Raw genomic sequence first — 129,409 nt, 5'->3', positions numbered from 1 at the left:
GTTGTTTACCTTATTCTTTGCCTTAGATAGACTGTAACTAATATGATGTGCACACAAAAGCAAAGGAAAACCCCAGGTTTCTACACATCACAGAGACATTGCAATGCTTCCGACATATGTGTTGCTTTGACCCAACCATCTGTCCTGGTTTCAACAAGGATAGAGTTAATTTTCTACCTAGCAGCAGGTATAGCGCTGTGTTTTGGATTTAGGAGGAGAACAATGTTGATAACACACTGATGTTTTAGTTGTTGCCAAACAGTCAAGGACTTTTCAGCTTCTCATACTGCCCTGCCAACGAGAAGGCGGGGGGCACCCAAGAAGCTGGGAGGGGACACAGCCAGGACAGCTGACCCAAACTGGCCAAAAGGATATTCCATACCATATGATGTCATGCTCCATATATAACTGGGGGATGGGCCAGGAGGCAGTTCAGCTGGAGAACTAGCTGAGAATTGGTTTCAGGTGGTGAGCAATTGTGCTGCGCATCACTTGTTTTGTATATTCTTTTATCATCATCATTATTATCATCATCACCATCATCATCACCATCATCTTCTTTTTCTGACCTATTAAACTGTCTTTATCTCAACCCACAAGTTTTACATTTTTCTTTTTGATTCTCTCCCCCATCGCACTGGGGGCAGGGGGAGTGAGTGAATGCCTGTGTGGTTGTTTTAGCTGCCTGGCGGGTTAAACCGTGACACCATCCCAGATGTTCCCTGGTGCTTCAGACCTGTCTCCAGGTGATCAGTATCCACCAGAAGCACTGCCAGTTCCCCTCAGTTTTTAACCACAGGTCTTTCTGTCAGTGGCTTTCTCCCAAACCTGCGCTATGCTGAGGGTTCAGCAGTGGTGCATCTGCATTCTAAGATCCAAGCTGGACCTTGCAGAATGGATCCTAGGGTCAACTGAACATCACATCACTTGCAGCTCTGTTGCTCTCTGGTTGATAGCACAACACCAGGGGTTAAAGGAAAGCTGTATGCAGTACAGGGACATGGTTTAGTGGTGGACTTGGCAGTGTTAGGTTTACAGTTGGACTCGATGAGCTTAAGGGTCTCTTCCAACCCAAATGTTTCTGTGATCTGTGATATAGATACACGGCTGGCTACCTGCCAACGTGCACAGCAGCCAGGGCAGGTATGGCCCTGACGTGAGCGGGGGGGCCAAGGGGTGGCTGCTCCTTCCCCTCCTCTCTGCTGATGCCAGAGCCCCGTGACTTGCAACCTTCAGGTTCTGCAAGGAAAGTACCTGTGGTGTGGTGCAACCTCGGTGCCTCATCTACCAGGGCTGCAGCATGGGAGGAGGTATCTGGGAACACTGGGGAGGCAAACCCCGCTGCCTGCCGATAACAGAGATCTCTGAGCAAGCACAACCAGAGAGCAAGAACAAGTGTAAGGGGGAACTGAGGGTTATCCACATACTGGACCGAGTCAAAGGGAAACAATTCTATCTTGAGGCCATTACGTACATGAACTGACTAGAAACAATTGATTTCTTTCTCTTGCAGCAAGCTGGAGCGCTGCGGCTCAGGCACAGGTGTGCTCAGCTGCTGGTGATGGAGGGAGGGGAAGGGGGAAACAGGAGGATAACCTTTGGGACTCCTGGTGCCCAGATTACGGGAACTGTTTAAACAAGCAGGATTGGGTCACCTGTGTGCAGGAACCATGACAGGGAAGAGAGGCTGAGGGCTGGATTCAGCACTCACATCTGGGTGTTGGGTGCCCTGGCAACTAAGCCCCACGCAGCCGCTCGCTCACTCACTCCCCCCAAGGCAGGATGGGGGAGAGAATCGGAAGGGTAAAGGTGAGAAAACTCATGGGTTGCGATAAAGACAGTTTAATAGGTAAAGCAAAAGCTGCGCATGTAAGCAAAGCAAAACAAGGAATTTATTCCCCACTTCCCATGGGCAGGCAGGTGTTCAGCCATCCCCAGGAAAGCAGGGCTCCATCACGCGTAATGGTGATTCGGGAAGACAAAACACCATCACTCTGAACATTGCCCCCCGACTTCCTTCCTCATCCCCCAGCACCTTATATGCTGAGCATGATGCCATATGGTACAGAATATCCCTTGGGCCAGTTGGGGTCAGCTGTCCCAGCTGTGTCCCCTCCCAACTCCTTGTGCATCCCCAGGCTGCTCGCTGGTGGGGTGGGGTGAGGAGCAGAAGAGGCCTTGGCTCTGTGTAAGCACTGCTCAGCAGTAATGAAACATCTCTGTGTTATCAGCACTGTTTTCAGCACAAATCCAAACCACAGCCCCGTACCAGCTACTATGAAGAACATTAACTCTATCCCTGCCAAAACCAGCACAAGCCGGCACTAGGGGTGCAGACAACCAAATCGAGCCCTGATGCAAAGTTCACAGGGACCATGCCCAAACCCTCAGGCAATCATCATCAGGGTCATTTCCCCAGCGCAACCCACAGTGTGGGGTTTCTGCTTACGGAGACCCTCCCACCTGGGTCTGCACCTAGGCAGCTGGGGCAGGAGGCTCCTGCCAAAAGAGAGGCAAGTGATCTCCCTTGCAGAGAGAAGCCGAAGCCCCTCCAGGTAGGTGAGGATGGCTGGGGAGAGCTGGTTTGGCACCAGCGGGGCCGAGAGGGGCTCAGGGCAGGCAGGGTCCCCACTGACAGCATTTGCAAGCAGCTAGCAGACTTTCTGCAGGGGACCAACACCACCATCCCTGCTCTTTCTCCTCCTGCACAACCGGTCCGTATGCCAGAAGAGGGAGTGCAAAGCCCACTCACAAAGCAGGGCACAGCGATTTGGAAGATCAGCGCTTCCTAAGTTCAAATGCACTCAATTTAAGAAGGAAAAATAAAGACCTCCATCTCTAGTAATTAGTTCCCTTCATATTTCCTGTACCAATATTGCTGAAGAAGAAAAAGCAAGAGGAAAATACGGGGTTTGCAATTATCAGCCCTTCTCATGCAGCCCTGAGGGCTGGTGGGACAGGAGTGGCTCTCTGGACCTGCAGCATCTCTCCCAGGTCAGGGACGGCCTCAGGTCCAGGCTACGGGCAGGCAGGGACAGGCAGGCAGGGTCTAGCCATGGCTGGTGCAGCTTCTGCCCTCCCTGTGGCTCAGTTAAAGCTGAATTTCTGCCACATTACCCATGGGCACTTGTGTTTTCAGGGGAAGTGGGGAAAAAAAGGCTCAGACAGCACGAGGAGCAAATGGATCTGCTGACAGCCCCAGAGGTCAGGACCCCATGGCTGTGCTCTCTTGCAGGCAGAAAGGTGCTGTTGCTGGCAAAGGCTGGGACAGCAGAGCTGTGTGCTGAACCTGGGACTAAATCTGCCAAATGCAAACACCATGCCCCCATCTCTCTCCATCTCCTGCAAGGGTCTTGCATTTCAGAGGGAGATTGCTCCTATGATTTCAACTCTGGATAATTAATTCTACCCTAGAGCCTGTAGAAGAGGATTTCAAAAACAGTTTTGCTAACTTTTAGGCCCAGGAGGCTTTGTATGGAGGACAGGAGAGAAAAGACATCTTCTATCTTTAACTGAATGAGAAGGGAGTGGGGTAAAGGACCTGCTGAAATCTGCTTTCTTCCTGCTACTTTCTTGCAGAGGGGGCTTGTTGCCTATGTCCCCTGAGCAAGCTGGGCTAGGTATGACCTCAGGGGGAAAGGCTGGCACCCGAAGCTTGGGGCAGAGGGCTGATCCAGCGTGTGCAACCTTACATCTTCAGGAGCGAGCACCGACCCAGCGTGAACGGAGGGGCTCAAGACACCCCTGCCACCTCCTAGTTCATGAAGGCAGGCGAAAAGGGGACTGACCCTCTAAGTCTGGGGCTGCGGCTGCATTTCTCTGACCACTAGTCCAGGGTGCATCAGAATAAAACCCACCAGCTCAAACAGGAACAAGCCAGCAACATTACCCTAAGCCTTCTGCTGGGCTGTTTTCCCTGGTGTCAGGGCGCAGTCACACCGAGCCCTCTGAAGCCATCGCTGGCCCACACCGAGCTTCAGGTGACAGGTAGTCGGAGGGGTAACCTGCAGGGCAACCGGGAACCAGAAGCTGTTAAAGTAAGTATTCACTATGGCAAGTATACTTTTTATTTTAAAACATCTAAAAAGGTCAAAAGATACTATGAGAAAAATATTTCCTTCTCCTAAGCCTTCTCCTCCTTCCAGCTGTGTCATAGGAGAGTAAGGAGATCAAGGCAGGAATCGCCCAAACGCCAGTGTAACGAAGTACAGAATCTACGAAATCTGCTTTGTAGAGGTCTGTATGCCCAGACCCACTTTGATTTAACCAACTAAGAACAGAAAGAAAGCAAACAAATGAAAGGGAGAGAAATAAACAATATTTAAGCATTTATTTTCTTCCCATCAGTCCTAAAGATAGACGACTCACATCTCTCTGTCATAGAGGAACATAAAGATGACAGATGGAGCATATAAAGCCATTTGTCCTCATCCCATCCTCATCCCTCCATTTTGCTATGACCACAGCACAGGAATTGGTCTCTTCAAGGAGACATGTAAGCTTGTTTTCTTTCTTTCTTTCTTTCTATCTGTCTCATCAAGGTCACTGATTTGCACCATCTCCAGGTCTGCATTTCCCAAGGGCCAATGATAGGGATCATTTGTTTTCAGCATAGAAAATCTCCGAGACTAATGTAAAACCAAAAACATCACCAAATTAGCCCTTACAATAGCAATCATTTTGTTACATCATGCAGTTACAATGGGCAAGTTTAGTTACAGCACAGGAAGAAAACCTCTGACTGAAAATTTCTGACCAGCGTGTTGGCTCCCATAACTGGGCAGGGAATGATCTAATCAGTTTGTATAAAGCTACACTTAGGAATGTCAAACAAAGCATTTACCAAATAATAGTTATTCTGAATAGATCCCAACGCAAACATCAGGGGCTGTATAGGTAGCAACAAATAATTTGAATTAAATTATTGGCAGAACTTTTTCTTACTACTAATGTAATTCCACTAAAGAAAAGTATTTTGAAAGGGCAAAGGGACTGACCCAGGAATTTACCTCTAGTACAAGTTGGAGGAGAGAATAAGGGGTAAACCCCCAACCCCAAAACCTTCAGGTGAGGGCACCTGGCCGGGGCTCCCAACTTCTGAGGCTTCGTTCTGACTCACATAGTTCCCCTCTCAGTTTCTCCCCTTGCAGGTGGCCCTCCTTAGTGCAAACAATTAAATGTGCATTAGGTGAAAGCAGCTGCTCCTATTGCCTAATGAGAAGGACATTTGGCAGGAAGGCAAGGGCTCCTGGCTTGTTGTTCAGAAATCAGGCCCTTTCTTACAGGGGCCTTATGTTCCCCACATTTCTAAAGTTCTCCTTTGTTATCGAGGAGATGAATAAAGAGGTTTTGAACCTCTCCAAACAAAGTCCAGCCAGCCTGAGACTGAAAGTCAGAAACAGCATTTATAGAACAGAGTAACAGTGGGTTCCAGCAACCAGAAACTCATTGTCCAGTTTATATTTAATAAAACCTTGCTGGCCCTCCCGTCAGCCGTGGGTGCTGCCATTGCAATGCCTTTGGCTGCAAAGTGCTCTGCGCCCATGCTCTGCACAGGGAACCAGCTCGGGATGCAACACAGCGGGTCTCTAGGGGCATGGGAGGTGGACATTTGCCACCAAGGAAGCGTTTTCAGTGGGGCAGGACCGGTGAGAGGGCTGGGCTGCTTTCCTTTCCTCACCTGGCACGAATGTGCCTGTAACGGCTGGGCAAGAGACTGTTCCTGCTTTAGGAAAACTGGTTTCACTTTGGGAAGAAAACAGTCTTTGATCTCTGGCTGATGAAATGAGAAATGCCATGGACTCGGCCTGAAGTCCGTAGGGTTTGCATGAAGATCATCAATGGCAAAGCCTGCCCTCTGCACACATGTTTCTTCACAGATGTTGTTGCTCAAAAAGGTCATTCAGAAGCCTTGATGGCCATTACAACAGGTCAGTGGATCTCACCAGCACTTCTTGTCCAGCCTGGATGTGGTTAATGTGCCTTTGCCTATAGGCAAGGTGCAGCTGAGAGCCGTCATGCAGATACCACAGGTCCTGGGGACCAACGGGAGAAAGTCAGGGATGGACGGGGCTCTGTGCACAGCTGATCCCAGCACCATTGTCCACACCACCTGCAACGAGGTCCTCCTTCAGCCCAGCGTGCAGATTACCCCCAGCATCCATATTTGATGGTGTAGCCCCAGCAGCCCCTGACCTCCCCAAAAGCCTCCTACAGAGCTAGAGCCAAGCCAGGCTGCGGCGTGGGCTGTCGGGAAACAGCTACCTGCTGGGTGACTGCCGGGGTGGCCAAATGTCACCGGAGGTAACTGAGTGTCCAGGGTGGTCTGGCGCTGTGTTTCGGTATTTACCTTCAGCCTTTGGGATGGATCTGTGATGTTACCAGATAGTGATGCCTGTTTGCTGCCCTTTTGGTTAACCAAACCCACAGATGGAGTCTCTTCCTTGAGAAAAGGTAAAAGCCCACAGGACATCTCCGATTCTCCCACCGAAACCTCTCCTGGAGTGGTATTTGTTAGCTCTGACACCAGCATACCCCCAGCCCTCTCCCTTCCTCATCCTCCACACACACCAGCATCCAGCTGTCTGAAACGGCACCCAGCGTACTGCCAATTTCCTTTTTTTTCTCTCTATTCTTATTTGTAGTCCCTTCATCATTAGTTCCCACAGGACTATCAATAGCATATTTGTCTGACACAGACAGTTTCACTGCTATAAATTCTCTACAGCCCATTGAATAGAGACTTTTTAATTAGGTTTCAGAATTTTTCCATTAGCAGAGAGACATTGAGAATTCAGGTCTCACTTCTGAAAAGCAAAATATGATAGAGAGAGAAGTTGCTTGATTTACTACAATATTAACATTTTCCTCCCTGTATTTATGGCCATGAATCAATTGCTGTTTTGCTACTGAGGACAGAAATGTGTTTGACAATTTACTTTATTGTGCTACAAATGAGAGATTTAAATCAGTGGTCCAATGTGAGAGCTCTCCTGGGCTACTGCATTGTCTGTGTATATATATACAGAAAATGTGAACAATATCTTTTATCATTAAAATTTGATTGCTTTCCTCTTTGCACCCGAAAGGCCGTATGTTCTCCCTATTAAAGGGTTTTTCTGGATTTAGCTCTCACTTTGCCTCACAGATCTGAGATAGGGCCTCATATGAAAGGGGAAAAGATTGAGCCACCTTCTCAACAAGTGTTAAAGAGCAAAGCTGTGCTGCCTTTGGCCCTGGACACCGGCCTCCGTGCTCAAAACAAGAGGGCAGGCATTCACTTCCAGTGTACTCCCAGCTGCTGGGTATTCTTGACTCAGGGAATTCATAAACCAGCTGTGATATTTTTGTTTTTAAAAGCCCACATGGCTTTTCCTTTCCAGGAACTGCTGCAAGTGGATTACTGTTGAGCTGACAGAGCTCTCTTGCGCTCTGCCCCATCCCAAAACACCTTCAGATCAGGAAGAACTGCCACGGTGGTGTTTTGCCAATTCAGTCCTTGCAGGCACCAAGTTTCCATTCCAATCTACTCATCCTGACAAAACTTTATGGTTAAAAAAATCCCAGCCAACTCTAACAAGCAACGTTTTAATCCTGCTGGGTACATGTGATCTAGTTCTTGCACCTCAGCTATAGTCCGGTGTGTTGCATTAGCTTTTGTCGGGTTACACCGGGTAAGCGGGACGCAACGAGGGCAGCCTCGGGTATCATTTCATCTGCTGTGGCATCCTTCATCCCAGCTGGAGAATGCCAACGTGCTCATCCAGACCTGAGCTAAAAACCTTTGTGGCTTCTACAATGTTCTTACCTGCAGTAACGTATTATAAACATACAGTTAAGAAACACGTTCTTATAAAGATTTTTTAGTTTTGGGAAGAAGAAAATATTTTTTTTTCCTTTTCTGATTCTTGCCACAACTTTGCAATTCACTTCATAAGTTCACTCTCTGCAAAATTCCTAAAAGGAAAGTTTCGAAGGAATTTTATAACTAGCCTTCTTTTTTCTTTCGAAATTCAAAAAATCAATTCCACTTTTTTCTTTCAGTATTTTGTTAATGTCTTTGAAGAATTTAGCTATATAGAGAGGTGGTTGTCCCCTGAAGTAGCTCTCCCATTAATCCTCATATAGTCTTGCTAACAGAGCTTAATATTTCTCCCTCTATTTTTAACCACATTTAATTGGTACAGAAGAAACGCTTCCTGGCCGGTATTTCCTCCACACACTGTCGTCAGTGAAAACAGCAATAACTGAAACTTGCTAAAAGCAGTGACTGTTTTGACTCCACTCTGCCACCGCAGTAGGTAAGTTTTGCTAGCAGCTCAGCTGAGCTAGTCCAGGTCACTTTCTGCCCTCTAATTTTTTTACAGACCCTGCCACACCGTGCCTCCCTCTGAGCGTTCTCCAGTCCTCACCATTATTTGGAGACAGCAGTTTAGGCAGTATCTTTTTTGCTACCCGCTTTTGAAACAGCTAGGGCAAAACTTCTCTGAAATGACCTTTTCCTCCCACATGATCCCTTAGTCTCACTTATTATTTCCTAGGTTTTCTGCTTCTCCTATTTCAGGAACTTCTCATTTGTATTTATCTCTTTAGCTATTTGTGCCAGAAATAACCTTACAGCCCTTTGCCTGCATTGCCTGGTTTTCAAAGTTTTGATCACCCACTGTTCCCATAGTAGCAAATGAGAACTGCGGAAATTTTTTTCCCTCATGTGTCCTGAATAATATTCAGTTCTTGACATGTAAGGTGAAAACCAGAGTTCACGATCTGCTCTGAGAAGCTGCAAGAAAACTAAAAGGGGAACATTTACCTTTAGCTTGCAGGATTAATGGCTGTTAAACCCTGCGTGCTCCTATTTATGTTACCACTTGTTCTGACATTAAGGAATGAATTATGCTAAAATGATACAATATGGGCAATATTTACCAGCTGTTCAATGCCATTGCCCTCAGCACGTCAGTGTTTGGAGCTGCTGATGGGTCTCGGTGCCTCCCCGTCCCCTGTCCCGGGCGCAGGTGAGAGGTGTTGGCTTGCTCGTCCCCCTCGCTGGCTGCACCGTGGGCGATGCATCTCTCTGCGCCTGCGAGCATCCCTCCCTCCTCCCTCCTGCTAGTCGCCGTGGGAGGGGACCGACCCAGAAAGCCTCTTCCCCCTTCACAAGTGGTGCTAGATTTGGGTCTTTTTTCTGGTAATAGCAACCAATCCGCGGGGGTGGGTTTGCTTTGGGTTTTGGTGAGTTTCAGAAGCATCTGTGAAACTCCACCCATTGCAGTATTTTCCACTCTCCAAACTGGGACATTTTTACCAGATTCAGTATTAAAAACAAACTAGATATTATCTTGGTTTTGAGCTTGAAACTTTCGCCAAATGATTAAACTCATCAATTGAGGACAGTTTGAAAAGATGCTCCTAAAAAATGATGAAAATCAAAAGGTGCAGTGATAAAATCATAGGATCCACCAGATTAAGCTAAATCCATTCCTAGCTCAGTTCCCCATGCCATGCATGGCCAGTTACAGGTGCTTACAGGAAAATTTCAAGAAGGAGTAGAGAGAATACAGTCATATACCCTATTCTTCTCGTTTACAACCCCTACTTCATCATTTTATTGTAAGCCTTCTGGTTGTTGTATTCTGAGAAATGATGAGTAACATTAGCTGAAGTCCAGCCAGCCATGGGCAGTGATACTTTCACAGAATACTCTTCCAACCTCCGGTGGTTTGCAGCTTAGACATTTCCTGAGACAGATGTATAGTTCAGGGATTTAATAGCCCCAAACAATTTTTCTTCAATGAGTTCATCCAATTGCTTTTCAGACCTGTGTGAAGTTTTAGCCATCACAATGTCCCGCAGAAAGGAGCTCCACAGCTGAACTGCATCGTACCCACGTGCTCGGTGAAGAACTGTCCTCCTTCACGTGCTTCTAACCTGCCACTCAGACTTTTATATTAGATGAGCTCTGCCTCCTGTGACCTGTATGGAGCTCGCAGCCTGGAGAGACCTAGTGTACGTGGTCATTCCTGGTGTGGATGCTGTCCCACACCGCCGTCCCCGTCGTGGGACGTTTTACAGGCTGGGGATTGAGAACACGGCATGAGAAAAGTGGACGTACTGTGGGTTTATAAGATGGCATAACAGTGTGAATCTGTGTGATTCTCTATCCCTTCCCTAACAATTGTTAACCTGCCATTTGCTTTTCTCATGGTTGCTAAGCACTGAGCTGGTGTTTTCATAAAACTGTCTGTTATCCTCCATATGCTCATGTCATACTTACATCGCACTCACGCATACCTGACTGATGATAATCAGCTCCGGCCCCATCATTTTATTTGAAAAGGTAGGATTGCTCCTTTCCCAGGTGTGCATCACTTCGTATTTACGGACATTAAGCATCACCTGCCATCTTATTCTGCAGTCATTCGATTTTGCACAATCCATCTGAGCAATTGGCTCATATCTTTACTACCACAGAAATATTGTGTTGTCAACAAATTTTACCCTCTCACTTCCTCTTCCAGATGGTTTATGAGTTTGTTAAGCTGCAAAGGCCCCAGCATAACTCTCCGCAGGACCCTCCTCGTGACCTCTCCCCACAGTGAAAAACCATCCACTGGCTCCCATCCTCTGCTTATTACCCCATTATTTATCCACAAGAAAACTTCCCCGTCTGTCCTGTGACAAGTTAGTTTCTAAGATCCTTACAGTCTTCAAAATCTTTTTTCATAGCTCGTTGGTCCCATGAGCCAGAGAACTTTTCTCAGCATCTCTTCTAATTACACTTTCTCCTTTTTAACTTGGGGCAACCAGAACATCACAGAGTGCTGCAGGCATGGGAGCAGCAGGGATTGTGCCGGTTATCAGAACTGTATTTGCCGCTTTGTACTCAGTCCCTTTCCTAATAACTACTAAAGCTCAATTTGCCTTTTTGACACTTTGAATATTCGGTTGGCATATCCACAGTGATGCAAAGCTATGTGAGTGACAATTGCTAATTTGCAGCCCATCTTTGTGTTTATATAATTAGGTTACTCTTCCTCCATGCACTTTACTTTGCACTTACCCACACTGCCTTTCATTTGCCATTTGTCACCCAGTCAGTCTTGTAAGATATTTCTGCAACGGTTCAGATACCTGCACTTTTGAAAAATATGAAAAATAATTCTGAATCATCAGCATATTCATCGTCTCATTATTCACTAATCTTTCCTGATCATTTATGAGTATGTTGAACAATAAAAATCCTCTCCTCTCCCTTGTGATTGCTGACCTTTGTCTCCTATCTCAAAATAAAAGTTATTTATTTACCTCTTTATTGTTTTACTTTCCTGCGGTCAGGTTTGGAGTTTGTTTCTGTTTTCTCTGTTTGGCTTTGAAAAACAGTCTTTTTTCTTCTAGTAGCTTCCTTTCCTCTGCCATTTAATTATTCTGGGTCTATATGTGTGCCTGAGGACATCCTTTTCATATTTTTTGTTTGATGGTAAATATTTACTCTGAGTCTCTCATATTGTGTCTTTAAATAGCACCCTGCTGTTTGCGAACATTTCACCCATTTTACTCTTCCTTTAAGTTCCATTTATTGTCTCCTGGCTTTATATGTTTCCATTTTTGGAAGGTAATAGATCAGGATTTGGGCTTTTTTATTGCTTGGGGCATAGTAAAGTGGAATGTATCACAACCACTATCATAAAGAAACCTTTCAGTGGCCACATCTTGAACCAGATCTTCCACATTTCTCAGGCCCAATTCAAGAGTTTCTTCCCCTCTCTGGGTCACAGCAAAACTGATGGGGTCTAGAAAAGAAATGAAATGCATGTTTCCTTGCCTGGCTGGGTACAGCCAGTGTGTCCTTTTCTCCACAGGCTGGTCCCCACCTCATCTCAGGAATGATAAACATTTTCTGATGTTGCTTTGGTACTCACAAAAAAAGGGCGAATGCTGGCAATGCAGATGTCACGGGCTGCTTGGAGAACCCAGAAGCATTAGGAAAAATAATAGGCTCAGATCTGTATTTCTAAATTGACACTAAGCTTTGCAATTGCAACCAAAACTTTTTGCAATGTATTGGATGTTGAAATTCAGGCTTTTAGATCTGACTCAGCTCTGACTTATGTATTTGATTAACTTCAGGTAATTATTTTTTTCATTTTACCTTGTGCAAGGATGTTGGCCACAGAAATGTGACAAAAGCCCTCCTCCAGCACTGCCTCTGGTTTGTAGAAATGATATATTCTTTTACAAAATTCCCCCGAAGGAGTCTGTACACACCAGGTTAAAGTTGGTTTTGACACCTGCATTAGTGTATCTCAGGTAGGTATGTTTATCAAAGCGGTGGATCTCAATGATTACTTTGAACTGTCCATTCCCAGAATTAAGATGCAGGGGTCTGTTTATTTGGTAGATAGGCAGATGACATCTTGATTTGAGGGCTTTTGTTTGCTAACTCATCTAGTTAAAATATGTGGGAGGCTAATGGCCCTCTCTCTCATTTACACCAGAAATGCCGGGGCTGGCTCACTGCTCCCAAGCATGGATCAACACATCTTACACAACAGGTCATCAGAGACCGTATATTACCTCTTATCCCTGCTACTACTACTACTACTACTACTACTTCCCCCCACCCCCCACCCCCCATTTACAGCTCAATGCTCCTTTCTCTTTCCATAGTTCCTTCCCCAGACCTGTTCAGATTTTTGTCCCACTGAGGGTGAGTTTAGCAGCTTGGGGAGACAAGAAGTGCGATGGGACACTGCCTGCTGCACTAAGCTACGTCAGAACTTAGGTGTACATGAGGGTCACAGAGTTCCTCTCTGTATCCAATTTCTCTTGACTCAGTGCCTCACCTGTTTTCCCTAGTGACACGTATCTGCCCCTGTTCTGATGGCTGATGTTTTTATGCAACAGGTTTCTCTCTCTGTAGCGTGGCTTGCAAAAGTAAGTCAGGCAGCAGCCATGCAACTGGAGCATTGCAAAACCTTTGGCTGGACTCCAGGGGCTTACATATATAGATGAGTGTTTAATTTTTTCCAGAAGTCTCACCTCTCCCATATTTTAGCCTGTGTTTAAGAACATGCACAGTTTCAAGCTTTAGAGTTTCACGTGCTATGGTTAGGTCTAGCTGTGTTTTTCCATATGTGGTATTTTTAAGCTTCCCTGCGAAGCATGGCTTGGTTGGTTGCTTCTGAAATGGGGGCCACGCTGAAAGAAAAAGGGAAAGTCCGTGTCCAACAAAGGTGACCCAAGTGAGCGGCACAGGTCGCACTGCTCTGCACAGACACCTCCAAGCTGCAGCACAGCTCCTGCCTGCTTTGTGGGAAACAAAAATTTTCAGCATGTTTTACAACAGACCTATATCTAAAAATAACATGGTTAGACACCTCCCACATACATACACTCAAAATATTGAACTTTAAGCTTCAAAAACACGGGGATTTCCTATGTGGGCTTGAGAATAACCTCTGCTAAGGAAACCCAATACAAATCTGAGACCATGATGCTTGTTACGGGTGCTGAGCTGCAAATCTTACTGGAAACATCTTCCTGGTGTTTTTGCTTCTGTTCAAATGCACAGTCCTGCACAGTCCCAACAACCTTCCTGGCCTCTTGAAATTCCCATTCTCAGATATATTTGGCACAGAAATAAATGAGTAAAGGCTCAGAACAGGAAAGAACATTAAGAATTGACTGCAACATCGCTTAAAGTTTCTATTACAAGCTTTTCAACCTCCAGATAACTCTAATTTACACCAGGGATTGGGGAGGACTGGAATAATTTCTGCCTTTAGCCAAGAATTCCTGCTGCATGCTGAAACCTGCAGCTCCAAATCCAGCCCCCTACTTTAATTTCCCTTTATTTAATTTTCTCTAGGTTTTAACCAGAGCAGCGAAGACGCTCATGACTGTACCATGCCTTGCAAGGACCAGCGGCACGTGGGAATGTGCCTATTGAAAACACAAGGGTCCACAGGACAGCAGCTGGAAGAGACCCGCATCCCTAATTCCAGCCACAGCATCCCATCCAGAGAATGAGATGAACGTCTCTGTGTCAGGAGGCCAGGCCCTGCCCACAGATGCAGCAGCTGCCCGCCGCGCACGTACCCTGTGTATACACACACGCAGACGGTTTGTGTGGGTGTCACCCATAAACCACCCAGCTAACTCGTCATGGTGGAGCAGCCCCACAACATGGTCCTAAGGGCCCCATGGGAAATGCACCCTGAAAAATACACCCTTTAAACGTTGTGGTCCTGCAGGCCACAGCGTGGGGGACAGCAGGAACCTGCGCTGCATGTTCCCCACGCCACCCTCCGTGTACATCCAAAAGGGATGGAGGAAGAGATGCAGGGCACCAGTGGCCGTTGTGAAGGCAGGCAAACAATGATAAGGGAGGAGATTACTACTCATTGCTACGGTTTCTAGAAACACTCGCATAAAAAAACAGTATCGCAGAGAGTGAGTGGCACGTAGTGGGGTTCACCTAAGTGCTGTTGTCAGACTGCCCCTGCTCCCAAGTCTCTCCTCCCGCTGAGCGCCCCTTGCGCAGCTGGAAGGAGCAAAATTGCTGAAGACTTCCCCCTCCTTTGTCTCTGATTTTTTTTCTCTGTTATGATGATTTATTTTAGGGAGCACTCAAAACCTGGGATTTATTTTGTGGGCTCCCATGCAGTGGTGTTGGCCCAGTGACAGATTTCTGAGATCAGCACTCATACTAACAGGTACCACAAAAGGAAATTCCCTTTAGGATGAAAAACTCCCTTTAGGATGAAAAGCTAAGTTGTACTGTTGATTGCTGGTTCTTTGTTTTTAAGTTTCTTTGTTTTTTCTTTCTTTAAGAAAAAGAAAAAAAAATTTCCCACATGCTTTAAATGTTCTGCAATATCATAATAAAAAGTTGCAGCCTGTTACTGACCCACAGCAAGAAGGTCCGTAACAGCCATGGTAATTTCTCTGTTTCCTTGCTGGGAAGGAAATGAGAGCACCACAGTTCAGCCAAAAGCCCCGTGGGACCAGAGGAGGGTGCTGAGGGAGGACAGGGAGACTGGAGAGGAGGAGCCCTCCAAGCCCCTTCTGGCCATGGGGACTCTCAGAGCCTGGGCGCCCTATGCCGAGTTACCAAAAGGTCTAGGTAGGTGCCAGCCCCAGGGAAGGAAACACATTTACAGGGAAACCCCAGATAATTTTCAAGGCTTTACTATATAAACATAATAAAGATCTTAAAGTAATCTGCTGGCAGAAAGCAAGAAAATTATTTCTTTTGGTGTGTTTGTTTTAAGATGCCAATCAAATGCTCTTTCCGCAGCAAAAACTCAGTGGTAGATTTGCCTTTGTGCACGCAGTTGGGATTGGGCCCAAGAGGTGACAGCCAACAGATAAGGACTTAATTAATGTCCAATAAGAAGCAGGAGGGACGAATGTTATCAGCAGTTTCACCTGACTCACGCGATGGGTTGATAATCTATTGAGAACTCCATGGAGCTCTGAAAGCAGCGCGGTCCCCCCCTTGGGATGACTGCTTTCCTCTCGTGCACGGGCAACGTTTCAGCCAATCTCACCCCCTGCACTGTGAGAAGAAAGCTGACGGGAATATTACTAATGACTTTGTGGGACCAGGCATCACGATGGGCCTTTGGCAGCACTGTCGACATTGCACGTAAGGAGAAAACTGGATTTTTAAGTTTCAAGTCTGTTGTTTCCTCCCAGTGATGGAGGTAAAAGACACGATATGAACTGCTGAGTGCTGGAACAGAGTCCTCTTCTGCCTGCGGCTTGGTATCTTGTGAAATGAAGGATACATAAAATGTCTGATTTAAAAATCATGACTTTCAATGAGAAGTGCCATCAATATGTTCAATAGGGATGGACATAAATAAAAAGTCCATAAAGTATTAAATAAGTTAAACAGCAGGAAAATGGGCTCTATTATTTTTTCCCTTGTAGACCAAGATCCCTCCCAGAGGGTTCAAAATAATTTTCAACAAATAAATAAATTACCTTCAAAACACAACTATAGAAGTTAAAAGTTCTTGCTTTGAACTTTGTCAAGGGAAGAGGCACAAAACAAACTTGTATATAATAATCAAAGGTATGAAGACACAATTCTGTCAAAGATAAAAAAAAAAAATATGCATTGAATCTCTTTTTTGGTGATGAACAGGAAGAATTCTCTGATGTTTTTTCTGTGGGAAAAGGGATGCTGCAAAGCACTACGGGGGCTGTGGCCAGCCCTGCCCACTCTGTAGGTGCCTCCTTTGGGGAGGGTGCAGAGATGGTCCCACCATCCCGCTGCTTGTGTCCCCCCCCCGCCCCCAGCACAGCTCTGCTTGTGTTCAGGTGTAGGGAAGTAGCTAGAAGTTAAGTAATGTTACAGTAAATGGTAGAAAAATGTCCAAAAAGGAGATTAAAGCCTGACCAGGCAGTCCAAGTCCCAAGGCCCGTCATCCTGAAACAGCCCAAAGGCTGCCTTGGAGGCCACCTTTGAAACCAGGAGAAAAGCAATCGGGAAATTAATAGGTCAAACATGGTGCTTCAGAAGTTTGTTTTTGGCAAATCACGTGCCCGTGGTGTTGGACGGGTTGTGAAGCAATACGCTGCTCTGGAGACCTGGGCAGAGGGGATGGGGCAGCCCCCGCCATGGCCCCCCTGGGACAGGACCTACAGGCTGGGGGGGGTCTGCTGCAGGAACCTGACCTCCCTCCTTTTGCAGGAGAGCAACTCCAAAATATTGGCTGGGGCGGTTGGGTCTAACCCCTGGACGAACGCAGTGCCTGTGGGTCGGGCTGAGATCATACATAAACTCTCCTTTCCTCTCTTGAGTCTCTTTATGCTGTTGTCCCTCCTGGGTTTTTTCTGTTTGGTTTTTTTTTTTTTCCTGAACTTACCTTCTTTTCCTATTCCAAAGTGGTGCAAATTGCCTCGTGTGGAAACAAACAGCAGCCTCAGCTGGGCTTGGTATTTCACAGTCACACCTTCCACTTTCTGTGTTTACATATTTCTTCAGGTGCACGATTTGCCCTGTGGTCTCCCAAAGTTTGGAGGTGTCACACTTCCAGACCTCCTGCCTTACCCATTTCAGAGTAAGCATAACCAAAACCTTAAGGCCAGGGAAAAAATGAGGCAGAAAAAGTAGACTTGGCTAGGAAATACATGTACATATTTTTCAGTAGTGGCAACCATTTAAAGCTGCCCAGAGGTCTGAAACACTCTAATGACAATGAAATCAGCTGGGGCTGCCAGAGGCACCCAGCAGCATCCATTTAATAGATTACAGGATCACGTAATAAGTATGTATCTATAGGTACGTAATAGATACGTGATCAATAGCTCACGGGAGCCTAGAAATTTATCTCAGAGATATCAAAATATGCATGGCAACATTTCCTAATTAAACAAAAGAAAACCCAACCTCTGGGTGAAGCATCGGATGGAACAATGTTATCAGACCTTGCCGGGCAAACACAAGGAGCGTATAAAACGAGCTGCTCCCAGGGAGAGGGGCACCTCTCCTCCGCACTCCTTCCAAGAGCAATGGATCTCAAAGTGATCGGCGTGCTCTCCGTCATCCTCGTCGTAGCCCTCAGCACCTTGGCAGAGGGAAAGACATTACCAAGTAAGTACATTGATCTGCTGTTGCCTTCACAGGTACGTATGTGGGCCTGATTCTACCGACTGTAACTGCAGCAAGACCATGTCTCCAGTTTATGTATCAGACAGCGAATGTCTCGCTCTGGTACAGTTACCCAAGTCGGAGTCTACTTTTTAATTTTTTCAGAGAAATCTATGGCAAAATAAAAAAGACTGCAGGTGAACTCTTGTGTTGGTGGAATAATCAGGAACCTGCTGCAAAGGCAGAGGGACAGACATGCCCAGGAGCTCGCCAGAACAGGACCAGGACTGGAACAGGAGCTAACTTTGTCTAAACAGTCTTCTGACATTTATTTTATGCTACTTTGCCATGTGAATACAATTTTGAAGGAGTCTATCTGCCTTCTCAATAAAAGACAAGTCATTTAGACAACTGAAGAAGTGGAAGGCAAGTAACTCAATGATAGACACCTAGGGACATCTCCAGAATTTCTTGGTTGCGCATAGCTGTGCAGTAGACTTAAAATGTTAAAAGTACAGCCGCAACTATTTCCACATAATCCTATGTTTTTATAGTCACCTGACAAGAATGCAAGATTTTGTATCTTTACACCTGTTTAAATATCCACTGGACCCTTAACTCTTTCTTTCTTCACATGAGATGGGCAAAGCAACAAACATTTACTAGCATGACTTTTGAAGTTATGGGGCTTTACCATTTGATGTGGTCTGTCTGAAGTCCACGGGCCCCACTGTGCTGGGCTGGTTTGGCTACAAATGAGACCACAGATTCTCAAGAGGCGGAGTACAACCCTTACCGAAATCAGTGTGAGTTTAAAAGCAGCTTTTAAACCGCACAAGTTCTGGTCTTAGCAAGCAACAGTAAAGGTACACTTGCAAAGATGGACAGAGTCTAGGGAAAGGTTATTGTTCCCAGTGGACATCTGATAAATGCACCTCTGCTAATGCGTGTGCAAACTGACACCCAGTAACTTGCTAATTCTGTCCTAAACAGCCAGATGCCAGTGTAAACTGGCTCCCAGGGAGCGGAGGAACTGCGGCTTCCCGGGAATCTCAGCAGCGGAGTGCAGGAAAGCTGGTTGCTGCTTCAACGCTTCAGTCCCTGGTGTTCCCTGGTGCTTTGCTCCTAAAGCAAAGAAAGGTAATATCTCTGCCAGAAACATTGATTTACCTAGTGTTTGATTATGCAGAAATGTGTACAACCGGGGAGCAGCTCTGCTTCTCTTCTTGGGCCAAGGAAGTGGGCACAAACCTCTATTAGGAGACCACTGGTAGTAAAACGTAATGTCAAACCTTGCTTACCCATCAGTCTTTTGTCTCATCCTCTTCACACAATGTGTTTCCTCTTCCTTCAGGCTTCTAGTTATCAAATAACCCATGCCGATTATTTAAAAACATTTCACTGCTGTTTGTGGTGACGGTCATCAGTAGAGCAATGGATTCTCAGCACTTATTTAAATGGGTTTTCTATGTGGCTGAGGAGGACTTCAGCACTGCGTGTCAAAGTCCTGAGTAGATGAGCCCCTCTGGAGTTGTTTGACACCTGTACAAAAGACCACAAGCATCCTGTAACTTCTATATTTTTTGCTCTTTTCTCCAGCCTGTTTTGATAATTGCTACTTCCTTCCTTTCCTGCCTGTTTCCCAGCATAATTCCATTTGGTGGTTCTTTTTTTCTCTCCCATTTTTGTTCCTGGTCTTCATTCAATGAAATCTCCAAAATATCCCAGGGGAAATACTTTTCTCCATTAGATTCTTCCTTCTAAAGCTACTAAAGTCCTGCTTCTATTTTTTGCCTTTGTTTTCTCAGGGAGCTGCTCTCCCAGTCCTTCAAGGGCTGGTTGTATATTTTACGTAGCTGCTGAATGTAAGCTACATCTGCTGGGCTGACTGCGTGGCTCCTTCTTAGGAGAACTTCAGGGCAATCTCAGCAGTTGCACAGGTGAAATGAAAGGAAGTGAGGGTGCAAAGGCAGCATTACTCAATAAAAGAACTTGACAAGATTGGTCAACAGGGCTCAGAATTGTAGGAGGAAAAAAAAAATTACTTTCGAACACTGCTTGCATTTCATGAAAATCTTGAAAAATGAATGGCAGCACCTTACAGTGTCATTTTTATAGAATTGCTTTTATGAGCAGAACTGTTTCAGGAGAGGAAAGCTTAATTATTTGGGCCAGGTGGTATAAACTCTTTACCTGTGATTTTACTTTAAATTGCCTGGATTAGCTGTGATTTTCTCCTAAATGACCTACCTCCTTTCCGTAACTCAAGTTGGCATGCAGAGGAGGCTGGGTTTTCCTCTCCCCGCGTTAGCCGGGCTGCTCTGGGGTTAGCATTGGGTCAGGTCATGAATACACCCTGGTCCGAGGCCAGTGTCTGTGGTACCGTTACGGGAGACACACGGCTTTTCACCCCATTGATGCATCTAGGAAAGGTAAAGCTGGGTTGCTGCCTACCAGGCACTTCTAGGGTTGAATTTTGGCACCCCTGGCCCCTGGGGCACAGCAGCAATTCCTCACCCCTTGGTATTTAGCTTTACCTAACAGGCATGGTAAGAACGTGGGTGAATCTGCTGCCTGAAATTGGTTATGGGGAAAGTCATCATGGCTGTCATGTCTGCTCACTGACCTCACCTTTGTGGCCTGACTTTTATTTGTGAATTATGCCGCCAGGTAAACAGAGCATAAAGTAACGCAGCCTCCTTCCTTCCTTCGGTTTTGCTTTATGCAGTTAGGAAAGTATGTCCCAACGATCCTCACGGCAGGATAAACTGCGGCTACCCCGGCATCACGGCTAAGGAGTGCGAAAGGAAGGGGTGCTGCTTCAGGGCGCATCCCGCTGGTGTCCCCTGGTGCTTCTACCACCGCGTGGTGGAGGAAGGTAAAGTCCCGCACGAGACATCGTCCCCTGCGTCCCCACAGATGCACCACAGCTCTTGGCAGGTCCATGCTGCGCCCGGGCTCGGTGTGCTGTGCCAGCCCGGCGCGACGGGAGGCCACGTGCGAGGGAGTGAGCAGGATGGGGTGTCCCCCTTCCCGGTGGGGGGGCAGAGCTTCCTCACCCAGGGCATGAGCGGGGAAGAGGCGGCTAAACCCTAGAAGGACCGGCTTCTTGCCAGAGGGGTGGGTGTTGCCAATGCATCTGAGCAAGGGACTTGTGGGCAACGTGGCTGTACAGGTAGTCTGGGCTCAGGTGTGAGATCAAACCCTCAGCTAATGCAATGGTAGAGTTGCAGCTACCAAACTCACATCTACTTTATCACAAGAGATAAAAGCATTTGCTTTAGAAATGTGGAATTAAACTTACAGAAATCTTTGATCCCCTACTTCCGTTTTTTTTTAATTAGGATTGACATTTCAGCATATCTAACATAGATAACCAACCAATAGCCTCAGCCAATTCCAACCCACCTCACAGTGTATTTTGTACTGGAAACAATTCACCATAATTTGGTTTTACTGATCTGAATCATAGTTAGGAAACACATGTACAGATGGGGGCTGGGGAAAGCAATTGCTAAAAAAATTGGCTTTTTGATGTCCTGTATCTAGGCAAAACACTTCCCTAGCATCTTGTGTAATTCATGGAGAAAACATGTCCCTTAATCTGCTTCTCCTCTTTACCTCCCCAGCTTGTTAAAGAAGAAACTTCCATCAAGAACCTTGTGATCTTTGGACCTACTCCAATGGGAAACAACAGCTGGATGTCCCAACTGAGACTTTGTAATTTGCAACAGCTATGATTTCTAGGTCATTTTTACCTTGGATTGACTCCTTTCTGATGAAAAGTTACTTGCAGCTTTTATTCTTTCAGTAGGCTAGTACCATGCAGGTTTTACTGTAATAAAAGAACTAAGACACAATTTGTGAGTTCTCTGCTGTCTTTATTTTAAAGCTGTGTATTTCTGTTTCCCAGGAAATTCGGCATCTTAGCAACCCGCTGATGAGAGAGTAGTCACTAACACTTCCAAAAGGAACATGGCACTCAGCTCTTTGTGTTAGTTACACTTCACACTTGCAAGTGAGTGCTTGCATTTGTTAGCTGATAGGTGGTTTCACACGGGCCAGCCGCCCTTCTGAATACTGAAAATATTCAGCGTTTCCCTTTATATAGCTACAGCTATGTGTTTGTTGGATCTTTTTTCCCCTCGAGACATAGGGAAGGGTACCTTTGTTAGCTGACCACCGTGCTGGTCTGACTCAGACACCTCCTGCTCTCTGCATCGCCGTGTCCCCGGTGCTGCCAACCCCTGGGTGCTGCCACCAGCGGGGCACGGAGTAGGTCGGTAAGGCAGGTGCCCACCGGGCTCCCCACCTAACCCAGCACGGGCCCCGGCTGCTGAGGCAACACGCAGCTGAATCACCAGGAACTCTCACTGTTAATCAGCGTCCCCACAAGCGGGTCCCATGGGTCCTGCCCAGGAAAAGTCTCTGCACCACTAAAAGCAACACACAGGTCCCCCTGGCCCTGACCTATACCTGAAATAGAGCCTGTTGTGTCTCGCCAGACACAGGAGATGCTCCTGGTCCCCAGGTGAGTGTGACTGCGTTCTCCTGGGCATCTTTAATGCTCAGCACCGCAGCTGGAATGCTTCCCTGCTTCAGCTGAGTGAGAGCACAGTGAAGAGCCTCTAAGAGCTTTTGGGAACAAAATGGGTAATGCGAGATGTGGCGGCAGCAAGCCGTGCTCAGGGCTTAGCGGGAAAGAATATTTGTGCGGGGTTGTGGTGCAAGGAGAGAGAAAATGGTGGAGACATATACCTCCTTAGAGATTTCTCCAAGTGCACTTTTGTGATAAGTTTATCCAAGCGGGTAAAAATTCATAAAAATTCATAAAACTTCATTATCTCACACTCACAATAGGCTCAATAATATGATTTGAATATGGTAGGATATTGGTTGTAATATGAACAATAAACTGACAAGTCTACTGAAGGTCTTTGAAGGTCTTTGCTGAGGAAGGTTTGGTGCTGTAGCCCAGGTGAATTTGGAAGGTCTAAGCACAGTGTAATCACAATAATACTGCACTGCAAAACCTGGTGCAACAACTAGGTGCATTCACCAGGTAACGGGGCCTTCATAGGAGTCTTGTTGGGAGAAAGAATGAAAACGCAGCCACACTGAAAAGGGTAACCCTGGTGAGTGCTGTGGGAAATCATCTGCAGGGACTGAAATCAGGCTGCCAGAGCCAGCGTTCTCCCAGAGCAGAGCTCTCTCAGAGCCACACGTACTCACCAAAAGGCTTTTCCCTCTGCAGAGGCATGTGCTGACGCGTGCAAAACAGTGTAAGGGGGCATGCGGGTATTTGAGAGGGGCAGGTTCGGATGCATAACTGCTTGCTACTCGTCTCACCCTCCCAGATCTCTCCCTTGGGGCTGTGCCAGTGAGGCAGGCACACGTCAGTGTTCCTGCTGTTTCCCCTGCCGCAGCCCACCAGGGCTGTATCTGGCTTTGCAAGAAAAATTAGGAAGAGAAATGTCTTATTAAGGGGGGGTGGTGGGTATTGTGGCATCCTCTGCTGCAAAACCTGATTGGGAAACTCACCTTGGCAAGGCGCAGCAGCTGAAACTCCTGGGAACTGCTCGAGCCCCTCTGTTGAAAAGGCCTGCACGTTGGGGTGGAGAAAAACAGCGCTGATGGTGCGGGAAAGCCACGCTGACAGCAGTCTAACCCCAAAGGGACAAAGCATGAGGGGCTGAACTTGCTCACTTGCTGCCTCTGGGCACGGTGTCTCCTGCAAAAAACATTAACTGCTGTGTGCTGATGAGCAAACCGTTCCCAACAGCATGCTAAGCCAAGGCACTGGGTCATGCAGTTGCTCTGGACATTTGAGGTTATAAATCAGAGTTAGTTGCTCATAGCACAAAGATTTATGACCTAAGGATCTGTCATCACCAGTAAGTGCTAAGGGACGATGGCTATTGTGGGAATTTACATTAAGTAAATGCTTGAGGTCTCTCTCTCTATGTAGACTGTTATCCACGCCCACCCAAATGGACTTGAAAAAACTGCCCAGAATTCTTAAAATTAATGTTTTTGGTGAGAAAACTAGTTGGCGAAAACAGAATAAAAGCCACAGCTGCTGAGGATTTGAAGATGACAGGCAGAGTCAAGGTAGGGCAAAGTGAGATCCCAAAACAGGAGCGCACACCAAAGAGGAGTGTTCAGGACCTGCGGAGATGTGGCTACAAGGAGGGACTTTCCTCTCCTCACCTTCAGGGTCACTCTGTAGGCTCCCCACACCTGAGTCAGTCACCATGGGCCATGTTCACAGCTCTCAGAGAGAAAAAGACACCTCTGGGCTGGAAATCATCTGGCTAGTTCAGATGTTCCCAGCAGGGCGAATTGAACTGCCCTGTCCAGCTCCAAGGGGAGTCTAGACAAGCAGCTGTATGTATCTGCTCTCCCTCCTTGGGTTTTCCCATCAGTGCTTGATGCTGGAGAGAGACACTCGAGGGACAGGAGAGAGACAGAGATGGGGAACACCACTGCCCTGGCACAGACGTCTGACTTGATGCTAGCTTTCCTAGCTGACCTGGTGGCAGAAGCCCAAGAAAGACAAACCACCGCATGGGAACAGAGGTGTCCTGGTTGCTGGCAACTGATTGCGTTTTGGAGCTCATAGTCTGGCCAGCAGATAAACACAAGTAGATGTGCGCAGTTCATTCATTTATTTTTCATCAATAGATCAACAAGCTTCACGAGCTAACGTGATTGAAATAGCTTCACATTACTGGATTGTGTAAAGTCTGTCCTTTTCTGTCCCTTCATCTTTTTTTTTTTTCCCATTCTTTTTGCTTGTATGTAGCTCTATCCAGCACTAGGAAGAGAAACTAAACCAGAAACTTTAAAATTGTTTTTAGTGTTTCAGGCTGGTTACTTTACCCAATTAATCTGTATAATGGAAAGAAATTCAAGTGCACCCACAACGCCTTGAGACTGATGGGTGGCCACACCGGGTCATTTCAGATGTTCATCTTGCCCTCTGCCCATCAGTGACCAAAAGGGTCGCCTAGGGAGAGGTGCAGGATAAGCATATAACAAGGCTTCTCTTCTAAAAAAATGCAGGACTGTCACAAATGTGAATCAGTTTTAACAAGCAAATATGAGAAGCCCAAATGAAGATTTACCCTTCATTCTCTGCAACTCAGCTTGCACACCCACATCACTGTACAGCGAGTGTTTTCTGGGGGGAAAAAAAAGTAGGTCAGCTACATGATTTTTGTCAGCAAAGGTGCTACCATGACAGGAATCAATTCTCTGTGACACAAAGCATTTGTGCTGATGAGGCTATTACGCAGATAGTGAATGACGTTTAAAATCACGAATGCCTGGTAGTCTTAAACAGTCTGTAATCATGACAGCTGTGTGCAACCAACGCTTCAGCTTCCAATAAAGGCTGAATAGAAAATGTTTGATATTGTAGTTTGATTGCCTGTGTGGTTTTTCAGTGAGTGAGGACATTCTACTGTTTTTTAAAGCAGTTGCAGCCAAGGAAAAGGTCTCAGAAATCATTCATTTTGAAGCAATGCAGGAAAGCTGTATTTGGCTGACATGGAGAATTAACAGGGGAGAAAACTAGGACAGACAAGGAGCTTAGAGCAGATGGGTGCTAGCAACAAAGAACAAACCTGTAGCAATGTGAAAAAGGGATATAACTGAAAACACCTCCAAAAATGTGTATTTTAATGTGCCCACTTACTTCAGATCCCATTTCCAAACGTCTCTGGAAAGGATATACTTCCTGCTACAGCTACTATCACACACCTCCTCTGGCAAAGCGCCCACTCAAAAGGAAGGTTTCAGACAAGGTGCTAAACCAAAGTGAAAAAGAATACAGAAACTGAAATCTTTCTCTGTTGAGAGCAGCTAAATCACACTGTTCTGCCCCAAGTCTCTAACGAGCTACTGGCTTTGCTAAAGCTTGAAAACTTGACCGTGATGCCATTAAACAACTTGGAAAGCAGAAGGTAAAACACAAGAACCAAATCTGATTCCCTGTGCTAAAACCAGGCAGAATGATGATCTTGAGACCCAGATTCAGTTTCCAGGTTGCTGTCATTGCCAGGCTGACTCCAAAAAGGGAAGGTCAGAGTTTCCCAAGCAGCTCCGTGCCAGAAACAAAAGTCCTCTTTGGGCAGAACAGTCCATTATTACTCTGTAGACTTCTTTTTCCCCACCTGAACCTTCTTCTAAAGCATTTGAAAGCTGCCAGTTTTAGTATACAAAGCAGTGAGCTGCCCGACCACCTGCGACAGCATGCATGGTCCCCATCCCAGTACACTCCACCGGGTACACAATGGGAGGATGAGGCTACAAACGCGTCCTCAGTACTAGATGACAATGGCCAAACAGATAGACTTTGCTTTAAAATATGCATGCTGCAATGCGTAATACGTTCAAGTGCTTGAACTAGCTAGCAGTACTCACAGGTGCTGTAGAAGAGGATGCCGTTTTGTCAAGTGCTTGCTGTCATTTGGTGCTGCTCCCCCTGCCAGTGAGCGCTAAAATTTCTGTGTGCCCATCAGAGGTGAGCGGGGTAAGAAAACAAAGTAAAGTACTTTTCTGCTGGGGACTAGTGTATCTATTCATCTAGCTGTACTAACTTCTTGTGCTTTGTGAGCACCCTTTGTATACCCGTGGTGGCACACAGAAATTCCCTCAGAGAAGACACTGGACAAAGGCTCTTTTCAGGGTCTTGCTCCCCTCCAGCTCTAAGTTGGGTCTCCCAGGTTTCCTTCAACATGTGTGTATTGGGTTTGTGTGGCAAGGTTTTGTTAGCGGCGGGGGGGCTACAGGGGTCGCTTCTGTGAGAAGCTGCTAGAAGCTTCCCCTGTGTCTGACAGAACCAATGCCAGCCGGCTCCAAGATGGACCCACCGCTGGCCAAGGCCAAGCCAATCAGTGACTCTGTGATAACGTATTTAAGAAGGGAAAAAAAAACCAAGTTAGAGGGAGCTTTTGCAGCCGGAGAGAGGAGTGAGAAGATGTAAGAAACTCTGCAGACACCAAGGTCAGTGCAGAAGGAGGGGGAGGAGGAGCTCCAGGCGCCGGAGCAGAGATCCCCCTGCAGCCCGTGGTGAAGACCATGGTGAAGCAGGCTGTCCCCCTGCAGCCCATGGAGGAAGGATGAGGGGGTGTAGCGATTCCACCTGCAGCCCATGGAGGACCCCACGCCGGAGCAGGTGGAGGCACCTGAAGGAGGCTGTGGCCCGTGGGAAGCCCACGCTGGAGTAGGCTCCTGGCAGGACCTGTGGCCCCGTGGAGAGAGGAGCCCAGGCCAGACCAGGTTTGCTGGCAGGACTTGTGACCCCGTGGGGGACCCACACTGGAGCAGTTTGCTCCTGAAGGTCTGCACCCTGTGGAAATGCCAGGTACACAGCAATACCATTACACAAAGTTAACATTGCATTAAAAATTCACAGATCTTGAAAAAATCTTCAAGGCACAGAAAAAAATAAAAAGAAACCAAATGAGGCCATGAAATTTAAAATAAAAGAAGAAAAGAAATTGATGCAATTAGTGCCAATTTGACAAATCCAGCCCCTGACAGCTTTTCTGCCATAAATAGAGCTTGCAACATACACTTCCCCGCCGAGTCCTTTATTGAGGCTCCCCCAAGATAAGATGTCAGAGCTAGCGACCGACAGCACGATGGCTGCTCATGGCTTACCCGGGCACTGCACAGATCCTTGTATCCTCCCATGCTGAAAGAGGTGATCAGTCTTACTGTAGCAGCTTCCCTGGCTTCCAACGCCTTTCAACCCGCATTAGGAAGCAGGTTTTAAATGGATAGCTACTAGAAAATACAACATAAAGCATCCTTTATTTTCAAACATTCTATTTTATGAATCCATTTGGAGTGCACAGTGGATGGTAACTGCATGTGAGGTATATTATTTCTGCAGCGTTGCTAATGAGAAGTTTATGGTTGGCTTATTCATAGCATTAACTGTAATATAAAACACTTAACGTAATTTACGTTGCCACTCAGGCTACGAAGGACTCCTGTTCCTCTTCTTCCCTTCCTGATCTATGGACAGTTCGCACAGGGAGGCATTTAGGTTTTGGAACCATAACTCCTTCAATCTAGTATTATTTGCAGGTCTATAAAACATAACATACAGTGTGATCTCTGTTATCATTCAAAAATTGTCTTGCCCTTAGTTTGGAAAATGCAGTCCTATTGCATCCTTAGGGTAATTTATCCTTTAAGCATCACTGCTTGTGCTATCTAGGACTGGACACTTAACTATCTTGTGAAAGTTATGGCTGTTACCCTGGAACTGTGGTGACCAACGCAGGTAATTTTGTTGCTGTGGTGCACAGGAGGGGTGGCACAAGGACAGCGATGTTGTGTAGGCTTGACCTTAAATCCAATACACAGACAGCTTAGTAGCATGAAAAGCCACCCAGCCAAACAAAGTGTGTGGTAAAATGAGGGATACCTACATTGAAACCCTTCTTGTGACACTGCTGTTCTTGGGGCCTTACACAAGTCAAGTTTTCTGCCCAAGGGTTTCCCTGCCAGCGCAATAGGAAGCAGCAGCCCCAATGCCCAATTTTGTAAAATGGGAAAAAGACAGGTGTGAATAAAACACGGTTTCTCTTTGGCTGGGAACAAGGGAGGAGGAAATCTGTACATTCCAGAGTGCCCAGCAGAAGCCAAAGAGGGAATGATCCTTCGCTGCCTCCTCTACTGCAAGAACATGGGGAACCTCTGCCAACACTTGCAGGTAGCATGGTCAAGAGGAACAGCAGGTAAGTCTGTGGAAGTAAAATCCATCGAAGGCAAGAAAATACAAAGATAATCCCAGTGGTTCAGGAAGTCCTCAAATTGTGTAGGGTTTGTCAGGGAAGCACCCTCTGATGCTGGCCCTGTTCTTGCACTCCTCCCTGTGCAGTGCCGTTGTTCACTGTCAGGTACCAGGTAATACAGACCTTTGCTCTGAGTCAATGTGACTGCACCTATGTTTGTAAGAATTTTTACTGCGTATTTCTGTCACCTACTTGTATTGGGAGTTACGTGAAACCACCACAACGTACATCTGAAACACGCAATTCAACGTCCTTGCTGGCAAGCAGTGAAAACATATCACTACCAACGCACCTGCCACTTCCCTTTGAGAGAGAACAGGGACAAAGGCATCTGTCTGAAAATAATAACACTTTATTTGATTTTTTTTTGTGTGTGTGTGTTACATTATCATAAATGTTCTCTATTCTCAGAAAACAAAGCCCTAGTTTGGAAAATAATGCACATACAAATCTCTTCTTACGGGTATTAAGTATACAGAAATATACAAAGATTTCTCTATTATTGTAATATATCATCAGAATGCCCCACATCCCACATTTTTACTCAGGTCCACTGTACCAGTAAGCATAAACTACGAAGGTAACAAGCAACCTGAAAAAGACATGGTTTATATAATATAATTATATATACGTGTATATATATATCTACAACAGTGCAAATATATCACAGCGTGCAAGCAGCAATAGTCTCTAGAGAAGCATAATAAAATTGATTCATTGTAATGCAAATGCATTACAGAAACAAGAGACAACAATGACATATTAGATATACAGAATATGCACACTTTAGCACGCTGATTTAAAATGATACCTTGCATTGACTCTTGCTTTAAAAACAAAAGAACAAATGTTAAATAATTCAGTAACAGATTCAAGGGCAGTATCTCACAATAAGGTCAACTGACTCAGATAAGGTGTTCCACAAAATTTTACTGACACAGGTAAAGGCTTGGCTACACTGCAGGACTTATTTTCTTTTTAGATATATCAATGTAATCTTTTCCTTAAATTTCATTTACTTTTACCGTAATTTAAAAGCATTTTTTCAGGATTTTTAAAAATTGCTCAAGAACTAATTCACATTTGTAAAGGTTGGTATAATTATCCTTGAGGCCAGGAAAGCTGTTTTTTGGAAGTAATAGAAAGGAGTTTGTATAATGGTTACCCTAAATGGTCTACCAGAATAAGCTACAATGGGGTCAGAAAAAAGACATCACAGATGCCACTGAAGTAAAAAACCCCGTCAACCTTAAAAGTAAAGACTTCCATGTTGCCTTGCAAAATGCTTAAAAAGCCATTTTAGATTTTTTTCTTCTTGAAAGAGTAAAGCACACCCATAGATCCAGCACATTAGGTATTCAGTAGCTCAAAGAAGTCTAAAAGTCATACCTCCATCTCTAACTACCTCACACTGTTCCCAAGCAGCTCATTTTTACATCCCACGTGAACAGCAACCACAAATATCTAGCAGTAAACACACAAACAATTGGTAAGCATGAGCTAAGCCGCATGGAGACCCCCAGGAAGAAAATGCATTGACAAAACCTTGATGTACCATCTTGAAGGCATAAACAATGCAGAGAATGCAGGCTGGCAGGCCGAGTCATGGGGATTTCTTGTGCCAAAGGATACTTATTTTGACCGGTCACCCTTTGTTTTACTGTGTTGGCAATCGGTCTCAACAGAAATTTAAATCTCTTGAAAGACGGTTCTATGCTTGACAAGTGCATAAAGTTATGGTTCATTTTAAGATTTCAAAATAAAAAAAAAGACTGAAGCTAGATTTCGTGCTCTACAGAACCATTACTCCTTCACAAACTCTACATGAAATGTGTACTGAAACAGAAATATGCTAACATACACACACAATTAAAAGGAAACGTTATGCTTGCAGGCTCAACCTGCAACTTTTGGACATGTCATATGCAGAAGGATACCTGGGGTTATAAAAACCACTCAGTGGGATACATTACAAGGATCTTTTTATATGTTATGAAAACAAGTATTTTAAGAACAGGCCAGTAGCAGTTGATCCCTGAAAATGCTACTGCCCCTGTCCACGAATAGCAGAGCTCATGATTAACTTCAGTGACACTCAGCACTTAATTTCTGCACTCACTAGAGCTGTGTGGCAGGATTAATAGGACCTGTGTCACAGGCACAGCAATGATCAGCCTGTCACAAACTGTTATGGAGGACATGACACAGTGTCATTTTCTGCCTACTTCTAGTTCCCAATGGCTTTTCAAAACGCCTTTGTTATTATCATACTTTAGAAATGGCTTTCCACACAGAACCAAAGGAAAGAAATTCCTGAGCAATTGCACCCTATTGGGTTGTTCTGCTAGGAAAACGGATACACACGAGAAGACCATTTTCTCAAAGAAAAAAGAACACCACGTGGGACAGTGTCTCTGCAGCTACCACTGAGATCCCCTCTGCAGAAATACAGACTGATTATCTACCACAGCCAACCTGCTCTGGAGGAGCCTGGGGTCAGCTACTGCCAAAACGTGTGTTTTCTAATATTCCTGCTTTTGGCAGGGATCTTTGCTGCCCTGTGTGAATGTTAAAGGGAATAACAATCCGAACAGTCAGACCTCAGGGCAAAGTCCAGATGTTTTCTAACTACAGAAACAAAGTAACTTAAACCACCACATCTATTTTTTAAGTGTGCTGTGTCACTGACAATGCAAGACCAGTTTTAATGAGTTTACATCTTAGCAACAAATTGCTGGACCTGGCAGCTCCAAAAATCTTGGGCTCCAAAGCTTTAAGCTCTAAAGTTTAAACGTATGGGTTCATCTCCTCTAACCTGACGTGTTCAGAGCAGGTAGGCAGACTATCTAAGGTACCCTCCTAGGCTCCCTTGATCCTCAGTGCAAGAGTTATGTACCTCCCTGAGGGCAAACCGTACTTTTTTGCCACCTTACCTAATTCCAAATCTTCTGCCAGTGCCCAAAACACATGCCTAGGAAAGTCCACGAAGGAGATGGTCAGTTCAATGTGAAGAACTGCCTTCCACAGCTGCCTGTCTAGTCCCCATTAAGCAGAGAAGGAGCTCAGGAAACCAGAAGAAATGCATAAACTACAGCTTAGTAAGTCCAGGAAGCTGAATTACACTGCTCTTGCTCTTGCAAAAGCTGAAACCACACTGGCAAAATGAGGATCCAGTGTTGCTTCAGCAGGAGTCCCTGCTCCTTGGGGAATTATGGAAGTACCCCAGGCCCATTTGTCCCGGAGATGGCCGTTTCTTTCATTACAGAGAAAAGTAGATGATTAACTTAGACTGGGCCTCTTGTTTTCAGACAGCTATGGTTCTGTGAGATAAACCAGCTCCAAAAACACTCTCCAGTTGATGAAAATGAAAAAGAATTGAATTTCATTGGCTGAATCCCGGTATCCATAGTTAAAAGCAGTATGCATGTAATTTCCACTTACTCCACACCCGGATCCTAACAAGCAGAGCAATGCTGCAGCCAGCCACCTGCACCCCGAGCTCTGCCCATGCATTCAGAAGGAAGATCTGCCTCACTGCTACTCCTGCAGCTAATGTCCTTTTCAACCATATCCATACTAACTCACAAAGCTTGGCTCAAAACAAACACAGCTCAAGAGAACTGTTCTGTCCGGAAAAGCATTCGAGCTCGTGTTTACATCCCACTCAACCCAAGACAGCTGATGCACTTCAAAATCCTCCCTGAATGAGAATACATCTGAGTAGAGCTGGTGCCAAGCTGGGACAGAAAATGCTGTGCTCAACCCTCATGAAGAAGAGTCCAAGCCAGATTCTGCTGCACTGAGATCAAGGAGCATCAGGGCAGATCCCACAGGTACCAAAAACTCCCCACAGAACTGACTTGACCCCAGTGAAGGAGCCGATAACCAGCCCTGCAGTGCTGGGGGGCCCTCCTGCATTATGCAGGACAAACACGCATGACCCTCTGTCGCACACAGCGACCAAAAGAGGCCGGACCTGAAGCTCAGTGAGCAAAGGCAACGTGGAAGAAGGTGCAGCAGGCTGCATAAAGAGGTACGCATGCCATTTGCACCTTCCTCGCTCACATTTTCTGAGGAGAGCTCTGTTTTAAAACATCATCATTGCACCTTAAGTCTCTTCCTCTGCCCTTTGTTATAGCTCCTGAATATGATCGTCACAGAGTAGGAGACAAAAGAATAAAATCATATTCCAATAAAAGTTAACACTGGAAAATATTTAATTAAGATCCCTTCCTGCTTAGTTTGGAAAGTAAAATAAATGCTGACATTGTTCAAATGTAAAGCAGTCCTGGATTGGCATTTCTGGTACAGAAAGAAAAAAATAGGAATTTCATTTTTCCTTACCAAAACTATGCAGATAGCAAAAGCAATTATGCAAAGCAACGGTAAATATACAGAAAAATATACACTCATCTCCATGCTTGATTTTTGTTCTCCTCTTCCCCTCAAAAGAAGTATTTTGTGATTCAAAAGATTAATTCAAGATCACTGTAAAGTGGTACTCTCCTAGAGATTAACTGAAAGCAAATGGACTTTTCAGTATAGTCTCCAGGTCTGTTTAGACAGCCACCATCTCAGTCTTCCTGTGCAACACAGCCCTCACTGAGCAAAGCACGTAAGCCTGGACTTAATTTTAAAGACATTACTTGTTCCTTTGATTCACATGAGACAATGCAGATGTGAGAAGTTATTAAGATACTTAAGCACTTTGTTGGAACAGGGCTTCAAAGGATCCCATCAGAGTCAAAACCATCCACCTAGTGTTGAGTAAATAGGACGGACAGGACCTTCTCCGTGAGGATCGCTGGGCCAGTGCACGTCAGTATATACCACGCCTCTTTCCAGAAACAAATGTTTAATGAAACATTCATTTCTGTTGACAACATAGACTTTGACACAAAAGAGTGGATTAAAATGCCACTCACCTGATACATCCAGCACTTGGACTCCAGTGTTTGTTATCTCCCACTTACATAACCAGCTCTCCCTATTCTGTGTATATATATTCCTCTCCTCTAATGGAAAAAGGCTATCTTGGGCTCCAAATATTAAGAAGCGAACAGGATTTCAGCACCAGATAGTCTTCTGTTACTCCCTCTGATCTATAAAGATGAAATTTTCTCAATTTCTTACGTGAGTAGAATCTGCTTTCCAAATTTTTTATTTAATTGTAAATAATAATGTTTTAAGTTCTTTTAAAATACTTTCAAGGTTTTTTGGATTACATGCATGTTTCCGCAAGGAAAAGCAACAAAAAAACATTTGAAACACCTAAGTCTTAACCAATGCACACAGTAACCAAAGCAGTATGCCAAAACAAGTCAAAATAAAACAAGGAGGCCAAAAGAACGCTCAAGTCTTCCTGCAATCCCAACAGAAATCATACATTCAGTCTTCAAGAGACCTTTAAACACCTCTAGCCTCTTACGTGACTTTTAGCCAGACTGTGACTGGTTCGAGTGGTAATAATGGCATTGATTTCAACCTGTTTATGGCTATTTATATATGGCTATGTAAATTGAGGATTTGAAGTCTTTAGAATCTTGCTGGCCTCATTATTCTTCTGCATGAACCCTCCAAAGCTTCACAATGTGCTTGCTTAACATGACAGCATATGCATGCTCAGTCCATTAAGCTGGGAACGTGTTTTATACCAGCCTGTTGGAATTTATTTCCACATAAACAGAAAAAAGCCAAGCTGAGACTATGTTAAAAATCTTTGCAGCATATGAAAACATAATCGGGGATGGACTTTAAATACTTCTGTCCCACAGTAGTGACAAAAGAGATATCATTAGTTAATTTTAGAGCTAAGGAGGAAAAGAATGATTATCTCATTTACGTGTAGCACTGAGTTTCGAGAGAATTAATTTATTTCTTCACTGGGATGCTACAGTCTGAAAGTGTTCCTTAGAATAGTAACTTTCAGCTAAACGCTGTCAGCAGATGGCTGGGAAAAAGCATATCTAACAAAAAAAGGGGTGACGAAAAATATTCCAGAGCATGCATTTTCTTGGGAACGCCCATGGAGGACCAGACTTTTGGCTACCACAATACAATACAAAGTTACAGTACATGAGGACATGATGCAGACTAAAAAGGTAAAATAAGAAAGTCTACAAACAGAGGAATAGGCACAGGTAACAAGACAGCATCCAAGGAACTCACACTGCTAAATTGGTCTAGACCGGGAGAAGACAGCACTGTCATCGTGTAAGTTAACAGTGTTGAAATGTCAGCACAGTTACTTCATTTGGTACACTGCAATGGATTTTCAGTGGGCTATTTGGTAAATGAAGTTGGTAAACACAAAACATGAACCCTGAAGGTATTTAATGCCATGGACATCACACGCTTTCATATGCAGCTAGCCTACAGCTGGACCAGCAGTGTGCAACAAAAGAGTAATTTGGCAAATCCAGTCTTTTGTCTGCTTGCAAACAGCATTTGAACCGCCTGTAATATTCACAAATATTTTGAGTGTCTTGAAATAATCAAGGCACATTGTGCCAAGGGATTTCAGCTTGTGACTTATTTAAAAACTGTTCACAGTTGTAAGTATTATTGAGAATAGTCAAATTCTTAATTTGTCATATCTGACAGCCATACAGGTCCATACCTGCTTGTGATTATACCTGGAAAAGCTGCAAAATTGTATAAAAGCAACAAAACTATGCAAAGAGGTTGTGTAAGGATAATTTTTTTTCTTCTACAGTAAAGATTGACCTTGCTTTCACAGGTCAATCTTATTTTCAAGGAAAGTTCAGCTAACCTCCTAAAACATGTGACTTGACTTAAAGTCTTCCAGAACACAGGCTTAATTCAAGCATCCTGAGTTTAACAGATAGACGTGGTCTATGTCTGTAACGGTAAACTAAACTGAGCCTGGGCACAGGCCTGGAAAACTGGAAAACAATTGTCTTCATTGCTAAATGGCAGAGCTGCAGCCCAGCACAGCCAGAGCTTTTCCAGACACTGTTTGGGCTCTGTTCAGAAGTTAGTACAGTCCAGCGACCATTCCTATTAGCCCCAGTTGCCTGAGGACTAACAGTGCTGGCCCGGGCACTATTTAGTTTACTAGTATAGACGTAGCCATGGAGTTTTTGAAAACAGTCTGTGAATTGTGACTGCTGGTGGCCAGCAGATGCACAAGGTCTCTCTTCATCTACTACTCTGCTGTTATGAGCAGCTGCCAATCTATAAGACTTCAGCATCTGGATAGAAATAATGCATTTACGGAATTTGTAGGCCTGACTCTGAGGTCTGTGACACTAAGGTAAACGCACAGTAATAGCAGAAGGTAGTGGAATCTGCACAGAAATTCACCAAAGTGTCCAACATGAGTATGGGCCCCACAATTTCATTTTGGGTTGAAAATCCAAACCCATGAAAATCAGTGACAAAATTCACATCAACTTGGAACCACAATTCCCCCTGCAAGTTTACAAAGGTGAGATATGCAAAACAAATACATGTTTCTTTTAACAGTTTTGTTGGCTTTTAGATCAATTAGCTATTAATTCCCATTTCATGCGTGTAGACTTTGAGATGAGAACAGAACTGCTTGGCATAATTAAATTTGCAGTATTACAAGGTCATTTGTACATTTTGAGGAGATTCCCACACGCAGATATAATGAACGCTGCCATATGAGGCAGTCATAAGTGTTTTAACACAATACCCCAATCTTTGAACTGTGGATAGCTCTTGCACTCCATCAGGCTTTAGCAATTGCTCAGGCTTTAGGGATACATTCTGCTTTCACAATTTCAGAAAAAAAGGTGAAGCTTTGGGCAAACTGGTCTAGTGGAGGGTGTCCCTGCCCATGGCAGGGGGGGTGGAACTAGATGGGCTTTGAGGTCCCTTCCAACCCAAACCATTCTATGATTCTATGAAGAGCCTTGGAGTGCTTTGATTTTTTCATTTGCAGGAGGTAGATCAAACTGATAATGAGCAGAGTTACTATTTTAAATATCACAAATATTGAGGATTTAAAAGACACTGCAAAAGAATGTTTTTTCAATCATTCAGCAACAGCTTGACCATGTCTGACCGCCTGTGCTGTGTACTGATGCTTCCATATACGGACCATAGGTTTAGTGCAGACTCAGAATCTGCCTTTTCCTCCTATCAGCACAGTTTTCGGATATGAGACCAGCTCGACAAGTAAAGCACCAGAATTCTAAATTTAGACAGAAACAAAAATAATGACTTGAATCACTTTAGGTTTGTTTTAAAAAAGTATCCATATTAAAAAGATATCTTTACCTTATTAATTAATACATTTACAGACTTTTGGCCAGAAGGGGTAATTCTGTGGAAAAGAATTGCAAAATAATACATAGAAAACTGCAAAGATGAAACTCTGAATTCAAAAAGATGAGAGAATCCTATTTTCTTTGCATTGCTCGCTTTGCATCTCATTAGCTTGTCAACTATAGATGACATTATACTGTTCTGGCTACCAGGACTAGTACCTTAGTGACCTTATCACGAAATTGGTTTTCATAAGCAAAGTTCCTGCAGCCAGGTTTTTTTATTATAGTTACACTGCTTCGGTATTGATATTCTGTGGTGTAAAATTCCCTTCTATTTCTTCTTCCTAGTTAAAGCTAGAAAGTGTAATGAAAACACGACCCAACCCAACTGGACTGATTGGCTTAACACTATATGTTCACTATCCCATTGTGGTTCTAGGTCATAACAGCATCTAGCTGGGCACTGGAGACCAGCCTGCCACAGTGAGACAATGTCAAGTGCCCTCTATTGCATGTCTAAAGGTCTTCCTACTGCATTGGTTTAGCTATTTTTCCTTTACCTCTCTGCTCGGATTTTGTATCTGAGAACAAAATAGGCAATTAGGCGCAGAGAGAAGAAGAAAATTCCAAGAACAATGAAGTCCAGGTAAAGTTTGGCATTTTCTACGTCCAGTTCTCTCAGAATGGCCTCTGATTTTTGAAAATGGCAAGTGTCATCTTTGTCACAATGCAGATCTTCTCGATCCAGTCCATAGATGGAGAGAATAACTCCTTCGAACCCATATCTAGAAAGAAGAAGGATGGATTACAAGGAAAAGTCCTGATGATCTGTTTAGAAGTACCCTACCAGCAACACAATCCCTATGAGAGCTTGGCTGAAACATTGAGGGGTTCAATATCATTCTGACACATGTCTTGGGGCAAGTTCTATCCGTGTTACAATCAAGCAGATGACATGTCACTGGCATTTTACATAAGATTGAAAAAGGACAGAAGTTTTGCCTTTAACTGCTTCCACTTAGTGTACGGTGCAATTTCTCCTAAGAAAAATCTTGAAAGAGAAAGCAGACTAATTTCAGCTCATACTCAGAAATTCCCCTTTTAAGAGTGACATCATTAATTCAATTTTTTAAAAATAAGCAATGGGGATATAATTATGGTTTGAAGTCAGAAATATATTAAAACCAGCATCAATCTAGAACGTCTCTTCTCTTTCCTTCCTATATAGTTTCACTAACACTGCACAGGTCCCACATCGCCCCTGGCACTGGGTGCACTTAGCATTTGACTTTGCAAGCAGATACACCACCATGGATCCCACGTGTATGACAGCTCCCTCCGGCTTCAGGAGACCCCACAAGGACTAGACAATGGCTTAAGGCCTCATCCTGAATTCTAGCTGCTAATTCAGGGGGTGCGGTCTCTTAATCTTTGATAGGTCTCTGTGGAAGACCTCACTTGCCAAATGAGAAGATATTTCAGCTTGGGTGTTCTCAGTAATAGTGCAGTTTGGGCAGGCTGGGGAAAAGGGGGATGGGAAAATTCACCTCACCTAATTTCAGCTCTAAACATTTAAGTGTATAGTCTAAACTATTCCGTGGTGCCAGCTACTGCAAAACTTAAAAACCAGGTCTTTATCCAACAATTCTACCTAGGATACAGCAGCGATTTATGCAACATTTTCTTCCAAAATGAGGTGCTGGCATCAATTTCTCAGTTGGGCATACTGTCCCTATTATTTCAGAAATCCACTACTGCAAAATCCACTAAGATTTGCATGCTGTGCAATCCCACTGAATTCAAGGGGATTGACATGGACTTATGGCCAATAATTTGTACTGAATGTTCCTATTTATTTCACATCATATACAATGTAAAATGTAGTGAGATAATGTGGTATACATCACACGTATGTTTATACTCGAAAAGAACATGCCACGAACATGTCTCTTTGGCATACAAAATAACCAACCAAACAAGCAAAGGCAAACAAACAGCATTTCCAGACAGGAGGTTAATGGCCTCCCTAGCAGTACCTGACATAGGAAATGTAGGACATCCACTGGAGGTATGTTGGGATGGTATCAAAGCTGACAAAAAACCCAGAAAACAGAAGCACCGGGATGGCAGTAACTGGGCCCACAAAAGTGGCCACCTGTGAAGTGAAGGAATAGACAATCTCTTGTCAGACAGCCAGAGAAAAAAAAAAAATTAACTTGCTCTTTCATCTGATATTCTGACCTCCAGGGAGGAAACCAGCCTTTAAAAGAGCCGACTTTCCTTATGGCAAATCCTCTGTTCTGTGCTAAACCCAAACAGACAGTGCAAACTTACTCTTTAGGTAGTGGGGAGCAAAGCCATTCAAGTCCTTCTTCTAATGCTACTCCCCAAAATTATCGCAGTTCCAAATACTAAGAAATTACCAGGTTTTTTTTACAAGATTTCTTGTGAGGGGGAGGTTAGATGCTGTTAGTGGAGGAAAAGGGGTCATCCTCCTCCTCCTAAACCTTCTACTAGTTGATGACGTTGCTGTGCTAGATCTGTCCTTTGAAGGACTTGAACCCACCAAGAAGTTTACAGAGCAAGATGGCCACTGGATTCCTTTGCTTCTCTGGGTATGAGACCACTTTTTCTAAATATCCTTTCTCACTCACTCCCCACCAAGGACACACAGACCTCTCTCCTCATTAACCCCACATGAACGGTAGCTGCAACTGGTCCTAAAATGTTGTAGAAGAAAATAAGGAAGATCTCCAGCTGGGTGGCTTTTGGTGGGGAAGATAGATCTTGACCCAACTCCAGCCTGTCCTCTCTACTTCCCCTCCAGGGCAAAGGGACATATAGGTATCTCTGGGGAGAGCAGAAGCACAGGGATCACACAATGGGGCTATGCTGGTCTCCACAGGGTGGCACAGAGAGGGAATCAAGTCTTCTACTGCAGAAATCCTGATAGCATCAATGCATATCAATGTCAATACGCTATCAAAAGCACCACAAAACAGTTGTTCTGTGGAATGGTCACTTCAGCACATCTCTTGCCAGGAAGCAGAATGGAGTTAGACAGCCAGCTTCCAGTTATGCCAACAGCTGCTTCTCTCCCTGCCTCTGCAGAAGTTTAGTTTCTGCGCAAGCCTTTTCCTACCTTGCCTCCTGCAACCTTTTTGTATGTGTATGGAAGAACCCTCTCCTGAGCTACAGATCCTCATGGCCTACCTCCACTTTGCAGACGCACAGAAATGCGTAAGTCTTGCGTTTTCTAGGACCTGCTCAAGCCGGCATAAATAGCAAGTGACAACCCCCTTGAGCAGGGGCAGGTGCAGCCCCATTCAGGTGGGGAAGGAACTTCAGAGCCTCACATCCTGTGTGTGTAGATGCTGTTTAAGTTGATGCTAGTGGGAAGCATCAAGTAGCTGTATCAGAACAAGACAACTTTTTGCCTGTCATCTCTCAACAAACGCCTTGGGGACACAGCAGCAGTCATAGTAAGCAGTCGGTGTTAGGAGACAAAAGGTTTTGGGACCATAAAACACCATCAGTACCTGGAGGGATGTAGAGGCTGCACCAATGAGAAGACCCAGTGACTGAGCCACCAGGGATGTCATGGTTCCCAAGGCTGCGAAGAGGACAAATCGCAGTGCATCAGATGGCTGTGAAGTCATCCAGTACACAATGCTGCAGTAAGCCACAGGAAACATGATCTGCAAGGAGATATGCTTGGAGTTAGTCCATTAAAGCCAAACATTCACTGTTACTCTGAATAGAATAAAAACATGAGGAGTTCTAGGTAGTCCAGAGCTCTCAGCCTTTCCACTACATGAGAGGCATGGCTGAAGAGAAAAAACGTATCTGCCAGAGACTGTGATATCTGTCTTACTACTTGGGCATCAGAAAACAGATCCCACTCACTTACAGCTCTTTCCCCTTCTGCAGAAAAGCAAAGATGGTCATCTGTTTATTAAAAAAATATTGGGTCAGGTCTTGGCTTTTGTGAAGTCCTGCTGTTTATTCTTAGGGTGCTTCTGATTTGGACCTGAAGCTTCAGCACAAAGGTATGGACAGTTTCTCTGCTATTCAGATGGACATAATACCAGTACTAATCTTCTTGGCAAGTGGATTTGCCATGAACTTAAATGGTTCTTGTTTTATTGAAGAGTAGAGCATATACCTGAAAAGGAACATCAGCCATGGTTTTGGCGAGATAGTAGGCTTTCAGGCTGTACCAGTAGTTCAGATGCTCTCTAAGAAATACTCCCATCTCAAGAGGAACTACAGAGAACACAAATTAGTATGTTAGGCTGTCAGTGTGCAATATTGTTGCGCGTAATAACATAGTTTATGCACATCTAATCCTGCGCTGCTGCGGTCCCATAGTGGGACTGGAACTCTGAGGCCTTTGACAAACCAGCAATAGTGTCAATCACTTGTAATGAAATGTAAGAGGTCAGCCCTCAGAGTTGTTCACTGTTTAGAGTACGTACCAGTCTACTCAGATGATCTGAACCTCCCTTAAAGAGGCTTTTTGAATTAAAAGTGGTGTCAAAACTTGAAAGAACATAGTTATTCCTTTTGGTCCAACAGGGAATCCAAAGTAACAGCACTCCCAGGGGAAGTATGGAACAGCCCATACTGCAGAAGTTTGCTTCTGACACCACATGAATACACTGATCTTATGCAGGAGTGACGACTTGGAGGTCCTAGAGAAATTACATCCTCCCTAAGACCAACCACAAGCTCAAGACACAGTTGAGATGCACTGGCACAAGGGGAAATTCCAGTTCAGGACTGTAATGGTGAACTGTCCAAATTGAGAAACACTGGCAAAATTAGGGAGAGAGAGGTGCCACTGGAGAAGCCTATCTCTGTTTGCCTCTACACTGCAGGTTAGTGAGTGCAAGATTTATCCCCACAACTGTGGTACAAGTAGAAGCACAAGTCAAACCTTATCTTACACGAAACAGACACAACACCCTCTCAGCTTACTGCAATCTCCTTTTCAATTGATGTAACAGTATGACTGGTACTCACATGTAAGGACAGTTGGCATGAGCGCAGCAAACATAAGAAACAACATGGAAAAAAACAGGAAGCCGGAGTTGCTGAGGACTTTCTTAGCTTCATTGCCAATGCCTAAGTAGAGCAAGCCGATGAGTAATCCAATGCCAATGTGTGAGGTGATACGCAAGTGCGTCAGGACCTACAAGCACAGAAAGAGCAGTATTTCTGATCAGAACATCTGGGCTCAAAAACAATGGCAATATGACTGAAATCAGATAAACAGGCTGCAGAAAGGGAGTACTTATGTCCAGAAGAACTTATACAGAAATGTTCATTTCCTACTAAGGAAAACTTACTGTAATGAGCTTCCCAGTGTCAATGAGACACACAGCTATTACAGTAAACACAGGCAGAAACTGCAAATGGTGCAACCTGAAATCTTACTGTCTGACAATGTGATGGAGCCATTGGCCCTCATTCATCAGGAGGAGGAGACTTTCTCTCCGATTAAAAGATAAATTTCCCAGTGCAGAAGAGAGGCAGAAAAGGTATTTCAGGCTTGCACAGACCAAACTAACTTCATCGGGCATAATTAGCCTTCTGTGCCTTCTATGCAATACAATATACCTACAACAGGTATGGAAGAACAAAAGAAATAATAGAATTTGGAACAACTGCAAGCCTTTACAGTTGAGCAGAAAAAAAAAAATCTTAAAACCAGCACTGTTCTTCAATCTATGCATCAGAAAATAAGTTACAGTTTTCCCTTGGTGGAGACGAGGAGAGGACCATATGATCCATGGTTAGTGCTCACGCACCTCTGAGATATGCCCTCCAAGTGTACCAGAGACAATCTGATCAGCTAGTTGAGCAACATGGAGAATGTGAAGCTGTATGTACACTTTGGATTACAAGAGCCCTTCCACATGACATGTCAGTTTATTTTTGACCAAATATTTGGTACTAGACCAGATGTCCAAACTATTCCAGATTGCAGGAAGGCAAAATTCAACAACTTAATTAATCCTTGAATGAAAAATGCACTATAATGTAAAACAGCAAGGGAGAAGAACAAGTTATGGCAAAGAAATGTGCTGGCAAAATAAAAAATGGGCATAATATACATGGTCTGGAAATAAGAAGATGCTTCCTAACCACTAGAATTGCATGGTTCTGCCATATCTTCCCAACCAGAGCAGTGGGGAAAACAGCAGATTGCTTTTACTACGGCATTCAATATAGCGTTTCCCCTTCTGAAAGGGAAGGATTACTGTGGTTATCTGACAGTAGGGGCCTGGACACAATGGTCCAGTAGGTTTCTTCCAGGCCTGTAGTTCTGTGTGGACATGTCTACACTGGAAACGGTAGCGTCCTAAAGAGATACCTGCCTGGGTACAGGGCAAAAGCAGTGTAGCTGCAGCGTCTGGAGCTCAGTGAAGCTCAGCTTACCCTGTCACAAGGGTAACTTACTCATGCTGAGCTCCACATGGCTCAACTGCCTTTGGTTTCCAAACTGCCTCACCTGAATCCACCATGTGCCCACCACTATAGATATATTGTCTGCCTTTCCCCTTTTCTAAGGACAGGTATGTCAAATTAATACATCAATATATATTAATATATATATTGCCTTTCTTCCCCTTCATGTAAAGCACTGAAAACCTTCCAACATGCAGAAAAAGCTACAAACCCTCCTCAGATTTATCAAACTGCAAATCTGCCACAGAGAAAAGCACTTGGCCAACCAGCACCCATTATACTGTACACAGGTGAGTTCCTTGGGCAGGTGTGCATGTAAGGTCTAGCTGAGGAAGTTCATCTTCTTAACTCACACCTGTTATTGAAGGCACAATCCTACCTAGAGGATATTTCAAAGCATCAATCAGACAATGTAAATAGTCCTATCTCTTAAATTCACAAACCACTCAGCTACTTAGACATAAGAAAACCCTGAGTAAAAAAAAAAAGTCTCATTGCATTTTGTTAATGCAAAGTAGGCACCCAAAATATTTAATGAAAATACATGAAAACTGCAAGGTTTGAGACTTTGAAGGGGGTTGTTTAAGACTTTAAGTATTAGCCTTACACCACACTGAAATTATTATCTCTGCCACCCTGAACTTTCTGGGAAAACTAATTTTGTGACACACTAGTACAACTTCCCACTCACTTTTCTATAGGATAAAAAACTGCCAACACAGATGGGATTTAAGCTTTAGGTTTTTAGGCCAGATGCTTCTGAGTTCCTTTGAAGAAAACTGTTGTTCACAATGAAGATGGTACAGTTAACAGCAAGACTAACAGATCAGTCTCGTTCCTTTGAAATTCTGTGATGATCTTCATGCATGGGCTGTTGGACAGGATCTTTAAGGCGTATCACACTACCTCACAACCAACTGAACAGACCTTTTAGCTACAGAAGTTATTATAAAGGCAGTCTTACCGAATCCCTCATGATGGTGAGAAAAGTTCTTTTGAAGAGGATACAGAACTGGGTTAGGCAGCTGGCAGAGAAGCTGTGGCATCCTTCTGTGGAGGACGAATCCTGCGGAAACACATGAAAGAATAAACTTCTTTCTTTGCAGTATCTTCATTCACAAAACCCCACTCTCATCAGCTGAATGTGCCCAGAAACCTCCTCCACTGGCCGAGGATTTAAATTCTCTTCCTCCCCCTCCAGCCTCAAGCCATGCCTGTTACTTGTGATATACAAAATACCTCTTCAGAAGGCCGGTGCCAGAGGAAGGGATTCAACTCATTCTCACCACCAACATCTCTCTTGTAGTCTGTGTCACATATCCTCTCCCGTACTGCCCTTACCAGCCGGCCGTTCTGGTCTCCATATTCACCAGATGCTACTTCCATAACTATAAAAAACAGAAGGTGAGTTACTGGTTTTCACTACGGACTAGTTCCAAGCCTTATTACTAGATCCCCTTGATTCTGTAGCATTGACAGAAACAGGAGTGTTATCTAGAACAGGCTCTAAAATGCTACATGCAAATTCATATGCATATACACATAATTTAAATTTATCTTTCTATAAATCTTCAGAGAGTTGTCTTCATCCTGGAAGTTAAATGAACCCTTTTAGAGGAAAGGCAGTGAATACGGGAAAGTCTTGGTAATAAAAAATGACAAAAGTCTATTTTTGTGGTCCTTACTGCTTCTTTGGAATTAAGAAACAATGAAAAAACCTTCAATGCTATTAGCTGTACAATACCACAGTGGTATCGCTCAAAATAAAAAAACCAGAATACTGGAGCCACTTTGAAAAGCCACTAAGATTAATTACTATGAAAAAGTAAAGAATATGTTTTATCTTTCATTTTCTGGACTTGGACTTCCACCGGAGAGAAGTATTCACTAAATTTTACCACTAGATGGCATTCAAATTACTTAGAAAAAATCTGTATAATTTTATTTTTAATTTTGGTACCTATATGTACACATGCATATATGCACAAAAGTATAAAACACACCATGGTCCCCATTACCCTGAAGGTGCTAATAAAATACAAAATAAATTAAATAAACTATTCAAACCGTCCTTACCAAAATCTGCTGGATTGTGGTAGGTTGGGCAATTCAAACCCAAATCTCTCAAGTAAGGGACTAGGTTTAATACCTTCCCACGGTAAATGCATTGACCTTGACTTAAAACATAGAGCTGGAAAACAAGGCAAAGAAAAGAAAAAGGAAAAAAAAAGGGAAAAAAGGAAAATGTGAAATAGTATTAAAATATTTGAACCTGCTATCTGTAAGACAGCAATCCACAAACCTAATGACCTCTTCTTGTCCCTGTGGAAGATTTGTCACCACCTGGAACTACCTTTGCATGGAATTGCAATTAATGGAAAATTGAATGCTTAAGGTTTGAATTCTGCAAACATTCCCTCCAGGACTTAAAGCCCATTAACACTGAAACAGACTAATTCCAGTCTTAGACACATGCTAAAAACAGGCAAGAAACTGTAGAGCCGAGCCATCTCATTTCCACGTATTATGGATATTTTGGGCTGGGAGACAAGGCTGGTGAATGCAGGAATGGAAGGAGAGGTGGAACATCAGAGCAATGGGAAACAGCTTGATTATTCTTACTTTTAGCCACACTACTGACTTTAAATAAACCTCCTTGCCAGACTGGCAATCTGCAAGAGCTTGTTCACGTATGGTGTAGTAGGTTTTCCCTTAGCTCTCACAGGTCTAATTTAAATCTCCTAACAAGACTGAAGTAAATTTAAATCTAACCTAAACATGCATGGTCCACATCCTGTTGTTAGGTTGGAGAAAAGATCTCCAACTGAGTTCATGTAAATTATTATTATTATTTCACATAATAAACTCTTCTGAATTTACATCTGTGTAGCTAGGATGAGAATGTGTACCAGTATATTGCAAACACTGGCACCAAATGCTCTTGCACTTAAATTACTCTGCTTTACTTTACTGACAGTCCTGTGCCCAGGAGCAGTGGTGGGTGAAGGCATGAAAATCACAAGTGCAATAATCATCATTTCACAAACATACCAGCCAGATTCTTTAAAAATATTACAAGTAAATAATGGAAACAGGCAGAGAAGAAGAAAAAAAACATAATCAGAAAGTATATCTTGCTGCTATTTATTTAATTTCTTTATTTAATTTGGAACCGTAGACTAGAATTATTCATGTTTTTACTTAAAGAGTGTAGGCTTGAAAGTATAACCTACCTAAACCAGACATAAAGAGAAAGAGTTTGAGAATAATACCTGATCAAACAACTCAAACAGTTTAGCACTGGGCTGGTGAATCGTGCAGATGATGGACCTGCCACCCTGGGCTAAAGCCTTCATCAGAGAGACAACCTGAAAACATGATGCGCTATCCAAGCCGCTGAATAAAAAGAAAGAAGTTTGTTATCCACATGTCCATAGGCACCACTCAAAACCAGCACACGTGTTTGCTGCTTTGGTCTCTCACTATTATCCTGTCATAAATTTTCTCTGTAGAAGTTTAATTTTATCATATGCCAACCTTATGCTTGTATTTCTCCATCACTCTTTCAATTAAGTTGGAAGCATGCCTGAGAATGAAAAATAAGAGTATTCTCAAAACTGCCTTAAGGGACTTCTGCATTTTAGGACTGCAGATCAAAATGCTTCCAACTTTAATGAACAGATACATATTCATAGCTCTCCCAGCCTCCTCCTAGACTGATCACAGAATCTGATTCTAAACATGCTACATTCATTATTAAAAGTCACACTTTAAAATGCTTATATTTAATGCTTATATCTTTGCTTGAAGAAGAAAACTCGTGCCACAATTTGAAAGTATTGTCCTCTCTCTCTTCCCTTCTGTTTCAGTTTGTCTCCCTTAAAAATTATTTACAGTCCCATGGTCTGGCGGTTACAGCAGTGATCCCAAGCACTAACTACCCAAATCAAATTATTTCTTGTGGCCTTATTCAGTACTTACAGGCACCACAAAATGAGCCTTTTCCAAGGACTCAGAGGTGAAAAACCTTTCTGTATCACTGTTCTACTATATAAAGTAATATTTGTCTATCTTGAATTTTTTGCCTTGAAATACCTGGTTGGTTCATCAAAAAACATGACAGGAGGGTTGTTCACCAGCTCCAAAGCAATGGCAAGGCGCTTTCTCTGGCCTCCAGAAAGACTCCCAGTCCTCGTATTGGCACATGTCAGCAAACCGAGGGCTGTCAATATTTCCTTTACCTAAAGAAAACAGAACAATGCGTCACTTAAATTTGTTAGCACAAAAGAAAAGCCTCTTTACTCTTTTTCATGGAGAATGTGCACTAGCTCAATGACTCTGTTTCACCATCCATACACTGAAGCCTTTTTCCATCTAATGTAGCATTTATTAGACTCAGTGGGGCTTAACAGTCTACCATTTACTATTTTGACCCAAATTCTACTTGTTCGTCCTACATGACCTGTCTCAGTAAGGAAGCCTTGCCTGTGAAAATGGAGTGGAAATCAGTTCTTCTGTAACACCCCTTGGATATGGCACCCATATGAAAAGAGCTTTGCAGCATGTGAGGAGTTATTACACAGTGAAACCAAGAAGCTTCTTTCAGTAAAACAACTAGGTTGTATTTACAAGGAATTGGAGAACTGTGTAACAAAAATCAGTGCTTTCTATAGAGCAATGAGCAGCTCTTATCTCATCTGTTCTTCCTTCACAGTCTACTCTTTAAAGCACGGCCACTGATTTTAAGTGTTTTCATTCTCCTCAGAGCCAATTCAGTTGCCACATGTACTCTGAGATGTTTGGGATTTCTTCAAGGCACAGCCTCAGGAAGGGCACAGCTTGTCCCAGGGTCTTTGGAGCAAAAGGAGAACAATCCCAGCCACTATGAATTTTTCTGTTCCAGTGACTGTAGGTCTGGCCTGGTAGCCCCATATGAGGAAAATAGCTCTTTGGTGTCAATAAAATCATAACATAAAATTGAGTGAATCCAAGCTACATTGCTCATGCAATTAAAAAATCTATCACTTAAGAGGTAGAAAGAAAGCCCAGACATTTAATACTTCACTGAAGTATAGGAAAAGTATAAGTTACCAAACATACATAGATTCCTGCAAGTTTCCCTCACTGGAGCTCTTTCTGATTTTCAAGGATTCTCTGAGATTGAAGAAACGCCAAATGTTCCAATTTGGAAATAAATACAGACAAAAGACATCCACAAAAATGCCTGCTCTACCTCTGAAGTTCCCATAGTTTTCACATTTCAGGCAAAAGGTATACTTTTCACCAGGTGGGTCAGAAGCAGTTTCATCTTCTCCTTTACAAACCTCTGGTAAGAATCACATGCCAGCTACTGTCAGAGGTGTCTTTTACCAGAATAAGAGACTCCTCTGAAATGATTAAGTCCAACAAGTGAAGTTCAAGCCTCCATCAGATAAAAAAAATGAATTAAACCGGCATCTGGGGAAGAGCAGGAAGCCTCTCATGGTCCTAAGACAGCAGGCCACAACTTTCTCATGTCCATGCTCCACTCCCACTCCTGTGTCCCCTCATCTCCTCCTTCCTCCTGCACAACTTGAGTCCTGCAAAGCGGCTTCTTCCAGTCACCTGCCTGATTTCCTAATTTGCCCATGGAGGCTCTCCTCAGCACATGGCTTTGGGACGACAAAATGCACCAAAATGAAAATCTCACCCTTCTTTCTATTTATGAAAAAGAACACTGAAAAATCATGGAAAGCTCAAAACTTGAATTTTACAGGAGTAAGTACAGCAAAAACATTGGGACCTTCCTATACCAATAGTAACTCCCTTCTCATTGGTGGGACAACTGAGTTACTAAGCTGCTGGAAGACTTGTCCAGAGTAACATACATGTCCCTAACAAAGGTAGAAGGAGAAACCAGCTTTTTTGGAAGGTAAACCTCAATGTTAGTCATGGGGCCATGTTATCACATAAGCCCCATTAGCCCTCAGCATAACCACCACATAACAGAGGCTTCCTCCTTGACGAGGCAGTGTATGAGAGATCATACCGTCTCCTTGTTGGTCCTGTCCTATGCTGGACTGAAATATAGCTTGAGGCCAGCCTCCAAACACTTTCTGAGCTACCGTTTCGCTTTTCATGACTCTCTCGACAACCCAAACCATCTCTGCTTTCACCAGTGCCATGATCTTTTGTTTATGTTTAGCTCCAGACATTATCCTCCCTGGGTACGTATGGTTTTGAAACACGCTGTGCAGCACTGAACTGTTCCTCTCCTAGGCTGCAGCATGCTCTGGTAAGTCCACCCCAGCACAGACAGATGCCTGAGCTCCGAGTGTCCTTAGGAATACATAGACATTTTAAGTGCAGAATAAAGGTGTAGAAAGGACACATTTCCAGCCCTTTGAGGTATAATTGAGGTAACCAAATTCAGCTGAGAAAGCTGCCTCATGCACAAGCTAACGTGTCAGAAGCCATTTTGTCCAGTCACACACCTCCAAGGTATTTTCTTTAAAAGGACAGCCCTGTGTCAGATCAAATGATGGGGAGGAAACATGGCAATCAGATGGGTGAGAGGAGCACACTTCCTAGTGCAGGTCCAGCTGGGTTATAGGTCTCCATGGGCAAAAGCAGACCAGGACTTGTCTCCTACTCAGGAAAGTCATGTATCAGCCACAGGCAGAAGCAGGACAGTGCAGCAAATGTGCAAGTGTAAATTGTGCAACTCATTTCAGTGTTTTGGAAAAGATACGTGCATGTTTTAGCCTTGTTTCCTACTTGTCCAAACCTTGGTCATCCAGCACAGCTTCAAAATACATTAGTCTGTATCTTAACTGCATTAACTTGTCCAGTGCAACAATTTGCCCACCAGTATAGCCATGAAGATCAACGCATTCAAACACAAGCACAGAAAATTCTGCAGCAGTTAAAAGAACTGCTGAGTTTTTCATTAGTCCATGGAACAATTAAGGCCTACAGTCACCATTGCCAGACATGACTGATTTATCTCGCCACACACGAGATGCCTAAGCCCTCAGACATGCAAATAAGAGAACCTAAGTTGTTAAGGTAGATTAAAAAAGAATCCTATAAAACTTGTGAATTCATTTCAGTAGATCTTTTACAATTATCTACGCAGTCTCATACTGAAAGCAACTTTCATAGACGCCGTAAGTAAACATTCCCTCATAATGACACCTGTCAACTTTGAGGTTATGATTTATTCTGTCATTACAAGTCGAATGCAATTTGATGTTAGACAAAAATGCCTGCTTTACAGAGCTCACTCCATGGACCTCTGTGGCACCCCCAAAAATTCTCAGTTTGATGGACAGTATACATACCATTTCTCTCCTGCCTTCATCTTTCTCTTGAAGTTTCAGATGAGCAGATACCTGGAATGAAATATGATGGAATTTGATTTTGAACTGGTCTGAAGCACAACAACCAGTTACAGTGAATGTCTCAGGCACAACATCCCAACGTACCATTTAAACTTCTTTCAGCCCAGTCAGGAAAGTTTAAGTTGAACTATAAGGCTCAAATCACAAGCATCACATACGCCTGTGCAGTAGGTAACTGAGTGTAATCTGACTTAAGCAATCACTCAAGCATCTGACAAAAAGTGTATTAGAAAGGCAATTCTGCAAGTCAAAGAGCTTGAGAGGAAGATGGGAAAGTCATATTTTTTGCATAGCCACTAACTTCCCAGGCAATGCTAGAATCACAGTTGTATTTGGTCTGGCTGAGATGGAGTTAATTCTCCCCACAGCAGCCCTCATGGCACTGTGCTGTGTATCAGTACCCAGCAAGGTGTTGATACCACACCAGGGTTCTGGCTACTGCTGAGCAGTGGCACAGTACCAAGGCTGTCTCTCCAACTTTCCCCTTCACCAAGATCTTGGGAAGGGACACAGCCAGGACAGCTGACCCCAACTGAACAAAGGGATATTCCATATCACATGACATCTGCTCAGTAATAAAAGCTAAGAGAAAGGAGGAGGAAAGGGGGGCATTCGGTATTTACAATGTTTATTTTCCGGAGCAACCGCCATGCATACTGAAGCCCTGCTTCCTGGGAAGTGGCTGGACGTTTCCCACTGATGGGAAGTAGAGAATAAATCTTTTGGTTTTCCTCTGCTTCCGTGTGTGGCTTTTTGCTTTTGCTTTATTAAATGCCCTTATCTTGACCCATAAGTTTCTTTCCATCTTATTCTTCTCCCCTCTCTGATCTGCTGAGGAGGAGAGTGACAGAGCAGCTTGGTGGGCACCTGGTATCCAGCCAAGGTCAACCCACCACAACAGTTTATTTGTGCTTCATCCATATCATAAGGATAATAAAAAATTCTGCCATTCTCCAGGATGCGAATAAATGAGTACAGAAATAAATAATCTTGTGAAAGATGTCATCTGCTGTCCTAAGAGGCAGCTCCACAAAACATTATGATTAACCCTTATTAGAAGCAATTAAACTGTTAAGTAATTATTTTTGTCAGAGCCTTGATTGATTAATTTAGACAGCCAGTATCATCTGGGCCCAATTTTACAAAAGTGGTCCTATGGGATTTTGACTACAATGTTCAAGTAAACAAAAGAGAAGAAAAACTTCCTCACAGGGAAGAGCCTTTGCAGAAAATTAGTCACATAAAAACTACGGTGATTTCTTCTGGCCTTAAAATTTGTGAATTGATGCTGGCACACAGTATCTGCAACCTTAGCCTTATTTTGATAACATCCCCTGAGAAAAACTGGATTGTTTTTCAAACGGAGCAACAAGCACTTCCAGACTGATTGGTCAAGTTGGCAATTAGTAAACTTCTTGATGCTATGAAAAACAGCAAGAAGAATTTACATTGCCTGTAAATCCTGGGACTATTCCGTTCCTATTGTTTTCCTGTGAAGAACTGGAAGAGATTTTATACAATGCCTTTATCAAAGAAAAGGCACAAAAGAGTAGAAGTAGCAGAGAAACCATGCTCAAGTCAAAATAGCACTTTGCAGTCAGAACATGGAAGATGGGAAGACAGGGAGACATCATTACTCAGCCACTACCCAAGAAAAAAGATGGTGCCTACAAAGGCTCTTTCTGTGCAGAATTGCAGGTTCCATTGTTTGGGAAGTCTAAGGAGTACAGCCTTAGATCTTCTTCCAAATCATAATGCTGGTCACAAATTGAAAACAATAAAGCTAAAGCAGCTCAGAAAACCCCTAGAAGGATGAGCCTGAAATGGAACTCATGGCATCATCAAAGTCCAAGCACTTTCACTGAGTGGGATCAAGTGGAGATAATGGCTCGTGGCATTACCAGGAGTAAGAACATGTGCACAATACACAGAGATTTTTGCATTTTCTCCTGCCCAAATAAATGAGAGCAAGAAATAAAGCTCACCATCATAGCTTCCTGGACAGTCAAATGAGGAAGGAGCATGTCATCTTGCATGATGTAGCAGGAGACTTTGCGAAAAGAGCGCAGGTCACGAGGTTGTCCATTGATCAGAATTTCTCCTTTCATTCCTGTCTCTCTGAAACAAACCAAGAAAATAACCAGAGGTGAATCTTGCCTTCACTTGTGCTGCCACAGGCCTCAGTATATAGAAGTCTTAGATAATTATTGCCTACTATGGAATAAAACTGAGACAGTGGATAGAAACTGATTTATTTCATGATTATGCTCTCTTTCAAAAGAAGCTTCACGCAATGTTGCTGAAAATTTTACTCGAAGTTAGTACAAAGTGTGTGCTGTCTTGAATTTCTGAAAAAAATATCAAGCCATTCAAGTAATTTTCTTTTTCCCCTCTATCCTGTTCCTTATGCCCTAATGACAACAACACAGAGAGACACTTTGAATTTGGTCATACGATAGGGGATTCAAAAAGATGAACCACAGTCACTTCACACGTTGCAGTTTGGTCAAGAAGACATCAACATTATGAAAGCAGTGACTAAAAAGGGTCATTTTTTTCAAGTGTTCATAAAATGTGACTTAAAAAATATCACAAACATAAGACACTGAGTCAGATTTGTTACACAGCTAGAAAGGAGAAATTTTTTTGGTGTTTTGGACTTTAAATTGCTTCCTATTTTTGGATCTGACTTGTTAACAGATAAATCCTAAGTGACCAGAACAGAGACAAACAGAAAAAATATAAGCAGTAAGAATCTAACTCAAAATCTGTGAAATACCTGTTTTCTACAAATACTGGGGTACGATTTCTTCTGCTCTTGTCTCCAAGAAGCCACCAGGCTAGGTGATCTTATCTTACTTGGGATTTTCATTGTTACTGACCTGTATCCTGCCAAAATGTTCATGAGCGTTGACTTCCCAGCTCCCGAAGGACCCATAATTGCAACAAGTTCTCCACTGCTGAACTTCCCTGAAATTCCTTTCAAAAGGGTCTTATAACCTGAAAGAAGAAAGAAAAGTTCACTAAACCCTTCACAATCACGTCTGGTGGGCAATGAAAGTTTATTTCCTCTAAACAATAATGATGAATAGGCATTAACAGGTACCTACTGAGAGGATGATGGTAAGATCAGCACACTGCAATAACTATCAAACACCAAATTCTGAGTGGGAGCCGCAACCTCCTCCCACTACAAAAGTAGTATGGTGGGATTACAGGATCACACACTCTTGATTCACTCTAGGAAAATTTTCAAACAGGGCTAAGAAGACTTGCTGCTATTTTCTAAGTGTCTTGCCAGTGTATTTTACTCGCATGCTGGTGTTTCTGTACCATATCTAATACACCACAGCTAACGTAACACCACAGGCTTGAAGTAGACTGCACTCCAATCACTGCAACTTCAATGCCAAAGCTCTGCCCTCTCACCAAAACAACTACTTTTTGGAGTGTAATAGCCACGATCCCCAAGACAGAGCCCTAGGCTTTTGTTCATTCTGCGCTGAAAGAGGTATGACAAGAAACACAGGAAAAGGAGACATACATGAAAAGACAAACCTCCTTCATTCTCTTACCATAAGGACTCTCTTATCATAAGAACTCTAAAGGCTTGCCTAGACAGGGAGACTCACCACAATAACTCTGTAAAAATAATTCCTAGGGAAATACTTATTCCAGATTAAGGGAAATACGTATTCCAGATTAAGTGCATGCAGGTTTTTTTCTGGTTTAGATTAATCCACTTCAGAAGATCATGCCACAATAAATATGTCCTCAGGCAAAGCTCTTCTAGAATAACCACACCACCAACTTCACTGGCACTTTAAGTTGCTATAAACTCAAAATCATCTCTTCTTTTGAGTGGAAGCACATAATAAGCCTTTCTATTACAAAGGTTAATTTAGCAAACCCACAAAAAGATTTTACGCTGTAGCTGTAGCGTGGTGCTCTGTATAATCCTTTATAAGGAATTAAAGTCCATAAGTAACTACAGTCTTCTCTTTCAGAATATTGAGGCTAATCTTCAACCGAATCAGTTGACCTAAAACTTCTATATTGGGCCACATGTCTTTCACGAGAAACAGATTATGCATTTGGAGGGGATTGTATTCTTACAGTACAGAGACTGTTTCACATCCATCTGCCGTATATTAGGAATTTCTAACCACCTTCAGTCCTGGTTTACCTGGCCTACCTAATTTTTCTCAGATGACCAGTTCATGATCTGTGCGGCAAGGATTTTTGGTACCCCAGATTTTAATAAAGGGCTGAACCTCAAAGCAAATTCACACCGACATTGATGCATATTGTGGGCCACTCAGTTCGAGCACCACAGTGGCTGTCTCCTTTTGGACTGGACTTACATGAAGACCGAGCTTAGCATCACATCTTTCAAGTCTTTCTCTTAAAACTTTTTTGATTTCCAATGATACCAGTTTTCAAGAATGATTTAAAATATGAATTTGTCACCAGGACATTAATACACCATCATCGACCAGAACAAGCACTCAGCAACTTCCTCAGTCCAACCCACTAAAAATAGAATACAAAAAGTAAGAAATCAAAACTGAAACAGAAAATTCAAGTGATGCAAAAATTGTTGGTGTTAATTTCACCTCACGTTACATTCCGGAGTTCAACGGCTTCACTCAATAAGCAAAATTTGTTTCATTTTACCATGTTAGGATTTCCCACGGAAAGCAAACTCCAGGCACTGTGATATTAGACCAGATTCGCAGCCAGAAACACATGACTGGCCTGAACAGACCCCCATTCAAGAGGAGGATTTCCCTCACTCCCTGGCTGCAACACAAAGCCCACAGCAGCCCCTTGTTTAATGAGCTGATCAAGGATGATCTCTTGTATTGATGAAGATTCCAGGGGAGCTCTCGCTGCTCAAGTCACCAAAATTTTTGCTAATGGATTCAGCAAAGGAGAAACAGGTTGATGATTTTATCTGCTTCCTCGTGGATTCTAAAACGATTTCTGGGGACATTTGGGTTTATTATTCTCACAAAAATTGTGATTAATCTGGAAAGAACCACCCCCTCCCCATGCTTAGGGTAGGAGCGCATACTTCAGAATGTGTCTGAATCAGCACCAAAAAAAACATAACCAAAACTCACTCCTACCCTTACAGCGAATTTCCTCAGGTAAATACCATCTCCAGTTTTTAGACTAAAATGCTTCATTCATTTGCATTTCATTGCCAGTAATATACTCATTTGGTACTCAGAGAAATGTCACACAGACTCCTAGAAGTTTCTAGGCATTGTAGCCTAATTCTGCATCCATCAAGAGCCCGTCTCAGGTCCCAGGTGAGCACAGCAGGCTTTCCCTGCTCGCTGCAATTACAGCAGGATTTGGCCCTCACAATGTATCATCTGAACTGTTTCTCTCTCATCACAAGCTCTTCTGAAGGTAGGAAATAGCTGTTGGGACCCTGCAAGTACCACTGGCCTGAAATTGCTCAAAGGTTTCTCAAAAAACTCACTATAGCAAATAGGCAAAATAACTGAAATATAGGTATAAATGACTGAAAACCGAATCACAAAATAAGCAGCATTTTGCACTTAAAAGTCAAAATCAAAGGCATCATAATCTGTTCTTTCCACACTTCCTACCTGCAGCTAGGTAGAAGTGCACCATTTATTAAAATTTTTATACTTATGTATTTTTATAATTTTATATAGTATATATATAATTACTTTTGTGCTGCTTTTTTATATGGGATGTGACTTATTATTGCTTAGAAACATCTAATTGGAAATACAGAAGACACTCTGGCAAGTACTATAGTACTGACCTGCTTCATTTTAATACCTTCAAGAAGCAACATACTTTTTAAACAGCAATTTAAATTTAAATACACAATTTTATTCATTTACAGTACCATCAATCAGATTGTTCGTTAAATCATGAGGAGAAACCACAGCCATTTCTTGGCACTGTGTACTGGCCCTGTTCCATTAAAGAAACTCCATTGAATTTTCCTCTTCTATTCTAAAATTTATAGGCTTAATTCTCATTTCCTCTTGTTTCAATCAAAAAAGAACTATGCCAAAGTCCAGGGAATTCTCCACCACAAAACCTGAATAAGGGAAGTGGAATCAAGGAGCCACATCCACACCTTTCCCCTTGAGGCAGGAGTGGGGAGTCCTCTATTATACAAAAATGCTCCTAGCAAATCTATGACTTTGCTGCTGCCCCCAAGATCCACCATACCCGCACCTCCATGGCTAACGACCACTCCCTGGATTACCTACTGCACCACAACGCAAGAAAGGGAAAAACAGACTCAACAGGTCATGTGTCCTATTAAAAGGAAAGTTAGTGACTTATGCATGAAAGAAAGTGCTTGCAGAAGTCCATCCAGACATGGAAAACATCCTCATGATATCTGGCAGACTTTTCATTTGTAGACTCTTTAGATTTATATCAGAAAACTGAACAGCTGGGGAATGCTGGCAGAAACTCTGCAGAGAAGCACAAGATGAGAAACACACGCACACACAGATAACAGCCCAAGGCCAGATTTACACTAGAAGCATTTGTAGATGTAATCAAACATTAGCTAGGAAACATATTTCTTTATCGAATTTACACCAGCAAAAAGTCTTTCCCAAACACCTAGAATGTAAATATACCAACAAAAAACTACTCTTGTCTGATTCTTCTCAATCTATTATTCACTTTCTGCATCTCGGTCCTTGTTCTCACTCCTGAGAAGAAGCCACTGTCATAGCAAAACATCGACACGTTTACTGCTAGAGACTGCACCCATCTGCTTCATCTAGAGTTTTATCCCTGCAGGGGAGGGGTAAGCAAGGAGCGGCAGCACAGAGATTCCTGTGAAGTTCTTGGAGATAGCTACCCCATATCGCAGTCCCACGGAGTCTCTGTGGGTCTCCTCGTGCTTTATTTCCTCTGACCCCCCTGCAGTGAGTGTGCACCTCCCTAAACCCCAGAAGCAAGCATGCACTTAGAGAAGACCAGCAGGTTGACGCTGTAGAGCATGGAGGGCAGTGACAGTAAATATTTTGCATTTATTGTGCTACTTTCTGGAGCGCACAGTCACGACCACATAGTCTATTTGCACATGAAAAAAAGTGCAGGTTCCTCTTCTTTGCACATAAATAACATAATTGTGCATGCAAATTAGTTCCTGATGTTTTACAGTTCCATTTTACAACACAGCAGTCACACAGCCATCCAGTTGTGCATGTGAACATGACAGCCGTACATATGAGATGTGCAGAGTGACTAGTAGCCATTGCAAGGTTGTGGCCCAGCTTGTGGGTTTGGGGCTATTCAGAGCATAGAGTTTCAGAAGCAGTTTACAGCAATGGAAGATGATGTTACTGAAGGGGGGAATGCCCTTCGCCTTGTGTTCCCAGGACACCTTCCCATCACTTTCCCTGAGCTGGCTTTCAAACACGACTACACAAACAGTGAGGAGAGCAAGCCTGTCCACCTGGAAACCATTCCTCAGAAATTAAGAACAAAGAGGGTTTGCTTCCAGCAGCATGGGCCGCAGGACTGTCACTGCCAGGACACAGGGACGGCTGGGTTCACAAGCAGGGCAGGAGGTGGGACAGCCCTTTCAGCAGCTGAGAACCTTCCAGCAGTCTGTGCCACCCAGGAATCTGTCTCTTGAGATTCCTTTTCTTTTCCATCCTGAAACACAAATAGGCCTCACAGTTAAATGAAATTACCCCCTATGCACAATTTATGCTGTGGCATTCAAACCATTTAATTCCAAATTGGACTGCTTTTTGCTTTATTTTAATATAAAATACGAAAAATTAAATCAATTCCCAATGGTAAGATTGAGATACTTCATCTTTCTCACCTAAATCAAAGTTAGTTCAAAGCCAAGCTGTTTCCCTAAATTGACATAACATCAGAGAGATGTCTTCTGGGTATTTCTAATTCTGCTATTAACCAGCCAGGGCACCATGTTCCCCATGTTCCCCACTCACAACAAGAGTACAGAACACTGTCCTCTCAATGGTATGGACAGGGTTAGTTAATGTTTAAGTAAGAGTCTGTAGATTCTCAGATGAGAAGGATTATCTGTATCAACTGATAATTACTTAAATAATTTGAACTTTAACAAACTCTCGATGTGGATTATTTAAATGGGTGTTTCTTTCCCAAGCTCCCCACTGAGCTCAAGCAGGCTGAAGTCAAAGTCTTTTACAGGTACCCATACTTGGGAAGAACAAGAGGCATCTTTTAACTTCCAGAGAATGTGTGGCACAGAAACAGCCTTCCTGAGAAATGGAGTGAAAGAATATATAGCTTTAATAATAGGAAATTTCCTAATTGTATATTGGCCTGAGCTGCACTTCTGTAAAGCCTGGGGGGCAAAGTCACGCTAGAAATAATAAACTTGTTTAAGGTAACTGTCTACCAAATAAAACCTGTATGTAAACTCACAAGGCACTGGTACATGGCTTCCACCACCATTTGTGTATCACAAGTGAATAAACCTTTTTATGAATCATTTTTCCACTTTAGCTTTAGAATCCACACATCCATATATATTCTATTCTATTCTATTCTATTCTATTCTATTCTATTCTATTCTATTCTATTCTATTCTATTCACCTGTCTCTTAGGGACATAGAACAATAGGATTTTCCATTGTCTAAGCTCTGAGCCCTGCTTTAGGACAATTAAGAGAATTTACAATTGTAATGCATTCTTGTACCTTGCCTCAGAGAAACGACCTTCATTATGTAAATGTCTATAAACCAGCATGCCAGGCACCAAAACATCAGGACAGAGAGGGCAGAAAAGCCAAGCCAGTGCTTGAAGGAACCAAATCAACTCCTTTTCCTCAAAGTCCTTTCCAACTCAGAAATGAGGTTATCTGTTCCTCTCAACCTAAAAATATAGTCTGTCTTTCATGCTTTACCAAAAAAAAAAAAAAAAGAGAAAAATAAAAAAAGAAATCCCCCTGGGCAGCAAAGCTCTCTCTTTGTGGTGGACTAAACTGCATTTATTAACAAAGCCCACAACCAGACCTTACACATACTGCTCTTGATCCACAGCTGATTTCCCACTTAGTGATCATGGGACGGATTATTCATAACTCAGATGGAGGGCTTAGCCCATGCTCACAGTGAGCCTTGTAGCGTTCAATCTACCTAATTTATACATCTAAAAATTTGACATTTAACCTAAATTCACTGTTTAGGACCCATTTATTACCAATAGAGAGAAAGTGGCACACTTAACAGGTAATTAATTCTACCTATTTTGCATTCCTATTCTGGGAAGCGATAAGTAAACCTCTGAAAGTGCATCTTCCTCTTAACTGTAGTGGGAGCTCAGCACAACTAGCTCAGACTAGACACCAAACCTCTAGATGCTGTGACAAGTCTCATCTTTTGCCAAAAAATCATGGCTGATTTCAGTATCAGTCACAAATAAAATGGGTATCAAGATACTTCCTATGTTTTTTAAATGTCAGTTTGATCATGGTCCCTCATTTGCTTGCACAATTGCAGTAATGAAGCACATAAATCACACACGCAAAATCTTCAGTTTGGATTGGCACTCCACACGTTCAGATGCTTCCTACTAACACACCAAGAAGAGCATCCTGTCTATGTTTAGGATGTACAAATGTATCAGGCGTTATGTTTTTACTTTATCGTTAGTATTTAGCACTTACTTCTCACTCTGGTAACTGGGGACAGTTCAAAACTCTACACATTTTTGCTTCAAGCTACCTACTAACTCAAGAACACAGCACTGTATTGGTAGCACTTGGTTTAAACTTAACCAGAACATCTCAAAGCCTGAAAAATCTGAATGTGCTTTGGAAGGTTAGATGTTAATCAAAAGCTAAATATTTGAAAACAAACTTAAAAGCCATTTTTTAATTTTGTTTGTCTGGGCGTCTACGATTTGACTTCTATCAGCACACTTCCTTTGTGGTAAATGTATCAACTTCCTTCCTTCTGCGGCAAGTCAGTAAAACATACAGTAAATTGGAGCCTAAAGGGAGATCATAAGCCCCCAAGCCAAGATTTATGACATGAAATCCCTAGTTACTGTAGGACATGTCATATAATAAAAGAGAATACGTTGATGAGAAGACGGCAACCTAGTTGAGAAACTAGTTCTAGCAGAGGGAGAATCTTAAACTAAACTGTAGATTATAAAGAGAATGTCATTGTTCTCCCAGATCTCTGGACTAGATACTAAACTTATGCAAGACATTGGATCTGACAGTCCACATTGTGTAGTCAACTAAAAAAAGCCCTAAGTAAAGATTTCACTCTTTCAAAACTTTGAAATAAGGGTTGTGTGCACCATGGTCTTTCTCTATTATACTGGCTACTCATTGCATTATTTTAGTATCTGAATACTGCTTTTCTTCAGAATAACTAATTAGATATGACAGTCTGTTAAGCTGCAAGCTCTGCAACCCTGTAATTTTGAGTTTGAAGGTTTAATAGACTATACAACCTCACTCACCTTGTCTGGCTGTATCACATCTCCTGGCCAGGCAATGTTTCTCTATAAACAAGATGGGTTTTATGTACACAGAACCTATACCACCAAATAACAGGAGACTGAAGTGCTTGCAGGTGGACACAGAATTTACAGTTTCTTGAAATATGCATTCCTCCAACAGTCCAGAGGAGCAGAACAGGTGTCAGTAGCATGGTGGGCACACCTCCTTGCTCCTGCAACTATTGATTACACCTTCCCATTGTGCTGTGAGACAAATGGTTTTTGTGCCAGCCCCCTTTAAGTCTGCGCTCTTTATGGCTATGACCAGGCAGAGCTAAAGCACGTAAGTAACCGGTCAATGCAACCTGAGCCAATAACAGGCCCAGGTAACTACTAGACACCTTTCTTGTTAAAGAAATATCTCATACTGGTTGATACTGGTCTCAGTGGAGCAGCTGCTCTGAGCCTTTCCTTGCATTCACCTTTTCTGTACAGCTCCCTTTAGCTGGTCCTACAGCAAGGTTACAGCCTTCTACTGAGGTTTACAGGATGATTATGATTATGATTATATATGGGTCCTGCCTATTAATTGCAATCAGATACATCCATGGCAAGATTTGCTTCTTGTCTGTTTCTCTGCTGAATGTTTTTGCCTGAGAGAGTTAAAGCTGTTCATCTTCCCTACGCATGCACATGAAGCCATATGCCTGCAACAGAGGATAGTGATAATTAAATAGGTCAATGAACGAAAGTAACCCTCAAACATGAATGCAAATAAATCTGTACTTGCAGCAAGACCTGATGGCTTCAGAATCAGTATTTACATGTTGAAGCATTTAGAGATCTGGGGCATAGCTTGTACATTGCCTGCACAGAAAATAGCTACCCTAATTTATCTTCAACCCTTGGGAAACATGAAAGGGGAAAAAAACCCCCATGTATGAATGACGCACAGCTTCATCTTTCCTCTGAATCTAGTGGAAATGTCTTTTCAAAGCACTATCCATAGCCTAATCCTTGTTTGATAATTGCTTTTTGCTGCCTTTTTTTAATTGCCTTTGTTTCTGTTACTTAAGCGCGCAAGAAAGGTCTTTCCTGACAAAAGAAGAGCCAACACAATTTGAAATGAAAGGCTGACACATTCCCTGAAATAACAAACTGAAGTCACGAGCCTGATACATACACTTAGAGATGAAAGCTGTTTACGTATGCCAGTCAGGCAGAAAGCAATTTCTCATAATTGCAGTACCTTTATACCTCAAAGTACAAATAGTATTATTCACAGTCTTACAAACAGATAAAACCAGAACCCTTCCCAACATCCCTTCCCTTTTGAAAAAATCTTCAAGTAGGAGATATTCCAAAATAGCCCAGCAGCTGTTGTGAACTGAACTGCCCCATCTGGCTTCATTTCAAAGTGCAGATCCAGCTGGGTCACTCTGCAACAAGGGAGACAGAGACCCTTTCTCCCTCAGAGAAGACCACTTCAGGTCTCCTGTGCTGATGTGCAGAGCCACCGCATTTTTTACTGTTGCTGTCTCCCTTCCTCCTCCCAGCCTCTCCCCACCCACATGTGTGCACGGAGCAAGAAAGCGGGAAGCAAAAAAAGCAAAAGTAAAACTTTGGCTCTCTCCTCCTACCTTCCTGTACAAGGGCTAGAGAGAAAGGCCTTGGGGCTTTCTAGAGTTACAGCAGAAGCAGATGAAGTTATGTGGCACCTTGTTCCTCCAAGCTGGGCCTGACAGCAATATCTACTCTGAAGAGCTTGGTGTGTAAAGAAAAGCTTTCCCTAATACTTCTGGCATACATCTTTATCGCAAACTCTAGGTTAAACTGGAATCTGATGAAATGTCTCCTGCAAACTGCATAAGAAAAAAATATACTTTTTCCCAGACTATTAGAAACAAGAGTTGTTGTTTAAAACACAGACTTCTGAGATGATTTTCATTCTCACAAGACAACATTTTGTCCCTAGCCCTTACAGACATGATGAGCCACATTTCTTGGATTTTGAAAAATGTTGTCAGTCCTCGCCACTGCAATTTAAAAGCTGCCACAGTGTTTGACCTTAAAAAAAAAATCATAGTTCACAAGTCAGCTTCAATAACTCAAAATATTACATTTGCCTCCAAATAAAAACCAGTTTTTCACAGCAGTCTCACTCAACTGCAATAGTGAGGACAGTTTGTTGCAGGAACTTTCTCTGAAGAGGAGGCAACTGCCGAGCACCTCAGCCATCTGACCTGAACAACTCCTTACACATCCTTCTCCTGCCTCTTCCCACCCTCCCAAACCAATTCTGCACTGCAAAGCCCAAGAAGCACCTTCACCTCCTCACATTCCCATGGGTCCCGTCCCATCCTCTCCCACAAGCATGCTGAGGAATGCCTGGAGCCAGGAGGACCCTTTGAAACACACTCAGAGGCAAGTATCAGAGGTGTTTTAAAAAGTAAATTTTAAACTCATCCATTGAGTCTTTAATTCTACTATATACACCCAGGAGCAGAGACACAGAGAAACTTCAGCAATTGGCCTCCAGAACTGGAAGAGCTCAGTGAAGAAGAACAGGAGTCGTGTTCAGAAGAACATCCGAGGCTGAAGAAGCTCCTGCAGCAGCGGGACATCCCTGTGGCCAGCAATATGGATGGCTGGAGCATGTGTCCTGGGAGACCTCTACTTTTAGAAATAGCGACACTGATTCTGCCTGTTTCTCCTCAATACTCTCAACACTTTAATGAAACAGAAACACAGGGTAATATATTTACTATATTCCAGCATTAATCTAGTAACAGATATAGCCTGTGATCCTGAATGCAAAAATAAAGGAAAAGCTGAAGTGTGTGTGGAAATAAACCCTGGATTACCTCCAGTTCTTGCATTTTACTTAGAACAACTGTGTTTTTATCTCTCTTCTTGAATATTTACACTAATGAAGTTGCCCAAATTAAAATACTTTTCGTTGTCAGCAAACTAAATATAAAATCCTCTAAACACCACCAAACTATTTATCATCTTCTGTAGCATGTCAGTGCTGAATATGTTACAAACAAAACCCAACTGCACAGGGCACTGCTGCTTCTGGAATGAAAATGAGTTAAAATATGCAGCTTTCAGCAGTTTGATTTCTGTTTTTCTTTTTCTTTTTTTTTTTTTCAATTCGGAACTGAAGAAGTTGGCAGCCTTGTGGGGACATACATCCACTGAACTACGATAAGCTACTAAATTTCCATCTGTTTTAAAAAGCTCCAGCTGACCTACATTTTATGTTATGGATTAGCTGAAGCTTATAGAGTAACATGTACAAAGCTTGACTCTTGCTGCGAACCATATACCCTGAGCAATTAAATACTTTATAAATAATATGTCCCGTGTAAAGGTAAGAGTTTTCCACAGGAAAACTCTCTGGCATTTCACACAGAAAACAGAAATAATCGTTTGACAGTTGCACTTAGATTGCAATATAAATATCATTAAATTGATTAACTTTTCTTTCACACACTAAGACAATTCAAATGCACACAGTAAAATTATCTGAAGTTTAAAAGAAAGGCTAATGAACTTTAATTCAAAATTTCAGGACATGCTAAAATAGGGCATCAGAATCATTCAGCATTTTGGAAACCCTATCTTTTCTAAATTACCTACAAAATGATTGGTAAAACAAGTCAGGAAGCAGTAACTCATTTCATAATAACATGATTTCCACCTCAGGTTTCCATTTTGGTTTTACTCTGAGGCAGAGAGGAAAAATCAAGCTTGAGTTCTGTGGTGGATTTTTTTGTTCAGTTGGTTTCTTTATTGTGCTGGTTTTGGCTGGGATAGAGTTAATTTTCTTCTGAGCAGCTGATATGGTGCTGTGTTTTGGATCTGTGACTAAAACAGTGTTGATAACACACCAGTGTTTTGGCTGTTGCTGAGCAGTGCTTACACAAAGTGGAGGCTTTCTTTTTTTAGAGTAGGCTGGGGGGTGCACAAGAAGCTGTGGGACACAGCCGGGACAGCTGACCAAAGAGATATCTCATACCATATGACATCATGCTCGGCAATAAAAGCTAGGGGGAAGGGGGAGGAAGGAGGGGCATTTGGGGTTATGGCATCTGTCTTCCCAAGTGATCCTTCCGCATGATGGAGCCCTGCTTTTCAGAAAGTGGCTGAACACCTGCCTGTTGATGGGAAGCAGTGAATAAACTAATTTTGCTTTGCTTGCATGTGCAGCTTTGCTTCACTTATTAAACTGCCCTTATCCATGAGTTTTGAGCTTTTGCTCTTCTGATTCTCTCCCCTATTCCAATGGGGGGAAGTGAGAGAGCGGCTGTGTGGGTGCTCAGCTGCCAGCCGGGGCCACCCCACCATGGCTGTTCCTCCTAGGAAAGGTGGAGAGTCATGCGTTTGGCTCATTTTGGATGAAATGAATGGTAACCTACACTCCATCGACCATCAGTGAAATCTCTTTTGTCTATAAAGAGAGACTGGGTTGTCGTCTCACTTGGACACAGCCTCTTACACAGTAGAAACCTATGTGGACTCAGATAATCTGTCTGTCAAGCCTGTCACAATGCTATGAGAGCCTAAGGGAAAATGTGGTCTACTGTCCATTAGACAGTAACTGCTATGCAATCTGTGTTTTTAAAAATATCTGATACAGTTAAGTACAGTTTAAAATCTTGTTGTGATATGAGCAGCTTCATTACACACAGTGATATGGCACTTGCAGTCTGCCAGGCTACAGACTGTCTTTCTAAGGGCAGTGCACTGAGTGCCATACGGGAGATGCACGAGTTCAAAATTTTCATGCAAAAGTTTCTAAATGTATGTGACAGAAAAAGGGAAACTGACAGTTGTAGCCTGTGTGCAAGTGGAAAAATAAGCAAACCTCTAATCTTGTTAGTCTTCAGTGCCAGCTAAATGCTTTTGATCATCATGTGCAAGTGGTGAATGCACCACCTGTGTCTTTGTGCCAACAGGTGAGATGACATAATGCTGACAGGGGCTGCAACAACGCGGGTAATGGCACAAGTACAGAATATTGCTCCGTCATTACATCACAACATTTTGAAAATATTACTACTTATGTAAATTTCTGTATGTACGTGTTAAAACTGAGTCACCATTCCACTTCCAAAGACCTGAGTGAAACCCAAAAAACTGCTTTTAAGCTCTGCTATCCGCCCGTAACAGAGGAGTTTCCACTTCTGCGTTTTACAGCTGTTGTTACTGTTACCACAGTAGCCTCTACATGCCCTGGTCAGATTTGTGCTACTATGTTCTTAGTCAACTGACCACATATTAGATCTTGGAGCAGGGACAGAATCTGATCTATTCTATTCTTCTCTCCCGCACTTTCCATTTATTTGCTGATGATTAATTGTCCCACCACAATGAAAGGGTTTGCTACAGTGTGTTTTCCTACAAGGATCCAAAGCACTGATATAAGACCCTTATACATCAATAAAGTAAAGGTGTCCTGATTTTGGCTGAGATAGAGTTAATTTTCTTTCTAGTAGCTGGTATAGTGCTGTGTTTTAGATTTAGTATGAGAATAATGTTAATAACACACTGATATTTTCAGTTGTTGCCAGGTAGTTGTAGTGTCTACACTAAGTCAAGGACTTTTCAGTTTCTCACACCTGCCAGGTGTGCAAGAAGCTGGGAGAGCACAGCCAGGACAGCTGGTGCAGGCTGGCCAAAGGGATGTTCCCAACCATATAGCATCATGCTCTGGATACATATATATGGGGAAGCAAGCCAGGAGGCAGATTCGCTGCTCGGAAACAGACTAGGCATCGGGTTGTTTGGTTTTCCTTTCGCATGTGGTGAGCAATTGCATTTGTACATCACTTGTTTTTTATTATTATTATTGTTGTTGTTACATTATTATTATTATTCTCTTCCTTTGTTATCCTATTAAACTGTCTTTATCTCAGCTCATGAGGTTTTTTTTTTTTTTCATTTTCCTCCCATCCCCTGGAGAGAAGGAGGGGCGTGTGAGCAGCTGTGTGGTGCTTAGATGCTGGCTGGGGCAAAGCCATGACAGAAGGTCACACCAGGATTAGTTTCACATAGAGTGGTAAACTCAAAACGTAATCAAACCCAGAGTTTGGCTTTGCCCACAAAAATCCCACCATCTGTTATGTTAGAAGAATGCTTGGGGAAACTGCACAAGACATGCTCTTCCAGAGGGATGTTTGCTGAACCTAAACCAGAAAGTCATTTTGCAACTGATGCAGAAACAAAATCACAGGATGGGGCATGAATCCCAACATATATAAATGCCAAGTATGGGACCTATGGATTGTGTGGCAAGAGCCTCAGTGGCAGGATCTCCATATATTTGAATTATATTGGCCATTTTCTGCAGTAAGGCAGAGCAAGTACTGGGTGACAAGAGTCCTTGTTCAGGTAAAGGACCTTTTCTGGAAACTGGGAAGAATTCCCTGCTCCCTCGCATTCCCTCTCCATCCACCTTATCTGAATCATAGCTCCAGTTCCCTGATAAAGGCTACCTGTGCCTATCATAAAATAGCATGGGTGGTTCAAAATCAGTAGACCCTCTCCTCAGGGTCTGACCCACTGAATGCCAGCCCAGGGACAGCAAAGACAAGGGTCACCCACAGGGATGGCCCAAGAGTCAGTGGTTCAGGAGGGCAGAAGTCTCTTTAAAGGCAATGTGTGTAAGAAGATGCAACTGCCTTTGGGAAGGTTTACATCTGTCACTTTTCCCATCTTGCAAAGCCTTAAAGAAAATGGTGTAGGTGGACGGCTGAAGATTGCTCTTCTCAAAGGCTTCCTCCTGAAATGGGTGCCTACGCTCTAATACTGACTAAGCCACAGGGCTTTGCTTCTGATCTAATTAGATAATGATACTGCGATACAAAAGGAGAGGTTAATCTTGACTGTATCTTCAATCTCCTTTCCTTGTGTACAGTTGTAAACACCCTGGAAGCATTTGGAGCCACTTCTTCCTATGCGTTTTAGTGCCAGCACTTGCACAGAATGGGTACATATGTAGTTAATTAGGGGAGCTGGAAAAAACAGAGACAGGAGAGACAATCTTTCAAAACACACTGGGCAATTCACATAAATCCTGAGGTGTATTAGTGTCAGTGTAGCTAGCAAAAAAGACAACAACGCAGCTCTTGCCACCCCTATCCCACTCCCCTCATCCCTGTGAAGAAAAGACCACAGAGCACTCCACTCACACCTCTGCGATTTGTTAGGTGTAAGGGGTGCACAGTGTGGATCTTCTCGAGCCTGACCGCAACCAGACAACATCGTCATCAACTCTTTCCCCACATCAGAGGTGCTCAGGGAAGGCAAATGCAGCCACAAGGGCAGACGGACACCCACTGTGTGCACAGAGCTGTTTCTGGGAAGTGCCCTCTGTTTGCAGATCTTGGGTGCTGCTATTTGCCTTCGCCAGTGCAGCCAAGGGACTTTTCTAGCTCCCAAGAACATGAGCCAGAAGAACATCTCTACCAGGTTCCTGTTCTTTGCACTACTATCTCAGTGGCTCTTGCAAATCGAAGCAGAAGTTCCCATTAGTTTACATAAAACCTTGGCACTTTCCTTCTGCTCCCCAAGATACACACTCCTTCCAGTTTTCTGTCACCAGCAAACCACTAGTCAAACAAACAGAGGTAGCACACATTTATCTGGCACGTAAGCTTACTCTCCTTTACACCCAGCAGAAAGCGAGTTGCAATAATGCTCAGATTAATAAAAAAGGAAATTCAGACAACGATGTTGGCAGTTATAAACAGGCAAAATTGCCCAAACATGTATGAACTGGACCCACCACTGACACACACGAGAGCTCCATTCTTTCTGACAAATTCCAAAGAAAACAAGAACAAAGCACAAACAATCTGATTACGAGAGAAATGACTGAGAGCAGAAAATTACTCAACTTATGTAATGCAATAAGCCTCTATTGAAAAGCATCAGCAAAATGCTGTCTTTGTTCCATTCTTTAGACTACTGGCTTTCAGGTGGATAAAACAGCTTCCACTTTACAGTCATTTTTCCTGCTATTTTAGCTTGTTACGCTGTTAATCCAGTAGGAACAGACTTGAACCACTTCTAAGCAACTGATACTCTTTTACTTTTCATTTAAAAAAAATCAGGTTGTTACTGCTTTTCTATAATTATATCATCTTGTCACTACAAAGGAAGAGGAATATACACCTCTGTAAAAATGTTAAGTTTCAAAATATTTGTTATAGTGATACACAGCCAGTTCTCATACATAAATAAATATACCTGAGTGTATGGGTGTATGTGCATATATACACACATATATATGAAAACATAATAATATATATGTATACATATACTCATATTTACACATATCTATATAAATATATTAGATGTACCTACATATACATTTAACGTATTTGTGTATATATATGAAGACAATGCACATACAATGTAGTCACAGATTACTAAAAAGAAAATTTAGAAATCTTGGTAGAAGCAATACATTACTGTCTGCACTCTGAAAAGGGGGCCTCTGAGGCTCCAAGACATGCCTGTATTGGATGTCTGCTGGCACATTTCCACCACCATATAAACAGCCTTGTACTCTCTCATTTGTAATGCTGAGTATCTGGACAGGAGTTGGAATCCAAGTCCAAGAATTGGACTTGGAATCTCAATCTAAGTCGAATCTCAATCCAAGGACTGAGAGCAGCCCTGAAGAGAAGGACTTGGGGGTGTTGGTTGATGAAAAGCTGGACATGAGCCAGCAATGTGCACTTGCAGCCCAGAAAGCCAACCATATCCTGGGCTGCATCAAAAGAAGCATGACCAGCAGGTCGAGGGAGGTGATCCTGCCTCTCTGCTCTGCTCTTGTGAGACCCCACCTGGCGTACTGTGTCCAGCTCTGGGGACCCCAATGTAAGAAGGACATGGAGCTGCTGGAGCGAGTCCAGAGGAGGGCCACAAAGATGATGAGAGGGCTGGAGCACTTCTCCTATGAAGACAGGCTGAGAGAGTTGGGGTTGTTCAGCCTGGAGAAGAGAAGGCTCTGGGGAGACCTTATAGCAGCCCTCCAGTACCTAAACGGGCCTACAGGAAATCTGGAGAGGGACTGTTTACAAGGGCATGTAGCGAAGGGACATGGAGTAATGGCCTTAAGCTGAAGGAGGGTAGATTTAGATTAGATATGTGGAAAAACTTCTTCACTGTGAGGGTGGTGAGGCACTGGAACAGGTTGCCCAGAGAGACTGTGGCAGCCCCCTCCCTGGAAGTGTTCAAGGCCAGGTTGGATGGGATTTTGGGCAACCTGGTCTAGCAGAGGGTATCCCTGCCCATGGCAGGGGGATTGGAACTACAAGACCTTTAAGGTCCCTTCTAACCCAAACCATTCTATGATTCTAAGTCAGAGCAAGTTTTATTAGGTTAAAACTGTGGGTGATGGGAGGGAGTGGGAAAAAGATGGGGTTTGGTTTATTACGCTGGTAGTCAAGAGTCTAGTTTGGCCCAAACAGCATATTGGTTGACATTCAACACTGACATTTCACATGAACTGCATTAGCTTCTCTATTTTTTAGAATGTAGTTTTAGCATTAAACCATACTAACAAGTGAAAGTGTCTTTCAGGTAGTAGGCCATACTCTTCCTTCAGCAAGCTTTATTCATTTCAGTTAATTTATATCAGGGGTGATTTTCACCCCAAATGTTCTATCAGTAAACAACACTCCTGGCAGACTGTTGATACCCATTCATTGGATAATCTCTACCCGTTATGCCATTGCGGTTATTTTGAGGTTCATTTGGCCCTGTACTTTTGAAGTGGTACAGTATGAATGTCTGAGATGAATCACAGGTTGGCTTCAAAGTTAGTTTATTTATTGCAGAATGCGTGTCACTTTTTGCCCCAACTCACTTTGCTTAGGAAGCACTTTATTTTTACTACCTGTCAATAAGAATCAACCACTGAGTGTTAAAATGTCACAGCCATGCCCTGTATGGGAAGGCCTGCTTTATTTTTATTTACTTGTTTTTATAATATGTAGATGGCATATTTAGAGTCTATGGTATTCAGGAGAATGATGCTAATGCTTCTGTCTGGAGAATAAAGAGTAAATACGTTAAGTGTTACTATGCATATTCTGGAGTTTCATCTTTCTTTTAGTGTCCCAGGTGTCATACTATTACTGGACAAGACACAATTATTCTCTATGAACACCTAGTCTTACAGTAATCCCAGGGTTCATGGAATTGTGACTACTTCGGGTAATGAATGTATTTCTCCTTGAGGTTTAAATCGTCATTTTCCCAGACAAGAAATCAAATAGTCAACCTTCTTCAGGAATGTCCGTCAAGCTTCTCTGACTGTTTTTAATATAGCTGCTCACACACAGAGTCATAATTCAGCCTTTAAGACAGCAGAATCCGATTTATTATAATAGCAAATGGCAGCAACTTGATTCCCTGTTTGCAGTTACTCACAACTTTCCTGAAACTTTACATGTGAGGGTAAAAACATGCCAGTATGAGTTCCATTTCAATGATGATTTACATCACAGGGAAACTTTCCGTGGGCTTAAAAAACAAACTTGCCAGGCACATTATTTCATTTATTTTTAAACAGAAAACGTAGAAAAATCAAATCAGCCAAGCAAGTCTCAAAATACTCTTTGCTCAGTTACATGATGGCAAGTCACACTGAGCACTAAGACCGAGTCGAGGCTCAGAGGATCAACAAGTGGACCATGTGAAGAGGCAGCTGGTCAGTACACCTGTCTGACCAAGCCCAGCCTCTGATCACTGCAGTCCAACCTGTGCTTCTGCTAAACACTGTTCCCAGCTGTCTACCACATGAATGCACACTCCACTGTGAGCCCGTGTGCGTGAATGTGAGCAAGCATCATGACGGACTCTCCAGTGGAGTGAGAGGCTGCAAGTCTGGGAGCCTGCAGGTCCAAGTGCCAACAACTGGAGGACACGGGAGTCTGGATGAGTGCCCAAAACCCACTGGTGGAGGGACCTGCCTCATGTGTGTGTGCAACCCACAAGCAGCCAGCAGGAAGGAACAGCAGTGAACCACCAGCGGTGGTCAGGTTTGCACAACTGCCGTCTGTGTTTAGGAGGGTGCCATAAAGGCACTTCTGTGCTTGTGCTGGTCCGTATGGCTGGAAGAGCGTAGTGCACGTATGGAGATGCACGTGTGCCTATTGGGAATATATGCCCTGCCTCGTTACTAACTGGACCTACAAAGACAGAACCAAAGCTGCCACATAGCAACTGGGCTGGGGCAGGAGGAATCCCTGTGGGTCCTGAAGCCCCACCAGGTTTGGCTACCGCCAACAGTCTTGTTTTACAATCACCACCATCAGAAACTCTTGCAAACTTCTTGTGAAGAATTCGCAATTCTGATTACAAAACAGATCTGACCCGACTGTTTTTCAGAAAAACATCTGCATCTGCACATTTAATATTTATTCACAGTCAATTTGGTCCTCTGGGGCAAATTCTCTTCCACGTAATTCTTCAAGACTCAGGGTTAAAACCAAAACCCAAGAACGACAGTAACTTTTCATGGCCAGCTTTGCACAGATGGAGCTCTCTGCATTTTTTCCTTGTCTTTCTGACTCTCAGCTTTCCCTGGTGGCAGCATATAACCTTCACCTCTCTGAGTGGAGAAGCAAGAAGAGCTGAATTCCAGACAGCCACCCACAGGCTTCAGTTTTATGAGCCTCAAATACTATTTTAGATAGTTAGGCCTCATTATTCATATTCAGCAAGCTGGCTGAAGTTCATGGCATTTTGACCCAGGAAAAATAACTGCCCTTCCTCTAACAGAAAAGTATTTACCTTCAATTCCCTTTCTTTTCATTGTGTACTCATTTACCAATTCTAGCCGTGTTATGCTGGTGCTGTTACGAGTGTTTAATTTCCTAAGTACCTGAGGTAATGACTGGATCATGACAAAAAATTACACTAGCCACGCTCTGACTGTGCAGCCTCATCCATCTGACTGCTTCCACAAGCACAAAACAGATGCAACAGGGTACAATTTCACTCTGTTGCTTAACGAGTGTATGAAAACCTTCGGATTATTTTTTTTTCTTCAAATTTCATATTAACTAGGTGCATCACTTCATCTGAAATACATTTCTTCTCTGGTCTGGCATAAAAGCCTACCCTCTGAAGTTCAGCAAGAGACAGAGCAGAGGTCTCATTCTCATTTAACCAAGAACCTGATCACCGCATGTTCCATCTTCTCCTCTCTCCTGTAACAGATGTACTGCAATTATAAACAACATTTGTTATTATTCTAAACATGCAAAGCAGGAGGAAATATGATTCTTACACAAAAGATGTAGGCTGTAGATACTAGATAAGAGACAGATGGTTAATTATCTTGTAAAGCCAAGGTCTCTGCCATTTATTTTTCTTTGGAACAGATACGTAACAAAAAACGAGCAAACAAGCAAGCAGTTAACTCAGTTCCACTATTATGTAATTTCACTTATTTCTTTCTGATAAGAATTTGGATGGCTTCATCCCTATCCTCTCTGAAGAGAATTAAGTCTTCAGAGTGCATCTGTTTCTCCCACTGAAATCAGCAAAGTCTAAATGAACTGTAAATGAGAATACAAGCCTAACAGCAACCAGAAAGTCTAATCGGGAACTGCAGTTACAAAGGTTCCTGCAGCGTGACTCAAGACATATTGCAGCATGCGTCTCCAGCCATACCATTTCCTAGACAGAATTATTTTGTCCTCATTCCAGAGACACTTCCACAGCACTAGTCCTTCTGTATTTTATACTACCACTTACTTTCTGTATCTGATATTCATTCCAAAATCTTCTTTTCTAGACACAAAGTACCCAAAGGCCAAATTAAACTCAAAAGTCTACACTAAAGCACATAATTCACAAGGGAGCCATTTTCAAATATCTGAATCATCACCAATGGGATATTTCAACAGGTCTCCTGATATTTATTTCTGGAACAAATGAAATACCTAAGCACATCTACTTGTAGGAAGCTATTAAGATTCAAATAGTTACTCAAAACAACCAAAATTGCTTGGCCTTCTATGTATGTGCTGTGACCCTTTCCCATCATACTTGCTGTTTTGGGGATGAACAAGTTAAAGAATTAGTTGAAAAGTGCGGTAATTCATGTTTTATTATACCATAACTTCTTTTCATGTATGTGAAAGTTGGTGAAAAAGTGACTGTGTTTTGAGGGATTTGGGGACCCCCAGTCTTTCCATTTCCTAATTAACATAGGCTTGATATCTAGAAGATGCCTGCTACAGCTTGGTCCTAGGCTTGATGAAGAAGACTCCACCAGTCCTAGGCACCAAAGCTGTGCTTGTAAATTACCTTTGTACTAGAGAACCAAATTTTCCCCATGGTGCAGTCTAAGTAACGGCTGGTGGGTTTGCTGTCCTCTATACCGATGGTGTTAAACAAAAATTGCAAGCTTCTAGGTTCAAAGCAGGCAGAGTGGGTAGGCAATATGAACCACTAACATCTCAGCTTGTTACTGTCCCAATGCTTTTGACAGAGAAAAAAAAGACACAACTTGTGCAGAAGTCTCTGATACAAGATCTGGTTATACAAATTGCATGTGATGGCTTTTGGAAGTAATACCTTAAAAAAGGTCATTTTATCAGCCTACATGGATGTCATGGGCAAGTTTCAACACGGACTTTTATTAAAGTTCTTAAATAAATGAATCCGACAAGAAGGTAGATGGATAGTTCTCAAATAAATGAGAAAAAACATGAAGCAACAGGAAAGAAAAGAGTAGGAGCCAGTGGTCAATCAATGAAGAAAGCTTCTGAGCCTAAGGGAGTCTGTACTGGGCTGTGTACTGTTGACTTTTATTCCTAAAGAGTTTGAAAAAGGAGGTAAATTGCGAGGTGACAGCATGAACACCAAAAGTCTGCTTAGGTTCAGAGAGACAGTGAATGATTTACAAAAGAAAATCCATTAGGAGCTAGTAAACACAAAGATACTACACCTAGTTCAGGAAACCTCTGAGTTGCAAGCTGCGAGAACCCAAGGAAATATTATTACACATCTGCCTGCTCTTGAGCTCTTTGCCAAACATTCAGCCTGGCCTGCTGTCAGAGAAGGGACACCGGGCCACATGGACCTTCTCTGACTTCATACAATGGCAAGTTGACCTAAACTCCCAGATTATTTTTGTCAAAAACTCAGTCTTACGTTAGACATCCTTATGCACCTCAGGCGTATGCAAGCCACAGAAGTTCTGGGGACAAGGCATGGTCTTTTTGGTTAATGCACTTGGGTTTTGCCTCAAGGACATTCATTTTGAGACTGAACACCCACCCTTAAGTTTGCAATGCTTCCGTTTTAAATCCAAATCTGTTCATTCCTCTGTGCTAGACTATCATGTCAATGTTGCTGGGTATTTTCCTGGTATGTTGTTTGGAGTAAGTCTTGAGATGTTAATTTTCATAGTAAGACCAAACACAGTTTTCTAATAGAGGACAAAGGTAGCCATCAGTTTAATGGGTACAGTTGTGAATTATAATGCAGTTGGCTCTGGGTCTGCCACATTTTGAGTAGTATCATGTTCCCTAAATGGTGTCTTCCCAAAGCCAGCCAGTTTACCTAGAACAACAATGCTACAGGGAAGTGTGAAGGAATTAATGATGAGAATACAGAACTGAACTCTGAGATCTTAAATCCCCTGAGAACAAAAGACTTGCCTTAGTAAGCAAGGTACACTTAGACTCCATGGGCTTACAGAAGGCACTTCCCAAAATGCCATGTAAATACACAAGTAAAAATGGACTCTAACAGTATTTTCACTCTTGAGCTAGCTCCTATTCTTGGCTGCTTTTGTGATTTCTCTTGCCTTTTACTGAGGTTATGGAGAACCCTGATGAACCACCTGATGGCTGAAGCCTTCAATTGCAAAGTGACTCTTACTTAATCTTCCTTCAGACATATCTTCAGATTCTACTTTGAAATGTGAAAAAAGTACACCCATATGATGGTGCATGGTGTCTCTACCTCCTCAACACCTCGAGCAAGAGATGACTGCATATGGGCAGAGGACAGCAAAGCATTTCATCAAAACCCACTCAATGCACAGAAAGTTGTAGTGGAGGACTGTCAGGGTAAGTTACAGCCAGCCCCCAACACATGTTTACTGTGAGACAGAAACAGGGGAGATCATAGCTCAAAGCCCTGACAACTCCTCATCACCACTGCTATCACCACTTCCCTACCGTACACATTCTGAAATGTTTTAATTGGTAACTCTCTGAAGCTTCCTTCCTCAGCCAGAAGTTTTCACAACAGCAACTAATAAAATTTATTGTATTAAAACATTAGCTATGATGAAAAAGAGTCAGGTCATTGTTAATAAAGTATATGGCATAGAAAAAGAAAAAAAATATGTTCTACTCACACAAAGACTCACTGAGTCAAACTCAGACACGTTTCCAAAAAAAGCTCCAAATAAAAAAAAACCAACCACAAAACAAAACCAACATAACAACAAGTTCAACATGGAGGAAAATAAGTAATGCTGAAGTAAGGTCATACTCAACAGGGAAACAGGATCAGCCAAAGGGACGGACCAAGACCTGTCCCCAGTAACCTCTATTTTATACAACCCAATCAAAAGGATGCTAGAAAGAGTTATATATCACTTAATAAAATGCTGTGAACTATTCCGGTAACAGTGACTACTCAGTATATTTTTACCATCTTGAGACAGCTTAAGCGTTAAAAGAAAAACTGCATGGATTTTATCAAGGTTGAAACAGATTTAGAAATCCTCTGCTAAAAGTCATGTTTCATTTTCATTAATTTCGCTAACATTTTAAGGCACTGAAAAAGAATCCACAAAATATTTGCTTAAAGAGCTTTTTACTAGTATCGCAGTTCATTTCAACCAGCTTGTTTATTCTTTCTAACATATGGATCTTAATTTGCATACATCCCGCTCCCCGAGATGAAAACACGCTCTCAGACAAACCGACAAAAACAATACAACCCATCTGCCAGAGAAAGGCAGAGAAAAAAAAAAAAAAAAGAAAGAAACCCAAAACCTCTCTCGGAAAGTGGGTTTTGCTCTTTACTGTTCTGCATCTTTTCCTCCCATCTTAGCAACAGCGCCTGGAACAGCCAACCAGGGCCCGGGCGGCGAGGCGAGAGCATCACCGCCGGGTTACTGCAGTGCATTGCCCGCCAGTAACCGCGCCGGGCCAGACCCAGACCGGGCATGCGGCACCTTTACCGCAGTGCACCTGCTGGGGATGAGGACAGGCTTTTTCCGACTCCTCCAGCAAGGATTAGCAAATAATTTAGGGCACATCCTCCCCTCCTCGCCCTCCCCCTCCCCCCCCCCCCCCTTTTTTCATTCGGGTCTTCAGATATCTCTGGGGTGAGTGTGCCTGTGTGTGCGAAATCTTTTAAATGAAGTCACAGAAAGGATATGGCAAAAAAAGCCTAACTACATGAAAAGAAACAGGTCTGTCCGAGTGCGCATACCGGAACTAATTCGTAACAGACTCCAAAGCAAATCAGTGAAACCTAGCCTGTTTAAATCTCTGCTGACAATTTGACAGTGAGTTAAGTTTCCATCTTATGCAGAGATCAGTATTAAGATAATATGCAGACCTCTTCGCTGAAATGTAGGTATCTAGCTGTTCAGACAACACTATCTCGGACTCTGACGGCCACTTTTCGCATTTCACATCTACCAAGCAACCTGCCAAAGACTCCGTGTTTCCCCATTGGACACAACGAAGCCATCCAGAATAAGCACGGTCCTTCATTCCCCTCCTTCCTCCCCTGCTGCTTAATGTGCTGAATCTCGAAGCTATGAAGCAAGAATCTTGTGAGAAAAGACAGCACTCCTCTGGTTGTTTCCACAGGGTCTGAGCCATTAGAACAAACCCCAAATAACAGAAATACCGCATTTTCTGCTGAACATGAATTTCAGTATTGCTTCTAAACCACGCCATGAAAATACCCAACCGCATTTTGACCAGCTGGAGCCCGTTCCCTTGGAGGTTACTAAAGACCAAATCCTACCAGAACTTACACTCGAACGCAGCACAAATGAGTCATTACGGTCCTAAAAATAACAACGGAGAAATTTCCAACTAAAATGTTGCCTAATTAACCATGAATACTGACAAGTATTTACTGAGGGGAAAAAAGTAATCCCTGAATTGTTGTGGACTTTTGAAAGCTAATTTATTACTACTTTCTTCCTGGATGCATTCAAGTTATGTAGGAACAGTATTTCTATTCCCATCCTACATTATAACAAAAACACCTAGAAACAATAGGACACATGTTCTTTGGTGGGTATACAGAATGTATATATCTTTTCAAAGTAAAGCTGAATTAATTTGGCCAAGACAGAAGGCTCCGAACTACTTTTTGTGCCCCCTCCATATTTGGGACTTTCCATAATTTTATCCTCAAACCACTCATTCAGATTACTTTATGGAACTTTTAACAAAAATGGCAGAAAGCTAAGGCACTGACTTTTCTCTGAAATCCTCTTGCAAACAGTTTTCAGGCAGTCCTACAATTAAAACCTACGTATCTATCATTTTTCCATAAACTGGTAAAACCAAGACATGTGTCTGTGGTTTGCATTTCAAAGTGCAGTTCAAACAGCTCAGAAGCCAAGATCCACTTTCAGATCTTCTTCTCGACCCTTAGATAAATGGCTTTGTGACAAGACACTGAAATTTGGGCCACAGTTTGTTCTGAAGCTCTGTGGATCTTGCTTTTCCTCATTTCAGAAGCCCATATTGGATCTAACGAAGGACTCTCCTCTTTTTCTTCCCCTCCAAGCCAGCCGGCTCCCTTGTCCTAAATGAAAGAAGAAAGCATTCTTGGACTAAGTGGCCCTATTATTTCTTTGTTTGCTGAAGTTTCCTTTTCCTGGCTTTGCCAGTTTATCTCAATCGTGCAAACACGCTGTCTCTGCTCCAGCAGTCCTGCAGCTCTCTTAGGCAAATCTGGAACCTTGCTGACCACAGGAGACCCCTGGCACATGCTTGAACAAAGGCTGGATTCAAAGATTGATACACATTTCTGGTTCTGGAAGATCCTTACCCTCAGAAGATCTGGATTAAGTCACTTACCAATGTCTTTCCTTCAAAACTGAAGAAATAATTGATCCTACCACTTGACTAATTCCCTGAAAGCTTTATGGGGAAAATGCCAAAGTCATCTGAGACCCCCTGAAACTTTCACCTCTGTAACCTTTTCCAAAACCCCGTTATTAGTCAGAACTCCTACTGAACGGGATGGGTCGGATACAGCTGCTTTGATCAAGGATTCACCTACCAGATTCCTTCCCTGTTAATACCACTGACTTCAAGAGGAATTACACCATGAATTAATCAGGTTCAGAGTCATACCAATCTTTGCTATGAATTTGATAAAACCTCATTAAAATGAGAACAGCATTTATCACATAAATCTGAGAATGAAAATGCCCTTATTTTTAAAGAGAAAACGAGAATTAATAGATAAATTAGGCATCTTAAGGCTGACACACAAATCAATGAAAAATTCTAATTTGAAGTCTATGATGGCTTATTTAGCTTCTTTGTTGTTGACAAGCAATGCAAATTCACCTTTCTTTGTGCTTTTAATAAAAAGTAAATGATGTTACATACCATGAGTTTCATTGTCTGAACAATACAGCTAAGTACAGAACACAATGATAGCATTACTAATTATTCCTCCTTCTGTTAATTTAGAGGCTAACCTTGACATTACTTTGCAATACCATTTTTACTGAAGTGAGTACTTTTTTTTTGTTGTTGCTCTTTAGTTGAATTCCTCTCCACTATACTGGCACAAATTGTCTTTGCAAGGAAACTATACTTCTCCCTTTGTGATCCAACACTCATCAAAGGTTTTAACTAATTCATTACAGTCATGGAGAAAGATGTGGAAATAGCAGAGTTTTTTTCCAAGCTCCGTTTCAGAATAGAAACACTATTCATTTAAAAGGCACATTTCATAACAGCATCCCTTATCGCTAATTGCCACGACCAGTACCCAAGAACAATGTGAACTGAGAGACATTTCCCATTTTATTTTTCTTTTCTGCTTAAGCATACCAGTTTACTGTTTTTTAAAAATCAGTTGCATTTCCTACACTGGACTTTGTACCTTCAGGAATGTGTTTTCTGCTACTCTTCTCATAAAAAAGTGAATTTAAAAATTTCACATCACAGCAATGACAGATCCTTTTAGCACAGGGAACCCACAAGCAGTGTAGAGCTAAAACATCCACCAATGTTTCAAGGCACAATATTGTCCTTTTGTTGAGCAGACTAAAACCCATTGCAAAGTCCCGGTTTCCCAGTGGAGGAGAAACCAATTAGAGGCATTCAGCATAGTTTTACGTATAATGTATTCATCTACAAGCCCACCAGTTTTAAATAGGTATCTCCCAAATTGCACGCAAACAATTCTATTGCAGAACCACTAAAACAACTCAAGGAATCTGACAGTTTGGTCCTTACCTTCATTTGAAACAAATTAGACAATTCTCTAATTTCTCTAATGGAAAATCTTTTCTATTAAAACCAATACATTGGGTCAGTCCCTGGAACATGGTTGGGGGGAAAGTTTGTTTATAGAAGGTTTCTATAACATGGCTAGCAATTCACTGAATCATAGAAGTGTTGCTTGGAAGGGACCTCTGGAGGTTGCCTAGTCCAGCCTTCTGCTCAAAGCAAGATGATCACCAACACAAGATCAGGTGAGCTGTGGCTCTGCGCAGACAAATCTTATACACCTCCCAACATGGAGAAAGCATACTGTCTCTGGGTGACCTGTCCCAGTGTTGCACCAATCTCCTGGTAAGCGAGTATTTCTTAATGTCCACCATAAGCCACCCAAACCACAATATGTGGCCATAGGCTCTTGTGTATCAGCTGGCATTACTGACAGGAGTTTGGCTCCACTGTCTTTCTAACTGCCCTCTAGGTAGTTGTACACCAGAATGAGATCATCCTCCAGCTTCCCCTTCACTAGACCAAACAAGCCCAGCTTCCTCAGCCTCTCTTCATCAGTCCCCTGACCAATTTTTTACCCCTCTGACAGATCCCTTCTAGCTTCCCAATATCCCTGTTGCTCTGGAGGGCCCAAAACTGAATACAGTATTCCAGTTGTGCTCTCACCTTTGTTGCGATGAGAAGGGTAACACCTTGCCTCCATCTGGCCATGACCTCCAAAGGTAGCTCATTATATGGTTTGCCTTGCAGTGAGACTACACTTTGGCTCATATTCAGCTTGGCACTAACTGTAAATCCCCCAAGTCCTTCTTAGATCCTTGGCTAGCAGAAGAGTGCCAAGACCTGCTGGCAGACAGCAAGCCTCACAGCCACTCAGAGGCTTGCCCTTAGCAGGCCAAGGAAAGACATATGGTGCAAGACCAGGTGAGGAGGGGAGAGTATGAACTCACCAATAGCCAGAAAAGTTTAATCTCCTCTTTCAAATCTAAGTGTAGTGACACAGTTATAACCAGCCGTGCCCTAGAGCTAAACACCACCAATAGTCTTTTTCAGCAGCAGGACATTTTGTCAATATGTCATTTTGTTCAAGCCAAGTCATTCACAGATGTGTCAGCAGAAGTGGACAGAGGTTTTTGGTCTAGAACCCCTCGATCATTTTTGGCCAATGAGAAAGAGATTCAGTTAAAAACCACAAGTTTTAAAATCTTACATGAGACACGCTGGCATAGTTCCTTTTCTTGGGGGGAAAAAACCCTTCACTGTTTGAGTTTGTTCTGATAAGATAAAAAGTAATTTTGAATGTCTAGAAGTTGATGTCAAACCAAGTTGTCCTCCTATGGACAGTATGGCTACATGCAATTTTAATAACGATTTAAAAGAAGGCAGGTGTGTGCATGCACAAATTTGATGTTGAGAAACCCATTAAAGCCTCAAGTTTGCACATCCTTCAACAAATGAGTAACTGTATGCACAGGCTGTCCACATACAGCAGCAATTCCATGGCCACAGATCCAGTGTTTTTCATACCACATGTTTTTAGACTATTAAGGCCTTGATGTTGTGATAATGACACAATTTCCAGGCAGCAGCAATGTACTTTGTGAAACAATTTCAAGTGGAACCTTTAAGCCAGTGGATTTATAGATTCAGAGCAAGTGCAGGTATCAAGTATGGCTCAGGTGAGTGGCGCGCTGGCAAGGGCTTATCTCTTAAAAAGAACTAAAGCACACAACCATACCAATTTACATTACTAAGAGAGAATTCCTTGAGGAAGAGCAATTATGTCATTTAGCACACAAAATTCTCTTGAAGATGTCAATATTTTCTCTTGGGCTTCTTTTCACTAGCAGGAATTTACTGCACGACCTAGTTCTCCTTTCAGAGATGACTACTCACACACACAAAAACCAAAAACCCTCTAGGAAACACATGGCTACACAAACTAGATGAAGGTATAAAAAGAATGAACGCAAAGCAGATGAAAAAGGACGGAGCTACCTTACACCTACCTTTCAGAACTGGAATAGACCAAGAGCATATGAAGAAGAGAGCTGAATATGCCCTCCTTACTCCAATCAGTAAATCAGCACCAGAAGAATTGTCTCAGAGACAACTATAAGTGAAACTGGATTGTGAGAAGGAAGTGGTAACACTTCACTTCCTTGAGATGCATCCAGTATCTGTATCATTTTGGTGTGCCCTGTGTTGTAGGCTGTGAACTCTTTGCTGTGTATTATTCGCAAAGTAGCTAGCAAGAGCATTCTGGTCCTTGACTAAACCTCAGGATTCAGCCCTAGCAATAGCCAGTGATTTCATCAGTTAAAAGAAATGGTAAGCTTAGAGAGACCCATCGTGGAACACCAAGAGACATGGATGGGCTCACATTCCTATAGCTCACAGCATTTATTTTCAAACACAGCGTTTTAAGAGAATAATTTTTATCCTGGTTTCAAATGCCTTCTGAAATTCTGAGGTGCTTGTTCTGAAAGAGTACTGAAAAAATAACCATTTCACAAATCATCCAACTGCAAAAGTAAAAAAAAGCATCTTCTTTCCCCTGACCGCAATCTTTAAACTACTGCATGCTGTACCCACCCTCAACAATAAATTGCAGACATGCAAGATCACAGGACAGATATTTGGCAGCACAGTAATACTATATTTACTTCAGATACTTTAGAATTGGGAGGCAAAAATAAGCAGTTGTACGAACTACTGCATCTACAGTTTCTTGAAGTGCAAGAGGCAATACACCCCACTGCATCAGGCTCCAGGAAAGTTTCTCTGTGCCAGCTGAGGGGCAGCAGGTATATGAAGAAGCCAAGCAAAAAGCAACTGTGAAAACATACTTCCTTCGTTCGCTTTGCTTTGCCATCCACAATAGATTTATTCCACCTATCATGACCACCCACATGGGCAATAACGTTTGCACGTTAGCCAAAACAGAAAGTTTTCCTCACCTTTCTTCCTCCACCACGGTCCTTCTTGGATAGAGTATGACAGTTCTTTAAACTCAATATTCACAGCTGGTCTGCGGGGTAGGTAGGAGAAACGATGAGCTTCTGTCAGAGTATTGTCCACCTTTTTTAAATGTCCATTCATCAGTCGAACGTCTTGGTTATCTGTGCCATTTGAGACCACTTCGTCCACCGAAACACACACTGACTTTGGCTCGGCCATGGTACAAGCAGAATTGCTGCCGTTCTAGAGGAAAAAAGTTGGAGAATGGACAAAGTTCACAGACTTTTGTTTAGGAACATGTTTCAAAACCTTCTGCATTAGAAAAATGATTATTTAAGTAACACAAGAATCCAGCACAGTAATGTGTTGAAAGGTAAAAGGGAAAAAAAATAAAATAATCTTTTGTTTGTTCTGCCAGTGTCTCAATAGAAGATGTAAAAAAGCTCTTGCACTTGCAGCACACAAAGGGCAGTTCCTTTAGCACCAGTTTCCCCTCAAAGGGTATATACACAGCACATTAGTATCTTCAGAACAGAGCAGCTCTTGCACTAAATTAATACATTTATAAGTTCAGACCCCATTGTATTTGGTTTCTCATGCACTCAAAGAATTTGGTTCTAGTTACACTGATTCCAGGGCTTGTATTGGGACAGAGCTAAAGTGGGAAAGGAGCTAGCTGAACAAGTATTTGTGCAGACATTTCAAAAAGCCACTCAAAAAGTCTAAGAGCTTTTATTCCTTTGGATCAGAATATACTTCTGTAAGTGTGAAATTGCACAAGTTATATTTCTGTTAATTTTGAAATGTACTATTTTGTGCCTCATTTGCTCCTGCACTGATAGTTCTGGAGACTCTGCAACCTGGAACAGTACAACTTCTTTCCTAGAGGTCTGTCAGGAAAGCACAGCACTTTCCACCCAAAATCCTTGCACACTTTCCTTGCTTGACAGTGATCCCTAATGGAAATCTTATCAGCTACACAAACATATAAAACCCTGCTCCAGTAATTGCACCCTTGACACTGTAAAGTCAATGCCCTATGCTTACAGCCATACCTCTTACTACGCTTTGCCCATTGTAGCACTTGGTGCAATTCCACCTGGCATTTTTTGGACTGAATTTCTTTCCCCTCCTCTCCTGACCATGACAATAGCCTGCCACCTGCCTTTCTCTTCTTTTTTATTATGCACACAAAATCCGAACTTTTCCCATTCCTTCTACCTGCGTGGGCACCCTGCACCAATATCAACAGGATTTGTATAAGGCCAAAACTAAAACAATAATGAATTTTCTTCAGCTAAACAGAATTTTGAACAGTTCAGAGGTTGTTCGTTGGCATCTGCTGTTTGGAATACATCATAAGCAGGGCAACCTCCACAGTTGTCTATTAGAAAATTTAGTATTTTTAATACAGATCTGTATTGGAAAAGATTCTGTAGCTGGCTTATGTGCTAGGGTTTCCATGCTGTTACATCTCTGCAATAATCTACATGTCCCAAAACGTATCTCTTGGAAAGCATATGTGCTGCACTACTTTTCAAGGCATCAGTATTGAACACCCTCAAATCAAGAGCTGTAGGTCATGCCACTGCCTCCCACTACTTGTCCTCCAATGCAACTAAGAAGTCACATTGCCTTCTTTTCACTGTGCCATTTTCACCCTCTCTGTCATGGTCAGTGGTCTTCCCATTTACGTTGTAAAAGCAGTGCTGCTCAGATCAGACACTTGTCATGAATGCTGATAAAAACATTAAAAAAAAAGTCCTACATAACCACTGATGAAAAGTATTTAAAAAGGAGTCCTACATAACCACTAGATAGCTATGGTCTTCATGTTCCTCATGCACAAGTTCCAAGTGCTGGATGTAAAAATCAGCTCTGCTTACCACATTTTCTCAAGAAAGAGATTTTAATTGTGCTCTCAGCTTACTCAGAGGTCAAGTATCCAGTAACACTTACTTGCGATTTCTTAAATAGTTGACTATAACGGTATGTAATTTGAACATAACAAGAGTAATGTGAAACATCTTAGAACTGAACAATTCTGGTAGGGGAACCTCCCTCTTCTCTGAAAAAAAAGAGAAGGTGAGTTAACAATATTCTTTCCTGCATGTTTTCAAGGCTTACTTTGGCACTCGTAACTGGTTCAAAGGAACCACTGAGCACCTTCACATGTCAGAGGGAATATCCAAAAACTAACTCTCAATGAGCAGGTCACCTTGAGTATTCAGGGAATGGTTGAAGCTTCTCCAGTTTAAAACAATTCAAAAAGAAACATCCTTTGGACAAGGTCCTCGTCTCTGCCTACTGAATCATCTGGAAGTACAAAGCCAGAGACTTTTGTTCCTGGGGCGTTAAACAAATCATTTCAATCACCCAGCGGATTCCAATGCCTGTTTTCAGCAGAGGGTGACAGAGTCCTGCCAGCCCTCGCTCATACGCCTGCTTCCTCCAGGGACCACCGGCTGTGGGTTAGGATCTCCCCCCCAGGGACCACCGGCTGTGGGCGAGGATCCCCCCGGGAGCCTGGGGCGGCAGAAATGGCTCCTAGTCATGGGATCACCTTTGCTTGAGAAGAGCTGGGCAACTCCCGCGGTTACGGCAGGCACAGACTCAACGGAGCCCTGCACTACTGCTCCTCCAACACACCTGAACTCCCTTCGTACAGCCGCTACCACCAACGGACCGCTCGTTTCTCCACTGACATACCGACGTGTACGTACAGCCGTGCATTTCCAACTGCTGTCCGTTTCATCCCCCCTGCGCACCAGTCACGGAGAGCGTGTGTTCTCAAACACTGTGCTCACGTCTTAGTTGGTTCCGTACAGTTTTATTTCCTATACAGTTTTATTTCACCCGTACGCCGAAACAGACTGCTTCCCGGCGCCCACCGGGCACGGCAGCAAACGCCCGCCCGCTCCCAGCAGCAGGACGGTCCCACCGGCTCTGCCTGCTACTTCCCCAGCCGCCTCCCGCCCACTGCCGCTCGCCCCGGGTGTTGGGCGAAGGTTACGGTCGCTCCGCAAATCTGTTTTGAAAAAGACGGGGCGCAGCGGCGCAAGGAGCATGCTCGGAGCAGCCGCTAATCCCCCGGCCTCAGCTACAGCCCAGAGGTAACCAGCGGTCAAGCCCCGCCATGCGCCGCCCTCCCGTCACACACCCCACCGGCGAGCGGGGTCCGCCTCGCACCCCGCACCCGGCACCCCTCGGCGGGACGCAGCCCCGACCCCGCTGCCCGGCCCCGGTTTTCCCTCAGGGAGAGCGGGAAAGCACCCCACGGAGCCCTCGCTCTTCCCCACCACCACCCTTACCAGCCCCGCACCTCGCTCGCCCTAGCCGCGCAGCACCCCCGAGCCCGCAACCTCGCCGCGGCCCCGCGGAGGAAGGCAAGGGAGGGCAGGGCGCGCCTTACCAAAGCGGTGCCCAGGGAGAAAGCCGCCATCAGACATGCCATGTGCCCCGCTGCCGCCCCGCTGCTAGCGGCGGCTCCCGCTCCGCCGGCGCCGCGCGGAGCCCTCGAGTGCCGCCTCTCCGCCCAGACTGGCTGCGGGAGGGAGGCAGGGAGGGAGGGAGCGGCCTCCCGCCGCTCTGGGGCCGCCTCCGCCCCGGTCCGCTGCTGCAGGCACGGCCCCCGCCCGCCCCCGCGGCCCCCGCCGCGGGCCTGGGGAGAGCCGGCGAGGCGGTGCCGGCGGGCCGAAGGGCCCGAGCCCGCAGGGGCGCCCCTCAGCCGTGGGGAGGCGTGGGCAGCGCGTCCCCGCTGTGGGCGCCAGCCCGTGCCGCGGGTGCCCGTGGCTTTCCTTCTGCCGAAACAGGCGGCAGACGCTTCTCCAAGGGACTGGCCGCTGAAGACGGCGGCTGGTTGGACATCCCTGCGGAGAGGTGCCGGGCATTGCCTCCACACTCATAACTGGCACAGCTCGTCCAGCTTCCTCATGAGCTCCCGGAGGGGACGCGGGATGGCATTCACTGAGGAGATGGGGAATCGAAGCACCATTTAATTGTGCCGTGTGCCGTTCTGCCCACATGAGGAGGAAACAGCTCTTCTGGCCCTGGGACTCACGTGCCATTGATTTATAAGCTGAGCAAGCCGCTGTGGTTCAGAAATGGAGAGAAAGGAAGGTTGTCACTGCGTTTCTGTCTTAGTTCATTTTTTCCTCAAATCAAAGACATGCATTTCAGCAAGGTCCCGCAAAGACGCTGCCTGAACCACACGCTTGCCCATGAATTGCAATGGGCGGTGTTCACGTGCCCTTAGGGTTGCGTTGGCGCTGCTGACTTGAATCTAGATCCGTGACTAGCTTTTGAGTTAGATTCATTAGCCATGCTACCCGGTGGCAGAAGGTTCTGCCCAACCAGTTCACCAAGAAGTGAGATACTGGAAGACCCACCAAACACCTAAAGTGCCTCTGCAGTTATGTACCCACTGGGCCCGTTTAGTGTGTGTGCTGGGGCTCCCTCTCTATTCCTCAGGAAGCAGCAGGAAGAGGGGATAAATTATAGCAGGAGTCTGAGAATTGGATTCAAAGCATCTACCAAATGTTATATTCACAAGTTCATAATCTGTGAGGAATCTTCTCACCAGGGAGTTTGCCATAACGCTTGGTACTCACGTAGCATTGTGCAGACATGGAGGTAATCTTCACAAAGCCCCTGGAAGGTAGGTAGGTATTTTATCCTCGCTGAGCTGTGGAGGGCTGTTTACCACAGGCGGCACAGCACTGCGGGAAGGGAACTGCTGCACAGAACATCTGCGCTGGGTCAGACAGGGGCCCGTCTCCCACAGTACCCTCCCTCCTGACAGTGGCCACGAGGTGGATGCTCAAAGAAGAGCTTAAGCACAGGGCTAGCTTGTATGAGATGTCTCCCTGGTACTCTTCCAGCCTACAGCTGTTTTTGGTTCAAGGACTTCCAGACTTGGTGGTCGCTCCTGAATGTGCTAATAACCCTCACTGGATATCTTTTCCGTGAACTAGTCCAGACTCCTCCTTGGAAACACACAAACTTTTACCATCCACTACAGCCTATTGCCAAGGAACAGAGTGAGGAGACTCATTGAGATTGACCTTGGATTCAGTCTGTAGGTGTTGCAGGAAATTATTTACTTATAACTCATGCAATGAGGAAGAAATGCCTACCTGTTGTGGAAGGCCAGTCATGGGTGGGCCCATCCAGAAGTCCTCGCTGAAGGCTTGAACTGTCTGTTGAGAAGAAATTTCATAGAATCATAGAATGGTTTGGGTTGGAAGGGACCTTAAAGATCATCTAGGTCCAACCCCCCTGCTGCGGGCAGGGACACCCTCCACTAGACCACATTGCCCAAAGCCTCATCCAACCTGGCCTTGAACACTTCCAGGGATGGGGTCTCCGCAACCTGTTCCAGTGCCTCACCACTCTAACAATAAAGAATTTCTTTCTACCATCTAAGCTAAATCGACCCTCCTTCAGCTTAAACCCATTACCCCTTGTCCTGTCACTACACTCCCTGATAAACAGTCCCTCACCAGCTTTCCTGTAGGCCCCTTCAGGTACTGGTAAGCCACAATTAGACCTCCCCAGAGCCTCCTTTTCTCCAGGCTGAACAATCCCAACTCTCTCAGCCTGTCCTCATAGGAGAGGTGCTCCAGCCCTCTGATCAGCTTCGTGGCCCTCCTCTGGACTCGCTCCAACAGCTCCATGTCTCTCCTGTACTGGGGCCCCCAGAGCTGGACGCAGTACTCCAGGTGGGGTCTCACAAGAGCGGAGTAGAGGGGCAGGATCACCTCCCTCGACCTGCTGGTCACGTCTCTTTTGATGCAGCCCAGGACACGGTTGGCTTTCTGGGCTGCAAGCGCACACTGCCAGCTCATGCTGAGCTTCTCATCAATCAATACCCCCAAGTCCTTCTCCTCAGGGCTGCGTTCAATCCATTCTCTGCCCAGCCTGTAGTCGTGCTTGGGATTGCGCTGACCCACGTGCAGGACCTTGCACTTGGCCTTGTTGAACTTCATGTGGTTTGCATGGGCCCACCTCTCCAGCCTGTCAAGGTCCCTCTGGATGGCATCCCTTCCCTCCAGCGTGTCGACCACACCACACAGCTTGGTGTCGTCGGCAAACTTGCTGATGGTGCACTCAATCCCATTGTCCATGTTGCCAACAAAGATGTTGAACAGTGCCAGTCCCAGTACCGACCCCTGAGGAACACCACTCGTCACTGTTCTCCACTTCGACATTGAATTATCTCCTAATGTTAGAAATGAAGTGATGAAGCATTCTTCCAGTGAGGGTCCAGGGTTTTAATTAACTTGATTTGGAGCATATAGCACCTAAAATTTATTCAAGTTTGTCTCTTTTATTTTCCCTTATAAACATTGAGAAAGTTGCATTATTTCCCTACAGGATCTGAAAAGTCAGGCTGTGAAATACTGCTGTATATGTGTAAGGCATTTAAGAGGTAAAACAAATTTCATAAAGACATCACATATTTTGACTGTGAGGAGGAACGGAATAGAGAGAGTGGGAGATACCCTGACCTTAGTGAATGTGCGGTACAGACCCAGCACAGTGCTTATTCTCCATTTTAACTTCTTAAAGGCTCTGGAGGAAGAAAAGAAAACAACATAAAGGCTGTAACAAAACTTAAATTTACAGTACTGAAATCTGCTGCACAAACAAAAGTTTTAGCTCCGTTTCACAAACCAGTCCTTCGCAGGAAGGCACACGCTGCTGTCAGCGGCAAGGCTGCCTGCGCTGCCCGCCTGGGCTCGCCCGCAACACCAGCTAGGTCATGTTACTGCCCCTCGTTCACAGGCCAGCAGCATGCAAGGGGTAGCATTGCACTGTGTTTATGCAACATTATATGCCCCAATCAATAAAATGATGGCTTTTCTAGCAATATTATGGCTGAAGTAGTGTGGGCTCAACCGCATATTTGCTATAAGGCTTTTATCAGTGTGCGTGAAAACTGCTCTTATTGTATGAGGTGGCACAGAGGCATGTAGGCATAGTACAAAGACAAGTGATGGTTCGACCCTGCAGCCTTGAGCACTGTTCCCATCACCTTCCACAAGAGTTTTTCCTGAGCAAGAGTACATGATCAGATCCCAAAGACTTATTTTTTTCACAGTGGCCGCAGTATGTAAGGGAGCTTCTTGTAAAACACTGAGACATAAAACAGGTTTCTCAGAAACCAAGTTCTATTTGGTATCTATTTTGATACCACACAGAGAAAAAATGATTACATAAGACGCAGCATGCTAAAAATATCAGTCTCCTGCATTCCTGCATTCCTACATTCCTTCATTAACTCTTCCATTAACTTTACAGGTGATCCCCTGGTCCCCGCAGACAAAAAGATCAAGAACACAACTCTGTGGGAAGGAAAAAAAAAAAAAAAGAAAAAAAGAGAGATATAAAACTGTGATAGAAAAAATCCAGGACAAAAAAAAAAAAGGGAAGCTACAAATGAAGGTGAGGACAAGCAGGCAGGGACAAATCTCTGACTCCTAAAATAGATGAGGAAATAGTAGTAGCTTCCAGGCTTTACAGCAGGGTAAGCATTACAGACAGTAAACTGGTACAACCCACAGGAAGGAAAAGGGACATTGCAAGCAGAAATGCACTGGGAAGGGCAGGGCAAAGGCAGGAGAGGGCAAATTTACAGCACAGCCAAGGGAGGCATTTTAGTGCAGTACTGATAGCTCTGGTGTCTCTATACAAGAACTAGTTCACATATAGAAGTGGTATAGCCTGGGGAATTACAGAGGCCAGCATGGACTAAACTGCTGAGATATGACATGTAGGAAAAGTTTAACTGAGAAGCGTGGGAGAGGCAGATGAGAAGAAGAAAGTATTAACTATAAAAGACAAAATACCTTAGATGGAGTTTTCATTTAAAAAATATCTTGGCTTTAACTATTTGCAACTTGCTGTTGATTTAAACTGGTCTGGGCAGAGTTTAAGGAATTCTATGGAAAAGATTTAAGGAGCTTTTGAGAAAAACATCCTTTTAAAAAAATTATCAAAGAAAAACATTTGGGGTTTTCATTTCAGAATTATGTTTCTAAATCTACCTAAAAAGTCAAAGTAGTTGAGAGCACAAAGAAACATATCCCACTGTGAAATGCTCATGCAATTATTGACCTAAATAAAAACCCAACAACAATAGCTTATCCCAGACAGAGAGTCACTTTGCCATTTGAAAATATACACTGTTTTGAATGGTTTCTGAAGTATGTTTTCTCTCTTCTTATGCCCTACCCCAATTATTTCCATAGCTTTACTGAAATAAGAGTGAAAAGAATATTGGTAGGTTTGAACAGCCTAAAGATGAAGTTGAGCAAAAACTTACAGTCTGATCACAGCTAGTAGCCGTGAGTCTTCACTGTGCTTTAAAAATAAGAAGGACAGAGGAAAGGAAAGCGTAGTGGGGAAAAAAAAAATCAGTGTCTTACTGGAAGAGAATTATTTTAACTAAAGAGATATTGTTCTCTGTTTAAGTTAGAATGTATTAGGACTTGAAAGACATCAATATACATATTACTCTCAGGTGATACATCAAACAAACCACCAGTGACATGTCAAACTTTCCTTTACTACTAGGAAGTTATTAGCAGCTTTGCACCCAGTCTCCAAGAAAAAAAGACTATTCCAGTACTTTTTGGCAGTGGGCTGGAAATTTGAAGAAGCATCTTACTAAAATACAATAAATCTCTAACTTAGATCACATTTTTCTTCTCCCTTCCTGTTGTTCCTCTTCCATATTTGTTAGAACAATAGTCATAACCCCTCTCAATTTTGTCATGTCTTTTTGTACATGACATTAATACTTCCTTATCTGTACTGGAAATATTCACATAATGCTATTTGAGAAGAATGTGATCAGTCAGTTTAAACAGATCTGCCTTCGGATCTATTTAATATTGAAGAACATAATCAGTCATTCCTTTCAGGTTAGGTATACTCTGTATAATGGGTGGGATTCGTCTCTAATTTTAGCTGCCTAGAAAATTGGTATCTAAGCTCATCATACAGATTCACTTTCAGTCAGTGGAGAGAAATGGGCATCCCCAAAAGAAAATTCAGTCATCTTAAATATTTACCTTGATTTGGGATGGATTCTGGATCTATCTTGGCTTCCCTATCAACTGGGGAGGGCTCTAGACACCTAACTTGGAATAGCCATGGCCAGTCTTAAACAGACAGATACCACCTAAGCTGTGTTCTTATGCCACTTTTGTCTTCAACTAACATTTCCAGGAATAACACAAGACGTTTCATATGTTTATTTTACATGAGATTTTATCAGTGTTTTACGCCTGGGTACTCAAATGTCCCTCTTCTGAGATCCAAAGGCAAGAAATTCAAGAGCAAAACGCCAACCTATTTCTGACCAGTTTTAGCTGCAATTCACTTCTATGGCTATTTTCTCTTGTACTCCTGGGAATCAGTAGGCTGCACAGTGCTCACTTTGATGCAAGGGGGTTATTTATCTGAGCGTTTTGGCTCAAGCAAACTGAGGCGGATAACATTGGAAAGAAGTACTAGTAGGTGCAATGGATTAGCTCAGCTTTGCAGGAAATGGTGGTCCGTTAGTCTGTATCTAAGTAGCGCTGGGTTGCCGTAGCCTGCTGATTCCAAGACATGCTAGGAGAGAGCAAGAAAACCCATCATCAGTCTTCCTGGTCAAACAAACAGAGTTATTTTCTCAGAGATTGAGCATAATTTATATTATGAACTCACTACTTACAGTTGATGTCTACATAGCATGCTCACAGCAAATTTACTTTCCCTCAGTTATCATGAGAGGAGAAATAGCAAATTTTTCTGTCACCCATATATCATGCTGGAAGTGGACAAGGGCTCTAGGGAAAAGGTCCCCAGCACAGCGGCTATTTCAGACATACATCTGCATTCCTACAGTGCAGTCCCCCTCAAATCATACTGCCCTCGTTATAACCAGACATGCAGACATAGTGCTCAGACTAATGGATGGAAATCACAGCTAAGAGCAGCTGGATTTTAGGCATCACGTGTCCCTAGACTGCACCTTCCCAGACTGTAGCCTCAGGGTCTGGCACAAGGGAGCAACTGATAGCACTCATGCAGTGATAGCCAAGGGGAAAAACTTTAGCAACCCTGTCGTGAGCAGACTAGGTGAAGAAAATATTCTCGTGGTCTGACGAAAAGAATGCAGTCCTAATTCACAAGGCAACTTGAAAATTAGATGTGAAATACTTTCCCAGCTTAAGCTGCCTGTACAGTGCCAAAAGAGAGAGTCAAGCACCTGGGAAAGGGATACACAGACATCAGTAGGAAAAGTTAGGCAGAAGGACATGCCAGGGAACGACTCGTGCCTGGAGGACTGGGACTTAGTCCCTGAAAGCTGTTTCCAAAGGGGGTTCTCGGCCATAACACCAGCTCGTGTTTTTCTCACAGAAAGCTGCAAACAGCATCTATCCCATTAGACCAAATAGCACTCATCCTTGTGCTGAAAAGCAAATTTCAGATTCAGTCTCTGCTTGGTTTCAAGAGAGGTTTTGGACAGGTCCGTTTGGAGAGGACAAGGTCTGAGTCACTGAAATTAAGTATTCTGTGGGTAAAGCGTTGGGTGTCACTCTGCTTGCAATTATTCTGCTTTGAAAATGCAACTAAACACTAACTGGGAAGGGATGTGAATGCCACCCTCCCCTTTCTGTGTGAGGTGGAACAACTTCATGAAGGTGGGAGTTTCACGCCAGAGTATACAGCTCTCCTGCAAAGGAGTCTCCAATTCAACCTCCCTGCTCCAGGTTAGGCGGGGCAGTTACTGTGCCTGCCAGAAAAGCACTCTAACTGTCCACATCGTAAGGAAAAACAGTCCTTTTCCCAACCCTGTCCACCTCAGGTGGTTTTGTACATGCCTGGCAGCAAAAGCACTGAAGATTTGGGACTTTAGATTCTGAGAGATATGAGACTCAGAAGAGAAATTTCAGTTATTCCGCATGGCCATGCTGTCTGGCACATCTCAAAGATAATTTTATAAGTGAGATGAACATCCCTCCATGCTCCCTGCAGATGTATACATTTATTTCCTGCAGCACTGAAATCCCTGGTAGATAATGACCATGATTCTCAGGAAACAAAACCAGTCTTTTGGAGTCTCGGTCTCATAGAGAAGTTGCATGTTCTGCTTCAGCTCAGGGGGAAAAAGCTACAAAACCTCTCAAAACTGTTATCAATGAGACATTGGAAAAGTTGTTCCACTTGTTCCTTCCAGTAGCCCACATGAGACTTGACAGGGGGACAAAGCACCAACTCACTTGTATCGGCCACCTACCAGGACTACATGCAGAAAGGAGTGTAGAAGAAGCTGGTGAGCTTAGTACATGCTTGTTGGCTTGTTACATGTACTTGGTAATGGTTTTGTCCTAAATTACATCTAGGAACAAGAAATGAGTGTGACGCACTCTGCAAAAGGTGTCTGGTCACCAGGAAGCTTCCCAAGGAAGCAGAGCTGTCATTACCCATGAGGGAGCCAAAGTGCAGGCCCTGAACTACACTCAAATTTGTCATGGTTATCAGAGTGACAGTCTGTCAGTTTGGAGAGGTGAGCTCCTTGGAGTCCCTGGCACAGCTAATAGAGGCTTGAGAGTGGTGCACTTGAATCCTGCAAATAATTTGGCACAATCACAAATGTCGCAGCCATAGCATACAGTAGTGACTGACTTCCTTGGTCAGTCCACAGGCCTGACATGAAAGCCTTTCATGATGAGACTTTCCTAATTCATACATATTTGGCCACTGATAAACCGATACATGTCAAACTAAGAGGCCATATCTGCAAGTCTGGTCCCTTGAGTGTCACCGGTCCTTCAGTCATGCTCAGTTACCCTGTATGGGAGTCAGTAATGTTCAGCTCACTTCTGGGCAGGTATTCTGGCTTTATTTGAAGGTACCAAATCAAAGAAAGGCAAGGTTACCTTTGATAGTTTATTCTACCAGTTAGTCATTTGCTGTAAAATAATTTGTAGAGTATTTACATGTCTACCCCAGTTTTCAATGATTAGTTTACGTGTGTAATTAACCAGGTTAAAAAGCCCTTTATAGTTTGGTACTTTTTCCCTCCCCCAGTCCCAAGAAGGTAGATGCTTAGACATAATAAGTTGTATCCAGTCTTCTTTTTGATAAGCTAAACGCACTGAAGCCTTTAGGGCTCTCTGTAAGGCAGTTTCTCCTGCACTCTAATCATTCGTGGCTTTTTTTTATACCTTTTCAACCTCTCTGTAGTGCAGTTGATGCCAAAACTTGATGTAACGTTCCAGTGTTGATCCCACTAATGCCATGTTCAGAGTTAATATTACCTTACTTCTGCCCTGCTTATGCACTGTTAATCCAAGCATCCCATTAACCTTTTTTGGCCACAGCGTAACTGTGGGAGCTCATGCTGATTTGCTTATGCTTTGATTGCCAAATCCTTTTCTGAGTCCATTCCTGCTGGGATACAGCATCCTATTCTCTGGGCATGACCTTCATTCTTTATTCCTAAAAGTGTGTCTGTGCAGTCAACTACTTAAAGACATTTCACTTAAGTGGGTCAAGCTTATCAAGAAGTCAAGATTGTTGCATGCAACAGTTCTAGCCTCTTTGTTTACCATTCTGCATAAGTCACACACCTTAATCAGCAGAGGAGTTACATTTACTTCCGAATCACCGATGCAAATATTTAATTACTTCAGGCCTAACACTATCTCCAGTAGAATCTTAATCAAAACATGCCCATTAGAAGCTTCCCCAGTGATGACTGGCGGTACATTAGTTTACCAGTTGCTAAACTACTTATCTTATTTTATGGTATTGTACAGTATTGGGCAGATTGTTGTAGGATACCAAGTCAAACCTCGCAAGAATGTAGCTATATCACATGTGAGCATGCATATATTTTCATAAATCAGGCTGGTACCTCCTCATAGAAAATGGGTGATCTGGCTAGGGCAGACTCAGAACAGGACAGTCTTCTCAGCACATGGCATTACGCGTCATGTCTGATATCACAGTTCATTATTAAAGCTATTCTATTATTTTGCCTTAAGCTGGTGTCACAGACCCTAACCTAATCCAGCCATTGCTCCAGGTTTTTCTGAATTCTGGTGCAACATTTTTAGGAATAATGAAGTTTCCCCCAGGACTCCAAGTTTCATTCAACGTGATCAAGGTTCTCTGTAAGGATATTTTTAGGAATCATGACTGTAAACTCTCCAGGCCAATGATTTACAAATTCAGTGCCAGCAAGTGCTATGTAACATCATCTTCCATCCTAAGGGCCTGAAAAGTGCTTCTTTGTCTTCATTTATTTACTCATGCCATGCAGCTCCTTTCCAAATTTTATTTAATTGCTCTGCTGTTTTCTGCAGTGCTGTGAGTCATGTCAGGTTCACAGTGGTCTGTCCCACATGCAGAGCGCTACTGGGACTCTTCTCTGGTTGCCTTGCTTGTAAACAGGCAGACTGGCATCAGCAGCCCCTCAGCAACCACTGGATTCCAGACCAGTGAGACAAAGTACCTAGCTACTCTATGTTGAGCACAACACTTTTAAAGGTTACCAAATCAATACTTTCACAAATTCCACCATTGGTTCACTACTGACAGCTGCAGAATACAGCACATCTCCTGTGTTAAAATCTTTCTGCTTTTATTTCCACCAAAGTGCACTCTGTGTAGCGCATGGACAGTAAGCATCCCTGTGTTTCCTTTTTCTATTTTGAACCACTCAGCACTACTTTTCACCTCATCTGTGCACGCAGTGTGGACATCTGGAGTTTCCAGATGTAGAGCACCCTTAGTGAGAAACTCCTTGCAACCACGCGTACGTACGCTCGTGGTATAACGTATGCTCAGTGGCAGCAGGCTGTGTGGTTAAGGGCAGGACCACATACCTGGGCATCCCGAACTGACATAGCAATTCCTCAAACTCATCTCAGACAACTTTTCTGAGTAGAAAGTATTCAAGATATACTTCCAGTTTTGTAGCAGCCTACTAGTTTTTTTGTTGGGAAGGGAAGGTGAAGAGGAGAAGAGGGTTAGGGAAAGAAGGAGCCTTCAGGCAAGTCATGGATGGAAGTTTTCACTGCCCAGCTCCCCGCCAGCCCAGCTGGCATGGTGGATTGAAGGCCAGCACCTGCAGCCTCCCCGGCTGACAGGAAAACAAGCAGGTTCCTGCAGAGCCGTTTGACTTTGGCAGTTTTCCAGTGTACTGCTTTTGGTCTGAAAAAAATGACAACCAGTTGTGTTCTTTGAGTCTGTGTCAGAGGTAATTCCAAAACTGAATAGCCATTTTACTCTGTTTTAAGCCCCTCAACTCCCCCAGCTCTTTTAAAAGCTGAGTAATCAACTAAAAAAATAAATAAATCACTAAATGTGGTTCTTGTAACCTTAATGAAAGAACGTCTAATTAAAGTCATCATGAAATAATTACAAACTGCATTTTACAATGTAGAGAATGAAAAGGGAGGCTGTTCCCAGCTACCCATGGAGAGATCATTTAATAAAAGAGAATGAGACAGAGACAATTGCAATATAAACTGTAGGACAAAGCAGGAAACTCCATTTCCTGATATTTAAGATATCAATCACTTCTGACATTGCACAAGCAGAATAAAATCAAATTACCCTTTATAGTGACCCAAGAGCTTCCTTTGCTATGTGGGGTTTTTTTGACAGTAACAGCCTAGACCATATTTTCCTGTAAGTGAACTGTAAATACAACTTGCACACGTTTGCACCATCGTGTTGCAAAAGGCATTAAGGACAATCCAGCAAATACCAAGTTGTGATAGCAAAGCCAGAACCAGTTACTAGCATGAGACTGAACAACTCGAGGCAAAGGGAGTTTTCAAGCATGGCATAAACTGCAAATTCACGCTCTCTTCTAAGTTCTTCAGCACTTTTTGCTAGAATTGAGGAAACTGTTCACAGAGCAGTGTGACTACACTCATTATTAATAACAGGCCAACCACAAGGCTTCATGCCCATACAAAAGATAAAAAAGGGGAGGAGGGGTGTATCTGGTTTCCATCAAGCTGCTGCCTGGTTGCTTATCTGAAGCAGGCAGGTTGCTAGCAGCAAGAATCAGAACAGCCCTCTCCTGTCATGCTTGCACAGTAATAACATGAACCTGCTTCCTCGCTGCTCTGAGGGCCCCATACAGTAGGCACAATGAGTTCACAAGGCTGGGCAGTGATCTGTAATGAAGGAGTGAAGCAATCACAACTCTCCTTAACTAGTTTCCTTAGCTCTACTAGTATGCAGTGACAAGTTAGCATTAAAGGAGTTTTCAGCTTGTCCTTGCTTTAATCATTTTTTTCTGTCTTCCTCACTCCTCCTACATAATCTGCACACACACGTAGCTTTTTTAGGTCCTGGCTTGCCCAGTGTTTGCTGACAGAGATGATTTGGCTGCAGCTCTGCATGCAGGCTGCATAGGATGGGAGGCTGCAGCACTGCGATGGAGACAAGAGCACGTGCAATCGTGTGCTGGTGCTGCTGCACACCTTCTCTAATACATGTGTGTTGGGGTCAAGATGCATCCTGACAGGCATATCTGAGAGGTGTATGGGATGGAAAGGCACAAGGGATGTGTCTGTTGTACGTGATTTCCTCCAAGGCCGAGGTCCCATTAGTAAGACCTCCATCCTAGCTATACGTGAGGCAAAAAGGGGAGGAAAGACACCAGTCATGAAAAGCTCTGTGGTAAGTAGGCCCTATGGACCATTATTGGCAAAATCCTGGAGAAGAGAGAAAAAAATCTTGTGCCAGCTGTGTGCCTGCAGAGCCACAGGCTCCCAGTTAGGTGCTGCTGCTACTGCTGAACTCCCTGTGCTTGCAAAAAGTGCTGCTCTTTCCCCATGACCCAATATAATGCCCTGCCCAGGGCTATAATGCCACAGACCTGCTGACCCACCTCACCAGGTGTTGGCATGATGGACAAAGCTGGTACCTTATTCTAAGGCATGAAAGTTGGGAGTTTCTTCTGAGCACCCACAGCTGTTTTATACTGTAGGTGTCTATGAGTTAGTGTTGTTCTAGGTTCCCTTCAGAGTCAGTGGAGAGAAACAGACATTTCTGGGTCATTTCATCTCATCTGAAGTAGGCACCTAAAACAGGGCAGATGAATCATGTCCTGAAGGTGCTCATTTTTCTCTGTTGACAACAGAGGCCAACCCAAGGCAAGACAAATGCCCTTACCCCTGTCACTACATCACACAACAAATACAGCTGCATCTCTGGGAAGGGAGAAAGCTGCAGTCCCATGGGGAGGGCTCTCTCCTCCAGGCCAACCCTGCTAGGTGGCAGCCCCCAGTCTCCCCCCAGCCAAGAGCAAGCTGCCCTCCATGAGTCCACTTCTTCTGGAAAGACAGAAAGGAGAGCTGAGAGATTATACTGCCCATCCTTTTGGCCCTGTAGGACTGTTCACTAGCGCATGGCTATAGGGTTATAGCATATTACTTGCCCTATAGGCTGAGCAACACGGCAGTGACAAACCTGAGGCAAGTGGGATATCCTTCTTTTGCCATACATTACCAATTATGCATTCCTATTTCCTTGTTCTAGGGGTGATTTTCAGTGAGTACCAGTCATGGATTTAGGCACCATTCAGCAGAAGTGAAGGCAAAGTATCTTTTCCTTGAACACTAATTAGGATTTAAAAACTAACGGTACTATATCCAGGCTCTTGTATGTGATGTTCAAGAGCAAGCAAGCTCACTGATAGCTGGCACTCTGCAGCTATCCATTTCCTTAGACAAGAGGAATGATTAGGCATGTGAAATGGCCTTAGTGATAGTTAAAGAAAATGGCAGTTGGAATATCACGCTTTTTAATTAGCTGAGAGCTAATATTTAATTTCATTTTTGATTCATATGGTGGTTTTTTACACAGATAATTTGGCCATGCTCATAAAATTATATCTTTTATAATATTAATTTACTTAAGTTGCTGATTCAGTGAATCAAATGTAAATATCTCCTCTAGGAACAGTTGAAAAGATGAAGAGTCCATACGCTGCATAAGCTTTCTGAATGTGAGAAGAAAAATCAAATTAAGATTTTTGAATGTACTTGATGTACAATTAACCTTTTAATCAGCAGACTAGGATGCTTATTGTTGCAATGGGATGAATAGAAGTTTAGGAGCTGCTATCATTACCAGATCACGGTGACAGAGCATTAGCGATTTGCATTGCCACAACAGCAGTGGCAAAGTCCAACAAACACATCAGTCCCCTGCCTCAGGCTGCAAGTGGCTGCTCCTTGCTCCCTGACCGCTGCACTGGCTTCATGCGTTGCTGACATACTGCTCTCCGGTCTCGCTTCACCTTACACCAACCCAGAACATACAAAAGCAAGCAGAAGAGGAGTGCATGGAGGAAACAAATCAAAGCCTTTTCCTTTAAATGTTTTCACTGAGTTCAGGCCTATGCTTTAAACTGATATTTAGGTGCTCGAAGAGACAGGTAGGATCACACTGAGATTCCCACAGACACCTTTATCCCTTCCTTTTTTGACTGTAATTCCCCCATGAGCTTAACTGCACGTGTAACTAGAGAGCTACGTGGCTCTTCGTGCCCATGAGAGCCCAGCCGCAGGGTCTGCTGCCAGGGCACAGCCAAGGTGACCTGCAGGCAGCAGAAGCTCCCATTGCCTGTCCAGCATCTCTTTGCTCCACGTCACGTCTTTAGAGTGATGAAATTTATTCATTTTCCAACACTTACGCCACCTCACACGCTGGAAAAGAAGACACTTGGATGGCTTTAAGTCAGAACTCAAGTGCACTTAAGCACTGCAAAGGCCGCTGAAAGGGAAATAAGTTTCTAGGCTGCCCTGTCCCGGAGACTGAGCCAGTAATTCAGGAATTTTTGAAGATTTTAGTGCAAACTGTTCTTGCAGCCTCTGACAGAGGTACAGGGAGCACCATCTGGTGGCCCCTGCTGCACAGTGCAGCGTTTCCTTAGTCTGATACCTTCATGAATGGGTAGTTTCCCACCTATATCTAATCAAGATCTTGGTTAATCTTATATTAATCTCAGATGTAGTATTATACTCATCTAGTTTCATAATTAAAAAAAACCACAAACCCTTCCTTTATGAAGTCGGAAGTGTAGGAGGGGGAATAATTGCCACTAAAGTAGCTTTGAAGTCCGCCCACACACACATCGTTGTCTAATTAACCCCACAGATTTTTTTTTTTTTTCTTTTGCTTGACTGTGCACATCTGCTGTGGGATCACACAGCTGCATTGACTCACTGCAACAACTTGAACAAAACTAGAAGAGCACAGAAATGCAGAAAAGTAAGCTGAACTTGTCTTCAGTGACTTGAGTGGTCATGCAGGCAATGCCTTGAATTCATGGCAGGACCAAGCCTTCCTAAAAGCATTCTGAGTTGTTTATAATCCTGCCTAACCTGCATTAACATTGCTGCCAGCACAGGATCACGGCAAGCTTAGAACATGGCATTTACAACACCAATAACAAAACCTTACATTTCTCCACATTAAAACATCTATTATTGCTACATTTTGTAGCACTATTTCACATATATCAGACCTTGCAAAGCTCGGGTGTCCCCTAGACAACAAGAGACACTGAAGAGAGATGTGACCTAGGCCCTACAGCACAAAAGAGCTTCGGTTGCTCAGAGCAAACTTAAGTGGAGCCATGAGACAGCCAAATGGATGTGAGCTGCCCAGATCCCAGTTTCTCACTGCAAGCTTTCTAACCACAGGTTGAGCACAGCCCTAGATTTCTTGAATGTTTGGAAACCAAGTCCTTAAAAGAACCAGTTAACACTGGAAACAATTGGCAGACGGGCATGTTTATACAGTGAAAATGTTTAAACCCAACCCCTTTTCAGCAGCAGTGCTGCCTGGCTGTGCTCATAAAGAGGAAACTGGGTTTCCAGCAGGCAAATGCACCAGCTTGTTCCAGTCGGTGGTAGCTGAACAGGTATGATATTGATTTGGGTCCCCAGAAGGTAATGTCCTGGGATAACTCAGCTCTAATAAAGAGGAGTAAAAATGATTCTTGGATTATCAATGGTAATATTTCTATTGCTAGATTATTTCCACACTATTACATTTTAATGCAGATGTCAGCAGGTTCTTTATTAAAAGTCAATCATAAGGACGAGCTGCAGTCCCTAGTCAAGCCAGGCAATATTGTGTGCAGGTAACGTGAGCCTGAGTGACTGGCAGTCTGATGTCTCTATGGCTTGTGCATGCTTCCTGGCACCAGCTGCCAAGGTCCTACCCAGACCCAAATCCTGCAGTTCATTTTTCCAGGCCATGCTGAGTGCATGAACTCCATGATCTAAAAGCCAATATTTGCTTAGGAAATCCTGAAGCCCTACAGTGTTTTCATGATGTTTGGGAAGAGGTAAGCAAGCAGGTAAGCTTGGATGAGGTGCACCACTATGCTGTTGGCTTAGATCATCTGCAGCTTTGGCCCCTCTTCTTGCTGTTTTATCTAACTTGAGTGTCTTTGGCTACTTTAGTGCCTCGCCTCTGTCTACTTCAGCACACGGTAGAGCCAGCTCTCTGCAGAGGGAATTGCTGGCCTGGTGGCATCCCTGTGTTCATCAGCCAATTCCCTCTGGCACCTGGCTCACAGGCTGGAGGAAAGCAGGAGAGAGATGACATTCCTGGTGTTTCCCAGATCTCTCTTGTTCAGTCTGAGAGTGTGTCCCATTGCTTTGCTCCTTCCTCTTACAAAAGGTGTAGCTCCCACGCTCCATCACCAGTCTACAATGACAAGTGCACTAAGGGAAATTCCTAGCATAGCCCACGTAATCCCAATTGGATAGAAGACGGTGACTGCACAATCTGCTCTTCCGCAGCATGGCTAGATCCAGTCCTGAACTGTCTGTGCCCATGGGAATGCAATTCAACAGTTAAACATGACCCTGGTTTCACAGCACCATAATTTTTACCACAATGTCTAATAACTTACTCATGAAGCTGGAGCAAAGCTTTTGGTTACTGACAGCAACCGGAATAATAAATTGTGGAAAAGGGAAATTATTTAAAAATCAAGAGAATTCCAGCATCATCACATGACATGACAGAGGCCAGAGGCTGGCTGGGGCCTCAACCTCACCCGGAAGTCAGCTGGCAGATTACTGTCGGTTTCAGTAAGAACAGAACACAGTATTTCCTAAGACCTTGATCACAGCATGCGTGAAGGGAATGGTAGCTTAAAAGTGATTAGCACTTAGAAGCTAGCTAAAAACTTGGACAGCAGAGACTAATACCACCCACCATAGGATGAGCGCCATAAAAAGAGAGAGATTGCCTGTTATCTGAAAGCTGTTGGAGCTGGAACACCGGGTTAGGTGGGTCTTGTCTTCTGAGCCGACATAGCAATTCTCTACATAGCAAGCCAAAATATTTCTCTAGATGCTTATACTAGTGACACTCATGGGAAAAAAAGCATGTCACAAGCCTCTTCAGAGGCTAGAAGGCTAATGCTGCCAAGAATGGGAACATCCAAATCTTGGAATTGTTGCAAACCAGGGTAGAAGAAGTTTAACAGATGTGGTGAACCTTATCTGATACTCTCGTGTGAATACCAGCTCGAAGACTTCAGAGGGCACATTTTGTAGAGGTTGATGTGAGTAAAATGTAGTTTCATTATCTGGCTACATTCTTCCTGTCTTTACAAAAAGCAAGTTATTAAGCCATGGTTGCTGTGCGCTGGTCAGTGTTCTACTTTCAGACTAACACATACTTCATGCTGCCCTACAATATATGCTTTCTAACATTTTTAATTTTTTACTCATTGCTTAGTTTATTATCTTCCGCATTTACAAACTTAAGCAATTTACCTCTAATTTTCACTGTTTTGTGGAGAACCTCTGTGGGCTGGAAATCCCATCAGTCCCATGGGTGAGCTGTCCCAGAACCTTCCTCTCCTTTGCAGCTGTATCTGCAGAATTTCTTCTATTTGAAAACACTATTCTCCTGCGTGATACATCATATAACGGGTGAGAGACTCTGACCACCTATATCAAAGTGAAGTGATGAAACATATAGAGAGGGCTGAGGGGCTTACATCAGCTCCAGTAAAACACGAGGCAGGAGAACTCCAGGTTGCCTCTCAGATGGGAAGCAACGATACCACCCAAGGGCCAAGTATGATGCTACATCCCAAAAGATGATGGCCCCAGTAACCCTTCTTGGCTCAGTTCCTCTCACAGCCAGGCTGCCCAGCAGGCCCCACAGCAGCCCTGCTGCCGATCACAGGAGACATGCCCAGCATAGGAGTTGTGTTTGAAAAGTTTGGGGGCACTGTGTAATGCCTAAGCTAATGTTTAGCCAGGTATTATGTAGTGTACTTGTCTAAGGAGAGAAGACTTGTATGACTGAGCTGACATTTGGTCTACCAGCCCATCTGTCTCTTCAGCTGTTAACCTTCCAAAAATCTTTTGCCAACATTGGCCAATTGCAACTAAACTTGAAACGATGTAGATGCCTCCAAAGAGAGGCTCAGAGGTCTCGACTACACTGAGGTCACTGAAGTATGGTGAAAATCAGAGGCCTTTAATACTGCTTGCACGAAGGGAAAGCTCAGCCATTACTGAGGCTATGCCATCTTTTGCATAGCCAAACAGGTCTAGAGGATGAAAGGGAGGAGGCAAGACGGGAGGCACTGTGGGAGAAAAGCTGGCACCAAGGAATGACCATGGACAGGGAGCAGGGGAGGTCACGGCGATGGGAAGGTGCATTCCTGCAGTGATGGGGTATAGAGCATGCAAGATGCCAGCCCCTGGGAAACCAGACTTGTGCAATCCCTGTCTCTTGAAGCCAAAGCAGCTCAAGTTTTTCTGGGTAATAATTGCAGTCAGTTCCAGGGAAAAAATGTGAGTCTGAAAGAGGCAAAGTGCCTTTGCTCAGTCATACAGACCCTGACCCACAAAGATCTAGGGGCTGCTTAAATCCCACTGATATCAACAGGAGCCAGCTACCTAGATACCTTTGAGTATCTTACCATCAGCCATTTATTCCCCTATCCCACTTGCTACGCCTGCATCTCTGAGTAGGGAATATGCACGAGCCTGTCTGAATGCTGCTTGGAAGTGAGGAAATGATCCGCTGTAGAAAGGGGAGCTCTGGCTACACCTGCTCTCATTTTCAGAGTTCTCAGAGTCTAGACATCACAGTATGGGGGGGGGGGGGCGGGCGGTGTTTATTGGAGTAGGGGGAAAAAATAGATCTAGCTTCTCTTGTTCAATCTATCTCAAAGAGATCGTGCCTCCGTGTAATCATATACTGGATCAAGGTTAGCTCTGTTATTGGTAGTACTGGCCACCCTCCCCTCCTGCAGCTAGAAAAGGCTCCAAATTACATGACAAAATAAGAGCAGCAGATGCCTTCAGAATGCAAAATTGTAAAAATAGAGATTTTATTTGTAAAGCATTTTTGAGAAAATCATTTAAAATACAGCTTTTCTTCAGAAAATTTAAATATATTTTGCATGAACAAGTCCCAGGATTCCATAGTACAAGCCTGCTGTACATGGTCTTTATTTCAACATTATTTGCAAGGACATCAGAAAAGTTTACTAATAGTAAGAGTTTGCTATTCAAAGTAGATCCCCCCAAAAGAAAGAAAACAGTATTAATATAAGGAAGCACATTCATTTGTATTTTCAACACACACAGCTCACTGGAGAACTTGTATTTACTGACAGAATATATTGTCAAGTGACTGCTCAGTAAATATAGCAGCAGAGCTGGCTATGTTTAAAACCCACAGAAAATAAGTTTAACAAATATTAATCACATTGACTTTGCATCAGTAAGATGGGCTGTGACTCCATACCCCAGACCTGAGCAGAAGCACAGCCAAGCTGATACTACATGGAAGGAAAGGGAGAGCAAGTCATGCAAGACACCTCTTTCATAGGTCCCTCCAAAAAAAAAAATATTCCAAACAGGAACATAAACCACCAACACAACTTTGTCTGCAAGGATGCCCATAGTACTCACACAGGCTTCCCTTCTCAACCACCACAGCCCACTGGCCTCGCACAGTGACACTGCTGCTAAGCCGAGGACAGAGGAGCAAGGCTGGATGTGACTTCCCTCATCAGGGTGATGATACAGCCTGAACTAAATCAGCCTTTCTACAGTAAGGCCACTGCATAAGATGGCTTCACCCTTCTGCTTAACCAGGGTCCTCAGCAAGGTTCCTCCAGGAGCCATACTGTAATGCAGGAAAGGCAGTATAAAAAAACCCACAACACTGGCTGCACCCCGAAGACAACATTGCTTGTGCACCACTGCTCTGCTGAGGTCCTTTGTCTGCTGATGCCCCACAACATGCTACAGTTCTGGACACCTCCTTACTCTAACCCATGCCAACTAACCCTAATGTAATCCACAAAGACAAAGGGCCTGAACTGTTCTGGGGCATGAGCCAGGGCCTCAGCGTTACAGGATATTCAGTGCTTCAACATGAATGCAGAACACTGGCATACAGACAAAATACACAGACACAGGGAGAACTTGTTTGAGATGAAATACATAAATCCTACTGAAAATATGTACACCAATATACTGCCCTTTATCATTTGTTCAACAACATGTTCTAAGCAGAAAAAAATACACCACAGGAGAAACGGACTGTAACGTCACCGGGACTGCAGCTCAGAGTGGTGAAAACAGATAAAGGCCATTTCTTTTCATTGCTCTAAAGCACAAGATCTGGTCCAATGCACAGGATCATTCAGGTTGCTTTTAGCAGACTCTACTTTGGCATTATCAAGAGCATGGCAAAATGGCACCATATGACACATCCTTGCCCAACCAACTGTTTTTGACAGGCAAGAATAGATGAGTAGAACACTTCAGCCCAAATTAACCTTTTGTCTCCTTTCCCCCATCTAGTAACATGTTAAGGCTATGCAATTATTGATTTCCTATTAAACCACACCTGTATTTAGCATGCCATACATTCGTCACACAAAGGTATTTGTTTCTTCACAGCTCAACAATTAAATAAATTAACCTTTAATTCAGAAGCCTCCAGATTAAATTCCCGCTCCAACAGAGAATCCTATAGAAAGTCCATATAGCCCAGATCTATCTGTCCTGGTTTCAGCTGGGATAGAGATAATTTTCTTCCTAACAGCTGGTATAGTGCTATGTTTTGAATTTAGGATGAAAAAAATGTTGATAACACACTGATGTTTTAGCTGTTGCTAAGCAATGTTTACAATTAAGTCAAGGACTTTTCAGCTCCCCAGGCCCTGCCACAGAGGAGGCATGAGCCTTCCTCAGGAGGTGCACAAGAAGCTGGGAGAGGGCACAGCCAGGACAGCTGACCCAAACTGGCCAAAGGGATATTCCATACCATATGATGTCATGCTCTGTATATAACTTGCGGGAAGCTGGCCAGGGATGCAGTTCGGGAACTAGTTGGGCATCAGTCAGCAGGTGGTGAGCGATTGTGCTGTGCATCACTCATTTTGTATATTCTTTTATCATCATCATTATCATCATCTTCATCTTCTGTCATATTAAACTGGTTTTATCTCACGAGTTTTACTTTTTTTCGATTCCCCCACTGTGGGGGGAGAGGAGTGAGCGAACGGCAGTGTGGTTGTTTTAGCTGCCTGCTGGGTTAAACCATGACACTATCCCACTTCCCTTCAGACTCCTAGCCAACCTGCATATGCTAGAACACTAATTGCCCATGGCTCTTTCTGCAGCCATTGGAGAGAAAGAAGCATCTTCATATGCTGATAAAAATCTCGCGCGAGGTGAATCACCCTTGGCCAAGTGCATAAACCCCAACAGGATGACTCCGGGCTCAGCTGTGTATTCAGGTGACCTGCCATAGGTACTAAGATCAGTCATGCCATTTGCCGTGTCATCTAAATATAAGAGAGTATTGAGTAGTTCGGATCCTCTCTCCCTTTATAGTTAATGGTTAGGAATCATTGCAATACCTATAGTGGATAGTCTGGACAGAAGTTTCACTGTGCCTCACTCTACTACACATACAATGGGGAAAATTCCTCACTCCATACCTGAGAGCAATGTTAAAAGGATGATTCATTAGAGGTTGTTAGGAGCTCAGGAATTTGGTGATGGACACTGGGAAGGAGAGGGCAGTTACCTTACATTAACATAAACAATTAACATAGAATTTTAAGACAAATATATTCACTTTTCCCTTTACCCAAAATATGTAAATGAAACTGATGGCTTATATTATAAGTGCTTGTAGACAAAATATCCCAGGAGTCCTTTAGGTTCAACCAAATATTTACCCGATCTTTTCTTCATATAGATGTACACCAATGTTACCAGAAGAAGTAGTACTAATGCAACCCCAAGTAAAACTCCAAGGACAATCACTGCCACTTTCCAGGTGGAACTTTTTCCATCTGATGACTGAGCAGACAGAGCTGGAAATTTAAAACACATTTTAGGAATGTTAGCTAGAAACAATAAAAAGTTGGTGGAAAGTGTCTGGAAGGTTTTGGGAAGAGAGAACTCTAGTCGGTACCTCAATAAAGAGTCACTCCAAGGTGTGAAAAGAAAGGGTGTGAAATGTAGCTGTACATAATTTAATCCTCACAGTTCTCCTTATACTTGCACAAACAACTTTGTAAAATTAACTGGGACCTGGTCTGCCAGCTGTACGCACATCTACCCATACCTTGCTCCACGAGAGAGCCCACTGAAACCAAAGTCTCTAAACTGATAGGTCAAAACTAAAAAGCTTCCTGATTGCCAGATAAAGACAATGAAAGGCCTGTAGCACATGTAAGCATACCTCATCTCCATGGTAAAGATGCATGTAGTAATGGTGGAAAGGCACATCATAGACTAAATTATAGTGCTAGCCAGCGTTTTACAGAGAGTATTAACTGGGGCAGAAAGAGCATCTGTGTTGCATGGAAAGCCCCAGCTCACAGCAGCTCAAGGCAATAAGCACACTACCACTACCATGAGCATGACAGATACTGTATTTCGGATTAATATCCTGCACAATTTCTACTTTCCCTCTCAGCCTCTCTGCATCTCTGCAGTACTTTGTGTTGCTAAATCCACCCTGCCTCTGGGCAGGGAAGCAGGGGCCAAAGGTTTTCAAGGGGTGAACCCTTCAGAAGGAGTGAACCTTTTCAGAAGAGGTGAACCCTTCCATCACATCTCTATCCAGAGAAAAGTATTGCAGATGCCACTACAGAGGAAGTCTCCTCATGCCCTTCTCCACTAAAAGCCAATCTTTTAGGATGAGCCTGGAGGGTAGAAAGATGACACACACTGCAGCAAGAAGCTCACCTAGCCCTCCTTCTATGTGCAGGAACCCATCCTTTGAGTCTGGAACTGGGTATGTGCAGTGGCTCTTTAAAAGAGATCCATAATCTATATATCATCTGGACTATGTGCTCTGTGAATATTTAAATAGTTCATCTGAAATACTTGAATCTCTTAAAAGAAAGAAGCTAATTTATCAGCTTTTGTGAAGAGTAGGAGATCTGACCCTTTAATCCCCACACCAGCACAGAGAAGCTGTTTCAACATCACTTACATTGTACAGTTACTTCAGTTTGGTCACCAAACTTGCTCTTTAATATTTGACTTAAGTGTGCCTGCATAACAGTCACATCGACGGGCTCTTGTTTTTGCAGAAGAGAAATAAAATAAGCAATCACACTCCCAGGTCTGAATCCAAGCATAATGATATCGAAGTGGTCATCTTCCAGTTTAATGCGCATTTCTCTAACAACCTATGTAAATTGAAATTGATATTTGTTCCACGTGTTTGTTAGTCAACGGAAGCAGAGCAGGAATGCACACATCATACACACATCAGCATACACACATCAGGATATTGATTTTCTGCATTTATCATTCTTTCAGGGTTCTCTTTGGAATAACAAATAAATGAATAATGACAGTAATTTTTGTCTATACCACTAAAAAACTTACTGATTCTGGAACAATGCATGGTCTGTGATTGAAAATATGAAATCAAAGTTTGACTTCCAAAGCAGTAATCTGCTTAGCTACTTATCAATGAATAATGCATTGAAACTAGTTGAAACTAGTTCTCCTCCTCCATAGGCTACAAACCCATATGGGACCCCACCTGTACAGAATCTGGAATCCACAAAGTGCACCTAACATTTCTAAAGTTATCTTCAGTGTCCCCTAGCTTTTTTAACACATGTAACTAAACTTCAAGCATGGTCATGTGCACACTACCAGCGCAGAACTTGACATTAGAGGTTTAGAACAGATAAAATATTTTTGTCACCAGATTATCAAAATCATGACGTTATAAAATAACTATGCAGAGAGAGACAAGGGTCTGATTTGTCTCTCAATTGTTCTGGTATATACTAAGTGTAATCCCATTGCACCAATTGGAATAATTTCACGTTTAGATGGATGTCTCCAAAAGTACAGTCTTGCCCAGTGCTTTCATGTGGATACAGGGCAAGAACAAGCAGTCCTCCCTTCTAAGTAAGACTAGTCGAAACATTTCTGCTAGGACTCATCTTTACAGAAAATGATGTGTTTGATTCTACCCACTAAGAAAAAGGTATCTTCTTTTTGTGGATAATTATGATATTTTACCTGAAATGTCTGAAAGATTACTATTTTTCATAGATGATAATGAACCTTGCTCTGAATCACTGCTCAGTTGTCTACCTCCACGTTTCTCTGTGGGATAAACCCCCGCCCCAAACTACATGTCACATCTCTGGCCAAAGACTCCAAACATGCTTTTCTTTTCCTCACCACGATGAGCAGTCTAGATAGGAAACCTGGCCTATGCAGGCAAAAGTGTAAAATTTCAAAGCTACAACTACAGCGTGGTAGTACTGTGGAATTTGAAAGAAATAGTTCAATATTCAAATTATAGAAAAAAAAAATCCAATACAGAAAATTACTACATTTTCAGTTAGGTTAGTACAGTCTCTCTTCAGTTTTGCCATTTTCTAAAGAAAAGCGTGATAACAGTCATGGTGGCATGTTGCATAAGGGCTGAGTGAAAGCTTATTAAAAGACAGTAAAGGGATTCCTGTTGCATTCCATCAGGTTGGAGGAAGCCTTTTAAATTCACTGAAGTAAATTTTCTATCCATGAACTGGAGATGTTGGCAGTTGTAAGACAAGGTTACCTCTGAGTTGGCGTTGTGAGAACAAATTAATTACTGCTTATGAAATCTGTGGAGATTCTTAGCTAAAAGGTATGATAATCACACTAAAAATAATTTTCCATGTTAGTTATTTAAAAGCAGTCTGCCCCAATCTTACAGTAGTTTTACCCTTCCAACAGGCTTATACATATCAGGATTCCTGAGAGGTGTGTAAATTATTAGTTCTTTTCTTTAACATCCCGCTAAAGACAGCTGAGTGGCAGACTGCTGCTTCTGCATGTCAGCTTTACTAGGCTGACCCAATGTCTCTAAGCTTCCACTTTCTCTCCTCAGTTCCTCCCTGATATGGACCCCTTGATACTTTCTCCAGTCCTGCAACTGCTACTGTGAAGCAAATTGACAATAATCTGGACTAACAGTACACACTTGAAAAGGTCGATATTTCCAGGTATATGTTGAAATGTTATTTTTGAGTACTATTCTTTTTCTATCTCCACAGACATCTGTTTAGTAAGGTGTGAGAAAACAAACAGTTTATAAACACAGTTCCTTGTGCTTATAAAAAGAATTTTAAAGTACCTTTCACTAAATACCTTACATTTGAGGACAAGTTAGGGAATATACCCCTCCTTGTTGGACAACATGCTTTCTGCCCTTCAGTCAAGACAGTTCTCGTGCTTCCTATACTGTTTTATCAAGGAGGGATTATCTTTTTCGCCTGTAACAATCTTGATTTAGCAATGAATCTAGGAGACTGATGTTGCTAATCGCAAAACTTTTCTTAGTTCATTTATGATGACAAAGAATATTGCAGCAACTTACTTCTGTTTTGATACTTTCAGACATTGTTTTGTAGCCTTCACTATCAGAGTTATAAAGCGTATGATTAAATATCTGGCTTTTTAACAAAACACTGCAGGCAAATGCTTGGTAACCTGGAAAAAAAAAACATGAAACAATTAGGTGAATCTCAGGATGTCACTCCACAATTGCTTTTTGGACTTCATTATCTGATGTATTTATAATATTAATTGATAAAACCAGAAACTAATTAAATAATAAGAAAGTGTATCATGTGTGCCTAATGCACTGGCTTCTGAACCTTCAGAGTTGAATCTCTTCCTCTTCAAATTTGTCAGCCATCACAATCCTCACAACTTGTTAGTCATTCCTATATTATTCAAGGTGCATCCTGCTCCCTAATTCAACAGCCACTCTCCCATTGCTTTCCGCAGAGGCAGGATCAGTCTAATAGATTTTGCAAAGCACTGAGTGTGTTTAAATCCTCCTGAGTAGGTCCTAAGCCAAAAGAAGTATGCTTTACATAAAAAAGTCTAGACTAAAAATAGAGCTGGAAGCTGACACTTAAGTTTGACAAAGGCAGCTTCCTTACCAAAGAAATGTGAACTTCAGATGCTAAGTGAATTAACATAATAAAGCAGACGGCAAAATAGTCATGAAAGATACTATATTGTGAGATAATACCCCATAGTTATGAATAAATAAATTTTAAAATTCTATAATACTTACGTGAACATACAATATATTTTAAGTCAGGACAGCCAGTATTTTGTGGTAAGCAAAACTCAGTTCTGTTGAAACAGGAAACAGGATCTGTAAAATAAGTTTAAAAAATCAAGATAATTGCCTTGATTGTTGCTAGTAAGAAAACAATGAAATAAATGAAAGCATTTAATCATGGCCAAGGAATCACCCAAGTAGCAGTTCCTTTTGCCCAGTGAGAACTTAGAACTGCAGGTTTTAAAAATGGAGCATGTCAAAAGAGAGGCAGGTGGTGGGTGGGTAGGTGGTATTTGAGAACTTTACTGAAATAATGTTGAGAACTCTAATTTCTTATGAGAGTTAAAGATATAGAATGTGCTGTTACATGCTCGTACAACTCAGGTAAACTATATAGAGTTTTCAGAAGTAAAAGTCACCTGCAATTTCATTTGAAAACAACATGCATCATGGAGTCTCAATAACTCTATATGTTTGTCTGGACTCCCTAATATGAATTATTTATAATGAGTCAAAACAGTAGTAAAGGATGGTACTGCAGTTTTTATATAGTTAGCTCATTGGGTATAGCTCTAGTCCTCCTCACGGAATTGAACGTATTCTTTAACTCCACATAAAATCCAGATGACTTGGTCTTTATTGGTCTTTTTAATTAGCTCACAAACAGTTTTCTGGTAGGGTTGATGGCTTCAGATTACAAAAGGAAACAACTTTTTTTTTTTTTTTAAAATAGGAAAACTAATAGATGAAACCCAGTGGACTGAAGTATTGAAAGATTTGAATGGAAATTATGATGAGAATTCCTTGGCTTTGTGGTCCTAAAGCCTAAGACAGAGGGTAAGTCCATAAGAAGGAACCCCACATTTATCTGCTAGAATAATTGCCCTAGAAGGGTTTTGAGAATAATCAGACAATCCACTAGAGAACTGAAAAAATGGTTGCAACAAAGAGAGCTATATTTTAGAGGTCAAGAAATGCTGGAAGGAAGTAAGAATTGCCAGAAGTCAAGTTAGATCTTTCAAAGGATAATAAAAGAAATCATGAAAATTTTCTCAGCCAGTGAGAAAGTATGAAAGTCTATTATCAAAAGCGGATCACACGAACTTCGACAAGTTGACTTTCAGATCTCTTCCGATGGTAGAAAAGCAATATTATATAGTGCCAAGTGGCAATTTTTTAGCAGAAAAAGATTTGTCTAAAGGAATTGGCTATTGGGGAGATGGCAATGGGTAGCTTTAAAAGAAGAAACATTGCTTTAGAGGGATATTGCGTGTGGTGTTCCTTGGGAATCAGTCCAGGTGTAGAATTTGTTCAACATTTCCATTATAGATCTTGCCAGAAAATCCAGGAGTTTGCTCATAAAATTTGTTGATGGCAAAAAGTTAGTAGGTGTCATTAACACAGGGGAGAATTAAGACATCTTCCAGAAAGCATTGGATGAAGCTAAGGCTGGAGCAGCAGCACTGGGATGACATTCCCTGAAAGTTGTGCATTTGGGGATTAATAATAAAAATGTCTTCTCTAACCTGGCAGCACAAGCATCAAAGAAAAAAGGACTTCAGTGCCTCAGCTGATCACAGTTGTGATGAAGCTATAAAAAAAAGCATGTGTTGTCCTATGATGCATTGTTCAATACATTTCCAGTAGACATGGCAATGCTAATGCTATGGTAAGTAAGTGCACTGGTACAACCTTGATTGTATGGCTGTGTGTAATCCCAGTTACCCACATTCAAGAAGAGTGACTTCTATTTCAAAGAAATGAAGAGAGGAGTGACTGGGGTCTCCAAGGCAGAGAATAATTCTTCTCAGGAAAAGAAACTAGGGAAGAGTGGCTTGACTAGTCTAGCAAACAAAGGGTGAGAGCACTGTCTGTAGAAAAGTTTATAATTATATCTGGGAGGGAAAGCACAATATGAGAAAAGGAAGAAAGGGGGAGTATTTATGCTAGAGGGCAACGTTAGCACAAAAGCAAATAGATATAGATTTGCCATGGATACTTTTAGGCTGTCAATTTTATAGAAGTTTTCAGAACGTCAGAGCATTGCAATTCTGGGACTGCTTTTCATTTGGAATTGTGGAGGGAAAATGCCTAAGGCCTCTCAGGATGGTTTATAAATGAGTAGATAAGAACCCTCTATAGTTTTTACCTTATATCTACATAGCTATACTTAACAGACCACTTGCTGGAAACCTTGTTAAGAGGCAGGTATGGATCTCGGGCTTGGCACTGCTCTAAGGGCACTACACAGCTTTTGTGTGGTGGAACGTGTGCAGAGGAAGATTTTTTTCTAGAAAAGCAAGTTCCTGTCTGCCTGCAACAATTTTTGCAGAGGTACCCATGACATGATGACAGTGCACAGACATTTCAACTAAGAAAGCCCTCTTGAGTGCCATGGATGCTAAAATGTTGGATCTAGGTTATATGCACAGTCCCTAAATGGCTTGTAAGAAAGACAGTGTGACCTGGGAGGCCCTGTACATGATATGCAAAGTTTAGTCAAAAGCATTTGGCTGAGGGAAAGGATGTAAACATCCAGGTGTATATACTTCCCAAAAGATACTTTCCAGGCGTATCTGAAATTTTGACAAAAAATACGGCATATATTCTACTTTTTATGCTTTAGCGCAGTGATACAATTAAACAGTCTGTCATAACGTCTATATCCTAGGATGAAATTAAAAAGATAACAATGACGATTAAGGACTGCCTGCAATCATAAAAGCTTGTACAACCTAAACTTCACATTACCTGAGTATTTTCTGTTAAATTTACAACCAATATATCTTGACTTTTGTACAGAACTATCTGGTTCAACAATACAGCATGGTCAGAAATTTTACAGAATAAGCACTTACTCTTGCAAACTCCTGTTTAATCCAGGTAGTCCTAGCCAAGTAAGGGGATGAGTCAGATAAATAAAGACAACTTACAGGAATAATAGTCTATGAAATCAAATCCAAATCATATTGTGAAAAGATATTCTGAGAGTATGTTACTTAAAAAGAAATGACAGGATGATCGAGGAAATACCTGTTCGAACACTAACTGAAGTCCAGCTGTTCTCAGCGCAAGATAATGCTGCCACAGATACTGTGTATAAATGACCAGGAAGTAAATGTTTAAGCATAGTTTTTGTCTCTTTTGTAGTTGTTTTATTTATCTCCCGGTTTCCATCCATGAGGGAGAGGATGTAGAGGCTGCCTCTTCTGCCACCGGTCCAGCTGAATTGTATTGCTTCCTCAGTCACATTCTGAACTTTGATGGACACTGGCACTGGAAAGTGAGAAAGTTTCATACAGCTGAAGGCAGTTCATTTCACTTCTGCAATTCTACATGTTTAATATTGAAGCAAAAAAATACAAATTAACCAACTTAATTTTTGTGAGGTTTCTTAGGGCTGATTTCAGCCTTTCATGTCATTCTCCCATAGGAGCAGAAAGAAACTGTTTGCTCTATAGATGTAAATCATACATTAATGTACTTCATTTGATGGCTCCAAAACACAAAGGGGTGACAATCTACTTGATTCTAATCTTTCTCACTGCAGGCAAGATAGCTGCTGTGATGAGTGTTCTGAGGTGGACTGCTATTTGACTCATGCTGATATCCTCAGGAGGATGGATTACTAAAATGCCTCCAGGAAACCCTAAGTTCAGAGCAATAGATAGGCATTTAATAAATGTGCTTCATAATAACATTAAGAAAAATCACCTATCACAGTGGTTTATCATTGGTGGCAGGCATCCAGGAGGGCTTTATTGACGTATAGAAACTGCCTTGATTGATATTTGTATAATTATGTATTTTCATAAATATGGCTTCTCTCAGGCTTCCCTTTCTGAAATTATATCCGGAGATTTTACTTTACAGCTGATACAACTGATGAACAAGAACATTGTATCTAATTTTCATAACTCATCTTGGATGATTTTTATTCTAGTATTCAATATCAAATATTTACTTACCGCAAGGTCCTGATGCAAATGTGGTAGTAAAAATTGAATTAGCTGTGGATCCTGTAAATCTAGCTGTAGCACTTTTTGGAGGGACTGTAGTTATCTGTTCTGTAAAACAGCAATTTGGAGGCAGTGAGTAGAATTTATTTTAAAGTTTCACCAAGTTTATGCTATTTATTTTCATAAACAACTTTCAAAAAGGAAGCCCAGAAAATATGCTTCCATTGTTTACCTAAACAGTTAACTATGGTACCCATTCTCATATAAAATCCAATCCACCAAAGGCCAGTGTAAGTAATCATAAAGAACTACTACCTGACGGAGGGTCAGGTGAGGGAAAAGACCTTGTATACAAATTTTTAAAGCTTTTTTTTTTAAAAAATAAATAGAGAGAGAGAGAAAGCAGTTACGTGAAGGTAGATTTAGCTTTTGCTGACAAACTCTCCCTGGAACTTGTGGACTGTTATCTGTGAATCCTTTGTTGCATTGACAGGAATAACTGGCTCCTTCAGCAGTGCAGGTAGCATGTTGGGAACAGTCATTTAATCCTGGCTGACAACTGTTCCTTGCTACAGTGAAGTTAAACAAAACAGAAAAAGAACAAGGTTTTAAGACAGCGTTGGAAAAAGAGATAAACAGAATACTATTTGTAATTGCCTTTCCCCACCTAAGTCCCGTTTCACTGGATGTTACCATCAGTGAAACATACGCTACTGCTTGAATTCACAGTGATGAACAAATTCATACCTTCTATAAAAGTCTTTTTAAGATCAGCTTTCAATAGTGTACTCATGTTAAGGGCCTCTGTAAAAGCATCTGAAATCTCTGTTTTTGTTATATTTTCTCCTACATCCAACACAATGTCGAAGAGCACAATCACACTGTCATTCTTGATGCTATTAATTAGAATATGCATTTTTTTCCCCTTTATTAATTCTAGGATCTTCTGTGGCAGATGTTTTTCTATCTGCAAGGTAAAAGGTTTAAGTTATTATCTGTTTTTCCCTTTAACATAAAGAGTTGTTAGAGCAATATGCTGGCCATAATTCATTTGGAATCATTTCTCATAGCAGCGAAATATGTATAACTCCCAGACAGAATTTCATTTAAACCATGGCCTCGGAGGATTACAATATAAATGAGAAGTAAGGCCTTAATAAGTACTGCTTTGTTTCTAACCATCACACAATCTTTCCTACCCACATTTAAGATTATTCATGCCTGGATCCTCATGATTATTTACATTACAAAGAGCTCAACAGAAAATAAACTCGTAAGCAAAATACCTCCTCAATGAACTTAGTTTCAAAGTCCTTAAATGCTGTGCTTGATTTATTCTCATATTCAGGTATGAAAACTTCATTGGTAATCCTAGTGGTTCCATTGAAGACTTCAGCAGCTGTGGAGATATTAAAGACAGAATAATCAGCCAACATATAGGTATTGTTTAAAAGTGGTTCCTCAGCTAAGTACCTCAAAGGATAAGAGCAGACCAGATGTGAATGCAGGCAGGTTAACTCCCTGCACCACAATTGGCCACAACATATCTCATAATTACTCTGTTCCATGCACTGACCAATGTACTCCTCACCTTTTACTTGATGTGTCTCTGAAGGAAGAGGACAAGCTGTTACATGATGTGAAGGGGAAGAACCATCATACCCTTGAGTTACGTGCCTTACAGCAAGGCAGCTTTGAACACCAGTCCTTGCAAAAGGCCTGCCCATGACCTGCAGGGCATTGACTCTGCTCCTTCCAACACTGCAGCCCTGAGGAGAAGGACTTGGGGGTATTGATTGATGAGAAGCTCAGCATGAGCTGGCAGTGTGCGCTTGCAGCCCAGAAAGCCAACCGTGTCCTGGGCTGCATCAAAAGAGACGTGACCAGCAGGTCGAGGGAGGTGATCCTGCCCCTCTACTCCGCTCTTGTGAGACCCCACCTGGAGTACTGCGTCCAGCTCTGGGGGCCCCAGTACAGGAGAGACATGGAGCTGTTGGAGCGAGTCCAGAGGAGGGCCACGAAGCTGATCAGAGGGCTGGAGCACCTCTCCTATGAGGACAGGCTGAGAGAGTTGGGATTGTTCAGCCTGGAGAAAAGGAGGCTCTGGGGACGTCTAATTGTGGCTTACCAGTACCTGAAGGGGCCTACAGGAAAGCTGGTGAGGGACTGTTTATCAGGGAGTGTAGTGACAGGACAAGGGGTAATGGGTTTAAGCTGAAGGAGGGTCGATTTAGCTTAGATGGTAGAAAGAAATTCTTTATTGTTAGAGCGGTGAGGCACTGGAACAGGTTGCGGAGACCCCATCCCTGGAAGTGTTCAAGGCCAGGTTGGATGAGGCTTTGGGCAATGTGGTCTAGTGGAGGGTGTCCCTGCCCGCAGCAGGGGGGTTGGACCTAGATGATCTTTAAGGTCCCTTCCAACCCAAACCATTCTATGATTCTATGACTTCAAGTAACAGATAATCGCATAGGTATTTCACTCGTGAGCTTAACTACACTGGTAACTACTGTAAGCACTTGCCATGCTGCAGCTGCTGCTTCTACTGAAGAAGTTGGGATTTACAAGGGAAGCAAGCAGTAGGAAGTGCAGGACTCTGGGCTTTCCTAGGCTAAGTGGCTACAGGAGGACTGTGGCTTTAAACCTGCTGCCTGCTATGTGACTGGGAAAACAAAAGTGGGCACAACTTGCATGTGAAGACGCAGGAGAAGGACAGGCTTGGGAAGTAAAGAGTATGGAGCTGGGAGAAACTGGCATATTCAATGACTATGGTTCTAGTTCAGTAAAGTTTTTCATTTGGCAGGAGGACAAAGGAGGCTTTGGATCTTAGCCTCATGAAAAATTTGCAGGCTGGCTTTAAGTATCTGAAAGTTTGGCCTCCCTTTGCCTATTCATGTCCAGGTAGGTGCTCAATGAAGAAGCCTTCGTCTTCACGTTATGTATGTGTTAGTCTGCTAATGGAAAAAAAGAAAAGGATCCTGAGGAAATACCTGTTCGAACAGTCAAGGAGGAACTGATGTTCTTAGAGCAAGTTGAAACATCCACGGATATTTGGTATTCATGATCAGAAAGCAGATTTCTAAATGCAGTACTTGTTTCATTTAGGCTTCTTTTCTCCATCTCTTTAGAGCCTCCCCACAGACGCACTCTGTAAGAACTGTCTTTTGTGCCATCTTGAGGTTTCCAGCTGAACTTTATCATTGTACTGGTCACGTCCTCCAGCTGTATGGACAAAGTAATAGGAGCTAAAAGGCAAAAAGGAATTCCTGTAAGAAAGATTGTTATAGTCTATGTGTCTTAAGGAATAAAGTATTAAAGCAAAACTGATTGCCTAAGGAAAAACTGAGGTCTTCACAATGTTTTTATACAAGTGTGAAAGAAAAGTTATAATTTATGATGCATGTGCATATCTCCAATTGAATTCCATGAGAGCACTATGGCTCCAAATCAGAGTCAGATTAACTCCCTAGATTGTATTACAAATGGAAGAATAATATTATGCTCTGAAAACGGAAATCATATCCACAATTTTATATTTTTTTGATGCAGCAGAGAAAAAGAATGCATTCTGTTATTATCTGTTTTTCCTATTTTATTATCTATTGAAAAATGATGAAAAATGTATTAATAATATCCTTTGAAGTCAGCAGATACCCATTTGGAAAAAAAAGAAGATACACTAAAACAGAAGGATTACAGAAACAACAAAGAACAAAGTCAGCACAAATATATTTGAAGACAATCTCACAAGGAAGCAACTGCCTATACTGTTTCATAAAGAGAAATTTCAAGACTCAAATAAGCAAAAACAATTAAATTTCACAGCAACATAGATTCAACTATGAAACATTACTACAAAGCATTTCACCTCTGTGGAAAACCATACTGCATAACAACAAGGTGTGCCATGCCAAATAAAACTCCAAACTATAGCTAAAGGACTTGAGAAAAGTATATAAATGAAGTGATTATTATTTGTGGGTAGAAATACAAATTTTTAAAAAAATATTCTAAGTTAACATTCCGATGTGAAATAACAGGAAAAAATAGAAATTCGAAACAATAATTAAAAAAACATAATAAAATCCAGAGGAAAGTATTTAATACTCACAGCAAGTTTCAATAAAAGGTGAATAAGAAGATGTTGAACTCCTGAACTTGGTCATGGAGGGGGTCGCCAGCGAGAGAGCAGAGAGGGCAGAAGGCGTCTTGCTGTTGGGCTCAGCAGTCGTGCTACTCCCCTGGTTCGGGGTGGGACTTTCGCCTTCGGCGGGAGGAGTCGTGGCATGGCTAGCCGCAGAGGCCATGGCGGCGCTAGGCAAGGGGCTCCCCGTGGAAGAGAAAGTGGCCCTTGCCTCCACTGTGGCCTGCCCCGGCGTGAGGGGCCTGGAGGTAAGCCGCGCTGCCTGTGTCTCTGCGCTGCCGGCTGGCATGGAGGCAAGGCCGGCCTCGGTGGCCTCTGAGGACCGGGACATGACAGAGGCAGAAGCCGATGTCTTGGGGCTAGGCGCACCGGCAGCTGGGCTGCGCGTCGTGGCCTCTGCTGTCACAGCGCCCGACCCAGCGCTCGTAACGCCAGGGCCGGAGGAAGGAGCGGAGGATGCGAGTGCCGTGGATGGGGGGGATGTGGCGGCCAAGCCCGCCTCCGTGGTGCCGCTGGTGCTGCTGGGCTGCGGGCTGGGAGTCGCAGCTGAGGAGGCCGCAGGAGACAAGGAGGACGAAGAGCGCCTCGTCGCTTCCCAGCTGGGCCCGAGAGACGGGGAGGCAGCGCTGCCACTCGCTGTGACCGCAATGGCGGCAGTGGCGTCAGACCTCATCGTTAGGAAGGAGGGGCTCGTCGCCTCGATCCCGCCAGACGCCCCGAGTGAGCTGCCTTCCCGAGTTGGTGTCGTAGGCGCAGTCTCCGTCCTCCCTTCACTGCCTGCCATCCTCGTCGTGGAGGGGGTCGCCAGCGACAGGGCAGAGAGGGCAGAGGGCGTCTTGGTGTTGGGCTCAGCAGTCGTGCTGCTCCCCTGGTTTGGGGTGGGACTTTCGCCTTCGGCGGGAGGAGTCGTGGCACGGCTAGCCGCAGAGGCCATGGCGGCGCTAGGCAAGGGGCTCCCCGTGGAAGAGAAAGTGGCCCTTGCCTCCACTGTGGCCTGCCCCAGCGTGAGGGGCCTGGAGGTGAGCCGCGCTGCCTGCATCTCCGTGCTGCTGGCCGGCGTGGAGGCAAGGACGGCCTCGGTGGCCTCTGAGGACCGGGACATGACAGAGGCGGAAGCCGATGTCTTGGGGCTAGGCGCACCGGCAGCTGGGCTGCGCGTCGTGGCCTCTGCTGTCACAGCGCCCGACCCAGCGCTCGTAACGCCAGGGCCGGAGGAAGGAGCGGAGGATGCGAGTGCCGTGGATGGGGGGGATGTGGCGGCCAAGCCCGCCTCCGTGGTGCCGCTGGTGCTGCTGGGCTGCGGGCTGGGAGTCGCAGCTGAGGAGGCCGCAGGAGACGAGGAGGAGGAAGAGCGCCTCGTCGCTTCCCAGCTGGGCCCGAGAGACGGGGAGGCAGCGCTGCCACTCGCTGTGACCGCGCTGGCGGCAGTGGCGTCAGACCTCATCGTTAGGAAGGAGAGGCTCGTCGCCTCGATCCCGCCAGACGCCCCGAGTGAGCTGCCTTCCCGAGTTGGTGTCGTAGGCGCAGTCTCCGTCCTCCCTTCGCCGCCTGCCATCCTCGTCGTCGAGGGGGTCGCCAGCGACAGGGCAGAGAGGGCAGAGGGCGTCTTGGCGTTGGGCTCAGCAGTCGTGCTGCTCCCCTGCTTCGGGGTGGGACTTTCGCCTTTGGCGGGAGGAGTCGTGGCACGGCTAGCCGCAGAGGCCATGGCGGCGCTAGGCAAGGGGCTCCCCATGGAAGAGAAAGTGGCCCTTGCCTCCACTGTGGCCTGCCCCGGCGTGAGGGGCCTGGAGGTGAGCCGCGCTGCCTGCGTCTCCGCGCTGCCGGCTGGCATGGAGGCAAGGCCGGCCTCGGTGGCCTCCGAGGCACGGGACGTGACAGAGGCGGAAGCCGATGTCTTGGGGCTAGGCGCACCGGCAGCTGGGCTGCGCGTCGTGGCCTCTGCTGTCACAGCGCCCGACCCAACGCTCGTAACGCCAGGGCCGGAGGAAGGAGCGGAGGATGCGAGTGCCGTGGATGGGGGGGATGTGGCGGCCAAGCCCGCCTCCGTGGTGCCGCTGGTGCTGCTGGGCTGCGGGCTGGGAGTCGCAGCTGAGGAGGCCGCAGGAGACGAGGAGGAGGAAGAGCGCCTCGTCGCTTCCCAGCTGGGCCCGAGAGATGGGGAGGCAGCGCTGCCACTCGCTGTGACCGCGCTGGCGGCAGTGGCGTCAGACCTCGTCGTTAGGAAGGAGGGGCTCGTCGCCTCGATCCCACGAGACGCCCCGAGTGAGCTGCCTTCCGGAGTTGGCGTCGTAGGCGCAGTCTCCGTCCTCCCTTCGCCGCCTGCCATCCTCATCATCGAGCGGGTAGCCAGCGACAGGGCAGAGAGGGCAGAGGGCGTCTTGGCGTTGGGCTCAGCTGTCGTGCTGCTCCCCTGGTTCGGGGTGGGACTTTCGCCTTTGGCGGGAGGAGTCGTGGCACGGCTAGCCGCAGAGGCCATGGCGGCGCTAGGCAAGGGGCTCCCCGTGGAAGAGAAAGTGGCCCTTGCCTCCACTGTGGCCTGCCCAGGCGTGAGGGGCCTGGAGGTAAGCCGCGCTGCCTGTGTCTCTGCGCTACCGGCCGGCGTGGAGGCAAGGCCAGCCTCGGTGGCCTCCGAGGCATGGGACGTGACAGAGGCGGAAGCCGATGTCTTGGGGCTAGGCGCACCGGCAGCTGGGCTGCGCGTCATGGCCTCTGCTGTCACAGCGCCCGACCCAGCGCTCGTAACGCCAGGGCCGGAGGAAGGAGCGGAGGATGCGAGTGCCGTGGATGGGGGGGATGTGGCGGCCAAGCCCGCCTCCGTGGTGCCGCTGGTGCTGCTGGGCTGCGGGCTGGGAGTCGCAGCTGAGGAGGCCGCAGGAGGCGAGGAGGAGGAAGAGCGCCTCGTCGCTTCCCAGCTGGGCCCGAGAGACGGGGAGGCAGCGCTGCCACTCGCTGTGACTGCGCTGGCGGCAGTGGCATCAGACCTCATCGTTAGGAAGGAGGGGCTCGTCGCCTCGATCCCACCAGACGCCCTGAGTGAGCTGCCTTCCCGAGTTGGCGTCGTAGGCGCAGTCTCCGTCCTCCCTTCACCGCCTGCCATCCTCGTCGTGGAGGGGGTCGCCAGCGACAGGGCAGAGAGGGCAGAGGGCGTCTTGGTGTTGGGCTCAGCAGTCGTGCTGCTCCCCTGGTTCGGGGTGGGACTTTCGCCTTCGGCGGGAGGAGTCGTGGCACGGCTAGCCGCAGAGGCCATGGCGGCACTAGGCAAGGGGCTCCCCGTGGAAGAGAAAGTGGCCCTTGCCTCCACTGTGGCCTGCCCCGGCGTGAGGGGCCTGGAGGTAAGCCGCGCTGCCTGTGTCTCTGCGCTGCCGGCCGGCATGGAGGCAAGGCCAGCCTCGGTGGCCTCCGAGGCATGGGACGTGACAGAGGCGGAAGCCGATGTCTTGAGGTTAGGCGCACCGGCAGCTGGGCTGCGCGTCGTGGCCTCTGCTGTCACAGCGCCCGACCCAACGCTCGTAACGCCAAGGCCGGAGGAAGGAGCGGAGGATGCGAGTGCCGTGGATGGGGGGGATGTGGCGGCCAAGCCCGCCTCCATGGTGCCGCTGGTGCTGCTGGGCTGCGGGCTGGGAGTCGCAGCTGAGGAGGCCGCAGGAGACGAGGAGGAGGAAGAGCGCCTCGTCGCTTCCCAGCTGGGCCCGAGAGACGGGGAGGCAGCGCTGCCACTCGCTGTGACCGCGCTGGAGGCAGTGGCATCAGACCTCATCGTTAGGAAGGAGGGGCTCGTCGCCTCGCTCCCACCAGACGCCCCGAGTGAGCTGCCTTCCCGAGTTGGTGTCGTAGGCGCAGTCTCCGTCCTCCCTTCACCGCCTGCCATCCTCGTCGTCGAGGGGGTCGCCAGCAACAGGGCAGAGAGGGCAGAGGGCGTCTTGGTGTTGGGCTCAGCAGTCGTGCTGCTCCCCCGGTTCGGGGTGGGACTTTCGCCTTCGGCGGGAGGAGTCGTGGCACGGCTAGCCGCAGAGGCCATGGCGGCGCTAGGCAAGGGGCTCCCCGTGGAAGAGAAAGTGGCCCTTGCCTCCACTGTGGCCTGCCCCGGCGTGAGGGGCCTGGAGGTAAGCCACGCTGCCTGTGTCTCTGCGCTACCGGCCGGCGTGGAGGCAAGGCCGGCCTCGGTGGCCTCCGAGGCACGGGATGTGACAGAGGCAGAAGCTGATGTCTTGGGGCTAGGCGCACCGGCAGCTGGGCTGCGCGTCGTGGCCTCTGCTGTCACAGCGCCCGACCCAGCGCTCGTAACGCCAGGGCCGGAGGAAGGAGCGGAGGATGCGAGTGCCGTGGATGGGGGGGATGTGGCGGCCAAGCCCGCCTCCATGGTGCCGCTGGTGCTGCTGGGCTGCGGGCTGGGAGTCGCAGCTGAGGAGGCCGCAGGAGACGAGGAGGAGGAAGAGCGCCTCGTCGCTTCCCAGCTGGGCCCGAGAGACGGGGAGGCAGCGCTGCCACTCGCTGTGACCGCGCTGGAGGCAGTGGCATCAGACCTCATCGTTAGGAAGGAGGGGCTCGTCGCCTCGCTCCCACCAGACGCCCCGAGTGAGCTGCCTTCCCGAGTTGGTGTCGTAGGCGCAGTCTCCGTCCTCCCTTCACCGCCTGCCATCCTCGTCGTCGAGGGGGTCACCAGCGACAGGGCAGAGAGGGCAGAGGGCGTCTTGGTGTTGGGCTCAGCAGTCGTGCTGCTCCCCTGGTTCGGGGTGGGACTTTCGCCTTCGGCGGGAGGAGTCGTGGCATGGCTAGCCGCAGAGGCCATGGCGGCGCTAGGCAAGGGGCTCCCCGTGGAAGAGAAAGTGGCCCTTGCCTCCACTGTGGCCTGCCCCGGCGTGAGGGGCCTGGAGGTAAGCCGCGCTGCCTGTGTCTCTGCGCTGCCGGCCGGCGTGGAGGCAAGGCCGGCCTCGGTGGCCTCCGAGGCACGGGATGTGACAGAGGCAGAAGCTGATGTCTTGGGGCTAGGCGCACCGGCAGCTGGGCTGCGCGTCGTGGCCTCTGCTGTCACAGCGCCCGACCCAGCGCTCGTAACGCCAGGGCCGGAGGAAGGAGCGGAGGATGCGAGTGCCGTGGATGGGGGGGATGTGGCGGCCAAGCCCGCCTCCGTGGTGCCGCTGGTGCTGCTGGGCTGCGGGCTGGGAGTCGCAGCTGAGGAGGCCGCAGGAGACGAGGAGGAGGAAGAGCGCCTCGTCGCTTCCCAGCTGGGCCCGAGAGATGGGGAGGCAGCGCTGCCACTCGCTGTTACTTCGCTGGCGGGAGTGGCATCAGACCTCATCGTTAGGAAGGAGGGGCTCGTCGCCTCGCTCCCAACAGACGCCCCGAGTGAGCTGCCTTCCGGAGTTGGCGTCGTAGGCGCAGTCTCCGTCCTCCCTTCACCGCCTGCCATCCTCATCGTCGAGGGGGTCGCCAGCGACAGGGCAGAGAGGGCAGAGGGCGTCTTGGTGTTGGGCTCAGCAGTCGTGCTGCTCCCCTGGTTCGGGGTGGGACTTTCGCCTTTGGCGGGAGGAGTCGTGGCACGGCTAGCCGCAGAGGCCATGGCGGCGCTAGGCAAGGGGCTCCCCGTGGAAGAGAAAGTGGCCCTTGCCTCCACTGTGGCCTGCCCCGGCGTGAGGGGCCTGGAGGTAAGCCGCGCTGCCTGTGTCTCTGCGCTACCGGCCGGCGTGGAGGCACGGCCAGCCTCGGTGGCCTCCGAGGCATGGGACGTGACAGAGGCGGAAGCCGATGTCTTGAGGTTAGGCGCACCGGCAGCTGGGCTGCGCGTCGTGGCCTCTGCTGTCACAGCGCCCGACCCAACGCTCGTAACGCCAAGGCCGGAGGAAGGAGCGGAGGATGCGAGTGCCGTGGATGGGGGGGATGTGGCGGCCAAGCCCGCCTCCGTGGTGCCGCTGGTGCTGCTGGGCTGCGGGCTGGGAGTCGCAGCTGAGGAGGCCGCAGCAGACGAGGAGGAGGAAGAGCGCCTCGTCGCTTCCCAGCTGGGCCCGAGAGACGGGGAGGCAGCGCTGCCACTCGCTGTGACCGCGCTGGCGGCAGACCTCATCGTTAGGAAGGAGGGGCTCGTCGCCTCGATCCCGCCAGATGCCCCGAGTGAGCTGCCTTCCCGAGTTGGCGTCGTAGGCGCAGTCTCCGTCCTCCCTTCACCGCCTGCCATCCTCGTCGTGGAGGGGGTCGCCAGCGACAGGGCAGAGAGGGCAGAGGGCGTCTTGGTGTTGGGCTCAGCAGTCGTGCTGCTCCCCTGGTTCGGGGTGGGACTTTTGCCTTCGGCGGGAGGAGTCGTGGCATGGCTAGCCGCAGAGGCCATGGCGGCGCTAGGCAAGGGGCTCCCCGTGGAAGAGAAAGTGGCCCTTGCCTCCACTGTGGCCTGCCCCGGCGTGAGGGGCCTGGAGGTAAGCCGCGCTGCCTGTGTCTCTGCGGTACCGGCCGGCGTGGAGGCAAGGCCGGCCTCGGTGGCCTCCGAGGCACGGGATGTGACAGAGGCAGAAGCTGATGTCTTGGGGCTAGGCGCACCGGCAGCTGGGCTGCGCGTCGTGGCCTCTGCTGTCACAGCGCCCGACCCAGCGCTCGTAACGCCAGGGCCGGAGGAAGGAGCGGAGGATGCGAGTGCCGTGGATGGGGGGGATGTGGCGGCCAAGCCCGCCTCCGTGGTGCCGCTGGTGCTGCTGGGCTGCGGGCTGGGAGTCGCAGCTGAGGAGGCCGCAGGAGACGAGGAGGAGGAAGAGCGCCTCGTCGCTTCCCAGCTGGGCCCGAGAGACGGGGAGGCAGCGCTGCCACTCGCTGTGACCGCGCTGGCGGCAGACCTCATCGTTAGGAAGGAGGGGCTCGTCGCCTCGCTCCCAACAGACGCCCCGAGTGAGCTGCCTTCCGGAGTTGGCGTCGTAGGCGCAGTCTCCGTCCTCCCTTCACCGCCTGCCATCCTCGTCGTGGAGGGGGTCGCCAGCGACAGGGCAGAGAGGGCAGAGGGCGTCTTGGTGTTGGGCTCAGCAGTCGTGCTGCTCCCCTGGTTCGGGGTGGGACTTTCGCCTTCGGCGGGAGGAGTCGTGGCACGGCTAGCCGCAGAGGCCATGGCGGCGCTAGGCAAGGGGCTCCCCGTGGAAGAGAAAGTGGCCCTTGCCTCCACTGTGGCCTGCCCCGGCGTGAGGGGCCTGGAGGTAAGCCGCGCTGCCTGTGTCTCTGCGGTACCGGCCGGCGTGGAGGCAAGGCCAGCCTCGGTGGCCTCCGAGGCATGGGACGTGACAGAGGCGGAAGCCGATGTCTTGAGGTTAGGCGCACCGGCAGCTGGGCTGCGCGTCGTGGCCTCTGCTGTCACAGCGCCCGACCCAACGCTCGTAACGCCAAGGCCGGAGGAAGGAGCGGAGGATGCGAGTGCCGTGGATGGGGGGGATGTGGCGGCCAAGCCCGCCTCCGTGGTGCCGCTGGTGCTGCTGGGCTGCGGGCTGGGAGTCGCAGCTGAGGAGGCCGCAGGAGACGAGGAGGAGGAAGAGCGCCTCGTCGCTTCCCAGCTGGGCCCGAGAGACGGGGAGGCAGCGCTGCCACTCGCTGTGACCGCGCTGGCGGCAGACCTCATCGTTAGGAAGGAGGGGCTCGTCGCCTCGCTCCCGCCAGACGCCCCGAGTGAGCTGCCTTCCCGAGTTGGTGTTGTAGGCGCAGTCTCCGTCCTCCCTTCACCGCCTGCCATCCTCGTCGTGGAGGGGGTCGCCAGCAACAGGGCAGAGAGGGCAGAGGGCGTCTTGGTGTTGGGCTCAGCAGTCGTGCTGCTCCCCTGGTTCGGGGTGGGACTTTCGCCTTCGGCGGGAGGAGTCGTGGCACGGCTAGCCGCAGAGGCCATGGCGGCGCTAGGCAAGGGGCTCCCCGTGGAAGAGAAAGTGGCCCTTGCCTCCACTGTGGCCTGCCCCGGCGTGAGGGGCCTGGAGGTAAGCCACGCTGCCTGTGTCTCTGTGCTGCCGGCCGGCGTGGAGGCAAGGCCGGCCTCCGTGGCCTCCGAGGCACGGGACGTGACAGAGGCAGAAGCCGATGTCTTGGGGCTAGGCGCACCGGCAGCTGGGCTGCGCGTCGTGGCCTCTGCTGTCACAGCGCCCGACCCAGCGCTCGTAACGCCAGGGCCGGAGGGAGGAGCGGAGGATGCGAGTGCCGTGGATGGGGGGGATGTGGCGGCCAAGCCCGCCTCCGTGGTGC

The 129,409-nt window shown here is 44.6% G+C and overlaps 2 protein-coding genes across 2 annotated transcripts; one reads left to right on the top strand and one right to left on the bottom strand.

Moving 5' to 3' along the window:
• Positions 1 to 17,523: 17,523 nt before the first annotated feature.
• On the top strand, positions 17,524 to 21,322 carry LOC129199074 (trefoil factor 1-like). The gene is made up of 4 exons (XM_054808835.1): positions 17,524 to 17,609; positions 18,600 to 18,742; positions 20,331 to 20,480; positions 21,232 to 21,322. Exons 1-4 carry the CDS (start codon positions 17,524 to 17,526, stop codon positions 21,237 to 21,239), a joined length of 387 nt encoding a protein of 128 aa, XP_054664810.1. The 3' UTR covers positions 21,240 to 21,322.
• Positions 21,323 to 29,425: 8,103 nt separating this feature from the next.
• On the bottom strand, positions 29,426 to 87,122 carry ABCG1 (ATP binding cassette subfamily G member 1). The gene is made up of 15 exons (XM_054845908.1): positions 86,880 to 87,122; positions 83,467 to 83,710; positions 53,413 to 53,530; positions 52,516 to 52,648; positions 50,471 to 50,521; positions 47,244 to 47,389; positions 46,421 to 46,544; positions 45,225 to 45,339; positions 44,388 to 44,536; positions 44,113 to 44,214; positions 41,700 to 41,868; positions 40,840 to 40,940; positions 40,214 to 40,372; positions 38,711 to 38,829; positions 29,426 to 37,459 (listed from the first exon to the last, which is right to left on the bottom strand). The coding sequence occupies exons 1-15, from the start codon at positions 86,919 to 86,921 to the stop codon at positions 37,231 to 37,233; spliced, it is 2,001 nt and encodes a 666-aa protein (XP_054701883.1). The 5' UTR covers positions 86,922 to 87,122; the 3' UTR covers positions 29,426 to 37,230.
• Between the last annotated feature and the right edge of the window lie 42,287 nt (positions 87,123 to 129,409).

This window comes from Grus americana, chromosome 1, assembly GCF_028858705.1.
Source record: "Grus americana isolate bGruAme1 chromosome 1, bGruAme1.mat, whole genome shotgun sequence".
Classification (NCBI taxonomy): domain Eukaryota; kingdom Metazoa; phylum Chordata; class Aves; order Gruiformes; family Gruidae; genus Grus; species Grus americana.
The sequence above is the reverse complement of the archived record's forward strand: the minus strand, read 5'-3'. Positions and strand labels throughout refer to the sequence as shown.

What these genes read in the sequence shown, in the direction of transcription:
- LOC129199074 (XM_054808835.1), top strand. Translation starts at nt 17,524, where the DNA reads ATGGATCTCAAAGTGATCGGCGTGCTCTCCGTCATCCTCGTCGTAGCC. An exon ending in GGAAAGACATTACCAAGTAA is followed by an intron (nt 17,610 to 18,599) that starts GTACATTGATCT and finishes CTAAACAGCCAG; the next exon opens with ATGCCAGTGTAAACTGGCTC. An exon ending in TGCTCCTAAAGCAAAGAAAG is followed by an intron (nt 18,743 to 20,330) that starts GTAATATCTCTG and finishes TGCTTTATGCAG; the next exon opens with TTAGGAAAGTATGTCCCAAC.
- ABCG1 (XM_054845908.1), bottom strand. Translation starts at nt 86,921, where the DNA reads ATGGCATGTCTGATGGCGGCTTTCTCCCTGGGCACCGCTTTG. An exon ending in TTTTTTGATGAACCAACCAG is followed by an intron (nt 46,545 to 47,243) that starts GTATTTCAAGGC and finishes CTTTTTATTCAG; the next exon opens with CGGCTTGGATAGCGCATCAT. An exon ending in TCCTACATTTCCTATGTCAG is followed by an intron (nt 37,460 to 38,710) that starts GTACTGCTAGGG and finishes TCTTCTTTCTAG; the next exon opens with ATATGGGTTCGAAGGAGTTA.